Source organism: Equus caballus, chromosome 13 (genome assembly GCF_041296265.1).
Source record: "Equus caballus isolate H_3958 breed thoroughbred chromosome 13, TB-T2T, whole genome shotgun sequence".
NCBI lineage: Eukaryota > Metazoa > Chordata > Mammalia > Perissodactyla > Equidae > Equus > Equus caballus.
In genome coordinates this window covers 9,607,365-9,715,150 of record NC_091696.1, presented here as the reverse complement: position 1 = coordinate 9,715,150, position 107,786 = coordinate 9,607,365, and the positions used below count along the sequence as shown (strand labels likewise).

The window sequence follows — 107,786 nt, the reverse complement described above, 5'->3', positions numbered from 1 at the left end:
CTGGGCTTGAGGCTGTGGGCTTGTGGGAAGGAATACTGCTCTCATTTTTCTTTGGCTTCCTCAGCATCTCAGGAGTGGGAGTAGGGTAAGGAAGAAGGTGAGTTCAGCCAGCAGCCAAGGGAGCTGCTGGCACCTCCCCCTCCTCTCCCTCCCCAGACATGATGGAGTCCTGTCTGGGCTTGGCCTTGTGGGGATAGGGAGACGTGGGAGAGAAAGAGGTGGGGTGGAAGGGGAAGGGCCATAGAACTTGCTTTTCCTGGATGTCTCAGCGCACCCAGGCCGCCTCCTTCCCCCCCATCCTAAGTAACCTAGCCCAGAGCCCTGGAGGAGGCCTGTGGTGGGACCTGAGGAGGAACTTCCCAACTGGGAGGAAAGCATATGGGATCTCCCACGGTGGACATTTGGCAGGGGGCGAGGGGTGTGGATTCTTACCCACCCCAGCCCTCTCCTGGCAGAGAGTGGTGGGGGACAGAGTGAATTAGAGAGCAGGGCCCTGGGAGTGTGGGGAGCAAAACGAGAGCGCTGGGCCCAGATGCTCTTGCTCTCTGCCCAGTCCTGCCCCACCTCCCCGCCTCCCCCCCCCATCGGATTTCCTGATAACGTCAAATCTTTTCTTCTGCTTTTTCCCTGGGATCCCCCTACTGTCTATGTATCACACAGCAAAACATGGCACTTCCCTGCTTAAGCCTTCTAATGGCTTTCCATCATCCTTGGAAAAAACCCAAACTATTCTCTTTGTCTAGAATGCGTTTCTCTCAGGTCTTGGCATGGTGGGCTCCTTGCCAGTCTGGATTCTGTACAAATGTTGCTACATCTTCATGGACTCTTTCCCTCACCACCCAACCTAGAGATCAAGAGAGACCCACTGTCACGGTGGTCTTCTGTCTCTCGCCATGCTTTATTTTTTCATAGTAGTTAGTATCTGAAATGATCACATTTATTTGTTTACCGGTAGGCTTGGGAGGCAGCAGTGAAACGCAGTAGTTAAGAGCAGGGGAAGTGGTTTACTCTAACACTTCCTGGATGTGTAACCTTGGGTAGGATGGCTAACTTGTCTGAGCCTCGGTTTCCTCATCTGTAAGATGGGGGCAGCGGTACTACCCTTATCAAGGGTTGTCACGAACAGGGAGGTGCTGCCCTCAATAAAGGTCCTTAAAAAGGACTCCATAAATGTTAGCTGCTGTTATTTTGATAATGGTTATGATTTACGTTTTCTGATTACTGTCCCCGTGGCCTAAAACGGTGCTGAAGGAACCAGAAAGTAAACCTTCACCTCGTGTGTAGGAAGCACACTCGGAATAGCTGTCTTGGGAAGGGAACGCCATTTTGAAAGTGACAAAGACTGCCACGTGCAGTGAGTAGCAGGAAGAGCACTTGACAGAGAGTCAAGAGACCTTGGTCTGGGTCTCAATATTGCCACCACTTTGCTGCAGGCCTTGGGTGAGTCATGTTCCTTTACTGGGCCTCAGGCTCTTCAGATAAAATGATGGCTTGAACCAACTCATTGCTCTGCCCTCTGCCAGCTTCCAGGGCTTCTGGTCGGATCCTGCACTGCCTATATCCACTGCATCCTCTTCAGGGGCTGGGGACACACGGTGCCTCCAACCTCCCTCAGCTCTGCTTCCAAACAGTCCAAAGCTGCCACAGAAAGAGTTGACCCGGGGAAAACATTCTTGGTTTAAGCCTTCGAACCCAGAGACAAAGTCCCAGCCCTGGATCTTCTTTCTGCTCAGGTCCCTCCCTCCCCTACAGCCTCACCCACTTTAGTATTTGAGCCCTGGGGGAGGAGAGCCAGCCCTGGCTGAGTCCCACCGTGGGCTGGGCACAGGCATGAAGGCCTTGGCCTGAGAGTTCTTCTCAGACCTGCAGACAGGGCGTGCGTACAGCTGGATGTACACAGATGCACGTGCCTGTATGTCCTTGTGGATCTCTGTAGCTATATTTTAACTTGCTCCCGTTTGCCTCTCAGGAGTGGCAGGACTGAGATTAATTAGAGGAAAAGATGGCAGGATTTCAGGGCTGGCATTCTCTACCCTCTACCTGAGGGGAGAAGTCACCTGTCAAATGAGATGTTGCTGGGCTGGCTTCCTTTGTCTGCACTCCCCCTTTACCCCACCCCCAACCCGCCCAAGATATGTACATAGTACCTAGGACTTGGGGGCGCAGGGAGACTGGCGGGGAGCACCTGTGGGGCTCAGAGGGCTAGAGCTTTTCCAAAGGGCCAGAAGGATGGCAGGCCTGGGAGCAGGCATTTCTGGTGGTGGCCTCATGCTGAGTCCTTTGTGCCCTGGGTCATTACTGCCAGATTTGCCAGCACTGTCCGCCCTTTGCTGGAGCTGCCTGTCTCCTCCTTGGGTCAGTCTGGGAGACTGGGCAGACAGCAGGTAAGAGCTCCGAGGGGGAGACGGACTAAGGGAGGGGATCTCCTCTTCCCATCACAGTCTTCTTTGTTTCAAAAGCTGAGCCCACCTACCCCACACCTGTCTACCCAGCTCACCTGGGATGCTGCGTCTGTCTCCCCGCTAAAGCTGAGGCCTGGCCTTCTGCCTGTCTCCCTTTCCCTCAGTAGGGGCAGGTTTTGGAAGGCAGGGCTTGGTCTTTTGTGTTGAAGGAGGAGTCTATGCACTGTGCAGCAAGGTGTGGCATCGGATGGGCTTGCCTGAGCTGGGCAGAGGAGGCCATAAGAAGGCTGGTCTCTGGGGTACAGGGGGGTCTGTACCCCCTGTCTCTGGCTTTCTCTCTCCTCCTGTAAGTTTAAGGCCCAGTTTTTCCTTTCTGTTTTATATACTCTGACGATTTTTCTACTGGGTTGTGGGTTTTTTGTAGAGACCCACAGAGTTTAAGAGTTTAATATAGAGTTTAAGAGCTTGCACTCTGGAGCCAGACTGTTGGGTTTTGTGTCTCAGCTCTACCACTTCCTAGCTATGTGGCCTTGGGCAAGTTGCTTAACCTCTCTGTGCCTCAGTCGCCTCACCTATAAAATGGAGATGATGTAGGAATGTTGTGAGGATTTAATGAATTAATGCATGGAAAAAACTTAGAACTGTACTCGCCACATATTATGTGCTGTATACATGTTTGTTTTTGTTATTATTTCTTATTGATGTCTAGAAGCTCTTTATATATTAAGGACATTAGCCCTGTATCCTTGAAATGAGTTGCAAATATAACACAGTCCTCTGTTTTTTCTTTTTATGTTTTATTTTGACATAAGGTGGATTCACATCCAGTTGTCAGAAATAATACAGAGTTCCTGTATACCCTTTATCCAGTTTCCCCCAAGGGTAACATCTTGCATAACTGTAGTACAATATCACCACGAGGAAACTGATCTTAATGCAATCCATTGACCTTATTCAGATTTCACCTGTTTTACATGTATTTATTTGCGTGTGTGTATTAAGTTCCATGCAATTTTATGACATGTAGATTTGTTTGACCACCACCACAGTCAAGATACGGAACAGTCCCATCACAGGGCTATCTCATGCTACCCTTTTATATAGCCTTAATCACCTCTTTCCCACTCCCCTCCCTAACCTCTGGCAACTACTAACCTGTTCCCCCTCTCTATAATTTTGTCATTTCAAGAATATTATATAAATGGAATCATACAGCATATAGCCTTTTGGGATTGGCTTTTTTTCTTGCAACATAATTTCCTTGAGATTCATCCCAGTTGTTGTATGTATCAATAGCATGTGCCTTTTCATTACTGAGTAGTATTCCACAGTATGGATGTACCAGAGTTTGTTTAACCAGTCAGTCATCAAAGGACATTTGAGTTTTTCTGTTCGGGGGCTCTTACAAATAAAGCTTCTATGAAGATTGTGTACAGATTTTTGTGTGAACGGAAGGTTTCTTTTCATGCACAAGAGTGCAACTGCCAGGTCATATGGAAAGTGCATGTTTAGTTTTGTAAGAAGCTGCCATACTCTCTTCCAGAGCGGCTCTGCCATTTTACACTCCCACCAGCAGTGTCCGAGTGATCCAGTTACTCTATGTCCTCACCGGCATTCGTGGTTCTCACTCTTCTTATTTTAGTCATTCCGATGGGTATGTAGTGATAACTCATTGTGGTTTCAATTTGCATTTCCCTAATGCTTAACGCCGTCGAACATCTTTTCCTGTATGTTCAGATAATCGCCATTCGTATATCCTCTTTAGCGAAATGTCTGTTTGTGTGTTTTGCCCATTTTCTGATTGGATTGTCTGTTGCTGTTTTTAACTTCTGAGTTTTGAGAGTTTTAAAAAATATATATTCTAGATGTATGTAAGTACTTTGTTGGATATGACACTTACAAATACATTCTCCGGGTCTGTAGGTCTCATTTCATCCTCTCTGCAGAGCCCTTCACAGAGTAAAAATTTTAAATTTTTGATGAGGTCTGATTTATCAAATTTTCCTTTTATGGACTGTGCCCTTGGTGTCGAGTTTAAGAACTCCTCCCCTAGGCCTGGGTCCTGAAGATTTTTCTCCTGTTTTTTTTTCTGTATTTTATAGTTTTACTTTTTACATTTAAGTCTGCGATCCATTTTGAGTTAATTTTTGTACAAGGTGTGAGGTTTAGGGCAAAACTCATTTTTTTCCTTATGGACGTCCAATCGCTCCAGCACCATGTGTTGAAAAGGCCATCTTTTCTCCACTGAATTCCTTTTGCACCTTTGTCCAAAATCAGTTAGGCATATTTGTATGGGTCCGTGGGTCTAATCCTGGGTTCTCTCTTCTGTCCCATTGATCCACTTGTCTGTCCTTGCCAGCACCTCACTGTCTTGATGACTATAGTGAGCCCTAACATTGGGTAGAGTGATTCCTCTCACTTTATTCTACTTTTAAAAAATTGTTGTAGCTGTTATATATATTTTTTCAAATATACAATATAGTATTATTACTTGTAGTCACCATACCGTACATTACATCCCCAGGACTTATTTATTTTTTAACTGGAAGTTTGCGCCTTTTGATCACTTTCACTCATTTCGCCCACCCCTCACCCCCCACCTCTGGCAACCACCAGTCTGTTCTCTGTATCTATGAGTTGTTTATCTTCCACAGTATTTGTCTTTCTCTGTGTGACCTTGAGGTCCAGCCGTGTTGTTGCAAATAGCAGGATTTCCTTGCTTGTTTTTTTATGGCTGAATAATATTCCCTTGTGTATTTATACCCCATTTTCTTTATCCATTCATCCATCGATGGACACTTAGGTTGCTTCCATGGCTTGGCTGTTGTAAATAATGCTGCAATGGACACGGGGGTATAGATATCTTTCTGAGTTAGTGTTTCTGTTTTCTTTGGATAAATGCCCAGAAGTGAAATTGCTGGATCATGTGGCAGTTCTATTTTTAATTTTTTGAGGAAACTCCATACTGTTTCCACAGTGGCTGCACCAATTTACATTCCCACCGACAGTACACAAGGGTTCCCTTTCTCCACATCCTCACCAACACCTGTTATTTCTTGTCTTTCTGATAATAGCCGTCCTAACAGGTGTGAGGTTATTTATGTTGTTTTTTACCATGCAGATATGTTTTTGAAATTTTTATGGGGTTGGAGAGAGCTTCTTAGCGTAACTTGGAGCATATCTTTTCTCCATTTAAGATCTTTTCAGGGTATCCTGTGGCATTTAGGACGAAATCCAAACTCCTTACCTCAGCTCCTGGCTCTGGTCCCTGCCCACCTGCCTGGCCTCGTCTCTCCAGGTTTCCCGTCATCGCTGTCACTTCCACTGAGCTTGGCTAGTTTCAGTCTATTTCCTCTTCCCCCTGGGCCTTTGCAAATGCTGATTCTTCTGTTTTGAAAGTTGCTCCTCCACATTCTTCACCTGGCTGGCTCTCATTCTCCTTTAGATCTGCTCTCTAACTACCTCAGAGAGGCCTTACCTGAATCCCCGCCCCGTCCCCTGGGCTTTGTTCAAAGCTGTGAGTTCTGGGCTGTGTCAGCACAGTGCTGGCATGCACAGGTGCTCAGTGGATGTTTGGGATGGGGAAGGATGACTCAGTGGGTATATTCTACTTGGTCCTGGCCTGCCCACCCAACGAATTCAGCACGCGCTTCAGGGTTCCGACTTATTCCCTTTAGGGTCCTGTCTCTGGCTCCCTGAATGTGCTCCCCCTCCCAGGCCGTGCTCCCCTCCCCAAAAGGACCTTTAAAACTCAGTGGGGAGAGGCACAGAGCTGGGGGCCACTAGGAAGAGGCAGGGGAGAATAAACATTGCCCAGAGGGACTGCTGACCTGCTGTCTCAGGCCCACACCACAGAAGTGGGGGTAGAGGGGTGACAAAGGAGAAGCCTGGGGCTGAAGGAGACAGGCGTGGGAAGTCACAGGTGGGAGCCCTCTTCATCCCTCCCAGCCCCCCTAGATTTGCTATTTTCCTCCCCACACTGTCCTTCACCTGAGGGCCCCATTGAGATTTGCTGCTCAACGCTCCACCCCCTTCACAGCTGTGGCTTGACCTGTGTGTCCCTGCCCCTAAGGACAGGCTTCCACCCGGACCTGTCTGGGCAAAACCTCTGGGCCGCACTGACTGGTGGCCGGGCGCCTGTGTGGCACCGCCTCTCCTTTCCCCACTCAGGACCCAGCGGTCCTGCCTTCATCCTGCTCTTTGTGCAGCACCCGAGCGTCCCTCCGTTCTCCTAGTCCCCAGTGATCTGTCCAGGAAACACTATCTGGAGCCAATCCCAGAGAAGTCAGGGGACCTTCCACTCCCAGTGGCAGTGGGAGTGAGGGAACTAGGGGTCAGGACCACGTGGGGAGGTGGCTCCTCTGTTCCCTCTTCATGGACTCTCTGGGCAGAGAACCTGGCCCCCAGCAGGGGCACTGAACCCAGGGCAGTGTGGGAAGGGTGCTTCAAAGCCCTATCCAGCACCTTCTCAGGCTTCAGAGGGTGCCTGGTTGACTTCTAGAAACAAGCCAAGCCCCTGGGAGGGGATAACTAGCAGTGCACTGTAGGCTGTGCCAGCCCAGCTTTTGTATTCAGAAAGACCTGGGTTCGAATCCTGGCCTTCCTGACTGTGTGGCCTTGAGCAAGTGAGTAAACCTGTGTGAATCTCGCTTTCCTTTTCTGGAAAATAGAGTAAATATTTAGTTCATCTGGCTGTATGAATGTGAAGTGCTTTGCACAGGCCTTGGTACCCAGTGAACTGGCAACAGGTGAATAGCTTTTCTCCTAAATGTATTACTGAAGAAGTGGTTCTCAGAGCACGGTCCCTGACCAGCAGCATCAGCATGCCCGGGGTCAGGGTGGGGGTGGGTGTGGGTGTTTGTGGGGGGTGATTGGTATAAATGCAAACTCGCAGACCCTGCCCTAGACTTACGGAATCAGAGACTCTGAGGGCGTGCCGGCAATGTTTTAACAAGCCCGCTGCTGTCTGAGAACCGTCACAGTGACTGCGAATACGGACTGCCAGAGTGTGAAGCCCAGGACACATCCGAATCGCCTGGGAGCTTGTGAAAAATACAGATTCCTGGCCACAAAGCCAGAGCTTGAGGGGGGCCTAGGAATTGCTATTTGAACCTGACACGAGTTTGGTGGGGGCCCCTGCACTAGAGGCTGCCCAGGGGGGAAGGTCACGGAAGGCACTTCAGGTCGTTGCAGGCTCCAGCGTTGGGTGGGGAGGGGATATAAATCTGGGGGAAGATGGAATTTGGACTTTACCCTGAAGTCACTGAGGAAGGGGAGGAGGGAGACCAACGAAGGGAGTGCACGGGGTCTGGACACCTGCCCAACGCCCCAGGCTGAAGAGGCGGGGCCTCTGGGAGGCGGAGTCTCTCCGGCCTCCGCCCTCGGTCTAGTCTGACCTCCCTCCTGGTCCGGTGGGCGCGGGTCGGGAGGGGCCGGGGGCACAGAGCACCAGGCGCTGCCTGGGACCTGTGGGGCCATTGGGGCGGCCGCCGAGCTAGGGGACCGGACGGCCCGTCACCTCGCGCGCCTGAGCTCCAGGTGGCGCTGCGGTGCGCGGACAGCGCTCCGGCCGCGCCTCCCTTGGCCTGTGGGCTGGGAGCTGGCGGCGGCCCTGCCCGGGCGGCGGCGGGGGCGCTGGAGGGCCTGGTGGCGGTGTCCGCGAACAGGGAGGCGTCCCTGTGCGACCCCCGAGCCCCCGGCCGCGGGGCCTGCCCCTCCTGCCCGCAGCCCCAACAGCACTAGCCCTCAAATGCTCAGCACGGTTCATCTGACCGTGGTGACATGGGCCGTTGGTGACACTGGTTCCACGGGACAGTTAATTTCTACTTAAAACGACCTCTCAAGAAGCCGGTGAAACCCCGTCTCCTGCCCGGGAACAGCCGGCCTCTCTCTGTGTGTTGTCACTGTCTGTCTCTTTCCCTCTCTGTGTGTTGTCACTGTTCTTGTTGCACCATCCGGGGCACTTGTTTCATGACAAGCCGAGCTTTGCATCGATCATCTCATTTAATCCTAAGGGCAGACCATCCCTGAGCCCTCCCCCCTCATTTTCCAAATCAGTAAATTGTGCCTTAGGGGGGTTCAGTCACTCCCCCAAGTTCCCACTGTTAGTGATATTAGAGTGGACACAGGTCTGCTCAGCCTGGGGCTCTTGTCACTGACCACTGCTTTCCCCATTTCCTTCACTGGACCCGTGGGTCCTTCCTCCTCCTTTCCCTTTTGGACCCCCCCATCCCTCAGGGCCACCCCTTTCCTCCTTCTTTCCCTTTTGGACCCCCTCATCCCTCAGGGCCACCCCTTACCATTGCGCAGGTTGTACACTGCACAACTCTGTAGTCAACATAGAAGTATTGAACCATTAGGGCACTTTTCCATCAGATGGAAGTAAAGGGCTTTGAGGAAGGGGCACATTTTTCTAATTTATGCAAAGTAGCCTTCTGGGCTGCCCCATTGTCCCTGTAGCCACCCCCCACGTTTCTGCCGCCTCTCCCTGGCAGGTGCATCTGGCTTCCTGATTTCATACTGCAATTGGCTTCCTACAGGACCAAGGGTGTCTTCATAGAGCCTGGCCCAGGGACTCTAATTTCCTCTGGTGGAGTGATAGTGCCCTGTGACACTGTGTGACACTGTTCCTCAGTGGGACCTGTACTTATTAACAAGCACATGCTTACCTGTGTGTGTGTGTGTGTGTGTCGGGGGTCACCTTGGCTGCCAGGCCATAACCACCCCTTCTCTGTCCCCTTGCAGGTGACTGTGTCTTGTAAGATGAGACTTTCCCAGCAGGATTCCTGGGTGCACAGGCCAGGTGGATGAGCCCAGTGAGCAGACCACAAAGGAGACACCTCCTGGCCTGAGGCATGTTGATCCTCCCAGCTGATAACTTCAAAGGCTGGGGTGGGGGTGGGGGGGAATCAGGAGAGGATGCTGGTCTCTGGAGCGCCAGGCTCACTGCAAGGATGGTTCTCACCAAGTGGGGCAGAGATGATGCTGGGAGTGGGGTGGTGGAAGCTGGCCTGGAGTCTGGAGAGGAGGTGGAGGAGGATACGGAGGACCAGTGTCCTGGAAGTGGAAGAGGGGAGGGACACCTAGGCTGCAGTAGGGGAGGGGGAACACCCTGGGCTAGGACCCCAGGCCTGAGGGTGGAGAAGGGAGAGGAGAACTTGATCCTATTGGGAACCCTGGTCTTGGTGTCCAATGTCCTGGCTGATCTCCCTGCCATGGCGGGGCCTTCCGGGAATGGTGGGACTCCCACAGCTTCCCCTATTCCTCCATTTGAGCCTGTACCCTATCTTACCTCAGTTCCTCATTCATTGGATGACTCCCAAAGCACGGAGCTTGCTCCTGGCAGGGGATCTGACCTGTTCCACCCCTCCAGCTCTCACTGCACCCACTTTATGCTTCTAGGGTTTTCTCTACTGCCAAGAAGCAGCTGATCGCCAGCATCCTTGACCTCAGACCTGCCACTTTTTAAGCTCCATCAGATCTGCTGCTTCCTGTGGTGACTGGTGGGCCTGGCTGTTGTGGGCATGCTGTCTCTACTCAGTCATCCTGAGCTGCTGCTGGCTGGGAGAGAGGTTGCTGGGGGGTAGATGGGGAGGCTGCCTTAGCCAATGGGGAGGGGCGATGCTGGAGTCCTGGGGAGAAGTGGCAGTCATGGACAGGAAGGAAGAAGGGGCTGGCGGCAGGAGATGCCAAGGGGAGGGGACCAATCACCAACCAGCCGCTGGCTGGCGGCAAAGGCCTGAAGTGTGCGTGTGTGTGTGTGTGTGTGTGTGTGTGTGTATGTGTGTGGTGTTGGGGGAGGCAATATACTGTCTGGAACAGAAGTTGTTCAGAGGTCTAGTATAGCCTCCCCGCCCATTTTACAGATGAGGAGACTGAGGCCCAAAGAGGAGAGAGATATTGTTGTTGGGAAGGAACCCTCTGACTTCTGGCCCTCCAAGTGACCTTGACTTCCTCCTACCCCTCTCTCTGTCTCCAGGCGCGGACTGTGGACCCGGGACTGCAGATGCTGTCTCTGCGCACACAGGCACTTCTGTGGCCGCAGCACACTGGTGTGGAAGGCCTTTTTCTCCACCAGCTTCACTTCCTGCTGGGCTCCCCAGTCACCACCGGCAGCTCCCTCTCTCCTTCAAGCCCAGAACCAACCCAGCCTCAAGCCTTTGTTGCCAGAGTAACAAGCCTTCCCTGGGCCTGGGATGCTGATGGAAATGTACTGGGCATTTGGGGGGTTTCCCAGGTTGAAGAACTGACACTGTGGGGGGTGGGGAGTAATTTGTGGGGAGGGAGCTGGGCCCTGATTCCTAGGGCTCTGCTATCAGCCCAGGTTTCTGCTTCCCAAAACTCTGTGTCTGAGGCCTCAGGTTCTTGAGCATGCTTCCTGGTTGCCGTGGCAACCCAACACTTGCAGAACATGATTGGAGACCAGCTTTGTGACCATCCCCTTGACCTTGAGATGTCGAAGGCCACCGGATGGGCCTGGCTGGACATAGACCCTCCCCATCAGCTTCTCCACACCGCAGGGCCTCCCTCTGGCCGCCCCTCCCCATGTGTGGACATGGCTCCCCCTTCCCTTTCCCCACACAGAGGGACCCCCATTTAGTCATTCCTCTATAATCCCAACACCACGCTTCCCTCCCCAGTACCTCCAACACACCACCTGTCTCCCACCTCCCACCCTTTCTCCTCCTACCTCTGCCTGTTTCCCTTGGCAACTCTCTGGAGCCTCCTGGAGACGCCTCAGGACAAGATGGTCCTTCCTGACCAAATCCTTCCCACCACGGGGCCTCCAGTCCCAGCTCCCCAAGGATGGGCATGCAGCCAAGGTGAAGGTGTCGGTGAGATCAGGGGGACAAGGGGCAGCCCGCACCTTCTCCCAGCTGTGTTAGTTTTCTGTGGCTGCTGTAACAAGTTGCCACGGACTCGGTAGCTGAAACAACAGAAATTCATTCTCTCACAGTTCAGGAGGCCAGAAGTCTGCAATCAGTTTCGCTGAGCTGAAATCAAGGTGTGGGCAGAGCCGTGCTCCCTCCAGGGCCTCTAGAGGAGGATCCATCTCCTGCCTCCTCCAGCGTCTGCTGGCTGCAGCGCTCCAATGTCTGCCTTTGTCACATCGCCACCTCTTCTGGATCATCTCCTGCTGCCTCCCTCTCATACAGACACCTGGGATTAGACCTGATATCTTTGGGAAGCTGTTATCAAGTCGACCACAACAGCCTTCCCCCAAATACACACACAGTTGTGACTGCTTAGTGCGTGAGTTGTGGGAATCGGCCAGGAAAGGATTTGAAGAGGAGTCATCATTATCCCGGGACCAGCTAAGCCAAACTCTCCGGAGCCTCCAGGCAGGCCCACCTGGGCATGGGGATGTGGAGCAGGAAAGAGTGGAGGGGACAACTGTATTTCTCCCCAAGTTGTGCATCCCATAGTCCTTACCCAAAGGCCTCTCTGATGCCACCTGCCCTGCTCTCAGATTGGGAAGCACTAGGGAGTTTGGGTAAGAGCCTGGGGGTAGGCTGAGACAAACCTGGGGGTGGACTGAGGCATCTCCACCTACCAGCTGTGGTTCTCACAGTGTGGACTATGGGCCGGCAGCATTGGCATCACTTGGGAGTTTATGAGAAATGCAATTTCTCGGGCCCCACTCCAGACCTACTGAATCACAAACTCTGTGGCGGAGCCCAGCATTCTGTGTTTACTGAGCCCTCCGGGAGATTCCGACGCACCCTGGAGTTTGAGAAGCACTATTTTAGACTTTTCATTAAGAAATGTGGATGGGGTGTCCCACACAGCAGAACCCGAAGGACCTCCAACTAGAATATACAACTATGTACCAGGGGCTTTGGAGAGAAGAAGAAAAAGATTGGCAGCAGATGTTAGTCCAGGGCCAATCTTAAAAAGAAATAAAACAAAATGTGGATGCCAGGACCTACAGCAAACACACGGCAAGTGGTGGGATTAAACGAAGTTATGTCCACAGAGGATTTACTGCAGTGCCTGGATCTTCAGAGCAGGTGCTCAGTTGAGATTTGTGGGATGAATGAAGGAGCTTTAAAATGAGTAATGGGATGCAAGTGATGTGGTTTTCATTCACCCAACAAACATTTACTGGGAGCTAGGTCCTGCCTGGGGTGCTTTGAAAGGTGATTCACTGAAGTCCCCAACCTTGCCAGCTCACAGTGAGAGGGGTAAACTGATGGTCACACTGCTGGGTAAGAAGGACCCCAGCTAAGGGATGTCTAGGTGGGCTGAGGGAGCCTGAAGATGGAAGGAAGGAAACCATCACTGCTTTAGGGGCTGTCACACATGCGTTATCTTTCCGATCTGTGAAAAGAGCACTAGAGCAGAGTCCTATTTCCTATATCTACTTGCTGTGTGACTTTGAGCAAATCACTTGGCCTCTCTGTTTGCAGGTGTATTACCTCATCTGCAAAAGGGGAGTCATAATGCAGCACAGGGTTTTGTTTGAAGCAGCTAGCATAACGCCTAGCATCAGTAGGTTCTGAAAGCTGGTAAATATCTTCTTGGAATCCTCCCAACAATCCTGTGATGTAGGTGCTCCCTTCATTTTTTATGCCTAGAAGGAAAGAAATGTGCTAGAAACCTAGGCCAAGATTAGTTATTGCAATGTGGCCCAAACTTTAACATTGAGCTCCGTGGCAGCCAGGATAAGAATGAAATTTGACTCTTACCATGAGAGTTGCTTAATTTACATAACAAAAGAAGGCACCCCAGCTCCTTGGGGGACCCTCAGCAGGACTACCCTCAGCCTGGCCTTCGCCACCTGCCCTCCCTCCCTCTCCCAGCTGGTGGGGTGGCTGGCTTGGGGGAAGCAGAGTTGCTTCAGCTGAAGGTGCAGCCGGGTGACACTCCTGCTCAGATTCAAGGGGAGGGCACAGAGATGCCACCTCTCAATGGAAGGAGTGTCAAAGAATTTTCGGCCATTGTTTTAAATCCCCACATCAATCAAATCTCAAATTGTCAGATACAGGGACAGCATTTTCAACCTGAAAAGAGAACTTTTCTCTTGTATTTGAACATTTATTTTTTCCTTCAGTGGTGGACCCTGTGCTGGGCTTTGGGGAAGATGGTCCCCCTTGCCTGAGCATAAATAGCAGGGGGTGTGGGGAGAAGAAGGGTGGAGGGCCACACAGAGGCAGGTGCCCTGGGCTTTGGCCCTGGCTCTCTATCTACCAGCTGGTGACCCTGGGTCAGCTTCCTCATAAGCTCTAAGGTCCCTCTGTGTTGAGCAGCCAGGTTCTAGGAGAGGGTTCAGTCTGTGCCTGGGCACCTCTTGGGGGCAGCTGCGGGGAGGTGGGGACAGTGACACAGGCTGTGATAAAGGGATGGGTTTGGGGGCTGGTTCAGGCCTTGGATAAGGGAGGGTGGTGGTCTGTGGAGGCTGGGACCCCCTTCCCAATGGTTTTGGGGGAAAAGAATCCTGTTGCCCCACCCGAGCGTCCCATAGCCTCAGCAGCAGTGGACACCAGTGGGCTCGGGCCAGGTTTCCTTCTCTGCCATCTTGGACCCTCTTGCAGCCTCAGGACCAAGGCAGAACCTCAGAGCTTCTGGTTCCCTCTTAGGCCTCTTCTCTTTTACCGCTGACCCTGGTTCCTCTTCGAGCTTCTACACAGCTGCCCAAGCTGAGGTTACTACTGGGGACCATGGCCCCAGCCTCCTGGTCCCTTCATGATGTCCCAAGCCCCCGATACCTTGTCTCTGCCCCATGACCCCCATCTCTCCTCTTTGCCTAGAGCACTTCTCACCTCCAGCTGGCACCTTTCTCTGTATGCCATCCCTCCCAGCAGCTGTAGCCTTACCCTCCTCTCCTTCGCCCGCCCCCACCCTGTCTTTTCCTGTTGGGTGGCGTTTGGCAGATGGTCCTGGGGCTGCTGCAGAGAGTGGAGTGCAAGGCACTCTGATCCTTCTCTTGTACCAGCCACCCTCGGGCTGTGGGAAGACCTCACACCAGCATCTGTGTGTCTGATCTAGAGGTTTCTGTGGAATCATCCTTCAGCCCTAATACCCCCAACATCTCCTGTGGTCCATCCTCATTGAGTGCTCCCATCCCATTTTTTTGAGGTCCTGATTCTCTGCCAGGCAGAGATCTGTCAGGACCTGCATCCCAGCAGCTTTCCCCATGTCCTTCTGCTTAGTTAAATTCCACCTACCTGTGGCCCCATCTTCCTGGAATATGGCTGCATCTTTCATGGCTCTAACCCCACCCACCCTGCTAATGGCCTTCATTCCCTTTCTTAACTCTGGTGGTTTTTGACCTGACTCTCCCCAGGCTCTTATTTATTTATTTTTTCTTGAGGAAGATTAGCCCTGAGCTAACATCTGCTGCCAATCTCCTCTTTTTGCTGAGGAAGACTGGCCCTGAGCTAACATCCGTGCCCATCTTCCTCTACTTTATATGTGGGACGTCTACCACAGCATGGCTTGCCAAGCGGTGCCATGTCTGCACCCGGGATCCGAACCGGCAAACCCTGGCCGGCGAAGCGGAACGTGCGAACTTAACCACTGCGCCACCGGGCTGGCCCCTCCCCAGGCTCTTTTAGGCCCCAACCAACTGGCATCAACCTTCTATTCCCTATGCTCACGTTAAGGACATCCCTTCCCCAGCAAGCTCAGGCCCTCAGTCCAATCCTCTCCCCTTTTCTGAGCCCAGCTCCAATGAATTCTCTGAACCCCCAATCCTGAAAATCTGTTTCTGTTTTCCTAGCTTCATCCAATTTCCCCTTCTTCATTCTTCTCTAACCCACCCAGGCTGTGGACAACTTCTTCCGAATGAGACCCTGTTCCCTACCCTCAACTCTCCTTCATCTCAGAAGCCGGCTTCATCCTACATCCCTGGACACTCATACATGAGGGGTCTCATCCTGGCCCTCCTGTTCCTTTTCCTGCTGCTGGACGGGCCAGGCCAAGGGACTCGGAGGCAGTGTGTTGGCCTGCAGCCTGATCCGTGCTCTCCTTTCTGGATCTTGGTGTGTTCCTTCTGGGTCGGGAGAAAGGAGTGGTGGGCTCAGGCTGAAACACATCAGACCTGATATTTTGCTGGGAGGTCTACCCTGCCTGCCCCTGAGATTAGGTAGGATGGGAAAGTGGGGATGGGAGCCTGGATGTGTGTGTGGCTGGGGGGTGGGCCATAGCCCCTGAAGTACAAGATTGGCCACGCTCATCTTCCAGCACTCCCTGTGTGAGAGGGACACAGTGTGGAAGTGTCTCTGGGTTGGCCCCCAACCAGAGGCAGTTTGGGAGTGGGAGACGGGAAGTGAGGGGTCCTCGCAGGTGGGGTTTGCAGAGGGTGGTGGCTGAGGGTTGCCATCTCGTCTCTTTGACTTGTCTTGGCTCTATTGGAGGGCGCCTTCCTGGATGGAGCCTTTGCTCTTCCCCTGCCCCTTATGCCCCGGCAGGTCTTCCCAGCTGCCCTCTGCAGCAGTCCCAGCCACACTGTGGGTCACTACATTGGAGGCGTCCCACTGCTACTCAATGGCATGGTCCCTTGAAGGACCTCTGACCCTGTCCTGTCTCCTGTCCCACCTGTCACACCCATAGCGTCTGGCCCAGCAGCAGCTCGAGATGACATTGAATGACCCTTTCAGCATTCAGACTCACCTTCCCCAAACCAGGCTCCGGGTCTGGGATTGCCCCCCACACGACTAAAGGGAACATCACTACCTGGTGAGGTCTGACCCATGAAGACAGAACCTGAGAGCCTACAGCGTGACCTCTTCCTAGGGGCCTTCTCTGTGCCTCTTTCCCTCTTCCTTCAGCATTCCTGCTTCTCTCCTCTCCCCATCCTTCCCTGGATGGGAGATGATGCAGAGGTGGGGCCTCCCCAGTCTGGAGAGTGGAGGCAGGGCCCCCTCGCTTGGCAGTCTCAGGCAATGAGATCAGTTCAGCTTTTCGGTGTCTCCCCTCTTTTGCTTATGCGGGGTCCATTCCTGGACCATATTTACAATTCCTTCCCTAGCTGCCTCCTCCTGAGTCCCCTCTTCCAACTTCTCACTGCGCCCAGTCAGGGCTCGGTTTGGTGTGGCCTGTGACTGGAGTCCATTGTTGCAGAAGAGGGTGCAGCTCTAGAACGTGCTTCTATGAGGAGACTCTAAAGTTAAGGCTAGAGAAAGAGTCTTCATCACTTATCAATACCTTCTTAAAGGAGGTATTTTTTTTTTTTTTTTAATAGAGGAAAAGCAATTCCAGGCCTCTCAGCCTGGTTCAGCCAAAAAATTCCTAGGAAGAGTGGGGGCGGGACTGGGACCCCTGATGCCCTCACTTTCACCCACGCATCCTCACTTTCACCTTGTTTCTTTAAAGTCACTCAGTGACCTTCCTACTTCCTGGAGGCTCACAGCATAGCTGGCAAACAGAAGGGCTTGTTTGTGTCTCTGTATCTGGGCCTGGGAAGGGGTAGTGGCTAGCTTTTAAGGTTGGGGAGCTGAGCATACTAAATGCATGGCTGGGGCCTTTATATCCATCTGCACAGCCAAGGCCTGGGGAGCGATTTCAAGTTTCAGCTCCTACACTTCCTGTGTGCCAAAGCTACCTCAGCCTCCTTTTCAAAAAAAAAGCACAACAAAATTTATCATGGAAATGTTCAAAATATATAAAAATAGAGAAAATATAATAAACCCCCATGTACCCATCACCCAGCTTTGACAACCATTCACATTTGACTGATCTTGTTTTCTTTATATACCCACCCCCATGCTCTGCCCCTCTTCCCAACCCCAACATTACTTTCATTAAAATTTTTATTGAGATCGTTGTTGATTCACATGCAGTTGTGAGAAATAATACAGTTTCTTTGCACACTTTCCCCAGTTCTCCCCAATGGTAACTGCTGAAATCGGCAAACAGCCCTTGATGATTAAGTATTTAGGTACTAAAGTTTTTTCCTTTTTGCAATTACTGATGATAACTTTCAGCTGTTTAACCCGCCCATTGTTAACTGTGCTGCTCAGGTAGTATACTATCTGACGCCCACTAGGCTCCTATAGAAAACGTCTCCCTGGAGCCTGGGTCCCCATGGGAATGGGTGTGTGAGCTGTTTTTCAGGAATTAGAACTCCTTGCCCACTTCAGGCCAGTTGAGACTACCCGCTCATCAACTGGGCCCGTGCAGATGTCCAATAGGCAACCTTTTGACATCAAGAGGCTTAAACTTCACCCTCACATCATGCTCACGCCGCCATTTTGTGAACATGGGTCCTATGAGGAGGCATGCAGTCTGACTACGCCTGCGCAGATCATCAGTTACCTCACCTCTCCTCACCTCCAATCACCTCTCTGCACATTTCAGACCACCTTGCCCCCATCCCACAAATATCCCTGAGTCCCTGTTTTCAGGGAAGTGAATTTGAGGCTCATGCTCTCACTTCCTCACGTGGCTGCCTTGTGAGTAAACCCTCTCTCTGCTACAATCTTCTCATCTTAGTGTTTGGCTTCCTGGGCGGCGGGCAAAGACAAACCTGGTTCTGTAACAAATGACGAGCCAGCTAGGAGCTAAGTCCAGAGGGACCTTTTTGCCTGAGACTCATCAGCCCCTTGCCAGGGTGGAGAACCTGTGGAGTCCAGCAGCTGCCGGGAGCATTTCCCCTGGGACTGTTCCGGGATTCTTTCCTGGCTTGGCGCTGCCAACTCCTCGGCGCATATTTTCACTTTGCAGTAGAGAGACGGTTTCTCGGTTTGGACGACGTCTTTTTGGTGAGTAAATTTGGTACAAGTGACCACATTCTTATTTCTTCTTCAAGTCTGGCTTCCAAAAGGAAGCCTTGGTTTGGCAGGGGACGCCCTCCGTGACTTCCAACAAAGGAAGCCTTGGTCCGGCCTTCATTGTGAGGGTCTTGGTTTGGAGGATGCTCGATAATAAGGAAGAATTAGGGATCTGTTCACAGAAGTGCTCTTGGCTTGGTTTGGTTTGGTTTGGTTTTGAGATCTGGTTCCAGCTGCAGCATAAGTATACTTTGACCGGCCGTGTCTAAATTATGCTAATTTGATTCCCACCTGCAGCCCCCTAGGCTGCATTCTTCTAAATTGGACAACTTTTAGTTACAAGTCCATGAAAAAGAAAAAGATGGTATTTTTCTGTAACACCATGTGGCCACAGTCAGAGAGCTCTTATGATGACTAGTCTTAAGAACTTAATCAAATTTGGAATCTCAGCTTCCACTCGTGGTCTTACAGATGCTAATGAAAGCTCCACACCCCACCCCCACCTCGCCACTGCCTGGTTTTGGAGGTGCATGTTCCTTCCCGGGGAGCTCTCCTCTGCCTGGTTTCAGAGAGTCCTCTTTCCACCCCCAGGAGCCCTCCTCTGTCTGGTTTCAGAGAGTTCTCATTCCACCCCCGGGAGCTCTCCTCTGGTTTTGGGCACTTGGAGTGATTCCAGGCTGGCCCCTTGATCAATCCTTGACTGACAATCTGGAACCATGTTTTGTCTCCTGTCAAGAGCTTGTTGAGGATTTTAGGTGCCTACTAAGTCAGTCGTGCAGACAGAGGACCGGTGATTTATTCTGTGAACTGTTTTGGCTGGGAACTGTTGTTTGTGTGAGCTTTATCTTGATAACTCTCGGGAAGAGGCTGGGAGGGCGAGGCCTGATCACTTCTTTCCCTTCTTTGTCTTGTTCGTCAGCTTCTCTGTTGTTATCAAGTTGGGGTTCAGTTTAGGCTGGACCTGAGCAGAACCTAGACAGTCTGTAAAATCAAAACTTGAAAAACTTTCTGCCAGGGACTTCGCTCTCAACCCTGGCAGTGGGAGTCCCAGCCCCAGACCACTCCAGGCCTTTGCCTCTTGCCTCTCTGGCTTGCCTTGTGCTGGCTCAGGGACTAAGTGCCTGTGCTGAATGGGACTTGACTAAATCTTATAACTATGTTGACACCTGCAGTCGGGCTCTGCACCCTTCTCTGGCCCACTGTCAGTCAGACACTGACGGTGCTTTACCACCATGGGGAATGCCCCAAGCATCCCCGGAGACTCACCGATTGGGTGCACTTTAATTAATTGGAAACACTTTCAACTTTGGGTGGGTTATGCCCCAGAAACTCCATCTTGGAGAAAACTTGAGTGGTTTCTCTGTGCCTTTACGATGTACTTGGACAGGTAGATCAACCCGTAATGTCATTTGAGTTACAACCCAATTTCTGAGAAATCAAGAGCCGCTGTCCTAGGAAAATCCTTGTAAGACTGGAAATGCAGCTTTAGAGGCAGTTCCACCCATTTCCCTTATCTCAGAGAGCTTGCAAATCCTCTGGGGACTATCTAGCCCATCACTAATTCCTAAGACTGAAGTAAAAAAAAAGGAAAAAGGCCAAAAATGACCAGAAGAGCGCCATCGCCAAAAATCAAGCATCGCGAGTGTCTTCTCCACAAACATTAGTAAAAAGGCTCAAAACAAAATTTGGGTTCACAACTAGGGAGCCTTGTACCTGATGCATGGCAGTAATTTTAAAACAATAGCTGTGCAGTCTCTGTGTATGTGTGTCTATGTGTATGTTATATGTGTGTGATATTTTTACCTTGGGATGGTATGGCCAAAAATTAAGAGCTATGTTTAATTGGCTTAAAGTAAGCACTTACCTAAATTATTTCTAAATGGAAAAGAAATTAACCCAAATGTCTTTTAAGTTAAGATGATATAAAATTAATCTTTGGTAAATGAAAGCTTATTTAAATTTGTTGGTTTGATTAAAATGGACATGTCCTCCAGAGTTAGCAGTGGATATGATGCAGACATGCAGCCTTGAATCTACATTTATTGGTCAAATAAGCTGATGTTATCTCTATTACAAAACTGGTTAGCAAAAATACTAATTTAAAATGATGGCTAATTTTGTCTAACATCTCACGAAGTTTTATAGGCAATCTAAATAATTATTGGGAACGAGTAAACTAGATGTGAAAAAGACAAAAGTGTTGGGTGAACTTTTTAAAATAATTATGTCTTATGACACGTATATTTAAAATAACTTCCAAAATCTTTCTGGTAACTTGAAACTTTGAAGTGTTTCTAGGTAAAATTGGATGATAAAAAACTCACTGAATATCTGGGTCATTTTTCATATAAGATAAAATACTGAAACATTATCATTAGACATGTCTAGATTTATCTATCTACTTTTGGCTTCTTATTACAAAGAAACTAAAAGGTGTTTAGGTCTATTAGTAAACATGTCTTGTATTTTATTAAGATTGTACATGAAGTAGCACGTTTCTAGAAATTATAAAACATATTTATAAATTTGCCAAGCCACAGCATGCTAATGTAAAGGACAGTTCATAACTGCTTAGTTTTTAGTTTTTACTAGGGTCTGTAAGGGTTAAAAATTCTAATTAATATATATGCAATTTAAAGCTACTAAAAATTAATAAGGCAAACAGCTCTGTATACAAGGAAATTAAAATGTATGTTTTCAGTAAAGAAGGTATAAAGAATGGAAGCATTTTTGTTCGTTAGTTTAAGAAAGATAAATTTGTCCTTAAGTACTAGAAGGGAAGAAAGAAAGCATGGGACAAATTCTGAATGTAAAAAGAAAGTTATAGAAGGTTTGTGAAAGAGAAATTCTGAAGGGAGTTTTATGCCTAGTCAAGTTGGCTAGGATTAAAGTAAATTCAATTAAGTAAATGAATTTTAACGTAAAACAAAAAATATGAGCTGGTGCAAAAATTAAAATTTGATTTTCTCTCTCAAAAGGATAATTTTCTTGAACTTTTGGTCTGCTCTTGATAAAGAGGTTATAAAAGGTTTTTTTTCTTTATTTTTGAGAAAGTCTACCCAAAAGACAGAGAATAAGCTCTCTCTATTAAGATCTTTTGACTGTTTTAACTGTTTACCCTTGACTGTTTCTTTTGTCACTTTGAATAGATAACTGAGTGTTGTTTCCTATCTGAACAAATGTTTTAAAACCTTTTGATATTTTTGACAAGTGCCCCCCCCCCCCCCCCCCCCCCCGCCCCGCTGCAAATACTCAAATTCTGAATAAAGGCTTTCTTTTGGCCTGGAAGAAGCAAGAGAATTTCTCTGAGGATTTTCAGAGGGCCCCTGAGACTTGTCAAAGAGATTTTCTCTCTCTTCCTATAAGGAGGAAGACACTAAGCTAATTAGGCTTATTTGGTATGTTAAATTACATGGGAAGCATTGCCAAATAAGTGATGATAAACTTTCTTAGGTGGTATTATGTGGAAAATACTATTCATATAAATGGTTTAAAAATTATATAACATTCCTAAAATTCTGATTAGTCCTGGTTGTCAGCCATAATTCTGGTTATTATTTTAAAGTATTGTATGTCACAAATTAACCAAATTTCTTTGTCAGTTGCCATTTTGGAATCTTATTGTTTACAGACAGTTAATGTTTTACTCTGATGCTTTTGCAAAATATGGTTTGTCTTCAGAGAAATTCATGGAAAGGACTCTGACACTCTAGAATACAGGTTTCCGATAAACTTTCAGATTGTAAAAGTGAACAGGGTAAGAAATTACAGAACTCTAACAGAGAAACTGATGACCTCATAAAACTGCCAACAGAACAGTAAGATCAAGAATTGATTACACAGGACTGAAGGAACTAATGAGGATGATTATGATTTATATGACTTTTCATTTGAGATATTGCTGATTTTTTTGATGTTCTGTTTTGTTTCCAGATTTAAGGAAGTCTTTTTCTCTCATGCTAACTATAACTTATGTCAATTTGATAAATTATACCTTTGTAAGCAGATTTGAAACATTTCTTTCTTTCTCTACCTGATCCCTCCAGGATTTGAAAACTCTTAACGAGTGAGTATAGTTTTCATGGCAATATAGTTATTTGCATAAGTAAGTTCAATAAGAATCTCTTCTCCTTATAACAGGACACAATTGGAAATATTGCTTATCTTACCAAAGCTTTGACTGGAATGTCATATTTGAGAGAAGCATACAGGCTCAGATACGACAAGACAACTTTTGAGGAATAAAGGTTGACTTCCTGGGATAAAGCCACTTGGAAACATTAGCCTGGTACCTTGTTTACAAGGATTCCAGCAACCCAGGTAAGTAAGGAAGGTCATTTATTTGGCAGGTGCCCGGAACCTCAAAATACTTTGGGCAATCTCAAGAGAAGAGAGGAATCCACCCAAATCTGTAGGTATTGCAGGCAAAATCTGATGACAAGTCTTTGGCTTGGCTTTCCTGGCCTCGAGAGGCCTTTAAAGTTCAATCTGAGATTCCTCAGAAAGAGTTTCAGCAAAGCAGATTTGAAAGAACCTATATAATCAATTGTTATTCTTGCTGTACTTATGTAAATAATTGGGCTGAGTTTATTAAAACTAAACTTATTTTGCAAACTGATTAGTCTTAATTTGGCTATCTTTGGTAAAAATGAGGGTGATTTTAGAGAGAAAAATTATGTTTCAATAAAAACTATAGTACACATACATGGTATTAAATTCTAATGCTGATAATTGTCTTTGAGGTTTTTATTTTATATCTGTTAACTGGACTGGATCCTGAATTCTTCTAGTCTCTTGAAATATCTGGCTACAAATCTCCAAATTAATGTTTTAAATTTTTCCCCATCATTTTCATTTGGAATCATTGAGAACTGAACCTGCCCTTTTTCCTGAAACCTTGCAAACTGAAGCTGGACAACTTGATATAAACTTAAGAGAGACTCATGTCTGTTGCTGTGTAAGACACTCAGTAAGATACCTGAACACCTGATGACATCATCGGAGACATTTCAAACTGCAAAAGATGCTTTGACTCTGACACCTAGAAATCTTTTGACTGGCTGCCACCTTGACTCAGAAAGGTTTATAATTTGCTCCACCATTAACCTTGTTTTTCTTTTTGTCTCTCTAGAAATACTCCTTATCAAATACCTGGTTACTTGCTAACACAATATAGGCTGAACTTTGGGAGCCTACCTGCATCACCATCTTACTAAGAGACTGGTTCAATGAGATGGAACAACCTATGCCCCTCATCAAAAGGATAATCCCTCAAGACTGAAGATGAACAACAAAAGAGGGGATTGATACCAGTCAACAGAATGTTGACATAAGGGAAGCCATATTGTAAAACAGAAACCATACCGTAACTTTGAATGACTTCTGATTAACTAACCCAGACATGGTCTGTATATTTTATGAACCCTCTCAGCTGCTATAAGATGATAACTTTGCTCTTTTGAGTTCCTTAGGAATGTGATGACCCCCAGGCAGAGAGTCTGTGCTGATGGGCATCATCAATGACAACTGAAAGATCAGGATATAGGCTGTTGCTGTGGTCTCTGATGCACATCCAGTAAAACAAAAGACTATCAGGAACTGAGACCAGATGTCTGCCCCACCTGGAGATCAGATGGAGGCCCCACTGGGATTAGGTCTATTTTTCAGGGATTGTTAAAATTTGGGTTGTCTAAACTTCTTACCCTTCTGGTAAGCTGAGAAAAAGAGAATATTTCCAGATGAGTGCTAAACTGTTTCATTCCTTTAACCCAGATCTATGCCCCAATTCAGCAGGAAGTAGCTAGATTAGTCATTGCCCCAAATTCCTCAAAATAAGGAATGACCAAAGAATAGGGGGGATTGAAACCGGCAAACAGTCCTTGATGATTGGGCATCTAGGTACTAAAGTTTTTCCTTTTTGCTATTACTGATTATAGCTTTTAGTTGTTTAACCCGCCCATTGTTAACTGTGCTGCTCAGGTAGTATACTATCTGACTCCCACTAGGCTCCTACAGATAACGTCTCCCTGGAGCCTGGGTCCCCATGGTCATGTGTGTGTGAGCTGTTTTTCAGGAATTAGAACTCCTTGTCCACTTCAGGCCAGTTGAGACCACCAGCTCATCAACTGGGCCCGTGCAGATGTCCAATAGGTGACCTTTTGACATCAAGAGGCTAAAAACTCCACCCTCACATCATGCTCACGCCGCCATTTTGTGAACATGGGTCCTATGAAGAGGCGTGGCGTCTGACTACGCCTGCGCAGATCATCAGTTACCTCACCTCTCCTCACCTCCAATCACCTCTCTGCACATTTCAGACCACCTTGCCCCCATCCCACAAATATCCCTGAGTCCCTGTTTTCAGGGAAGTGAATTTGAGGCTCATGCTCTCACTTCCTCACGTGGCTGCCTTGTGAGTAAACCCTCTCTCTGCTACAATCTTGTTATCTCGGTGTTTGGCTCTCTGGTTGGTGGGCAAAAACGAACCTGATTCGGTAACACTGCTATAGACTGAATATTTGTATCCCCCGCAAATTCTTATGTTGAAACCTAATCCCCAATGTGTTGGTATTTGGAAGTGGGGCCGTTGGGAGATGATTAGGTGCCCTTATAAAAGAAACCCCACAGAGCTCCCTTGTTGCCCCTTCCACCATGTGAGGACACAGTGAGATGGCCATCCATGAACCAGGAAGCGGTTCCTCACGAGACACCAAATCTGCCAGTACCTTGATCTTGGAGTTCCCAGCTGCTAGCACTGTGAGAAACAAATTTTTGTTCACAGCCATCAGTCTGTGGTATTCTGTGAGAGCAGCCCGAATGAACTAACACAGTAACATTTTGCAAAACTATACTATACTATCACAACCCGGATACTGACATTCATATAATCCACCAATCTTATTCAGATTTCCTAGTTTTGTACTCTTTTTGTGTGCATTAGGCTCTGTACAATTTTAACACCTGGGTAGGTTCCTGTATTCACCACCACAGTGTAAGAAATGTACAGTTCCAGCACCAAAGGATCACTGGTGCAGACGTTTTATGACCACACCCACCTCCCTCCAGCCACCTCTTTCACTTCGGCCCTAACACTTGGCAACCACTGGATCTGTCTTCTGTTTCTAAACTTTCGTCATTTCTAAAATGTTATATAAAAGGAACCATACATCATGTAATTTTTTGGGATTGGTTTTTTGCTCAATATAATAACCTGGCAATTCCTTCACCTTGTTGTTTGGATCAATAATTTGTTTCTTTGGATTGCTGAGTAGTATTCTATGGTATGGCTGTACCATAGTTGAACTCTTTACCTGTTGAAGGACATTTAGGTTGTTTCCAGTTTTTGGCTATTATGAGTAAAGCTGCTATGAACACAGTGTACAGGTTTTTAAATGTACAGGGATATTGAATTAGCTACCACATTCTGGGGGCAGAGGGGCTTACTGAGTCCATCATTATTTCTAAGGGCTTTTCAGTGGAAAGAATTAGGATTTACTTTTTCCCCCCTTTTTTGTTTTTCTTTTTTGGTGAGGAAGATTGGCCCTGAGCTAACATTTGTGCCAATCTTCCTCTATTTTCTATGTGGGATGCTGCCACTGCATGGCTTGATAAGCAGTGTCTAGGTCCGTGCCCAGGATCTGAACGCACAAACCCCAGGCTGCCCAAGCGGAGCAAGAGAACTTAACCACTATGCCACCAGGCTGGCCCCAGGATATACTTTTTAATTTAAGCTAAAATACAGCATGAGTTCATACAGATACTTTCTAATTAAATTCAAGACTATAGGAAGTTTGCATAACATCACTGATTTTATATCTACATATCTCCTCTCCTATGACAAAATTCCAGTTCTGATAACATCAACATAATTGTTTTATCTTACACATTTACACCTATTTCCAACAATACGACTACTGAATACAATTTCAGATTTTATGGCAGTTTTTAAAAAAATGGCAGTTAATTTTGTCCTTAGGGTAAATCTGTGTTTTCAAGTCATTCAGAAGAGCTCCATTCTGTGTAGTTAGGTCACCAAGATATACATTTAGGTTTATTTGTTTCATTTTACTTTCAACTTTTATAGATTGATTTTTAAAATTAATCTTTATCATTTAATCACATAAAACATGTAGGTTTCCAAAGTCAGATACATAAAACAGAGTATATGCAAAGTTTAGCCTCTTTTCCCTTCATTCTATTCTCTCCTTCCTCATATGAACTATTAAAAATTTTTGTTATACTTCCACTTTTTAAAAATATAAGTATTTATTTATTTACATTTGTACCTCCCTACTCCCTTTCACAATTGAATAGTAGAGGTAATGGGCATACTTTCTTATTCCTGACGTTAGCAGGAAAGCCTCTAGCATTTCACCATTGACATCCTCTAAAACGTTTTGCAAAATGCGGGCAACGCTATCCATTCTAAATAATCTTCCACAGCATTTCTTGGCAAGAAAAACGATGTGAAAACTCTCAAACTGAAAAGTGGCCCGCCAACATGCCTGTTGACTGAGTATTAACCCATTTGGGGAGAGCTTCAAGAGCTCCGAACTCGACTTAGTACATTTTACACAAGAAGAAAACTGAGAGGAACTGCCCCAAGGAACACTGGGAACGGGCGAGAGCTCCAGGATCCTGCCCTGCAGTCCAGGGGTCCTGGATAAGTCTACCAAGACTTTCTTTTTTATTTTCTTTCTCTCTTTTTTTTAAAGTGTACTCAATACACAGATACGTATTTTTACAGAGAGGAATATTTTAGGAGACCCTCGAAGGTTAAGAAGTGGCAGAAGGCTGCAAGGCTGGATGAAGCAGTTACCGCCCGCGCAACCACGATCGCCCAGAGCCCCAGAAGGGTGCCCCGCTCGCACCCACTCATACTGGGAAGCTCCGGTTCTAGTTCGGGGGCGACAGAACTCGCGGAGATGCTGTGAAGGCACGAAGTAGGGAGGTCCAAATGAGAGGGCGCGGGACCATTAAGTCAAAGCTGTCACACTTGGCGCTGGGACAGGGCAGACAGACACAGGCAGCATTCCAGCAGAAGTCGGGCGAAGACACAGCGGGGCGAGCACACCACAGGGTAGGTTTGCGAAAGGAGAATTGGTCCCGATGAGGATCCGTAGGGCTTCCACGGGCTTCAGCTGTGAAGCCCCGGCCTGGGGGCGGGGACTAGGTCCGCAGACGGAAACCCGCGGGAAGACTGGAGGCGGGGCAAAGGAAACGACGCTAAAGAGGCCCAATAGGACGGGGCGAGCCTCCTCGGGTAGGGATAACGGTTTCCGGTAGCGGCGAAAGGGAGGGGCGGGGGAGAGGAGTTGGCGAGTGGGGTCCTTTGACCCTTGGCCCCAGCGCCCACACCCCTGCAGCCACGCCAAGATGATGGGCTGTGGGGAGTCAGAGTTGGAGTCGGTGGGAAGGGGGGAGGCCCCGGGGCCACCCCCAGAACCGCGCGCCCCGGAGTCCGGAGCCCCGGTGCCCGAGCCCGGTCTGGACCTGAGCCTGAGCCTGAGCCCGAGCTCCGAGAGCACGCAGCGGCCGAACCGCAGCCCCGGGCGGCGCAAGGGGCGGGCGGAGCGGCGGGGCGGGGCCCGCAAAGGGCGGCAGGTGAGCTGGGGGGAGACCTGGCCGCCCGCCCGCGGCTCCGCGCCCACCTCTTCACCGCCCTGCTCTCTGCCCCCAGGTTCGCTTCCGCCTGGCCCCGCCCTCCCCGGTGCGCTCCGAGCTGCCGCCGGCCGCCGCCGCAACGAGCGAGAAGCCCGCGGCGCCGACCGACCTGGGCGCGCCCGCGCCGCACAGCAGCCTGGCCCTGAGCTTCGAGCTGCAGGCCGCGCGGGCCGCAGCGGGGGGCCCCTTCGATGCCGCGAAGGCCGTGGAGGAGCAGCTCAGAAAGTCCTTCCAGACCCGCTGCGGCCTGGAGGAGAGCGTGGCCGAGGGTGAGGGGGGCAGGCGGCCGGCCGGGCGCGGGGATCGAGGCGAGGGGCGCCGCTCACCGCCGCTCCCCCTGCGGTCTCAGGGCTGAACGTGCCGCGCTCCAGGCGGCTCTTCCGAGACCTGGTGAGCCTGCAGGTGCCGGAGGAACAGGTTCTGAACGCCGCGCTGCGGGAGAAGCTGGCGCTCCTGCCGCCGCAGGGTCGAGCCCCCGCCCCGAAGGTGAGGGCCCCGGGCGGGAGCCTGCCCTGTGCCCCCTGCCCCTGCCCGCAAGCCTAACTCCGCTTTGGGCTCCAACTCCCACAGGACCCACCTGGGCCAGGGCCAGACATGACCATCCTGTGTGACCCAGAAACACTATTTTATGAATCTCCACACCTGACCCTGGATGGGCTGCCGCCGCTCCGGCTTCAGCTCCGGCCCCGCCCTTCAGAGGACACCTTTCTCATGCATCGGACGCTGAGGCGGTGGGAAGCGTAGACCTGGAGGCTCCCTGGATTGCTACTTCCTATTTTTGTGTTAAAACTATTTATCGGAATAAAGTGGTTTTGCTAACAAATGGGACTCTTCTTGGGAGTCTTAAGTTGGGGGTCAAGCCTCAGGTTGGAAGCTCCCTGGAAGTCAAGTTTTTGGCCCTTTTTTTAAAGGAACTTCATAGGGATGACAAGTAGAAAACACTGTCCAAGTCAGGGGTTTAGATGCCCTCCCCGCCTTTTCCAGACTTCAGTCACAGCTACCACCTTTGTTTTTGATGACACCACACGTGTTCCTTTGCACCACTTATTTCTGATCGCTTTAACGTGTGGGCCTCAGCCCACGTTTTACACTTCAGGGAAGCCTTCCCTCATCCTGCTCAAGGAAGCTGCAAGGCAGTTGCTAGCACCCAGCTATTCAAAATGATCTTGTTTTTACCCTTATTTACACCTGACTCAGTGCTTAATATTTGTTGACTGAATGTTCAAACCTCCAGGAACACTTGACAAGCCACTGAAAAGCTTCAAGTTAATTAAGTTGCCTATTAGTCTGGTTCTACAGCACAAAAAGGGTGGGTGGGCTACTAGAGCAGGTGGTGGCCTGGTCCAGGTGACTTTTTCTAGCTCCACCGGTAACACTTCCCAAGTTAGCCTTCTGCCCCAAGCTCCCACACAAATTTTGTCAATGGGATTTTTGTAGAGGGGAGACGAACTCTTCAAGTTTCACATCAAAATTTGCACTATACCCCTTTTGTCTGACTGGCGTTCTGTATACTTGTGTGTAGATCAGACTAGCATTCAACAGTTTTCCCAACCACCAGAAGACCTGTCCTGTTCTTGAGACCCTGTAGTTTGGGCAGAGAGGAGGCACAGGTTCTACAGGTTCGGGGCGGCCCCCATCCCTTCCCTGCCAGCTAGAAAGTGCCAGACACAGGTGTGGGGCCACTGCCCTAAACACCAAGTTTACTGTGCTGTTCTCACATTCCAAACCCAACCCCCTCTCCCAAAGGGGGACAGCAGAGTGAAGGATTTTCACAGTACCTGCGTGCCTCCCTGCCAAGCTTACCCCCTTAACCCTCAGTCCATCTATCCGTGGTCCACTGAGACGCAGCTAGGGACAAGGCCCAAGGACAAATGGGAACCCCTCCTTGGGAGAACAGGAGGAAGAGGCCAGAGAACTTGATACCCCCACCTCCCATGCCTTAGGAGAACAGAGGTCAGCAAACAGTCCATGCCATCCAGCCCAGTGAGCTGGGGGAGAGGAAGATGATGGTAAGTCCAGCGCAGCTCAGCTTGCTGCTTAGGTGCCAGAGGTGTAGGGAGAAGGCTGGGGCAGCAACATAGGAAAAGCTTTCTCTGCAGACCCAAGAAAGGAAACTATTTTTGGAGCCAGAAAGGAAAGACCTTGGGACACTCTCCTCTTCCCCCAGGTCCTTAGGAGCAGCGGGCAGCTTCTTCACACTTTCTGTTCAGGGGGCCACTTAGTGGCTGGGGGAACGGGCCTTGTGGAACAGGTACACAGGACGCTGGAAGCCTGAGGGGAGAGTGTGCAATCAGGAGGGGTTGGCAGGACCTCAAGACTCTCCACAGGGTCTGCACCCTCTCTGCCAGGACCAGCCTCCCTTCCTCCCCCAAGAAAATAAGCCAGCCCTACCTTTGGAGGTGTTGTGGGGTGTGGCCACAAGCTCATAGCTGGAGAAGCCCACCTCTGGGGATGTCAGGTAGGAAGTGAACTGCTCTGGCTTCAGCTGGATTCGATAGTAGTTCTTGTAGATTGTTTCCTAGGGAGAAGGGCAGGGGACAATTTCAACTCGCTGCCTTCTCCCCGGGTAGAGAATGATGCCCACCCAGGGGGCCTTCTCACCTTGCTCAGAAAGTCCTCTTTCTGCTTCCTCGAGGCCTTTCTTGCCTCAACTAAAGGAAGGATATCCCCAATTTCCACTGAAACCCCAACTCACCGTGAGAGTCTTTCTCCTGCCATAGGATGACCAAGGTTGGGGCTCCAGGACCAGGATGCCCCCAGGGCGGAGGTGCCGGTAGATCCGGCGGAACATGCGCTTCAGCCCCTCGTCTCCCCAGTTCAGATGCACCCACTTGGTGAGGCTGAGGCAGAGCACCACATCATACTCGGGGTTTTGGGCATCCACCAGCTCATCTCGATCCAGCACATAGTTACCCTGAGGGCAAGAATTGGGGGCGAGGTCAACAGAGGCATTGAAAGAACCACTGCTCCCACACAACCCGCTCTGCAGCCTCTAAGACAAAGTCCCGCTGCCTCACCTTAGCCCTTGGCCACAATCTTCCCTGACACTCCTCAGACTAACTTCCAAATGGTGCCCTCTCTTTGAGTCTCCTTTTCTTGCTTTACACCCTCCTGCTCCTGCTTTCTAGTGAGAGCAAACCAATCAAACATAAAAAGGGCGCCTGGGTAATTTTAAGTTGAGCAAATTACCCACGAGATCTCCAAAGCTGGGTCAAATTGCAGAGAAAGAATGCTGAGGTTCTCCCAAGACCCTGTCCAGTACTTATTTCCACCCCACATACATTAAGCCGAGTGACTCAACATTATACAAAGGGACCTAACCCAGGTTTGAAAGGGAGACCTGTAGTTTCTTCCCTGTGGTTGGGGCTGGCAAAGTTTCAGGCCTATTCTTTCCCTTCTCCCAGAGAAACGAGGAGCCCTATCCTTCAGGAAGCCTTTTCTAGATAAGCTCACCACCCTCTGTAAAGCCCATTCTTCCAGGCTTAATCCAACATACTGCCAACTATTACTGCAGACGGCCTATGTGGAGCATGTTATGGGGAGCTATACATAGTCAGGGAACAGACATTCTGAAGACACAGGCCTCTTCCCTTCTGCAGAGGACTTTCTGATTCTTCCCCATCCTGCTATCTAGGGTCAGTGTGGAGATGATCTAAGGCCAATCCACTTGCGTTCCTGACCACTGACACTCTTCAACCAACGCTGCACCTATTGCAAACGAGGTCCCTATCAATGGACGGAAACCATAAATATTAGTCAGCCACTCCCCTAATCCTCCCCCTACAACCAGACATTCCACGTTTGACACCGATCCCTTCATGTGTCTTCAGTAGTTTGGAGGACAAGTTCTCATATGGACCAAATCCCCTAGTGAGCATCAGCAGCAGCCCCCAAGGGAAGGTGGACTGGTCTGGATTATAGTCCAGGCCGGGAGCAGGGCAGAAGGAGTCAGTCCCTACCTTGGGGCTTGTGGACATGAGAAAAAACCCTAGACAGAACTCCCGCCCTTCTAGGTTATAGAAAAGCAGAGACACCCAGCGGAATCAGTCCCAGATTAAGACCCTTCTCTTGAGGCTCTGGTTCTCCTAGAGTACATGTGAGTGCATGCACAGAAATCCCTCTGGTCATAACCTTCCCCTGCCAGGTTCCCATTTAATCTCATCTTCATACCTGGCCCCTATCCCCCAAACCTTTGGACCCTCTTACCGTGACGAAGACAACATTGTTGGGGAAGACTGATGTGTCTGCTCCATCCAAGGGCACTTGGGGTGCAGCAATGGGACCCCGGCTGGCTGTCAGTGAGGCTGGGAAGCAGCTTCTCTTTCGGACGGTTGTGGTCCCTTCCTCACTTTCTGCCCCTGGGTCCCCCTCAGAAGTCTGGGGTGGCAGACGCAGCTCCTCGGACAGGTAGTGTCTGATGTTTTGGCGGGCAGAGTGGATGAGCCGGGCATCAATATCCAGGCCCACCATGCGGGATGGGCCCCACTTACAGGCAATGCTCAGGGCCAGATGGCCCACATTGCAGCCCAGATCTAAGACGTCCCGACCTCGAAACCACTCGGGCTTCAACACCCGAAGGCGCCCATCCTCACAGGAAGGATTGCGGTACCCATAGTACTTGCTGTAATTCCCATACTGGAACTTGCGCTGTTGCTTTTTGAAGCCTGCTGCAGGTAGTGGGTGGAGGTGGTGGCGGCCTCCCCCACTCCCTCGGCCCTTTTCCTTGGGACCCTGGCCTGCACCCCTAGCCCCTGCCTCCGACTTGCTGGAAGTCCTGCGACGTTTGCGATGTCGTGAGGAGGAAGACGAGGGTGCAGAGGTAACTGAGGCAGCTGGAGGGGCTGAAAGGGAGCCTGAGGGACCCTGGAGGGCAGATGGAAGGGGGGAGACGACCTCATCCCTGCAGTTGATGGCTGTGTTGAGTTCATAGGGCTGGGGGGCATCCCGGTTCTGGCCTCTATGCCGCTGCTGCTGTGTGGTGCCCTCCCCATGGAGTGAGGGCGCGAGGGGGGCTGTGGGCAGCACAGAGTGGCTATCATTCCCGCCAGTTGCCTGCTGCTGCTGGTGGTGCTGTCCCCGGTGTCTATGCCGCTTCCGACCAGTCTTGAGTGGCGAAGCAAGAACTACTTGGGCCTCATCAGTGCAAGTGTTGAGACTGAGCGGATCAGTAATATCTTTGGGGATGAGGATCTCCACCGGATCTCGCCCCTTGGCCGGAAGTGGGGATGACTTGGGGGTCTCCGCATTGAGTACGCGGCTCACTTCCTCATCCAGGAGACTATTAAGGTTCAGTGGATCAAAAATATTGCCCCCCAGGAGGAAGTTGGAGGGTAACACAGAGTCACAGTCCGAATTAACCCGCCTGCGCCTCTTGAAGGCCGGATGTTTGAAGCCTCCCCCACCTCCTCCTACATTACAGCTATTTCTCCTCTTGCCCCCACCTCCCCCAGGGGGCCGGTGGGGCTGATAGCCATTTCGGGGTCGAGGAGGGGCAGGGGGGCCCAGTTCTGTTCCGCCCCCTCCCCGTCGCTCCTCCCCCACGTCCGGGGGAGCAGCTCGCCCGTGGGGATCAGACAAGCGGGCCTCCCCGTGCGGCAGCGCCTGGGGGCCGCCCCCTCGTTGCTGCTGCGCCTGGCCGCCCCGGGGGGTGGATGGAGCCCTGGGGCTCTCCTTGCCGGCCCCAGAAGCCAGGGCCCCCTCCGAGTGCGCGCGCGGCCCCGGCCCACGCTGCGTCCCGCCGCGGAGCTCCCCGGAGGCGGCCTCTCGGTGCGGCTGCACCGTGGGGCCGCCCCCTCCGCCCGACTCCTCTTTGAGCGGCGGCGGCGGGGCCGGCACCAGAAACGGCTCCTTCTCCGCCGCCATCTCGATCATTTCCTCCCCTTATTCCGTCCCAGTCGAGGGCAACGAGGGGGGCTAGGGGGCTTCACCCCCCTTCCTAGACCCCGCTCCCCTCCCCCCTTTCCCGAGTGCGCGCGCAGCTCTGCTCTTCTCGCCTAGTCTCGCGCCCAAGCGCCTCCCCCGAAGCGCGCCCCACTAGCCCGCGAGACCAAAACAAGATGCCCGCGAGACCCGAACTCGAGGAATCGACCGCGCGTGCGCCGACCCCTTTCTCCTCTACCACTACCGCTTCCCGCGAGCGCGCACCGCTGGAGCGCGTTCCTCTCGCCCCGGAATCACGCATGCGCACTCCGCCACCACCCTGGTTGCGCGCGCATCGGAGTACGAACCAACTTAACGGCTCCGGGAGTTTAAATATAGCCCCCACGACCCCCCAAAAAGCCCACCACCCCAAATTGACACCCTACTTCCCTTCGCAGCTATGTCCGTCCCTACTGATATCCTTTGTCTCTGCCGCGCGATCCCACCCACCGTAGGCGGGGGACGGGGAGCTGGTGTGAAAAGGTCTCCTTGACACCCGACCCTTGTTCCTGAGGAATGAGTCTCAGCGGTCTCCGCCCGGCTCTAAAGCCAACAACCTCCCTACCCCGCCTCCTTCCTCCCCCTAGCGGGCAGCGCCTGCGCACACCCTTTTGGGCTTGCGCGGGTAGATGCAGCACGTGCTGGAGATGACACCCCGCCCTCCGTCCTAGGGGCGGGGACTGTTACGTCGCTTCCTCAGGTTTGGTACACGCAACGTGCGTCAGCACGATTCGAAGGGGGCGTGAATAAGGAACGGGGCGGCCCTCATGAATTATTCATGACCCGGTCCCCCCCCCCCCCCCCCCCACCTTTGCCCACCTACTTAGAAGAGCTTCCGAGGCAGCGGAGGGGTGAACCTAAAAGTAGAGGAAGGGAAAGATCGGAGCATACTGACCGTCTTCCTACGAACTGTTCTCAGTAAAATACGATAGGTCATTTTAACTCACCCCACTGGAAAATATTCTCTGCTGAACTGAAAAGAAAAAAAAAATAAGGCACTAAGACAGCCGATGTCGTCCAACTTCCTCTTCCCCCGAAATGGCCGAGTCGTTCTCTCGCTCCTCCGCCTTCCCCCAATCGCGATCACCTGGAGACACCACGCCCTATTCTCCGCCTCCACACCCACAGCCCCGACACCAACGCCTCCGCCCACCACCCGAAGCCTGCGCAGGAGCCCTGAGCCCGGGGGCTGCGACGCCGACGCCCACCCCAGCCACCTCGCACGCAGGCCTTCCCGAGCGCACACCCTGCGGCTTCGCGCCGCCTAGTAGAAAAACGAATGTAGGCGGGGAAGAGATTTCGGCCTGCTTTGGGCCCCCTGCCTCGGCCAATGGGGAAAAAGCTATTCGACGCCCCTTCCACGGGGTGCTAGGTGGCCCTTTCTCCCTGCCAACAGTGCTTGGGGTGCGGGGCCTGTGGCTGAGAAGAGGGCGGGAGAGGTGAGAGTGGGGTTCAGGAGAGTCTCAAATAAAATATTAAAATAAGGGCGTGAAGGAGACTAAAAGGGAGAATAGGAATTGGGGAACGAAAAGAGGAAGGAAAAGGTAGTCTGGGACCCAGAGAAAACTTAGTAAAAGCAAGAGGAGCTTCATGAACGATCAGGCGCCGCAGCTGCCGCCTAAAAAAAGTGAGACCAAGCAGGATTATGGGATATGTAGTTTTACAGGGCAGCTCGGTTGGAAGATGGCGGAAATCGCTGCGCAAACGCAAAAGCGGCTTCCAGTTGCGCATGCGCCTCAACCCGGGCCGCCGCGCCACCCCCCCGCCCGCTGGGGAGGGGGTGGAGCTTGTGCGTGGCCTCGCACCTTCTCTTGGTGGCGGGAAAACTGGGTCGAGGCTGGAGCGGCTTGCAGAATCGCTGCGGTAGTTCGCTTCGCTCCTCGCCGTTTAGGGCCTCTTCACTCCAAAAGGTAGCTGGCTCTTCTCCGGTTGCAGAGGAGGGTGCTTGGCCCGGCCAGTCCTGGTACTTGTGGTCTGAGGAGAAGTCTTCTCCTCAGGGCGACAAGCAACTCTGACGCCTCCTCCTCAGACTCTCTGGCCGCAGACTCACCCCCAACAGACACACAAAAGTAACCCCATATCGTGGCGGGCAGCGACGGGCTGAGAGGGGAGGAGGATTCTGGTGCCTCCGTGGAGGGGGCGGGGCGCCTCTGGGGGGCAGTGTCTCCTGGTGAGATCCTTGATGACGAAGAGAGGCTGGAAAGCCACTTTTTTGCCCCTTGAGGGGCGTCAGGGACTTCGGACTCTGTGAAACCTCCCGTCTTATTATTGCTGTCCTCCAGAGAGAATGGGAGAGGGAAGAGAGGGGAAGAAGGCGGCCCAGCGAAAGCTCCCCGCTTTGGTTTAGAGGTGGAAGGAGGCCTCTCGCTGCCGCACTTGGGCGCCCGGTGACGGGAGGTGGCGCGGGGACCCGGGCGTGTGCGCCTTTCAGCCCAGACGACGCGAAGAGGCTGGTCTGAGGTCGGGAGCAGGGCCCGTGGGGAAGCCTTGCGGGCGGTGGATCCCGAGAGCCGGGGGACACGGGAGTCCCCCAGAAAGAGTCTGCGTTTGGGTGATAAGCGGCCACGTCTCTGCTTCCTTGTCCTCTGAACCAAGAAGCTTTAGCTCACGTCCACTGATTTGTAAAAGTCTGCAAAAGGTTTAGTTCAACTAGTTAGGACAGTAAATGTCTTGCTACGTGGTCTGGTCTGGGCAGTAAGGGCAGCTGGAATAATTTTTTTTCCGTCTGTCTTGTTAAAAGTTTTAAATCAAGCTCGCTGAGCACACATACACAAAGAAGAAAGAAAAGAAAAAACTACTGTTACTAATCGAGGCATGAAAATAAGCAGTTTACATGCCATTAGACGTTAACGCCAAAAGGGAATTAAACTCCAGTTTAACGGAGATTTTAAATATAGTCTTTACAGTTTTTTTTGAGGCTCACAGCGTTTGTGTTAGAGAATAATCCTAAAGGGTTTACTTTTCTTTTTAGACCAAGGATTCCAGGAACAGTATAAAAAGGGAATAATTGGATAGTTAGGAGGAGGAAACTTGTGAACACATTCTAAATGGGGGAGGGGGATGGGAGGACGATTAATGCTTTTTGAAAAATATTGACGACTGAATTAAGTTATTTAGCTAGATCGTTCTCAAACAGTTTGGTCTCAGAACCCTTTTATACTCTTAAAAATTAGGGAGGACTTCAAAGATTGGTTTATATCTGTTGCTATTCATATATTAGAAATTAAACAAAAATTTTGAGCATTTATTCTAAAATAAAAATAAACCCGTTACACTTTAACATAAATAACATTTTTAATGAAAAATATATTTGCCTAAATGAAAGAAAATTTAGTGTGAAGAATGGCATTGTTTTACATTTTTGCAAATCTCTTTCGTGTTTGGCTTAATAGAAGACAGCTGGATTTCCATCTGTTTCTGAATTCACTCTGTTATGATATCTTGTTTCGTTTCAAGTATATGAGAAAAAAACAGCCTAACACAGATAAGTAGCTGGAAGGGGGGGGGATCCCCAGGGGTCTTTGGATCACACTTTGAGAACTGCTGAGCTAGGTGATTCTATCCTAAAATCAGTGTGATGATTTTTAGTGTTCTAAGTGTAAGAAAACCTTGAATTTTTTTGGAACACCTCTTTCACCTTCCCTTGGTTCCCTTTATTGGTTGTTTGTTTTTCCCTCCTTATTCACCCTTCTTTCCTATGTTGAGTGGGTAGGATCCAGTTTATGGAACTTTCTTTTACTTTCATTCTTAAAGCTTCATTGTTTTTTTTTTTTTCCTCTCTTTTTCATCTAAGGTAAGAAGAGAGAAATTAAAATGTCAAATGTTATTCCTGGGTTTAGAGCTCCCAGTCATTTAGTAGCTGACCAGGTGAAAGTTGGTGGTATTTTGTTTATTTATTAACTCTTTTTCAAATTTTTTCTCTCTCTGAACTTGATTTCAGTATTCTTTACTGTGGAAGAAAATTTGTCTGAAACAGAGGAGCAGAAACTTGAGTTGTCAGACAGTGATTACCTGGCTTTCCTTTCTCTATTGATCAGGTTAGAGATTTTCTTTAAAAGTAATGTTCCCATCACACCCCCACTCTCAATTAAGGGGAACTATATACATTGCTGCTTATAGATTTACTCCGTCTTACTGACTCAATGATGACCCGCGATTTTTCCCGGTTGGTTGAGGCTCCAGTAACACACTTTGGCCTAGAGAGGCCAGTGTAGGTTTAGATAATGATTTAAAACTAACTTTTGGAAAATTTTGCATTTTTTAGATTGATCAAAATACTCTTTTTGTTTTACTTGAAGAATGTAGAATTTAAAAAGTCACTTTTGAAGTGGTAATACGTGTATAAGACGCTAGAGGTACACAAGGGGATACAGTAAAAAGCTCCCTTCCACTCCCAGCCCCTCAGTTGTACTCCCAGAGGCATTTTTGTCAGTTTCTTGTATATTCTTCCAGAGATAGTTTATGGGTACACAAGCATATTATGTAGATGTACATTTTTAAAAATCAAATATTGTCATCTCAAATACACTAATTTTCATTTCTCATTTAGTGTAGCTCTTCTTGTAATTTAGTTTACCTTTATGGGGACTTCTCATGATCATTTTTGGAATTTTGGAGTCTGAGAGAAGATATGTTTGTCATTTGTGGCCAAATTAATATTTCTTTTGCAGCCTGATTTTATTCAGTTTCTGGCTTCTGTTTAGGATTGTCAAAAAGAAGGAGATCAATTTGCTGCAGTGTTTCTCCTCTAATTTCCCATTTGCCTTTTTTCCTGGAGCAAATAAGTTTGAGGGTTGGTGGTGATGAATTAAGATGGAAACACTGAGAAAATGTTCTCCTTAATATAAAGGAAAAGTAGTTACTGCAGAACAGCACAGCTGAATTATTCACGTTTATAGAATTAAGAAAAGGAACAGAAAAATACCAAAAGATAATTTAAAAATATTTTACATTCAGCCATGCTGTGGCCACCCTAAGTCAAGCTCCTGACACCTTTTGAATTTATCTTGGGATCTAAAGGGAGGAACTCTATACCCTGAACAACTGAGTGTTTACTCTAGCCTGGCCATTTCAGAGTCTTAAAATTTTCAGATCCTTTAAAGAGAAGTGTATATGAATCGAAAGATCCATTTTATGCTGCTTTTGGGTCTCTATTTATAGTGGGAAATGGCAGAGCTGGAAGATTAAGTTTCAGGCATAGGGCCTTCAAAGTGCTCAAAACCAACGGCCAGAAATAAGATCATTGAGAAGAATAGACAGGTTATTAGTAGAATTTAGAAGCCGAAGGCCTGAGTTCATCTTGGCTCTACCTCGTATTAACACTGAGGCTTTGGGCAAACCACTTAACTTCTCTTCGCATATTTTTTCATCTTTAAAAAGGGAAGCTGGCACTTTATGACCTCTAGATACCCTCCCAGAGCTACAATGCTTGTTATAATGTTTACAAAAATAAGAATGGCTTATATGCTCTAAGCCTAGAGAAAACTGGCTTATATGCTCTAAGCCTCAAGAAAACTGCGTAGAAGCGTTGTAAGAACTTTAGGCTGGTAAAACAAAAGGCAATTCTTTTCTAACATCTGGGTAAAAATAATGTCAATAGTGGAAAGTGTAAATTGGAAAAATGTATAAATTATTGGAACATCTCAAGATGAATCTTGGCACTCTGTTGGGCCACAAATGGCTTATAGCTGTGTGGACATACTCAGCCTTTTATGTCACTGGAGGCCTCCCCAACTCCCACCCCTCGGTTACCTATGGCTGTGAACAGCCTGGTCCTTTTGCTCCAGAGTACCCAGAAATAAAATTTTTCTTGTGTTTCAATGTGTACTTTTAATGGATGCTTTTCATGTGTGCTGTGATATAAATCGGTGCGAAGCACTCCACTAGACTATCGGGATGTAGCATAGCACAGTTTATAGCGCAGACTTTTAAATCAGACAGATTCTAATCCTGATTTTACCACTTGTCAATTGCTTAATATCTCTAAATTCCTCTAAGCCTCAACCTCCCTAAGTGTAAGATGGTATCCAGCTCATAGATTTATTGTGAGAAATAAATAAGATGGCATATGTAAAGGGTAAAGAATAAAGCCAGTGCTCAGTAAGTGTTATCCGTTATTAGTAGTCACAATTTTGGTAGTAATAATGAAGCATATTGATGTAGTGTAGAACATCTGTGAGTAGATAGCTATAGATGAACTACGGATGTAGAATGAAGGTGCTAGATTCTTATTACTAGCTTCTCTGGGGACCTCTGCTGGTTGCCAAATATTTCTGAGCCATGAATAGAGATTGCTAGAACTTAGCACATTGGGAAATGTACTGGACTAGAAGATGTAAGTAAAGGGAAGATATACATTATAGTGATGTTTAAAAAAGAGATTCTCTACATATAAGGACCTCTGAATTAGGTCAGAGAATTGCCAAATTATTTGTATTTTAAGCATTTAGGAGAACTTAGTGAAAAGAGCTTATCCCTCTGAAGAAAACTTTCTCTCTTTAACTCCTAGGCCCGTCTATATCCTCCTACTGATACTTACACTTCCATCTGTTAAAAACAAGATGACAGGACCCAAATGGAGTTGCTTACGCTAAGCCCCGCATCACCAAACCAAGTCTTAACTTAATTATAGTTTTGGCTCTCCCTGAAATGGAATCTTAAACCAGTCAATCAGGAATCACTTGGTCAGCCCTAGTTAGGCAATCTGCCTGATAGACCCCTGTCTATGCTGCCGTCCTCTAAAGGAAGGTAACCTTGCAATAACCAATCCACTTTTTTGCCTAGTATGACTTCCTTGCTTCTGCTCCCTTCTGCTCCTTTCCGATTCATAAATCACTGAATAAAGCCTATAAGATCTTCAAAATTTACTCAGTTGAATTTTGTTTTTTGATACGTTACTACCACTACCACCTAGTGATGAGTGCCTACCTCATGTTGGACATGGTTCTAGGCACTTAAAACACTAAGGATTGTTGCTTATCTTAACAGTAACTGTCATTGTCCCCTGACGTATAATTGGAACTGCTGAGGAGGTAGAAGTGTAGTCAAGAAGGCAGAAAGTGTAGTTCAGGGGTCCTAAGCAAAGAGATTCTGAGCCCAAGAAGACAGGGGGAGAAGAAAGTTTAAACTCATGTTCAATCAGAGTGACAGCAGTTAATTTCTTTTTTCTAGCAGAGGCACAAAGAAAGTGTAGCTTCTGACCTGAATGATGACAACAGTGCAGGGTAAAGGTGAGTCAAGAGTGAGAGAGGCTCACTTTGTATATTTCTCTCATTTTTTTCCTTTCTTTCTTGGCTCTTGGTCATTTGGACCAAGGGGACCAGATTCCCCCGAAAGGAAGCTCAGTTCACATCTACTTTTTGTCCACTCTAAGATACTACTTTTCTAGACACTTTGAGTGAAAGATATATGATTTAGAAGCAGTCCTGCTTAAGGAATATATGAAGTTATAGGGAGAGAAAACATGTTTAAATATCTGTAGCATAAATTTGAATGTGGTAAATGCCACCAGACAGGTACAAAGTGTTATGGAAGCTCAGAAGAAAGATGTTGCTTATACCTGGCAGGATCAGTACAATTTTCATTGCATCATTTGTAGATTTTGACTAGTGTTTTTTTTTTCAGTTTCTCTAATTTCCCGTAAAATTTTGTCCAAAGTTAAAATGAGTGAATTAAAAAACTTTCACATTTGAATAATTAAATTTCCTGCATGCTTATGTTTATCGTCTTTGAATTACTCAGTGGTTCCTAAATCTGGAAGTACATCAGAATAATCTAGATAGTCTTGTAAAATTATAGATTCCTGGGTCTCACTTAAAACTACTTCATCAGAATCTCAGGGCAGAGGAGGTGGGGGTGGATGAGGAGACGCCTAGAAATCTGAATTTGTTAAAAGCATTCTCCAGATAATTCTGATATGGCCAGTCAGTGGGCAATGTTTGGCAGTCTCTGTGTTAGACTCTATGTTTCATGAATTCCATTTGATGATCAAATTTCTTTCAGAATGTGGGAAAGGACCAAAGAAAACCTTTGCCCCACCTGCACAAAAATTGCAGAGCCTGATGCTCTGTAGCTCTGACTCACCCAAGGAGGAGACCCTGGGGATCAGTTCCCCAGAGGCAGAGGCCAGGCCAGACCTGCCAAAGGCCAGATCAAGGAAGAAAGAGAAGAAAGCAACCACAGAGAATGGTCCAAGCAGTGGCCAGGGGGAGAAAAGAAAGTCTCAAGACAACCGGCAAGCAGAGAAGAAAGACAAGGTATTAGTCACATTGATGAGCTCCAGTGGGACAGTTTCTCCTAGTCGCTCAGCCTTGACAAACAGAATCTTTACATTTTGGGGAAATTCATCCTGTACTTTTAAATTGTTTATTCCTTTCTTGGGGCTTCCATTTTCTTTCCAAAGAGGTCAAAAATGTTTTGACGAAAGCATTTAGCAGGAAATAGTGGGTAGGTAGAAGTTGAAGTGGAATGGAGGTGAGAGTAGAAATAGACAAAGACTTTATAAACTTTTTCTTTGACTCTTTTATTCCCAGGAGATCTGGGATAGAGTTTACGGAATCCTGAGATACATTGACTTCATGCTCTCAGCCTCGTTAACTTACTGCCTCATCTATAGGAGGCTTCCCTGACTGATTAGAGAGGAGGACTGGGGAAAGATGAGCAGTTTTCCTTCTCTACCCTTGTCTCTGCAGGAAAAATCAAGTCTTACTAATGCAGAATTTGAAGAGATTATCCAGATTGTGCTACGGAAGTCTCTCCAGGAGTGCTTGGGTATGGCTTTTAGTAAGAGGAAAAGATTTGAAGTTAGACAAAGAAACTGTTGTCTTTAGGAATAGAATAAGTTGACAGCTCTCTTTTCCTCCCTCTTCCTAAGTAAGGAAGTATTAGATGGGACTTTGAAATATTTTTAAATTCTTCATCTTCTATCAACAGAACTATAGTTAAACCACCTTAGACAGGGGGTACAGACTTTTAGAAGAGTAGATTACATTGACTGCAGAATATAAATATAGTCTCATCTAGATTTTTAAAATGTAATTTAAATTCATTTTTATATGTTTACATCTATTTAGAAAAGATAAATTGTTTTCCCCAGATTTGAAGAACTTAGTTTCCATCTATCCTTGCATATTTCTGTTTCCAGTACTGTTTTAACATATGCTCAGGGATTTGACTTTTAGAATAAAGAACTCTATAGTGTAGGCCCTGAGGCCTTCTCCATAAGGAGATGGCATTTTTAGCTATTCTTAGGTGTACTTCTACTCTTAGGGAAAGTTTGTGGAACAAATGACACAAAACACATTACATACAATTTCTGTTATGGACACAAAATAAAATTAACGTTACCTGGGTATCCATGAATGAGGCAGATAAATCTGGAAGTTCTTGCAGGGAGATATAGATTTGTAATTTTCCTGAGAATTTAAAGACTTAAAGTTCTGTGGTATGACAAAATTCTAAAGGTAGGTTCTTCCAGGCAACAGGGGGGAGACATTTTAATGAAAGGTTGCAGTTTGGAAATAATGGAGTGGTTATCTTCTTTAACTGCTTCTCTGCTTATGGTATTTCGTTTTGGGAGGGATGGGATCTAGCCTTGATTTTACAGAGACTTCCTGTGCCCAGTCCATAAGATGTACACAGTTAGACAAGGAACCAGGAATTGCTGTTTCTACTACTGATAATGATAATGCTGATGGGTAAGTTTATCCCAGTGAGGCAGCTTGATCACAGGGTGGACTTAACATTTGTAAATCGTTATCTATCTATCTAGTCATTTTTCATATCTCTATAGATCTCTCGTAGCTCAGGAAACATACCTGTTTGAATTGGGAAAAATAGGCAAGTAGATGGGTAAAATGACCTCAGGAAGACTTAGAGGGCCTAGGATTCTTCTAGCCTCCTAACTTTTATCCTTGGGTTTTTCAAAAGAAGGGTACTGCAAATTACTCCTTTTTACCTTTTCATTAAAAAAATTCTTATTTTCAGAGAGATGGTAATGGTGCCTCATATTCTAGAGATTTCAGCTTCTCAGGAAGATGGAATAATCCCTGAGATAAAGACATCTGAGCCATTCCAGCCAGATCCTGCACCCTCTGAGAGGAAATTCAATAGACTCTCCTTAAGCAAAAGAAAGAAAGAAGCTCGTAAGTGTAGCCAGATGTACTTTGACATCTAGCTTAAGTTTTTACTCCACGAAATTAAAGAATGGAATAGTGGGCAGGCTGAGAATTTTCATCCCAAGGCTTGAAACTATTAGGCTATGGTTCTTCTTTCTTTCGCTGGCCTTTGCTATCTACAAAGAAGCTCTTCCTCATCTCCCTACCCTACCATGTTTTGTTTTCTTTTCCCAGAAGATGGGAAAATGGAGAAAGCCCAAAGTGGACATGAGCACAGACAGAAAGACCAACTGAAGAAAGCAGTTCAGGATTATTCTCAGATCAGAGACCCACAGAAAGGAGAGGGAAGTGGTTTTGGTGAGTTCAGCCATGGTTTGGAAAACTTACTTAGGCTTGAAAATTGAAGATGGAGGAGAGAGGCAAAGGTTAGGATGTTAAAGGAAATTCTGCAAAGATTATAATTTATCTCTCACAGCTACTTGTTAGAGAATATACTGCTGAGGAAGAGAGAGAACGTTTTCATTCATTCAATTATTCATTCATATAATGCATAGTTGTTAGGTGCCCACTGTACACCAGGCTTTTAGGAGATGCTGAATAAATGCAGAGGAAATGAATATGAGCTTGCCATAAGGGAGACAGATTTGTGGGGAAGGCAGACAAGAAAGCTACAAGTTGGGAGAAGACCTGGAAAAGTTTCCAAGAAAAGATATTGCTTAACTCAGATCTTAAAGTATAATTTAGTCAGGTGAGCTAAGGTGGGAATGGGGGCCAGAGGGATAATTATTGGCAGAGTTATGGAAGAGGGCTAATGGTTGTAGCTTTTGGGTGTGTTGGAGGGTAAGAGATTATAGGGGTGGGGGAGATGAGACTAGAGGCATGCAAGGACCAGATCATAAAAGGTCTTACACGTCAAACTGAGGAATTTGGATTTTACTTTAAGGGTAAAGAGAAAGCATTGACATTAAGTAGGGGACACTTGATAAGATTTGCATTTTAGAAAGCTCACCCTGCACTAAGCATGGAAGATGGATTGATGGGAGCAAGACTAGACCCGTAGAAATAGTGTCCAAGCAAGGAAGATAGTAGCAGTGAAGAGGAAGAGACAAATTTGAGATCTTTAGGAGGCAGGATCAGTATGATACGGTCGCCAGTTGGATATGAGAGCTGATGAACAGTGAGACCTCTAGGATGATCCTGTTTTCTGGTATGAGTGACTGAATAGCTGAAAGAACTATGATCTGAAATGGAGAGCATAGAAGAAAGAAACAGTTTCAGATGATGAATTCAGCTTTGGACAAGTTAGGGGATCTGTGATGAGATTTAGAGCTCAAGAAAGGGATCTGGGCTGGAGATATGGATTGGGAGTCATCTGCATCAGTAGGAATGGGTGAAATTTTCTTAGAAGCTATGGAGTGAAAAGAGAAGAGCACTGAATAAACCCCCCTGGGGGAACATAATGTTTAGGGTTGAACAGAGAAAGAGCTGCCCAGGGAGAAAATAAAGAGAACTAAGAGAAAACTCTGAAAGGCAGGAAGAAAGCTAGGAGAGTTTGGTATCATCGATGCCAGGGGAGGAGGGAATTTCAAGAAAGAGGGAGTATTTAGCCTTGTCAAATGCTACTGCAGAGACATCAAAGAGGATATAGTTTTGAAAATGCTCACCAGATATCACAATTAGGAAGTCATTAGAGTCTTGACTAGATTAACCCTATGTGTTGATAAGAGTGAATGACAGGTTTATAGTTGGTTGAAGAATAATTATTTGTTTCAGTTAGTTTAGGTGTGAAACTAGGAGGAAGCAAATGGTAAATAAAGGGGAGTTGGTGTAGAGTTGAGGGAAAGTTTTTCTTCTTTTAACTTTATTTTAAAAGAAAGAGGCTTAACTTGTGTGTTGTCAGCATATTTATATGCTGAGGGAAAATTGTTTATAGGGAGGGAGAGACTAAAGGGAATGAGAAGAGAACCAGAGGGTTTATTCTTAGTCAGAAAGGACACCTTAACCTTTGAGATTAGATGGAGGAATGATAAGGATGGATATAGATTGATTATATTCTTTTAACAATAGTTATTAATGCCTTATATTATGTGCCAGGCGTTGTCCTAGGTGCTGGAAATACAGTGGTGAACAAAATAGATAAAATCATTGCTTTCATAGAATTTTCAGTTTTAGTGTGTTAAATGGATAATAAACAATGTATTGTGTGAAATAAACTTGGTTAAATTGGGGAATTTTAGGAGAATAAATAAAATAGATCATACAATATATTAGTGTGTTTAAAATTTTCAAAATAAGTAGCCTTAACAAACTGGAGGAAAACAGGCTTGTGCTGAAAAAAAACAGAACCCAAAGTGTAAGGAACAATGGAATAAACAGCTAGTGTCTAATATGTATGTGTGTATGTTTATAATTTTGATTATAGAAGCATAATATGGTCTGTATGTTCTTGAAAGAAAACTCTAAGAAGACTATGCAGGAACCAGCCAAGATAGTCCAGGGCAATAATCTGCTCCTAATGTCATATGACATGGTAGTATAAGGAGCTGGAGGTATAAGTCTAATCTGGGCAGTCCAGTGATCTGAGTGGCATTGTTCCATCTCCTGTACCTCTCAGTATTAGGGCAAGGATTGGATTTTAGACTGGGAGATGGATGTTCACTCCTTTGGCAGTGCTTGTGAGTTGAACTGTGATTATAATGAATGTGTAAGCCGCTTTCTATAAATGAGCCACTCTTTCTGTTTCTTACAGTTGCCAAGGAGAGGTGAGTCTTCCTGGAGTAGGAAGTAGAAAGGAGAGTATCCAATAGATAAAATTTTCATTAAGTACTGTGAAGGAAATGAAAAGAGTGTCGTAAGAGGAAATAATGGAGACCTAATTAAGTTTGGGCCAGCCAGGGAATGCATTTGTAAGGAAATAACATTGAAGCTGAGACCTGAAAGAATGGTAGAAGTTAGCCAAGCGAAGAGTAGGAGAAAGAGTTTTAGGTAGGGTGAAGTTTGGCATATTCCAGGTACTAAAAGAAAGCCAGTGTGATTAGAGTTCAGAGAGCAAGGGAAGCAAGGCAGGAAAGTGGCTTGATAAATGTAAAGAGGTAGGCAGTAGCTAGATCAAACACAAAGTTATGAATTAAGAATTTTGTCCTAAGTGTGGTGGGAAGCCATTGGTGGATTTTAACCAGGGGAGTGACATAATCAAATTAACATTTTAAAATGATCCCTTTGGTGATAAATTGAATAATTGAATATGGGGGGACAAGAGTAGACCAGTTAAGAAGTTAGAGCTACATCCCACAACTAGAAGGACCTGCAACAAAGATATACAACTATGTACAGGGGGGTTTGGGGAGATAAAGCAGGAAAAAAAACCAAAAAAACATTGGCAACAGTTGTTAGCCCAGGTGCCAATCTTTCAAAAAAAAAAAAAAAAGAAGAAGAAGAAGTTAGAGCTAGGGTTAGATCTTTTGCTGACTTGATGAAAGTGGAGACAGAGAAGTTGATGCTTTTAAGATATGTTTTTGGGGCCAGCCCCTTGGCCGAATTAAGTTTGTGCACTCAGCTTCAGCGGCCCAGGGTTTCTCTGGTTTGGATCCTGGGTGCGAACATGGCATTGTTCATTAGGCCTTGCAGAGGCAATGTCCCACATGCCACAGCTAGAAGGACCCACAACTAAAATACACAACTGGGGGCTTTGGGGAGAAGAAGGAAAAACTTTTAAAAAAAGATATGTTTCAGAGCTAAAATTGTCAGAACTTAGTAATGAATTAGATATTGTGGGTGAGAGAGAGGAAAGGGTATGTCAAAGATGACTGGCTTCTGGCTTGAGCAATTACATGAAAGGAGGTGGGGAAAAGTGGAGGAAGAGCAAATTTGTGGGTAAGATCAAGGTTTTGGGTTGGGGCCCATTGGGTTTGTGATCATTGTGAGACATCCGAATAGAGATGTTAAAGAGCAAGGTGGCTCTAGGAATCTGGAGCTCAGAACAGAGGCTGTTAGTATACATTTGTGTGTTGTAAGATATGAAAATGGGTTCCAAAGCTATGGGAATGGGTGAGCTTGCCTCAGGAGAAAGTGTAGCATGTGGAATGCCAACATTTAGAAATTGGATGAAGGAGGAGGAGAACCCAGTAAAGGAGACTGAGGGGGGACCTGCCAGAAGGATGGGAGGGGGAAACAGGGAATGAGGGATCACAGAACCCAAGGAAACTAGTGTGTCAGAAATGAGCGATCAACTGAAAAGCTCTTAACATGTGTCTATGACACTATCTTTGTTTTCAGAGAGCCATGTTGTGAGGCTCAAACAGTTCTCTGGAGCACATCATCTTCTCTTCTAAGTTGTTTGAAAGGAAATTTTAAAGAACTGTATGTTGCTGTCATTGGAAATTTCATCCCAAGCCACAAATACCTCATTCTACATCATTAGGCTAATTCCCCCCCCCCACCTCATTTTCTCATGAATGTTCATTATTTTCACAACCAATCATTTATTTTATTGATCTGTATTTATGTTTATGGTCCCAGGTCCCCAGACCCTTCCCCAACTCTTTTTTTCTAGTCTTGCTAGGTTACCTCTATAAACATCCAAAGCTATCATTGGCAACTGTCTTTTCAGACTAATATATTATCCCCATTAGTACTTTGTTCTTCAAAATAAAGTAACTGAGACAGTGACCCATAATACAAGATATTTTGAAAGGATCCAAATGTAGGTCAACTGCTTTTCTGAGGGCTGATTTTGGTGGGATGGAGGGCATCCCTTGTGTTCAGACATTTAAAGTAAAATTTGACAGTAGGAGAGTGAACTTACTGGAGAAACACATTGGTTGACGATAATTGTGAATATATGGTATACCTATGTGCCTGGTTGTGTGATTTTCCTTTAGCAACTCCCAGTTGAATGAGTGTAGGCACAGAAAAGGTAGAGTGGGTTCATTCAGGGTTGTGCTTTGCCAGCTGGGCAGGAGGAAGGACAGAAGGAAAGGGAATTGGAGATACATGCAAGAGAATCTAAGGAATCAAACTTGAGTAAGTATAGAGTGAAGAAAGGAGATTGGTGCTAGACTGAGAGGAAGGTAGGGGCCAGTGGATTGGAGATCTAGATAAAGTGAACGTTGCTGTAGGGGCCTTTGAGCAAGTGAAGTGGAAGGATGGGGCATTTTTGTCAGAGAGGGCTGTTTGGATAAGTGGTTCAGGGGAGTGTGTGGTCTCTGTGGATGACTGGGTGGGGCATGCAGGAGTGGGAGTGGATTACTGAAGTGAAGTGGGTTACTGAGGCGGTGTGGAGGAAAAGATCAAGGAACTCAGAGAATGGGATGCTTTGTGAGTTACTCCTGTGGAAATAGTGGTTATCTGGAATGAGGGCAAGAGGAGAAGAAGGCTGAACCAGATACCATCATCTTTACAAGGGAGATGAGAGGGTGGTCCATGGCATGGACCTCCAGGGAGGAAGGGTTTTTATAGGAGGGAGGATAGTATTGGTCTGGAAGTGTCAATGGGGCGTAAAGATGATGCTGACCTCATTTTCTGGCCTGAAAGATGTGGGACGTGTGAGAAGGAACTGACTCCACTTGGAGGGCTGTGAGTGGAGGTGGGGTCAGGTAGGGGCAGTGTCATTAGTGTGTCACCAGGTTTCAAAAACGAGATAGAGGTTCAGAGAAAAGATTTAGGATATGTGGACCTTTGTTGCTTTTGTCTAGAATTCCAAAGAACACAGTGGAAGAGTTTGAGAGGGAGAAATGAGAGGCTATGAGAGGCACTGAGTCAACTTAGAAGATGTGGGGATAGAGAAAGGTGGGGATGAGGGTTTAGAAGGTACTGGATAAAAGAAATGCTTGCTGTTTGAACAGCGCCTAAAGTAAATAATTGATTGAGAAATGATAGACTTAGACCTGTGTCTTTTGGAACGGGGTGAACTCAGGGCTGTTGGTCTCAAAGGCTGCAGCTTGGTGATTTGGGTGACAGGTAAATCAGTTGAAATTCAGATAGGAACTCTGGATGTTGTATGCAAAAGAGATGCTGGGTAGCCCTTCAAAAGAACTTTTCAGTAGTGATATGCCAGCAGAGAACAAGGCATTAGCTGGAAAAGTGCCCTGCAACTTTTTAAAGAACTGTCAGTATAGTAAACACTCCTTTCTCCCCTGAGGAAAGGAGAGATGATAGCGTGGGGTAGGAGAAAGATTGAGATGTGAGACCTGGGTTCTAAGTTCAGCTCTACCACCAATTTAGACTGATCTTCGGCAAGTCGATTATTTTCCCTGAGCCTTGGTTTTCCCATTTATAAATCAAGGATTGGACTGGTTGATCTCTAAGGCATTGTGATTCTGGCGGGGTGTGTATTGATTCTAGTTGGATTGAAGAAAGACGAGCACATGTTTTAGTCTCTTATTTCAGTTATTTTCCTGTCACAGATCAATGCCTAGTCTGGGTCCAGTGTTCCTCCCCAAACTGTGAGAAATGGAGGCGGCTTCGTGGAAATATTGATCCTTCAGTCCTTCCAGATAATTGGTCCTGTGACCAGAACACAGGTAGAATGGAGTGGAAATGTTTTTTTCAGCTTTCATTGTTCCTCCCTTTCCTTGCCTGCATGTATCCTTTAGACTAAATATGTTGTAAGTATAGTTTCAACTCCAGGGGTCCTTGCAGTGTTTTGGAGACTGTCATATCAAGATGAATCTGGCATAATGGCATAGGAGAAGATAGTCTGAAGAGTTATGTTGTGGGGAGGGGCCTGGAATCTAAATGTGTGTTCTGAGTGAATTCCATCTTCTTCAGGATTGGTCTGACCGTGTCAATTCTGACTAGATTATTAGTATTGGATTGGTGGATAGGAAAGAAAATGAGCTATATGGGGAAAAGCAGATGAGAGAGATCCAATGGCTTAGAATTGTAGAATGTTTGAAACTACTTGGTAGAGATTATGACAATCTAGTCCAGTCCAAGTATTTTACAGATGAGAAAACTGAGTCTCAGAGAAGTTGCTGTCATGATGTTACATAGATGGAAGCAGGGTCAGACCACGTGGGCTATAGGCAGAAGTTTGGAATCTCTTTCTGGAGTCTAAGGAGGCAGCACTCCTACTTCTCCTGGCTGTACCTGCATTTCCTTCATGGGTCTTTCTTATTCTTCCTCCATGCTTGTCTCCCAGGTGCCCTTTTGGTCCCACCTGCTACATGTACCAGTTTCTTCTTGTCCTCTCCCCTACTCTCATTCAGATTTTCACCTTTTGAGGCTCTTTCCTTCCCTTCCTCCTTCTCTCTTTTGGCAGACTTGGAGTATAATCGCTGTGATATCCCTGAGGAGACCTGGACAGGACGTGAGAGTGATGTGGCCTATGCCTCCTACATCCCAGGATCCATCATCTGGGCCAAGCAATATGGTTACCCGTGGTAGGGCACCATGGCATAGTCAGAGCATCCTTCATCAACCTAGGAGTCGTAGATTCAAGCAGGGAGGGAAGGAAATGGAAAGCATTTATAATAGAAATGGTACCTGCCTTAGAAAGAGTGTGGGGTGAGGGAGAAGATAAAAGTACCAAGCTTGGGGTTTTGAAAGAGCATGTTTTCTGGAGGTTTCACAGTGGAAGTGGTATCTCCCGGGAAAAAAGGGCCTGACAGTTCTACCCTGGGTGGATAGAAAGAGGAGAGTGGCTCTAAGGCATTTTTAAAACATTGCGGTATGAGAGATATACAAAGTAAAGAGAACAAGGAAGGATAGGATAGTTTCCTCTTTGATGATGTCCCTAGTCAGAAGGTTTTGTTCTCAGGGTTGCCAGAAGGCCTAGAAGGCTAAGATTGGCGGAGGAGACTATCTTTGGGAACCTTTGTTTGCAGAATATATTGCCCTTTTCTGTACATGTATATTGATGAGTTTGTGTTCATCTAACTCCTTCTCTTCCATGCCCTGTACCCATCTCTCTTCTCCAGGTGGCCAGGCATGATAGAATCTGATCCTGACCTGGGGGAATATTTTCTGTTTGCTTCTCATCTAGATTCTCTGCCGGTGAGTCTTCCTGGTTCAGGATAGGTAGGTGCTCAGGCCAAAGTAATGAACAAATCGTCCTAACAGATGTGCAGAGTTAGAAATATTGACATAGCCAACAGACATGAGCAGAAACAGACACTTGGAGTGACAAACTCAGAAATAAGTATTCACATATAGAAATAAACTTGAATCTAAGTAAATATTTATTCGTTAGTAGGATATTTATGGTTTTGATAAATATGCTTTGGTTAGGATTTCTGAGGTCAGGATGGAACAATGGAATGAGCTGGGGTAGGTGGGTCAAGTATAAGGTGCAGACGAGGCCCAGCACCTCCTTCCTTGTGAATCCTCAGTTATTCCCCTGCCTTTTCTGGCTGGAGGGGCAAGGCAGGGAGAAGGACAAGAAGCCATAACAGAACCGTCTTTTATTTCAGTCTAAGTACCATGTGACATTTTTTGGGGAAACAGTCTCTCGTGCTTGGATCCCAGTCAACATGCTAAAGAACTTCCAGGAGCTGTCCCTGGAGTTAACTGGAGTGGTGAGCAACCCTCGGGGGTCACTTGTGTTGCAGGGAGCTTGAAAATGAAATCTTCCCTTTATTAAACATGATTTTCTCCCGGGGGAAGCTGTGTTGGGAGAAAGTCTCATGTTTGACCAAGTGTGCAAGAGTGAGGTGATTCATGAGGGACTCTTCTTTCTACCAGGATTGGAGCAGGATAATGATTTTTCTTAGTCTCCTTTCCTGCCTGTAGTTAGAGGGTCTTCCTGAAGACCATGGTTTTCTACAGTTTAGTTAAAGCAGGTGTGGCAGAAATGAGGGCACAGATTAACTCAGGGTTTCTCAGTCTGGGCACTTTTGACATTTTGGGCCAGATAATTCTTTGTTGTGGAGGGCTGTCCTGTGCATTGTAGGATGTTTAGCAGCATCCCTGGGCTCTGCTGGCATCTAGCCGGTAGCACCACCCATCCCTAGGTGTGACAACTGAAAAATTGTCTCTAGACATTGACAGATATCTTCTGGGAGGAACAATTTTTCCCACTGAATTAACTAAATAATATAAAAAATAAATTACATTTATTATACAGATATTATATATAATATAATTATATATAAAATAATTAACTAAATAATATTTTCTTCCTATAATCATTTTGGGTTCAACCTGCCTTACAAATGAACAGAGGCCCCGTATTTCAGGGGCCTTAGAAAATCAGGCACTGAGTATTAAATCAAGCAACTGGCTCTAAAGAAACTTGTGAGAAGCTTAAAAGTGTAATCACCTAAACTCATTTAATCTTACCTTTTCACATTTCCATGGGATTTACTTTGGAGAGGACACCAAAATGTTGGTTGAAAATATTGCCGGGAACTGGTGAAAGGTTTGTTGAGGGGCAGGGTTGGGTGTGGCGGGGTTAGTGTCTCTGAACTCAAAAGATTAAGAATAGGAGTATCATATCAATATCAGGAACCAGAAATAAATGTAGTTAAAGATAATGTCTGGTGAGTAGCAGTACATTGGGGTCACTTCTCTAATATTTATCACTGACTCTAATCTTCCATTTCAGAAAAAGTACAGGAACAAGGACTGTAGCCAGAAACTGGGGGCAGCCGTGGTGATGGCTCAGGAGGCAGAACAGATCAGTATTCAGGTAGGAGAGTATTCAGAACACATGTCTCCTCCTCTTTGGGACTTGGCACGCAAAGCAAACCATGTACTCCCTACTGTGGAAAACCAACTTGTCCTTCCCCATTTTACAGTCTTAGTCTTAGAACTAGTCTTTTCTTCCCCAGCCAGATTCCCTTGACTCATTAACTCATCCATTCTTTTCCCTGCCCTTGGACAAATGGGATCTCCTTTCAGCCCGGGCAGATACAGTTTGTGGTAGGGAGAATCCTACTTCGTACTTCCATATTTAACTTCAAGTCTCAGATGTATGTACCTTAACCTCTCTTTTATTCAGAGTCAGTTTTTACTTTCAAATTCTTCTTTTGGGGCTGAGTGGAGACAGACAAACAGTGAATATCCTCTTCCCAGTTATTTACTGAGTTATAAATAAACTAGAAAAAGATTATAACAATATTATATATTATAATTATTTATTATAATATAATAGTTAATCTTCATAAAAATCTAGATAAACCTAATGAAATTTCAAGTGAAACGGTATGAAATATGAATATAAATTCCAAATCTTGAAGTCAGAGCCAAAAGTAGCGCCTGGGAGAGTAGTGGATGATGCTTTTGTTTCTTGGTTCCCTCAGGAGCGGGTTATCTTGTTTGGTTTCCAGAGCCGATACAACGGATCTGACAGTAGAGGAGAAGGAAAAGGTAGGATAAGGACTGGGGGGGGGGGGGGGCGGGGGGGCGGGGGGGGATTCCTTCAAGAGGGCAGCAACTGAAGCTTTTCTTTGTTTTATATCCAATGTCGTCAGCCTAGCTCTGGATTCTATAATAGGAGGCTCTCCATGAATGCCACTGACCAGGTGTCCAGGATGGATGGATGGGTGGAGAAAGGAATGGAGAAAAGGGGTTGAGGAGGGAGGGTGCACAATGAATAGTGATGGGACTTAGAAAAGGGTGGAACCATCATCTATGAAGCTAGGATCGTGTTTTTTGGAGAAAATACCACTTGGACATGAAAGGCAGAGTTAGAAGACTGATAATCTGGGATCAGCTCCGTTAACTCATCACTTATTTTATTGGATAAATTAGTTAGCCTTTCCTTCCTATTCCTGTTCTAGACTTAATGCTCTCTGGGGCTAACAGCCCAGATTCCTGCGTGGAAAAAGAAGTGGAAGAGTCAGAGTTGGAGGACAAGGAGGAAGAGAAAAAAGTAAGATTGATCTTGGGGATTCCTTTTAGGGGATCCCTATAGGGCATCTGGTTAGCATGGATTTGTATTTACTAAGGAACCATCCTGTCCCTTCCTCTGGGTAGCACTGACTGGCTAGTCTTATCTCTTAGAGGCCTCCAGGTAAGGAGACTCTCCTCTTTCTTCAGTTATTCTTTCTAATATCTCACATCTCAAGGAACTTATTTCTTGATTGTCATCTCAGTTCATATTGTAGATCTTTGCTTCTTACTGGAGCAATTTCAGAAAATAGCAGGTTGCCTTTCTTCACTCCCTCTTCTCCCCTATGTGGACACTTAAGATATTCATTCGCTTGTTTCCTTAGTTTCTTTTCAGGCATATGAAATATAGATTTTTTTTCATATTTAAAGACTTTTTTTAGAGTAGTTTTAGGTTCACAGAAAAAGTGAGAGGAAGTTAGAGTTCCCATTTATTCCTGCCCCCACACATGCGTACCCTCTCCCATCATCAACATTCCCCACCAGAATAGTGCATTTGTTTACAATTGATGAACCTATATTGACACATCAATATCGCCCAAAGTCCATAGTTTACATTAGGGTTCACTCTTGGTTTTGTAAATTCTGTGGGTTTGGACAAAATATAATGGCATGTATCCATCACTTTAGTATCATACAGAGTATTTTCACTGCCCTAAAAATCCTGTGTGCTGCACCTATTCATCCCTCTCTTCCCATCCCCCTCAACCCGTGACAGCCATTGATCTTTTTACTGTCTCCATAGTTTTGCCTTCTCCAGAATGTCATATAGTTGGATCATACAGTATGTAGCCTTTCAGACAGGCTTTGTTCACATAGAAATATGCATTTAAGGTTCCTCAATGTCTTTTCATGGCTTGATAGCTCATTTCTTTTTTTGCTGAATAATATTCCGTTTTCTGGATGCATCACAAGTTTATTTGTCCATTCACCTGCTAAAGGATATCTTAGTTCTTCCAAGTGTGGGCGATTATGAATAAAGCTGCTGTAAACATCTGTGTATAGGTTTTTGTGGGAATGTAGGTTTTCAGTTCTTTTGTGTAAATACCAAGGAGCTTGATTGCTGGATCTTATGGTAAGAGTATGTGCAATTTTGTAAGAAACCGTCAACCTGTCTTCCAAAGTGGCTGTACCATTTTGCATTCCCATGAGCAGTGAATGAGAGTTCCTGTTGCTCCACATCCTTGCCAACATTTGATGTGGTCAGTGTTCCAGATTTTGGTCATTCTAATAGGTGTGTGGTGGTATCTCATTGTTTTTTAAATTGCATTTCTCTGATGACATATGATATGGAGCATCTTTTCATATTCTTTTTGGCCATCTGTATATCTTTGGTGAGGTGTCCATTAAATGGTCCATTTTTTAATTGGGTTTATTTTCTTATTGTTGAGTTTTATGAGTTCTTCATATATTTTAGATAGCAGTCCTTTATCAGATGTGGCTTTTGCAAACATGCAAATATTTTCTTTCAGTCTGTGGCTTGGCTTTTCATTCTCTCTACACTGTCTTTTGTAGAGCGGAAAGTTTTAATTTTAATGAAGTCCAGCCTATCAATTATTTCTTTCATGGGTTGTGCCTCTGGTGTTGTATAGAAAAAATCATTGCCATATCCAAGGTCATCTAGGTTTTTTTGTATGTTATGTTCCAGGGGCTTTATAGTTTTTCACTTTACACTTAGATCTATAATACATTTTGAGTTAACTTTTAAAAAATTTTTAATTCTTTTTTATTGAGGTCATATTACAACATTGTGTAAATTTCATGTACGTTTAAGTGTACATTATTAAATGTCAGTTTCTATATAGACTGCATTGTGTTCATCGTCAATAGTCTAGTTTTTATCTGTCACCATGCATATGTGCCCCTTTACTCCTTTCGCCCTCCCCCAACCCCTTTTCCCTCTGGTAACCACTAATCTGTTCTACTTATCCATGTGTTTGTTTATCTTCCACATATGAGTGAAATCACATATGTCTTTTCTGTCTGGCTTATTTCACTTAGCATAATACCCTCAAGGTCCATCCATGTTGTTGCAAATGGCACAATTTTGTCTTTTTTATGGCTGAGTAGTATTCCATTGTATATATATATATCACATCTTCTTTATCCTTTCATCAGTTGATGGGCACTTGGGTTGCTTCCAAGTCTTGGCTATTGTGAATAATGCTGTGATGAACATAGGGATGCATAAATCTCTTCGTATTATTTCATATTCTTTGGATAAATACCCAGTAATGGGATAGCTGGATTATATGGTATTTCTATTTTTAATTTTTTGAGAAATATCCATACTGTTTTCCACAGTGGCCATACTAGTTTGCTTTTCCACCAGCAGTGCATGAGGGTTCCCTTTTCTCCACATCCTCTCCAACATTTATTTCTTGTCTTGTTTTTTAAAGCCATTCTGACAGGTGTAAGGTGATATCTCATTGTGATTTTGATTTGCATTTCCCTAATAATTAGTGATGTTGGACATCTTTTCATGTACCTGTTGGCCATCTGTATATCTTCTCTGGAAAAATGTCTGCTCATATCCTCTGCCTATTTTTTTTTTCCTGAGGAAGATTAGCCCTGAGCTGAAATCTGTGCCAACCTTCCTCTATTTTATATGTGGGTTGCTGCCACAGCATGGCTGATGAGTGGTGTAGGTCCATGCCTGAGATCCAAACCTGTGAACCTAGGCTGCTGAAGCAGAGCATGCCGAGCTTAACCACTAGGCCATGGGACTGGCCCTTCCTCTGCCTATTTGTTTTTTTCTTGTTGAGTTTTATGAGTTATTTATGTATTTTGAAAATTAACCCTTTATTGGAGATATTATTTGCAAATATTTTCATTTTGAGTTAATTTTTGAGAGAAGTGTAAAGTCTGTGTCTAGATTCATGTTTTTATATGTGGACATCCAGTTCCAGCACTATTTGTTGAAAAGACTATCTTTGCTCCATTGTATTGCTTTTGCTCCTTTGTCAAAGATCAGCTGACTGTATTTATGTGGATCTATTTCTGGGCTCTCTGTTCTTTTCCATTGATCTATTTGTCTATTCTTTTGCCAATACCACAGTGTCTTGATTACTGTAGCTTTACAGTAAGTCTTGAAGTCAGCTAGGGTCAGTCCTCCAATTTTGTTCTTCTCCTTCAATATTGTGTTGGCTATTCTGGGTATTTTGCCCCTGCATATAAACTTTAGGATAAGTTTGTCAATATCTACAAAATAACTTGCTGGGATTTGGATTAGAATTGCATTGACTCTATAGATCAAGTTGGGAAAAACTGACATCTTGACAATATTGAGTCTTCCTATCCACAAACATGGACTCTCTCTCCACTTATTTAATTCTTTGATTTAATTCATCAGAGTTTTGTAGTTTTCCTCATACAGATCTTGTACATATTTTGTTAGATTTATACCTAAGCCTTTTTTTTGGTGCTACTATAAGTGGTATTATGTTTTTTTTTTTTTTTTGAGGAAGATTAGCCCTGAGCTAACTACTGCCAATCCTCCTCTTTTTTGCTGAGGAAGACTGGCCCTGAGCTAATATCCATGCCCATCTTCCTCTACTTTATACGTGGGATGCCTACCACAGATGGTGTGCCAAGTGGTGCCATGTCTGCACCTGGGATCCGAACCGGTGAACCCTGGGCTGCTGGGAAGCAGAACATACGAACTTGACTGCTGCACCACAGGGCCGGCCCCAGTGGTATTATGTTTTTAATATCAAATTCCACTTGTTCATTGCTAGTATATAGGAAAGCGATTGACTTTTGGATATTAACCTTGTATCCTGCAACCTTGCTATAAGCACTTATTAGTTGCTGTTTTTTTGTTGATTCTTTCAGATTTTCTACATAGACAATCATGTCATCTGTAGATAAAGACAGTTTTATTTCTTCCTCTGCAATTTCTATACTTTTTATTTCCTTTTGTCTTATTGCATTAGCTAGAACTTCCAATATGATGTTGAAAAAGAGTGGTGAGAGGGGACACACTTGGCTTGTTCCTCATCTTAGTGGGAAAGCTTCTAGTTCTCACCTTTAAGTATGATGTTAGTTGTAGGTTTTTTTGTAGATACTCTTTATCAAGTTGAGAAAGTTCCTCTCTATTCCTAGTTTACTGAGAGTTTTTACGTGAATGGGTGTTGGATTTTGTCAAATCTTTTTCCACATCTATTGATATGATCATGTGATTTTTCTTTTTTAGCCTGTTGATGTGATGGATTATGTTAATTGATTTTTGAATGTTGAAGCAGCCTTGCATAAATCTGCTTGTTCATGGTGTATAATTCTTTTTGTGCTTTGTTGGATTCTATTTGCTAATATTTTGTTGAGGATTTTTGCATCTCTGTGCATAAGAGATATTAGTCTATAGTTTTCCTTTCTTGTAGTGTCTTTGTCTGGTTTTGGTATTGGGGCAATGCTGGCCTCATATAACAGGTTAGGAAGTATTCTCTCTGCTTCTATCCTCTGAAAGAGATTATAGAGAATTGGTATATTTTTTTCTGTAGATGTTTGGTAGAATTCACCAGTGAACCCATCTGGGCCTGGTTCTTTTTTGTTTGGAAGGTTATTAGTTATTGATTCAATGTCTTTAATAAACATAGGCCTATTTAGATTATCTATTTCTTCTTGTGTAAGTTTTGGCAGATTGTGTCTTTTAAGGAATCGGTGTATTTCATCTCCGTTAGCAAATTTGTGGGCATACAGTTGTTCATAGTATTCCTTTATTATCCTGTTAATGTCCATGGGATCTGTAGTGATATCCCTTCTTTAATTTCTGATATTAGTAATCTGTCTCCCCTCTCTTTTTTTCTTAGTTAGCCTGGCTAGAGGCTTATCAATTTTATTGATCTTTTCGAAGAACCAGCTTTTAGTTTCATTGATTTCCTCTACTGCTTTCCTGTTTTCAGTTTCATTGATTTTTGCTCTAATTCTTATTATTTCTTCTCTTCTGCTTACTTTGGATTTAATTTGCTCTTCTTTTTCTAGTTTCCTAAGATTGAAACTTAGATTATTGATGTTAGATCTTTCTTCTTTTCTAATATATGCATTTACTGCTATAAGTTTCCCTCTAAGCACTGTGCATCCCACAAATTTTGATTAGTTGTGTTTTCATTTTCATTTAGTTCAATATATTTTAAAATGTCTCCTGAGATTTCTTCTTTGACTCATGTATTATTTAGAAGTGTGTTGTTTGATCTCCATGTCTTTTGGGATTTTCCAGTTGTCTGTATGTTATTGACTTCTAGTTTAATTCCATTGTGGTGTGAGAGCAGACATTGTATGATTTCAATATATTAAATTTGTTAAGTTGTATTTTATGGCCCAGAATGTGGTCACTTTTGGTGAATGCTCCACATGAGCTTGAGAGGAATGTATATTCACCAACAACAGTTGGGTGAAATAGTTTATAGATGTCTATTGTATCTAGTTGATTGATGGTGTTGTTGAGTTCAACTATGTCCTTGCTGATTTTCTGCCTGTTGGATCTGTCCATTTCTGAGAGAAGAGTGTTGAAGTCTCCAACTATGATATTGGATTCAACTATTTCTCTTGGCAGTTCTGTCAGTTTTTGCTTCACATAGTTTGGTGCTCTGTTTTTTGGCACGTATGCTTTAAGGATTGTTATTTCTTCTTGGAGAATTGACCCGTTTATCATTATATAATGCCCTTCTTTATCCCTAAGGACTTGCCTTACTTTGAAGTCCTCTTTGTCTGACATTAATATAGCTACTCCTTCTTTCTTTTGATTAGTGTTAGTATGGTATGTTTTTCTTCATCTGTTTACTTTATATGAATCTTTATGTTTAAAGTGGGTTTCTTGTAGACAATGTATAGTTGGGTCTTGTTTTTTGATCCACTCTGAAATCTTTGTCTTTTAATTGGTGCATTTAGGCTGTTGACATTCAAAATAATTATTATTATAGTTGGATTAATATCTGCAATATTTGTTACTGTTTTCTGTTTGTTGCTCTTGTTCTTTCTTCCTATTTTCGACTTGCACTCTTTTTCTGCCTTTTGTGAATTTAATTGAGAATTCTATATGATTCCATTTTCTCTCCTTCCATGGCATATCAGGTAAGGTGTTGTCTTCCTTTAGCTTCTTTTAGGACTTTATCTTTGATTTTTTGTAGTTTGAAAATGATATGCCTAGGTGTAGTTGTTTAGTATTTATTCTTCTTGGTGTTTGCTGAGCTTCCTGGATCTGTGGTTTGGTGCCTGGCATTAATTTGGGGAAATTCTCTGTCAGTGTTATTTTCAGTATTTCTTTGGTTTCTTTCTGTTTTTCTTCTCCTGGCATTCCCATTATGTGTATGTTACACATTTTGTAGTTGTCCAACAATCCTTGGATATTTTGTTCTCTTTTTTTAGTCTTTGTTCTCTTTGCTTTTCAGTTTTGAAGGTTTCTGTTGAGATATCCTCAAGCTCAGAGATTCTTTCCTTAGCCATGTCCAATCTACTAATAAGCCCATTAAAGGCATTCTTCGTTTCTGTTACAGTGTTTCTGATCTCTAAAATTTCCTTTGAATCTTTCTTAGGATTTGCATCTCTTTGCTTACATTGCCCATCTGTTCTTACACACTGACTACTTAATCCATGAGAGCCCTTTGCATATTAGTCATATTTACTTTAAATTTCCAGTCTGATAATTCCATGCCGTGTTTGTTTTTGATACTTGCTTTGTCTCTTCAAATTGTGTTTTTTTGCCTTTTTATATCCTTATAGTTTTTTCTTGACTGCCAGATATAATGTATCAGGTAAAAGGAACTGTTGTAAATATGCCTTTAGTAATGGAGTGGTTAGGTGTTGGGGGAGGGGAAGTGTTCTATAGTCCTATGATTGGGTCTCAGTCTTTTAATGAACCTGTGTCTCTGGACTGTGCACTTCACAAGTGTTTCTTGTTTTTTTTTTTCTCTCCCCTTAGCTGGGACAGGATAATTAGAGTGGGCTGGAGTGGGTTTTTCCCTTCCTCTAGGACAGTTAGGCTCTGGTTAACTTCTGAGGGCAGGATAAAGTGCTCTGATATATTCCCAAATGTTTCCTTTTCCCCTCCCCTTGCTGGAAGCATGAAGGGATTTTTCTCTGATATTTTCTGTGAGAATCTAGTTGGGCTCCTGGAGGTAAAACTCACAAAAGTTTGGGAGCCCTCCGTGACTGGGTCCCCCTAGAGTTTTTAACTCTCAGACTTGTCTGCTCTGAGCAATTCATTTACTGCTGTTGAGGTTTTGCTGTCTGGCACTGGTTCTCATGGTGATTTCTGCTTATGAGTCTAGGCTCTGGTGAGCCAGGACTCCCTGTCTTTGCCTCTCTGTCTCTTCAGTCTTGAGGACAACAGTTTCCCTTGTGTCTCACCTCTCTTAGGAATCCAAGAAGAGCTATCGATTTTTCAGTCTATTCAGCTTTTTAGTTGTTGTTAGAACAGAATGGTGACTTCCAAGCTCCTTACATGTAGAACTGTAAACTGGAAGTCCTGAAATATAGATTTTTTTCACTTTCTCTTTTAATTTTTAATTTACCAATTTTTATCATGTTTGTGGCCTACCTTTATTTTCTTCTCTTGTGCATAAACCCTTGCATTGACTAATATCAAGTCGAATGGGAAAGATGAACATTTTTCTCTTTGTTGTCATTGAATTAAACAATATCAGGCTCACTGTTTTGACTAATTTGAACCTAATTTGACTCCCTTAAGTGCACCTGTCATGTCTGTAGTATCCCCCTGTGTTAAAAACACAATTATGTGACTTCATTTATATTTTCTTATTGTTCTCTCCCATTCTCAGGACCCAACTATGCCCAGTCCCAAGCCAACCAAAGTTCAGACAAAAAAACCCAAGGCAAGAGGTAAGCAAGCCAGCTGGAAACGGGTCCTGTGCTACAGTTAAGGCAGGGCAGAGGCAGAAAGTGGAAGGGGTCTCCAGGCAGCCAGACCTTACTGACTGTCTCAGCTCCAGAACCTGGAAAATGGGCAGGATTCATGCTAGCATCAATGGGGAAGCTATGGCCTCCTTGCTTCCATGTATTGAATTATAAAATCTCAGGTTAAAGGCAGAATGAGTATTTTAAATTCTTAGCCAAGAAGGATGACTTCCTGGAGACTCTGAGAATTGTAAAGAGAAGATCTAGGGGGAAAAGAAATATTTGGGAAAAAGAAAGGAACTGAAAGAACTCACTAGACTGAGAATGAGCAGACGCAGGGCAGAGACTGAATGTGGAGGGGAGGAGGGTCTGTGGACCCATGTCAGACTGTCATTTAGAGAGAAATAATCAAATGTCCTCCATGCGTGGGGGTGATGTAGGCAAAGCAGATGGACGAGATGGGACTCTGCAAAGGAAGACAATGAAACGACCTCTGGGAAATGAGTCCAAAGCTCCTCCTGTACCCATAACGGGAAGGAAAGAAGGGCATGGGAATTCAGACCCCGACCAGCCAGGTGAGGCTTGGGCTGGGGAAAAGCTATGGGGAACTGAGGTGCATGTCTGTGTCTCCTCTCCCTACATCATTTACCAATTCTACAGCTTTTCATTATGTTAAAAAAAACCCAAAAATTAAGCCAAAAGGGCATCTTTCAGATTGTAGAACACAGCACACACTGTAGAAACATAATGGTTATTGATTTAATTTGATCCAGGGAAAGGAGAATGGTAAGGAGGCGGGAACATACATATAGTATGTGTTGCTGTGGACTGGTAGATAGACACTCCCATACTTATTCCCTTTAATTCTTTCAATATCTCTGTGACTGGATATTTGCCACTTTAAAGATGAGGAGACTGAAGCTCAAAGGGTTTAAAATTTGCTTAAGACCTAAGTCTAGCCTATGTGACCCATGGCTTGAATCCAGGTCTTTCTGACTCCAAGGTCCAGGTTCTTTTGACTGAAAAAGGTCATCATTTCCAGAGATTTTTTGGAAATAGAAATTTAGGAGTTTGCTTTGTGAAAGGTAAGAACAGATGACCTAATAGGAATCTCAGCCTTGTCACTTTTTCACTTAGGCCCTAAGAAAAAATTTAAAGCTCCTCAAAGCAAGGCCTCAGTAACCAGCTCATCTGAGGAACAAGAAGCTAGAATGGTGCCAAAGGGCCTGATCCCACCAGCTCATTGCAGGGCCTGTCCTGCGGTGGGGAAAGAAGGGCCTGGACCCCAGGAGCCACCATGTCAGGAGGCTGGAAATTTCTCCCCTGACGATGAAGCCTCCAGTGACCTGGACCTGGACCAACTCATGGAAGATGTTGGAAAAGAGCGGGAGCAGAGGGAGGAGCTGCCGCATAGAGACGACGCAGAGGAGCTCATCATGGCCTTCTTTGAGGAATAGTTGTGTGCTCTTTTCTCCTTCCTGCTGTCTCACCCTCCTTCCCTGGGAGCAGGAGGGACAGCCTCTCAGAGGGCCCCTGAGAAGCTGATAAGTGTTGGGGCTGTTCATTGGCCCCAAGGTTAATTGGCCAAATTTGGAGTTGTGCAGTTTATGTGTTAATAAAACGGGTTATTGTTTTAATTGGTTTGGTTCATCTCTAACCAGGTGCTTCCTTTTGGCTTCGCTCCCTCCTCCTCCATGTCACCATGTCACATCATTGTTTCTGGGGGGAGGCCTGCTCAGTATGGGAAGCTGGGAAGGCAGTGACCCCTGAGTCCTGGGAGAAGGACATCGAGACTGGGTTCAAATCCTGGCTCAGTCACTTACTAGCTATGTGGCCTTAGGAAAAGCACTGTGGCCATTCTGGTTCTTGTTTTCATGCTTCAAGTGAGTACATCTAATACCAGATAGGGTCGTTGATGATGTTTAAATGAAGTGATGCTTGTGAAGCACTTAGACGATACCTGCTACTTATTTTCCTTAGGGAAGGAGAATGGTTCGACTGGGGGCAGTCGTTGAGTTCCAGGCTGGCTACAGTGTTTGGGGATTATTGTTCCCTGGCCTGAGGTGGTCACTGAACAAAAGTACTGGAGGAGGGATCTTGGCTGTGAGCGCTCGATTAGAATTCATTGTCGGCGAGAAGGACAGAAGGTGAAGGGGACGTCAGTTTTCTCCTTAGATGCATTCAGGCAAATTCTCTGGGTACTTTTATTTTGGTGGGCAAGGCTAGGAAGTTGAAGAGGGAACTGGAGCAGATGGCTCTGTCTCAGCTCCATGGTGGCCTTCAACACCTGCTGGCTTCTGAGTCGTGTGTGTGTGGCCCGGGTTATTATTGGAAGCTGAGACCCTCCGCACAGCTTACTCTAAGGAAGTCGTCCCTCAGTCTGCTCCTTAGGCCTTCAAGGTAGAGTATAGGGTCTCTTCCTGGGGGGTCCCATGGGGAGGGGGGCAGGGAGGTGCTGCTGGTGAGGTCGAGCTGGAGAGGGCAAGGGAGGCGTAGTGGATGCCATCATCCTGGGCAGCAAAAGAGAAGGGGATTAGTCAGTGGAGGGGGAGCTGTCTCCATCTGAGAGCAACCATCCCAGACCTGAGTGCCCCGTCGATACCACATCCCTCTATTCCTTCCACCCCACCTTCTCCAAGCTTCCTTTTAATTCTTTCTGGCCCTAGTCTGAGCTCCTTACCTTGGGGTCCAGCTTGGGGTCTGTATATTGTCCTAGAAAAAATCAAGATGTGCTGGGGTCAGGTGGCAAGGCATCCAGGGTAGAGAAATGGGCAGGGGGCTGCAGTACTGAGGTTATCTGCTAGGTTAGGACCAGGGTCGTGTGGGATGGTGGGTGAGGAAAGAGGAGAATACTGGGGCACCTGTGTGGGTAGGGAGTGTGTGGGGAAGAAGGAAGACTGGTGGACAGTGGGGAGTGATGGTGGTAGGACTTACCTTTATTCCCAATATTCTCGTACTTCTCCTCTTTATTCCCAATATTCTTGTACTTCTCCTCAGTGTTCTGGAAGGATCCCCTGCATGGGAACAAGAGGGCAGAAAATGTGTTAAAGGCAGGGCAGGAAAGAGTTAAAACCCGCATCTGGTGGTTCTCTTTGTTGGGGGCTCTGCGACCTGCCTGGAGAGGCTCAGAAGATGAATGCAGTCGTGTAGGGTCAGAAGGAGGCTGCCGGGAAGAGGACTGAGAAGCAATTTTCAGCGTAGCCCAGCAGAGGTCGCCGAGTGCCCACTGAAGGGGGATTGTTCTAGTAACATGGCTTTTATTGAAGGGGCAGAGAGAAATCCTCAGGCTGAGCTCCTGTCCTCGCTGCTGGCACTGCCGCCCTAAAATCTGGAGAATGAAAAGCAGCAAAGCTAATCTCAGGTCCTCTGGGTGGGTGCTCAGGCCCTGGTCCCGGGAGGAGACGCCAAGGTTGGGGGGGGGGTGGGAAAGGGTGGAGGGGAGGGAACAACACGGGATAGACACCAGAGGAAGGCAAGTGGCAAGAGTGGGGGAGGCACAGGGAAGAGGGAGCGGTCTGTGGGAAAGGAGAGTGTGGGAATGGGAAGAGAGGCTGGAGAAGAGGAGGAGGTTGGAGGGTGTGAAGGACCAGGGCTGAGAAAGGAAGGGGAGCCCGGCGAGAGGAGAGGAGGCGAGGCTGGGAGCTGAGGAGGGAAGCTGCTCTGAGAAAAGACAGCAGCGGAGGAGCTGGAGGCAGAGGATCTGTGGCCCTTCACCCAGGTCACAGGGAAAGGACAGACTGGATGACGAGCAGAAAGAGGAAGAACGTGGAAGAGGTGGAGGTGTTTGGGAAGCATGGTGTTCAACGTGGAGAGAAACCAGGAGGCACAGAAGGACAAACAGAAATGGGGACGAAAGGCAGAGGAAAGGGGGCACCAGAGAAAGATGAGGGGGAAGCATTCTGCCATTCTGGGAAAGAATCAGAGAAAGTGCTGGAACCCTTCAGTCCACTGTTCTCAGGCTTTTGTTTTTGTTTTTTGTTTTTTTTTAGGAGACAGAGCCTCAGGAAGTGAAGGGGCTGGCCTGTTGGGGACACCTGAGGATGCAGACTGGAGAGTCAGGATGGGAGCAGCTGTGAAAGGCTCACTCCTGCTGTTCTCATAGGAAACTCCCTGTTTCCCAAACCAGTGCCCCCTGCCCACCCCGCCCCACCTTGGAGGACAAGCACTCACCTGGCTGGGGTTCTGGCTTTAGTCTGCAGACCTGTAGGGGGACAAACAGGGTGTCAGTGTGCCATCCACGGACGGCATCTCTCCTACTGCCTTCTCTGCTCCCTCCTACTCTGAGCCCATCCTTGGAGAGACCGGAGCAGTGAGCAGCTCTGCTGAAACCCCTCTGGGAAGGGCCTGGGACTCCGCGCCCACATCTGTCCTGCCATTGTCCCCAGCACCACATCAGGAGAGTAGCTCTTCTCTGCACCCTGTGCCTGCTTCACCCTGCCCTCTCTCCCAACCTTTCCCTCTGCTTCCTTCTCCCTTCCTTGGACTCCCCGTGCATCCCCCAGCCTGTTCCTTCCACTGCTGAGCCCTGGCCAATCCATCCCTCTCCTTCCCTCCTCTTGTCACAGGCACTACCCCTCCCTCCTGCCCTGACAAACCAGCTTCTTGTGCTTTCCTTCTGAGTGGTGGCTGTTTCTCTCTCCCACCTTGTGAACCTCATGACTGGAATCCGTGTTTGCACTGCAGCCCGTTCCTCTCCATCCTCTTCCACTGACCCTCTGCTGTCTCCCCATGCCCTCGACCCTGACATCCTCCTCAAGTCTCTCTACAGGATTTCCCAGGGAGTTGGCCCCTGGTCCACAGACCTCCTCTCCACCACCCATCACCATCCTAGGAGATCTCATCATCTACAGGGACAACCCTCTGAACACACTGGGGCCCCCAACTCCAGCGACCTCCACTCCACTCAGCCATACCCTGCACTTTGTTTTTAATCACTGGGACTGAGAACTCTGAAATAATAAGTGCTGGTATCATTTTACCTTTTATTTAAGATCCAGGCACAAATCCTCCATTTCTTTTTTTTTTTTGGTGCAGAAGATTGGCCCTGAGCTAACATCTGTTGCCAATTCCGTCTTTTTCTTTTCTCCCCAAAGCCCCAGTACATAGTCATATATCCCAGTTGTAAGTCATTCTAGTTCTTCTATGTGGGATGCCGCCACAGCATGGCTTGATGATGTATAGGTTTGCGCCCAGGATCTGAACAGGTGAACCCTGGGCTGCCGAAGTGGAGCACGTGAACTAATTACTACACCACTGGGCCGGCCCCAGTGCTGGTATCATTTTTATGCTACAACTTCCTGTCCTTCCAACTCTCTCTCTGCCATACTTGTGCTTTGACCTCACTGAACTCTTGTCCCTTGATAATCTGCTCTCTTCCAGGTTATCCAAGCTCCCTGCTGAACCCTCCACTCTCCATCCCTGCTCTCACTAGCTCCTTGGCCTCCTGTGTTCCCCTGTCCTTAGGCCACACCTAGATGACAAATCTCCAATCCTGGATGTGTCCCACGGCAAGAATGCCATTTGCTTACCCAAAATCCACTCACTTTTTACTCAGTCACAGAATCTGGATTTTATTTGGAGTGGCAGTGTGCTTCCCTACAGATAGATGTGGGACATGTAACTACCTTCTAGCCAGTAAGATACAAGGGGAAGTTATGGGTAGGACTTTCAGGAAGGCTCTTTTAAAGGAGGACACACAGCTGGGGCATAGTTTTTTGGTCCTTTCCTTCATCCTGTTTTCTGCCTGGAATTCAGAAATAAAGGCTAGAGTCCTAGCAGCAATCTTGGACCATGAGGCCACCTTCAGGATGGAAGCCAGTATCTAGAACAGTGAGCAGAAAGGTAGGAGCCTGAGTGCCTAGGGACAGTGGCCTCTGCTGTCTGCCTCCAGATGCTTTTATATGAGGGGAAAAAATAAACTCAGTCTTGTGTAAGCCACCATTACTTCTGGTCTCTGGTGCTAGCAGCTGAACCCAGCTCCTAGCCAACAAGTCCTAAAGGTTTCTAAACCTGTGTGGTTGGATACTGCTGGGGAAAAACACAATCGTGCAATGAGGCTTTTACGGATTTACTGTTTCTTATCTGAGATAAATCCTTAAATACCATCTCCCATTACCTGAGTGACTATGTCACATTTTCTCTTCATCTCTGACCCTCATTCTCACTCTCAGGAGACAACCATGATGGTTTTTGATCTGCAGAATTAAGAAAAAAAATCCTAGGGGCCAGCCCGGTGGTGCAGTGATTAAGTTTGCACATTCTACTTCGGTGGCCTAGGGTTCACCGGTTCGGATCCCAGGTGCGGACCTACACACTGCTTGACAAGCCATGCTGTGGCAGGTGTCCCACATATTAAAGTAGAGGAAGATGGGCACAGATGTTAGCTCAGGGCTAATCTTCCTAGAAAAGAAAAAGAAAAGAATAAAAAAGAAAAACATTTCTACATAGTTGAATTTATCAATATTTTTATTCATGACTTTTGGGTTTTATGTCATACTTAGGGCATTGTCTCCACTCCACAGTTATAAAATAGCCTCATTTGCTTTCTTCTGAGGGTTAGTTTTTCCCTCATTTGAATTTTTGATCTCCATGGAACTTATTTTGGTGCAAATTATGAGGTAGGGAGATAAGATGATTTTTCTTAGATGGCTACTCAATGGTCCCAGTACCATTTATTGAATTACCCATCTTTCCCCACTGATTGGAAATGCTACCTTTAACCTAGTAAATTCCACATATATTTGGGTCTGTTTACATCCTGCCTGTATTTGAGTTTTTCTCTTCTCTTCCATTGGTTTATCTGTGTATTAATATGACAGTGTCAAGTCATTTTAATTATTGTAGCTTAATAGTTATAAGTGCTAAGGCTCATCTAGTGCTTACTCTGTGCCAGGATCTTTCTAAATGCGTTACATTTAATTGTCATGGCAACCCCTAGGTAAGTACTATTATTATTCCAATTTTAGTGATGAGTAAGTTGAGGCCCAGATAATAGTACCATGTGCAAGAGTTTGCCCAGCTAGGGTGTGAGGCAGGACTGACTGCAGGCGGTCCACATTCTACGCTCGGCACCTCTGTGCTTTAACATCTGAGAGGGCTAATCTCCTCTCATTGCAAATTCTCTTTAAGGTAATTTCAAATCCATTTTGGAGGGTGTTGGGGTATAAATAATCAATGCCTCTCGCCCTGTCCTCTCTGTGGGCTGTGAGTGCATACATCCAAATTTCTGATGGACATCTCTACACAGATGCCACACAGGTATCTCAAACACAAAGTACCCAAACTAGAGAATCTTCGTTCTCTCCAAACATGGTCTTGACCTCCTTTGTTCCCTAATTTACTTGATGGTTCCATCATAGCCTCAGTCACCCAAGCTGAAAACAGGGGACTTATTTCCACTCCCTCGCCCCACATCAAGCCCATCACCAGGTCTTACTGGTTTCCCCTCTTAAACTTTTCCAGGATCTGGCCGTTCCCTCCGTCCACACGGCCAGGACATTAGACTGACCCCAGCCTGGCCCAACTCCGGCCCCTCCACCACAGACTGATGTATCTGTAAGGCGAAGCTGAGCGTGCCACTTTGCTGCTTCATGTTGCCTCTGGACCACAGGCTCTTGGTATGATTTACAAGGTCCTCTCCTCCAGCTGCTGCCTCCTCCACAGCACTGAGCTACTTACAGGTCCCAGAATGGCTTCCTCCCCCTGGATGCACAGTGACCTCTTCCCAACCTTCACCACTTGCCTGGCTAATTCTTTTTTATTCTTTGAGAGTTTTTGCAGGCGTCGCTTCCTCTGAGAAGTCCTCCCTGATCACCCCTCCTTTGTCCCAACCTACCACAGCTCTTTCCATTTGAGGCAATTAGCCCTTGAGGCAGATTCCTTCTCCTTTTCCCTCCCCTACTGAGTTCCTTGAAAGCAGGGCCTATGATTTATTTACTTTTCTATCTCCAACTACAAGCCAGGCCCTGGAAAATGGGCACTCAACCAATGCTTGCTGAGCAGAGCCAACTTCCTGTCCCTTCAGCTCTCTCCTTACCTTTTTCAGAGACTCTCCCTTCCCCATGAACCAAGAGGTGAGGACTGATGAGAAATGATTAAGTCAAGAGATGAGAATCGGAAAATGATCAGATTGTGGAGAGGGACTGGTCTGGATCAGTGATTCTCAAACTTGATCATGCACAGACTCCACTTGAGAAGACCGTTAAAAATGCAGATTCAGATTCCCAGACCTCGAGCCCAGCAGGGATCTGCATTTTTAAGGGCACCTGGGGTCATTCTGATGCAGGTGGGTTCTGAGAAACACCAACTGGGAAGCTAGGGGAGAGGGCGGGGCTCTGAACCACTTACCTTTCTTTTTCTTCCACCTCAGGTAGACCATCAGTCCCAAAATCAAGGTTAGGAGCACAGCGCCAGCCAGCGCCACCCCAATTGTGGCTCCCAGACTCAGGGGCCAAAACCCTGAGCTCTTTTGGCCCTCTGAGACACTGAGGTCAGCTGTGGTGGTGGTGGCAGTGGTGGTAGGGCCCAGGGTGGTCTTCTTGACAGCTGAAGAAGACATGAGAAATAAGTAAATTCTCCCTTGGGGGTGTGGCAGTATCTGGATGAAACTGTTACATCTTGTTCCCTAGTTTGGGGAATGTTGGGGTTGGGGAGCAACTTTCTGAAGCTCTCACACAGGGAGGGGAGTAAAAGGGGAATGCTGAAGACTTAGAATCCAGATCACACGGTTTAAGGAGTAATGTCAGCATCATGGTGGAGTGAGTTGTTCCCTTTGTGTCTCCCCTCTAAGTTACAACCATCCATTCATCAACAGAGGATTCCCTACACAGCACAACAGGATGCAGAAGAGATCCAGGCATCTATACAGCTGAAGGTCGGTGGACTGGACCCCCAGGAGGCAGTGGAACTAGGGGAGCAGCCCCCTCCTACTCCCCCCACAGTGGTGATCCAGGGCATGGATCTTCACACTGGCCCACATGCCTGTGAGAAAACAGGCTCAGCTTGCTCCCTCCCAGTGGACTCAGCCTGCTTACCCGTGAGTGTTCCCAATGCGGGCAGAGAAGGCAGCTGGCTATGTCCTTCCCGTCTCCCAGCAAATCTAGTGTGTGCGCCCCCTCCCCCTCTCGTGGAAGTGGCCAGGTCTTTCTGACAGTGAGGATAGTATACAAAACTCAGATTTTTCTGGATGGGGTGAGGTGGTCTGACCTGTTTTCAAAACACACTGGCTCGTGCCAGCAACCAGAGGCTGCTCAGTGAGCAACAAAAAAACCTCTCCTCGCTTAGCCCCTGCTCCCCACTAGCAGTAGCAGGTGGAACCTGTGACCAGAGGCTTCCGAAACCAAAGAAGAACCAGTGACCCAGCCCATAGTGGCATCACGCTAACAACAGCTCCACCAGCAGCGGTGGCTGCATACAATTCTCTGGGGCCCTGGCAGCGACAGAGACCCCCACAAACCCAGCACCCCTGGCAGCAGTGCAACCAGCACCCACAGACAACCTGCGAGCACCAGCACAGGTGGTGCATGGGGCAGCAGCATCTGAGTCTGTGGAGAGCCCGCAGAGAGCCAGTAGAGGAACATGAGACCCAGGCGACCTCAGAAGCAGTAGAAGTGCTCACAGCCTGGTGACCTTGGTGGCAACACTTGAGACTAAAGTGACATTGTAAGCAGCAAGGCACCAGCAACCCTGGAGGCACAAGCATACAAATATAGCACTGATGATGCCTGTGGCAGAGGCAGTGGAGGGTGGAAAGGGCAGGCTCTCAAATACAACCAAAAGCAGCCTAGGACCAAAGTAACCAAGGCTGTACCCAAATAAGAAAGGTGGTTACTGCCACAGATGCACCAGCAGAGGATCAGTTCATCAGTCATCATGAAGAACTACAGTAACACAGCAGAACGGAAGGAGAATGACAACTCTCCAGAAACCAAACTTGAAGTCACAGAAGATTGCAATCTAACTGACAGAGAATTCAAAACAGCTATCATAAAGAAACTCAACGAGTTACAAGGAAACTCAGAAAGACAGTTCAGTGAGCTCAAGAATGAAATTAATGAACAGAAAGAGCACTTCACCAAAGAGACTGAAACTCTAAAAGAAACCAAACAGAAATTCTGGACATTAGGGACACAATTAATGAGAAGAAAAATAAGGTAGAAAGCATTAAAAATAGAGCAGGTCATATGGAGGAGAGAATTAGTGAACTTGAGGATAGAAACCTAGAAATGATTCAGGTGGAGGAAGAGAGAGAACTAAGATTTTAAAAAAATGAAAAAATCCTTTGAGAAATATCCAACTCAATTAGGAAAAGTAACTTAAGGATTATAGGTATCCCAGAAGGAGAAGAGGGGGGGAGAGGAGCAGAGAGCTTGTTCAAAGAAATAATAGCTGAGGACTTCCCAAATCTGAGGAAGGAAACTGGACATGCAAGTACATGAAGCTAATAGAACTCCTAATTACTTCAATGCAAAAATACCTTCTCCAAGGCACATAATATTAAAACAGTCCAATGACAAAGCAAAAATAAGGGCAACAAGAGAAAAGAAAATAACCTACAAAGGAACCGCCATCATGCTTTCAGTGGATTTCTCAGTAGAAACCCTACAGGCTAGGAGAGAATGGAATGATATATTCAAAATACCAAAAGACAAAATCTATCAGCCAAGAATACTCTAACCAATGAAATTATCCTTCAGAGATGACTGAGAAACAAGAGCTGTGGGAGTTCATTGCCACTAGCCTGCCTTACAAAATACGTTGAAAGGAGCCCCCCCATCAGAGACTAAAAAGCAATGTTTTACAAAATCTTGAGCAAGGAGATAACTGGATAGACAGAATTGGAAAATTACAGCTCTATATCAGAACAGGTTAGCAAACCATCATAACATAAAAGATAAAGGGAAAGAAAACATCAAAAATAACTATAATCGATACAATTTGGTCGCAAACTAACAACACCAAAAAGAATAATTTGTGACAACAAAAACACAGAAGAGAAAGAAGAAAGGGATGGAACCTGCACAGGCTAATAGAGATAAGAGGCTATCAGAAAAAGAACTATCTCATCTATGAGATCTTTTATGTAAACATCATGGTAACCAGAAAACAAAAAATCAGAGCAGAGTCACAAAGCATAACTAAAGAGAAAATAAAGAAAAACATCATAAAAAACCACCAACTAAAATGGCAGACAGAATTACAAGGAAAAAGAAACACTGGAAATATAGAACAACCAGAAAACAAAAGATAAAATGGTTGTATTAACCCCCCACACACCAATAATCACTCTAAATGTAAACGGATTGAATTTGCCAATCAAAAGACACAGATCACTCAGTTTAAATCCTGACTCTACCACCTATCAGTGGTGTGACCTCAGAACCTCATTTCATCACCTGCAAATAGGGATGACAATGGCTAAATCACCGGATTAAAATTTTTTTTTTTATTTTGGTAAAACGTATGTAACATAAAATGTACCATTTTAATGCACCATTTAATTAAATTAATATATATTGAACTTTAGGTCCTACAAACAGATTATACCTTTGTAGATGTTTAATGCACTGTTAAAAAATTGCCATAATACTAAGCCACAGGAAAAAAACACACTTCAATGAGATCTTTGTGTTAGTGTGAACCAAATTCTCTGTCTACTTTTATTAGAAATTAATAGAAGTGTAAATACCCTCTATCAATTGAAATAAAAAATTTTAATTACTTAGTCAAAGAAATATATATAATAACATGCTATTTAGAAAATAAAAACCAGAGTAATACATATTTTTAAAAAACCTCCTGGAATATGACTAAGGCCGCACTCTAAACTAAGTTCATAGTATTAAATGCTTTCATTATTTAAAACAGGAAAGATTAAAAAAAATGAATGAAATAGTCAATTTCTAAAGAAAAATTACCAAAAACAGAAAAGAGCCAGCCCTAAGAAAACTCAGAGTTAGAAATTAATGAAAACCTTTGTAGGAATAAGTTTATTAGAAAACAGAATAGTGGTAGGAATAATAAATGCAGGAAGTGGTTATTTAGGGGGAAAAAACCCAGGAAAACAGACAAGACTCTCGCAAACCTAACAACAATGGAAGAGTCCGTTGAAATCATGAGTGCGTATATGCTCAATTGCAGGTTGATAAATCTAAAAACCTCTGTAAATCTACACTCACTTTCACCTTGAGAAATGGATGATTTTCTGAAACAAACAAAAATTTTACAAAGTGGATTTAAGCAGTGGTAAGCTATAACCAATAAGCACACAAAGAAGTTAAGAACACTATGAAAGAACATAAAAATGCTAAGTCCAGGAGGTTTTATGGGTAAATTGTTGTCAAAATGTAAGGAACAGACACTTCCCACATAGAAGATTCTAGAATACAGAGAAATATGGAAAACTACACACTTCTAATTCATTTATAAAATGATAACATAGACCTGATGCTAATATCCATTCGTAATTTTTTTTTTTAAAGATTGGCACCTGAGCTAACAAATGTTGCTAATCTTCTTCTTTTTTTTCCCCTGATTTTTTTCTCCCCAAATTCCCCCAGTAGATAGTTATATATTTCAGTTGTGGGGCCTTTTAGTTGTGGCATGTGGGACGCCGCCTCAGCATGGCTTGACGAGCAGTGCCATGTCCGCGCCCAGAATCTGAACCAGAGAAACCCTAGGCCACCAAAGTGGAGTGCGCAAACTTAACCACTGGGCCATGGGGCTTGCCCCCATAATTTTTTAAAATGCAGATTAAAATAAGAGGCCAGTTTTCTTACTGATCTGAGTGGAGGAAAATCCCCAGTATTGGCGAGGGTCTGGGGAAAGAGGACCTTCACACAACTGGAGTATAAGTTGGCACAGCCTTTGGGAATGTGTGTGGGACTATCTATCAAAATGTGAAAGATCCGTGCATGCCCTTTGACCCGGTGATTTCAGTGCTAGGAATTTATCCCGTGGAAATGCTGTGCACGTGTTCAAAGGCCTGTGTTCAAGGGTGCTCTTTGCAGCTTTGTTTGTGATGTGACAACAACCTGAATGTCCTTAAATAGGAGACTGATTAGGTAAATGTGATACACTGTACATGGGAGACCAGCAGCCATTTTTTAAACAGGCACAGACGCCTATGTACTGAAATGGAAGGATACTTGAGGTACAGGAAGTAGAAACAGCAAGTTTAGAGCAGAATAGTGTGCAGTTTGATTCTACTGTGTCATATGTCTACATCTACATCTAAATCTACATCTGTATCTATGTCTGTAAGGTGAACATTTCCACGGAAGGAGGTGGTGGCCGGGGAGATAAAGTGGAGAAGGAGGATTTTACTTTTCATTTGACTCCCGTCTGTGTCATTTGAGCATTTTTTTTTTATTATGTGCAAGCATTACCAGTCCCTTTATTATTTTTAAAATGTAACACTTATCTTTATCAGAGTTGTATAGGCACATAATTTAAAGAGTCAATAAATTCCACGCAGCTTATAAAAACAGCGACCCTGCATAAGCCTCCTCACTCCTTTCCACTCCCCAGAGGCAACTATTTTCAACACCTTTAGCTATTTCCTTTGGCCATTAACCTCATATTTCTAAATAACGTGTGTACACTGCTGTTGCTTGATTTTGTGGTTTTAGGTGGTATCTATTCACTTGCAATATTGAAATTGAAGATTTAGATCTCTTACATCCACATTTTCTCCATCTTACTCAACTTCTCAGCATTTAATATTCTCCCTTTCATGAAACGGGTCTTCACTTGGCTTCTGGGACACCATTCTCTCTCTTGGTTCTTCTCCTGCCCCCCTAGCAGCTCCTTCTGAGTCTTCTTTGTTGGCTCCTCCTTGTCTTCCCACCTGGACCAGTCATGGTTCAGTCCTAGGACCTCCTCCCTGTCTACACTCACTTCCCAGACAATCGCCTCCAGTCCCAGGGCATCAGCGACATGCTGATGACCCCCACATTTACACATCCAGCCATATCTCCCCCTGCGCTCCAGACTCAGATCTCCCTGCCTCCATTTGTTTGTCTGGTAGCGTCTCAAATTTAAGATGTCCTAAACAGAAACCTAGATTCTCTTTCAGACTCGTTCTTCTCCCATTTTCCCTCTCAGTAAATGGCAACTCCATTCTTCAAGATACTTAGGCCAAAAGCCTTAGAATCGTCCTTGGTTCTCTCTTAGTCACCCCCTACATCCAATCGTCTGCAAATCCTGTCTGCTCTGTCTTCAAAATATCACCAGCATCTGGCCACTTCTCACCTGCCATTGCTGTCACCCTGTTTAAGCCGCATCATCTCTCACTGGCCTCCTTGCTTTTGACCTTGCTCATCTGTATAATCTTACTCTCCATAGACAACCAGAGGGACACGTTTACAATGTAGATCAGATCAACGTAGATCAGATCATGGCACTCCTCTGCCGGAAACCCTCACAGGCTCCCATGACACTCAGAGTGAAAAGTTCTTTCCTTGGCTTTCAAAGCCACCACAGGACCTGCCTCCACTGCCTGTTCTGACCTCGGTTCCTGCCACTCTTAGCCTCTTCATCTGCTTCAGCCACACTTGTCCCAACTCATGGCCTTTGTCATCGCTGTTCCCTCTTGACTGGAATATTCTTCTCCCGACCTCCCCCTCACTTCCTCCTGATCTGTTCCTAGGCTGGACTTTTCTACTAGCTTCTCTAGATCCATCGTCCAACTCTTCTCTACCCTGTTTTGTGCCTTTGGTGGCTGGTCCTGGTGGACTCCACTCATGGGCTCTCTCACTGGCTAGTTCCTATTCAGTGGTCAATGGGAGTCACCGGCAGGAGACAGAAGAGAGAGGAGGGTAGGTCAGGGCATAGCCCTTGGCCCCTTCCCTGATGGGCACTGTATTAGTCAGGGTTCTACAGAGAAATAGAACCAATAGGATACATAGAGTTACAGGAAGAGTTTTGTTATGAGGGATTGGCTCACACAATTATGATGGCTGAGAAGTCCCACAATCTGCCACCTGCAGGCTGGAGGCCTAGGAAACCCCACGGTGTAGTTCCAGTACAAACCTGAAGGCCTGAGAACTGGGTGGGGGTGGGGGGTGGGGAGGGGCAATGATATAAGTCCTAGTCTGATTCTGAAGGCCCGGGAACCAGGAGCTCCAATGTCTAAAGACAGGAGAAGATGGATGTCCCAGCTCAAGCAGAGAGCAAATTTGCCCTTCCTCCACCTTTTTGTTCTATTTGAGCCCTCAAGAGATTAGATGATGCCCACCCACTGCTCATCTCTTTCTGGCCCCTCACAGACACACCCAGAAACAGTCTTACCAGCTGTCTGGGCATCCCTTAGCCCAGTCAAGTTGGCACTTAAAACTAGCCATCATGTTGACTCCATCTTCCTAGAGGCTACAGCTCCTCTCTGGGGCCCTCTCATGTACTCCAGTCCTCTCTGGGTACCAGTACTTTCTCCCTCCCCTGCTCCTTAGGCCTGTGGCTGCTCCCAAGGGTCTCACCATCCCTGACTCATTTCCCTACCCTGTGCCCCACTGAAAACTCTCCTCAGTTACCCTGTTTGACTGGTTTTTCCTGCCAGCACTCTGGCTAATGTCCCAGAGGCCTGCCCTGTCCCATCTGAATAAAGCAGCACCCCAGCCACCTCTATCCCACTGATTCTGCTTCTTTTTCCTCCTTTTCTCCTTTCACCAACACCTGACATACAGGCAGAATTAATTTCTTTGCTTTTTTTTAGTCTTCTTCCCACACTTAAGTGTACGTTCCATCGTTGAGCCCTTTTTTGTTTTGTTTTGTTTTTAACTGCTGTTTGCCCAGTGCCCAGCTTAGCGCCTGACACATGGCAGGCACTCAGTCAGTGTTTGTTAAGTCAGAGGTGAGACCTCCTGGACCAATCCTCAATTTTCCTTGTCTTTCCTTTTAGTTTCTGTTTTACTTTCCGGTGGCTGTAACGGATCACCACAGACTGGGTGACTTATAACAACAGAGTTCAATCTCCCACAGCCTAGGACAGCAGCTGGGGATCGAGTGTCAGCCGGCTGCACGCCTTCGGGAGGCTCTGAGGAGGGTCTGTTCCCTGTTCTTCCAGCTCCTGGCGGCCGCCTCACTCCTGTCTCGGCCTCCGTGGCCACACTGCCTGCTCTTCCGTCTGTGTCAAGCTCCCTCTGCCTTTCTCTTCTAAGGACACTGGTGTTTGCATTTAGGTCCCACCCAGATCATCCCAGACAACCTCCTCATCTCACAATCCCCAACTGATTCACATCTGTCACCACGTAAGGTAACAGTCACAGGTTCTGGAAATTCGGATGTGGACATATCTTCGGGGGCCTCAATTCAACGTGCTACAGTTTGTAAATCTTTGACCTTTTATTCTACCTTCTGAGAGATTTCTAAAAAATTTGTCTTTCCATCCTTTTATTGAGTTTTCCATCCGTGTTATTACGTCTCTAATTTCCAAGAGCTTTTTACTGTTTGGAAAGCTCCTTTGTAAGGCACTCTTTCTGGTGACACGTATGCGACCTCTGAACTTCCTGACAATGATGGTTATTTGAAAGTTCTACTCTCCCTCTGTTGTTTTGGTTCCTTTTGCTCTCTGCCTTTCATGGGAGAAGCTTTCCCTAAATGTTTAGTCTAAGCGTATTTTAAAATGGGATGTCTGACCTCGGCATCCCAGACACAGCTGAGGCATTGGTGCATCCGCAGTGCTGGGGGACTTGGTGTGAGGCCGAGACCCCACTCTCCCTGTGCCCTTGGCTCCCAGCATGCAGAGAGCCGGCTGACTGGAAGCTGTGTGTGTGGGTGGGAGAAAGTGCTTGTCAGTTAGTGGGCTGTAGGGTGATCGGTTAGATTTCTAGGTCTTTTTTGGTCCATCAGATAGATTTCCCAGAGAAGAACCCCTGATCTTCTCCCCTTGGTCGGGGGATACCAGCCTGGCTGCCTGAGTCCTGGGCGGCATCTGAGGGGGTCGAGGTGTGTAGGGTCTCATCAGTTCACCAAACCTCCGGTTTCAAGGACTGAAACTTTGCCCCTCGTATGTCGGGTGTACTCCTCCCAGTGTCCCTCTGGTTCATCCTTTCTGGAAAGCACATCTCCAGTCTTCTGCTGGCTGGGAGATGGGGGGGATGGAGGTTTCCTGCTTCTTAAAGCAATTTTCAACTTGTCCTCTAGTTTTCAGACTCCTTTCGCTCCCACTTCCAAGGGTCCTTGTGGCCGCCATTCCAGAACCTTTAGGGGGTTTTGTGGTGTAAATCGCCTTTCTTCTGGGTTTCCCCACTCCTCGCTTAGGGTTTAGCTCCTCTGGTCTCCCAAGCCAGTTACACTAGTCTATCAGCTTCCAGCTTCCCAAATTTTGTTTTTGTCCACCTGGCTCACGTATTTTTGTCCGTGTGGATTTTTGTCTTAAAAATTCCCTTCGCTTTGACTTTAGTAGCTTTGGGGAGGCATGGAGGTAAACCATCCAGCTTGGCCAGAATTTATGTATTACTTTTACAATGAAAACTGTAAAAAGTAAACATTCAAAAAATAATGTTGCACATTAATAATAAAAATAAAGAATAAATAGGAAAAAGTCTTGTGAGACATTTACATAATCTTTAGAAGAACACCCCCAAGGTCTTCTGACGAACATGAAAGAGGACTCGTTCCTGGGTGGGAGACTGTATATTACACTGATTTCCGTTTCTATCAATTGCTTTACAGGTTTAACGCAATTCTGATTTACACAATCCCCGTGAGTGTTTTTCTGAGGACTTGTCAAACTTGTTCTAACATTTATGTGAAAGAACAGGCAGGCAACAATAATAAGGTTTTTGAGGAAGAAGTCATGTGGTTGAGATGGAAACAGTCTTATCAGCCATGAAACACGATAAGGTCACAAGAACTAAAAGAGTGTGACAGTGATATAAGAGCAGACAGACCAGTGAAACAGGACAGACAGACTAGAACCGGATGCTATTCCTCAAAAGAACTTAGAAAGTCAGGCCTACGAATCAATGCACAAAAGATACTCAATAAATGGGGTTGGGACAATTGATTGTTTCTTGCTATAAAGATCAATTGAATTCTTCACCTCACACCATATACCAATAGAAATTCTCACTATATTAAAGAGTTTTATTGTGAAAAGTAATCAAATTATACAAAAATAAGAAGAAATTAAAGTATTTTCAACCCCTAGTGGGACATGGGGTTTGGGGCTTAGAAATAAAAGAGAACAATTACGAAGGAGAACAATTAGATTTTGCTACAAAAATAAAACATCTGTATGTGAAAAAAAATCAATAAGCCAACCACAAACTAATCAGTCACTTTTGCGACAAATATTCCTTTGGCGTGATGTCTTTGAATGGGGGTACTGCACTTGGGTTAGAAAGGTTTCTTTTTATTACTTTCCTGTATTTTTAAAAAAATAATGAGCATGAGTATCTAATTGCATTAATTGAAAAAATTAATTTATTGATGAAAAATCTCATAGTGAATGTGACTGAGAGGAGAAATGAGAAAAGTGAGGAAGATTCAGGAAGGAGGCAGAGGGACCTAAGGAGAGGCCACATCTCTCAGAAGCCACTTAAGAGAATACAGGGAGGGCAGACATTATAAATCCAAGGCTTAATCAGGATGAGCCACTTTCTATTTGCCCTAAAACCAGCCCGGTGGTCCAGACGGGGCAGGAGTTTACAAGCGGAGGCATGGAGAGCATCCTTTCCAAGGGAACAGATATGCTGCACTGACATTGTTTAGAATTGCCAGCCCAAGTCATTATAAAAAGCAAACCGACTTAGAGGATCTTTAGTTTTCCAAAAGATTTTCTACAGACAATGCACCCCTATTGCCAGCGCCTGGGAGAGACCCCCTCCCCCACTGCTCTGGAGACAGTTAACCCGGGTTCAAGTTCCCACGCCCCACCCAGAAATGGAGATCTATTATGCAACACATGGATTATTAGGTTTAATACAGGTCAGGACAGGGGATGGCCCAGTGGTGCAGTGGTTAAGTGCGCAAGTTCCGCTTAGGCGGCCTGGGGTTCTCTGGTTCCGATCCCGGGTGTGGACATGGCACCACTTGGCACACCATGCTGTGGTAGGCGTCCCACGTATAAAGTAGAGGAAGATGGGCACGGATGTTAGCTCAGGGCCAGTCTTCCTCAGCAAAAAGAGGAGGACTGGCAGCAGTTAGCCCAGGGCTAACCTTCCTCAAAAACAAAAACAAAAAACAGGTCAGGATAACAAGACAATCAAGTCAGTGGGTGAGGCCAAGCAATTGGTTAAGAGAGGAGGGTCTGGGATTAAACCGGGGTCAGATCCCACCCCAAGGGTGACTTTGGGCAGGTGTTAGGTCTGGGAGCCTCAGTTTCCCTATCTGTAAAGGGAGAAGGAGAGCAGTACCTGCTGTTACTGTGGGGCCGCGGTGTAGGTTAACTGGGGTGATGCACACCCAGGCGTTCAGCCGGATGCAGTGCACAGTAGAGGGAGCTGCCCTATTGCTGCAGCAGATGCGCCTCTTAATGACCAGGACAGAGGAGCAGGATGAGAGTGGACAATGGGGACAATGTGACGGAGAAGCACAGGGAGGGGTGGGGGCTTGGTGGGATGTCAAGAGGCAAGGAGGGTAAAGAGGATGGAGGTGGGGGGAGAGGGAGATGGGACAGGAGAGGAAACAGGAGGGATGAGGTGGGACCCTTGAGGGCCATGTTCTAGGGGGCGGGACTGGAGCCCCAGCTTGGAGCAAGAAGGGAGGCTAACTGGGGAGCCCAAAAGCTGCTGACGCCTGGGGAGTGGGGGTCGGGGCTGGACCTGGAGGGGGCAGTGAGGGGAAGTGGCAAGGAAGGCAGCCCAGGTTTGGGGAAGATTAAGGTGAAAAGGGTAAAGATGTCAGAGGCATGGGGAGGAGTGGAGGGGAGAGGGAGAGGACTTTGAGAGAAGGGTCAGGGAGAGAGGGCCTGGGTAGGCCTGGGGGATGAGGGTGTCTGTGGCCTGCAGGATCCTCAGTAGGGTGGGCGTAGCAGCTGCCGGGGCAGCTGGACTCACCGCGGGTGATCGTGAGGTTGGTCCCCAGGATGGACTGCCACATCTCCTTGTAGCCCATCAGTGTGTTCAACTGGACCCGGCAGAAGTAGACACTCTCGTCCTCCCTCCGCAGATTCGAGATCTGGAGGGAGCCGGTCTTTGAACCCTCCGTCCAGTTCAGGAAGAGCCGGTTCTTGTAATCCTTATGGATGAAATGAGGGGTCATGTTGTAGATGAACTCCCCATGGAAGTGCTTCCGTCTCCAGGATATACTCAAGGTGTGAATCTTGGTTAACACCCGGGGGTAATTGAAGGAGAAGGGGATGTGGATGGAGCCACCCTGGGGGGCTGAGAGGTGCTCTGGTTGGTCGACCCAATAGCCAGTCTTTGGATTGGATCCTGCCAAACTACCTAGAGGAGAGAGGGAGGAGGAGAGAGTTGGAAGCCATTGGGAGAGACAAAGATAACCCCAGGGGGTCTGGCACCCTCACCCAAGGGCAGTAGGGTGACAGATGGTAGGACTGGCCCTCTGGCCTGGATGACTCCTCTCCAGGCTTGGGATAGGGAGGAGGTGAGGGGCTGGAGGGGACCCAGCACTGCAGGAACAGCCCTTAGTTAGGGGTGGGAGTCCTGGCTGGCAACCCCAGCAGACTCCTCCAGATACCCGGTCACAGCCCCTCCCAGGGACTCCTCCCATGGCCTCAGGCAGAGCCAGGGTGGTTCGGGCCACTCACCAGCCTGCAAAGATGCCAGCAGCAGCAGCAGGGGCAGCCCCATCGCCCTGCTCTCCTCCAGGGAGATGAGAAGACAAACAGCACTGTAGGGAGGCCCTATGTAGGGGCCACCTTGGGGAACTCTTGTCATCTGGAGAGCAAGGATCAGCCTCCTCCAGAGGACAGAGGGAGGGTGGGAGCCTTCCTCAAACCTGCCCACCCCCGAGTGACCAGCACTTCCTTCATCAGTCTGGCTTCTTCTTTTCCTGTGTTGCAAGAGGGCCTCCCTTGTTGTCAGTGCAAAGAGAGCCTGATATAGATCCCCAGCCCCCATCTTCATGCTGAAGGGCGTGGTCCTGACCTTGGCTGGAGCCTCTGCTCTCCTGCCTCAACTCCCTCCCTCTGCCAGCCCCCTTGGCATCTCCTTAGGCATCAGTGTCTGTCTCTCTCTCTCACTCTCTCTCCCTTTGCTCTGGTTCCCTGAGTGTCTCCCAGTCTCTGTCTCTCTCTCTCATCCTGGGGGAGGGGGCGGCAGCAGCACAGCTCAGGTTCTTCAGAGAGAGGAAAGTGGCCATGAGTCTCTACCCAGCTACAGCCCCACAGAGAGAAGGAGGAGGGCGCCGATGGTGGTCAGACACCCTCAGCCCCAGCCCCAGTGCCACCAGGGACTCCCCTGAAGTCCTCAGGCAGAACCAATGCCTGCCAGGCCCCTTCCCTTCCCTTCCTGAGAGATTGGGGGCCTGGGACCTGTGGTGGCCCACAGGGCTGGCTCTGAAGGAGGCCCTGCCTCACCCCCTCCCCAAGGTGAGGTTGGAATCTGCTTACTGAGTAGTCAGTGGGAGTGAGGGGACATGATTTCATCAGAGGAAGTGGCCTCAGTCTTCTGGAGGTGGAAGCAAGCAGACGGTCTTCCTTTCTCCTTTCTCAGTTTCCTCCCCCATCTTAACAATTTTCTTCCCCACTTTGCCCACGGCCAGCCCAACAGCCCCCACCCTCTCTCTTTTCTTACCCCTCCTCCCAGGCCTGAGAGGAGAGGTTCTGCATTTTCATGGCGTCTCCTTATCTGAGCCAGGCCTTAAACCTCCATTGCCCCATTTTTGGCTTTAAAACATTCTGTGATGGATGTATCGTTATCTCCATTTTACTTATGGGGAAACTGAGGCACAGAGCCTTAATGTCCTAGAGTCCTCTGGGCTGTGAAAGGTGCTTGGGTGAATTGGTAACAGCTGGAAAGGTGGGCAGAAGAGAGGACAAAGGACCCACTGGCTTCTTGGCAGGGCCTCCAGAGTGTGGCTTTCTCTGTCTGAGGTATGACATCTGGGTTCCATTCTTGCCTTGCCCCACTGGCCGTGGGACCTGGCTGGACAGTCTCTTCCCTGCCAGGCTGTCCTAGGAGAGGACAGACTCCACCAGGGGGTGTCACTGCCCATTCTGTTGAGTAGCACAGAACTTTTACAAAACAGGCTCTGGATAACTTTCACGTCGTACCAGCTTTCAGGTGCCTCGGGCCCTGCTGCTTCCGCATATGGTCTCCTTAGATGCAAGTTGCACATTTCACGTCATGTTTAGGCCTTTGGACCCATTTGGATCCTCATGAGTCTAGAAGTTGTGAGGTTGATTTCTGCTCAGGGATGGTGTGTGGTCTCCTGGTTTGTTCATCCTCCTTCTGCCAGCAGGAATCAGAGGGCCTGGGAATCAGCCTTCGGCTGTGGCTCTACTCAATGAGGGGCTTTTGGGAAGAGGAGGGCCTGGAGTTTTGTGATTCAAAGATGAGCAGAGCCTAAATGCAGCCCTTTAGCCCAGCAGGTGGCCATGGGGAAGAGGTCAGAAGCAGTGTGATCAGCAGCAGGACAGAGTGAGGGCAGGAGCTGTGGACTGTATTTTGGGAATCACCGTCTTAGATCGTCCCCAAGTTCTCCCAAGCTACCATTCTCCCTTCCTCATTGGCCATGTCTATCACTGCCCCAACTCCTTGCCCCCGATGGCATCTCACCCAGTTCTTGTTTTCCCCCCCAAGATAAGGAATAAGACAAAGACATCTGCTCTCACTACCTCCATTCATTATGCTGGAGATGTAGCCCATGCAATTAGGCAAGAAAGAAATAACAGTGTTCTAAGTGTATTTTCTTAGATCCTGTATTTATGTATTTGGCATCCATTCATCAAAGGGCCAATTGTACTAACTATATTTTCTTGTATTCTGTATGTTTGATGGTCTGGCATTTGTGGCCTTACTGACTGAGAAGAGACTGCCCCTCCCAGGGCTAGCTAATTCTTAGAGACAGCAAAGGGCTCTCCTGGGAGCATACCTTTCAAATGCAAACTAACCAATCCTGGGCCCATACTCTAAATGACTTCCTTTACCTAACACTCAGGCAATATTTTCCCTGTCCTAAATCGACCCTGGGCCATGTACCAGGCAACCAGAAACAGCACCTATGGCCCAAAGCCCACTAGAATTAGTCAAACTAGCCCATCTTAAACTGTTTCCCCTGTCTCTCCTTGCCTTTCCAGCATAAAACACAAGAAAGACTGTGGCCTATGTTGTCTCCCCTTTCTTACTTCTGTCCCCTGTATTTATGTATTTGGATGTGTGGCAGGTGGCCGTGTATGGTGTGGAATGACCTCTCCCCTTGGGCAATGTAGGCAATAAAAACCTTTCAATGGCATTAGCCTTTCTGTGTCGTCACTCAGTCACCTCTATAAATTAAAATCTCACATGCAACAATTGAGACAAAGGGCATCCAGATTGGAAAGGAAGAAGTAAAAACTGTCTTTCTGCACAGATGACTAGATTGTTTATGTACAAGACCCAGTGGAATCTACAAAATGCCGCTGGAACTTTAAGTGAGTTAAGCAAGGTTGCAGGATACAAGATCAGTATACAAAAATCAATTGTATTCCTATTTACTAACAACAAAGAATTAGAAATCGAAATGAAAACAATAAAATTTATAACAGCATCAAAAAAATGAAATACTTAGGAATAAATATGTCAGATGTGCAAGATCTGAACACTAAAAACTACAAAACATTGCTGAGAGAAATTAAAGAAGACTAATAAATGGAGATTTCATACATGAGCCAACTCAATACTGGTAAGATGTCAATTCTCTCAGAATTAATATGTAAATTCAATACAATCTCAATCAAAATCCCAGTAGGCCTTTTTTAGATATTGATGAGCCAATTCTAAAATTCCTATAGAAAGTCAAAGTACCTAGAATAGCCAAAAAACTTTGAAATTGAAGAACAAATTTGGAAGATTTGCACTATTTGACCTCAGGACTTATTGTAAAGCTACTGATGTACTGGCATCAAGATAGACACATAGATCAATGGAACAGAACAGAGAGTACAGAAGTAGACCCATACATATATGGTCAATTAATTTCCAACAAAAATGCAAAAACAATTCAGCGGAGAAAGGATAGTCTTTCAAACAAATGGTGGTAGAACAATTGGACATTTATATACCAAAAAATTAACGTCATACTTTGCTTTATGTACAAAAACTAACCCAAATGAATCGTAGGCCTAAATTTAAGTCCTGAAACTACAAAACTCAAGACATAGGAGAAAATCTTTGTGACCTTGGGTTAGGCGGAGATTTCTTCAACACCAAAAGCATGATCCCTTAAAGAAAATACTGATAATTTGATATTCATTAAAATCAACTTCTGTTCTTCAAAAGCTACTATCCAGAAAATGAAAAGACAAGTTCTACCTTGGAAATAAGATTTTCAGATCACATTACTGACAAAGGACTTGTATTCAGAATGTACAAAGAACTCTCAAAATTTGATAAAACAAAAGCTCAATTTTAAAAATGAGCAAAAGATTTGAATAGATACTTCATCAAAGAAGATATATGGGTAACCAATAAGCACGTGAAAAGACGTGTAACATCATTAGTCACTAGGGAAATGCAAATGAAAACCACAATGAGATACCATCATCCATCTATTAAGTGGCTAACATTCAAAGACCGACAATACCAACTGCTGACAAGGATGTGCAGCAACTGGAACTCTCATACACTGCTGGTGGGACTGTGAAACAGTACAACTACTTTGGCCATTCCTTCCAAACTGAAACCCACACCTACCATGTGACCTAGTCAGACCACTCACCAGTATCACGGTTTTGACCAACAGTCAGCATCACCTGGGAACTTGAGGGAAATGCAAATCCTCAGGCTCCACCTCAACCTGCTGAGGTTTGAGGACCACTGCCCTGGGGCAAGGACACTGACATTGACTGAGGACCTGCCTTGTGTGTTACCTTTACTTTTCACAGCAACACTGTGAGAAGAAGGAATTTTATTCCCACCTGAGAGAGGAAGAGACTGAGGCTCAGAGAGGCCACCTCACTCACTCCGGTTCCCTCCACTGGGCTGGTCTAGAGTTTGGGTTACACTCAGATCTGTCGGCTTTGTGAGGTTGGTGCTTATCCAAATGACTGCTCCCACCCTCGACAGTTTAACCTCTCTCCTTTCCCCTCTCCTCACACAGCCCTTCCTAGAGAGAGTGGTTCATCAGTGCTTCATTCAGAAGGCCACTTATCAAGGCCTGGGGAAACAATGGCAGGAGGGATGTGAGTGTGGCCCCTGAGATGAGGCAGTCCACCTGAGGCACAGAAAGAAGACAAGTGGGCCGTCTGTGTGCCTCTGCTGACATCAGCACTGTTTACTTCCTCCCGTTTTCCACCTGGAGGAGGGGCCCAGAGAGGATTTCTCCTGCCCCTGGTTGGGCGCAGGCAGGCAGCGGGCCCTCCAGGAATCAGAGTCCAGCTGGGAAGGGAGGACCCTCGTGTGAAACAAGTAGAGGGAGGCTCGGGCCTCACAAAGTTAATGTTGAAATAGGCGGGGATGACATCTCCGAATTCTGTGCACTGGGTGCTTTGCAATTGTATTAACTGTGTCCTCTTACTTGCTGATTCTTGATGCTCTGACATCTGGGGCCTCAGCGACCAGGCAGAGACCACCCCTCCCAGAGCTAGTGAATTCTTAGAGATAGCAAGCTACTTGCCCAGGAGCATGCCTTTCCTATGCAGACCAATCCATCCAGAGCCCACATGAGAAACACCTCCTCTATTGGGCTCTTATGCCACAAGAGGGCAATATTCCTTCGCCCTGTTCACCCCAGGGCCAGGGACAGCTCCTAATCCCCAGAACCCACAGAAATTATTCTAACTAGTTAATCCTAAACCTGCTACTCAGCCTCGCCTTGCCTTTCCCATGGAAACTATAAGAAAGTCTCCTGCCACATTTCCCCTCACTGTCTCTGCCTGATCCTGGTGCCTCCCCACAGGGCCCTGCATGGAGTGCTGCAACTCCTGTTTCCAGGGATCTGTGAGTATAAACTCCTTCCTTCATGACAGTCATTTCTGTGTCTGTGTGTCTTACCATACTCGATTAAAACAAATCCATGGTGTATTTTAAAATAGCACTTAACTCTCCCAACAAGCCCAGGAGTTACGCAGGGTCTATTATGGTTCTCCTTTACACAAGAGGAAGCTGAGGTCGAAAGTGAAATTATCAGTCTTGACTGAGTTCACATTGCCAGTAAATGTCTGCAGTGGTGTTGGGTCTGAGCCCAGAGCCTGTGCTCCTGACCACTTCCCCGTGCAGTGACAATAGTCAGCAATCCTCTAGGTCACATTAACAATGAAGTGTCCCCTTTTCTGTGTTGTCTTCTTGCTGCACAGGGCGATGCTTGAGGACTGACTGGGGCACTGGCTCATGGAGCTTTGTGTCCTTGTCACCTGGCATAGTGCGTGGGGCAGTCAGTGCTGACTGAATATGTGTGGAAAGAAAGAACGGAGAGGCCCTTAAAGGATGCGTATCAGGTGAAGGTGATGCATGTAGCTTTCCAGGCCATGGGCAGTGTTTTCTGTGTCACCTCATTCTGTCCTCACTCAGACCCTCTCAGGGAGTACTGTCATTATCCTTCCTTTACAGACGAGAGGACTGAGGCTCTGGGGAGGGAAGTCATTTCCCCAGCAGTCTGACTCCAGTGCCTGCCATCTGTGGTTTGTGCCTCTGTCATCTTCACAAGTTTCATTTCTCATGTAAGTGAGACCTCCTCACCTGTCAGCCTCCTTCTCATGCCACCAGGCTGCCTTTCAGCTCCTGATCCATCTGACAAATGCCAACTGAGCTTCTAGAGGATGAGAGCAGAGGCCTGGGAACTGGGTAGGAAGGCTGACCCCTGACCTTGCTGAGCTCCCAGCTGGGAGAAGAGAAAGGATACTCACAAAGAATGGAAACAGGAGACCTCTGTCTCCCTTTCGCTCAGAGCAGTGGTGTGCTGGTAAATGTCCAACAAACAGCTCTCCAGAAAGAAGCCCTGATTTGTAGCATCTGCCAGTTTCCATGGTGTAAATACTCCCACAATAGTGATAGAACTCCTGTATGGACTGAATGTTGTGTCCCCCCCAAATTCACATGTTGAAGCCCTGACCCCCAGTGCCGCTTCATTTGGAGGTGGGGCCTCTAAAGAAATAATTAAGGTTAAACGAGGCCATGGGTGGGGCTGATCTAACAGGATTAGTGTCCATATAAGAAGTGACTCAAAGTGCTGCTCTCTCCTTGTCCAACCACATGCACTGAACACGGCCATGTGAACACAGAGTGAGATGATGGCAGCCGCCTACAAGCGTAGAGAAGAGTTCTCAGAATGAAACTACTCTGCTGGCACCTTAATCTTGGACTTCCCATCCTCTAGAACTGTGAGAAATAAATTTCCGCTGTTTAACTCACTCGGTCTGTGGTCTTCTGTCATGGCTGCTGAGCAGACTAACGTAACTACCAGTGTGAAGTCGCTGAATGTGGAGTTGGCAGAAATGTGCAGCATGCGCCATTGTCTAGTGTTCCCACTGCACAGACACAAGAGCATGACAACCTCAAGTCACAGATGATAGTGAGACGTGGAAAAATATGTAGGCCGTGATGAGTTTCCTTCATTTTTTTATATGCTTTATTTGATTGTAAGCTTATATTATTTAATTTTTTCTTGATTAAAAACATTTTTTATGGTGGTAAAATATTCACAACATTAAATTCACCACTTTAACCATTTTTAAGTGTACAGTTTAGGGGCATTAAGTACATTTTCCCTGTTGTGTACCAACTGACTGACAATGTATGCCAAAATTTAACAGTTGGCTCCGGCACACCACTGTCCGTGGGTTCTCCCAAGTGGTCCCCAGGTAGGTTGACAAATATAGAAGAAAAAGCCATGGAATGATTTTGTCTTTGTGCATTTCACAAAATTCAAATTTAAGATGAATTATTATTGACACACAAATCCTCGTTTTTCTTTTTCTCTTCTGGGAAAGATTGGTGATGAGCTAACATCTGTTGCCAATCTTCCTCTTTTTTTTCCCTTCCCTTTCCCTGCCCCAGTACATAGTTGTAAATCCTTCTAGTTCTTCTAAGTGAGCCGCCACCACAGCATGGCTAGTGACAGACCAGTGGTGTGGTTCTGTGCCCAGGAACCGAACCCGGGCTGCCGAAGTGGAGTGTGCTGAACTTCAACGGCTAGGCCATCAGGGCTGGCTTTTCTTTTCTTTTTTTGTAATATGTTTTTAGTCAGCTTTCACTCTGAAAGGCTGAGCATGTGCTTATGGGGCCTGAACTGGCAAATCGATCTCATCTGAGCTGAAGGTGAGCTCATCTCAGCCCACAGAACTTCAAGCCATTGTGTGTCACTGGCCCATGGTATTTATTTTTGGTTTAAAACAACGGAAGTTTGTTCCCTCATAATTCTGGAGCCCAGAAGTCCAGAATCGAGGTGTCAGCAGGGCCGTGCTCCCTCTGAAGGCTCTCGGGGAGGATCCTCCCTGCCTCTTCTGGCTTCTGGTGGCCCCAGCTCTCCTCGGTGTCCCTTGGCTTGTAGATGCATCACTCACTCCCATGTCTACTTCTTAGTGTTACGACCGGGCTTCACTATACTCCCAGTTCACAAAAGTGGACCAAGGGCTCTAGGGCGGTACACTGAAGGGGACATAAAAATCGTGATGAAAATAGTTAACACTGAAATGCAGACAACATCATGCAGGTGACAGTGATTGAGACCCGGAGAGGACGGAGGGAGGGAGGTTGTGTCTGCTGAGACGAGTGAGTGAGGACAAAGTCTTCCCTGAAGTCCAGGGCTGATGTCAGCAAACTGGAAGTTAGCACCCCTGCCATTCTTGTCCCCAGTACATAACCTGTCACAGGACTCTATCAAATTGTGGTCTCTGTGGAAAGTTAATTTTTGGGTACAAGAAAAAGCAATGTTCTTCAGTACAGATTTGTTTCTAAAGCTGGAGAAGATACCAAAATCACTGGGTATGACTCAGTGTTGTGCTTCCTATAGCCAAACAGGATACAAGGCCCCCTGGTGGACCCAGGATGACATTGCTGGCCCTGATGTGATAGACGTAGCCCATTTTCCCTCCCACCTCCACCCTGCACGCTTGTTCCCCCCTGCTCTTACTGGGGCTCATAGACTGACTCTCGGTTGCACTCAGACAATGGGAGCCAGCAGGATCCTCATCAGAGGGAGGTTGAGGGGGGAGGTGGCCGAGGGTGTATCTCCTTGTCCCCTGCCTGGGCGTGCCCTGCAGGGTTGTGGTCAGGGTCACTGCGGGCCGCCACCTTCCTTTCCGACAGTAGGCCTCCCCTACCTGTGGGGCCCAGGCCAGAGCAGGGTCTCCAGAGGCCCATATGCCTTATGTCAAAATATTTAAAACTTATCAATCAAGCTCAAAATCTTCTAAATAAGAGGTTCTCTATCTGTCTGTTCTGAGGCATATACCTTCATGATACAGAACTGAGAAATATACGTTTCTATACAAATGAAAGCAAAACAAAGACCACTGTATTTCATTATTGTTGCAGGAGCCTGGGTGTTCTGCTAATGGGCTGGTGATATTTGCAGGACTTTTAAAGACATACGGAGTTCTTAAATTATTACATATTCATTTTGTAAAATTTATTTGTTTACCTTCACTCAGTAAAATCACTAAATATGCTGTTATAATCAATATTTTCATATAACTTGTTTTCTATTGACCGTAATGCCAAATTAGACAAGCTTTCTTGAATCACTGTAGTTCTGAGGTAGTTCTATTTTATTAATTTCCATTTGGAGAAACTTCTCTTTGTTGAGGCAGCAACAACTGGAATTGTCAATTCTATTCTTAAAGGAATCCTTAGATTTGGGAACGTCGTGCCTTTTACACAACATGTGTCGCGGCGGGGTCACACATCAGAAGTTATCAGTATTGCAGGAGATATTACAAAATGTTAACCACTTCACCACTAGGCCACGGGGCTGGCCCCAATTTTAACCACTTTTTAAGGCAACATCGGTCGCTTGCTTCATGCATATGTCAAACCCATCTGTATGCTATATGCATATACAATGTATATATATACACACATTTGCATGTATATAGATATGTGATAAGAATTATTTATTTTTACTCATTTTTAATTGAGGTAACATTGGTTTATAATATTATAAATAAGAATTCTTTAAAGTTCTGCAATTGCCGTTTGCAACTGTTACGCACAGGATGCTAATTTGTGAGTGTCTCTGGAACTCTGAATTGGAACATGAAGAGAAGAAAGTGGACGTTTGACTCAACCTGGAGACAATTATTTGTTATGCAAAACCTGTTGCATTCAAGTTATCTGAGAAAAAGATTTCACAAGTTAATTAATTCGTCCTTTCTGTTACACATGCACCTCCTCTGCTTGCTTCCTTCACACAGGCCCATGCAGATAGTCTTCTGTGTCAGCGAGGGCACAACCCCCAGACCCTTACAGCATTTGGGTCCGGTGCCCTTTGTGTCAGGACATGGGGCATCTGTGGGGAGAAGCACTTCTCTGGGTATTGAAGGGTGTCAGTCATGAGATCCTTCCTTATAGGTGACAGGTTTCCCTGGGCCAGCACTGGGTGCCGGATTCCGGGTGACCCAGATGTCTACATGTCTTTTATAAATCCACTTGTGTATTTATGTCCAAGACCTTCTAGAACCTGAGACCAGGGTAGGGTCCTTCTTGCCTGATTCTAGGGGCGGTGCTGGTCGCAGCCCCCCCCCCCCCCCCCCCCTCGTCAAGCAGCCCTCTCTGCATGGAGCGCGCTCCCTCCCCGCTGCCCCTCCCCCTCTTCCTCTCTGGACTGTGACCTGGAGTTGTAACTGCAGACTTGCTGGACTGGCCTTGGGCCACCACTCTGTCCCTTACAGTATTCCTGCCCCCTGGCCACTCCTTCCTCTATAAGTACTCCCGTTCTTAAGCTCTCTTCCAATTGCCTTCATCTGAGAGAGCCATCTGCTTCCGACCGGAACCTGCCCTGCTTCATGACTGGACAAAGGCACGCGGAGTATGAGTGCGCTGTTGGCAGACGTGTGGTGGGTATAAGGGGAGAAGTGCTCCACAGCTCGTTGTTCTATTTATTGCTGGAACGCCTGCTACAGGAGAGCAGAGCCACAAGGCAGATTGGAAAATGTGGACAGGAAGAAAAGGGGTTTCTAGTCCATAAAAGAAATTGTATCTTATGAGTTTTCATTCTCAGACCTGAGGTGCACGGGATGAAGTAAATCCTACTTGTGCTGTTAAAAATAAACCCTAATGCCTGTGGTTTAACACAGTGAAAGTTCAGTCCTGGACCATATAGCATTCCAGCGTGGATGTTCCTGGTCAAAGGCTTCCTGGGCATCTCTCCTCCAGTCGGTGATTCGGGGACCCGGGCTCTTCCCTCCCACAGCTTCACCTCCTCTAGTTCCTAAGGGTCCTCTCCATTCATCTGGCAAACGAGGAGACAGAGTGTGGAAGATTGCACAAGATGTCTTACAGCACTTCCTCTGGAGGTGATGATTTCACTTCCTCCCACACGACGCTGGCCAGAAATCAGTTGTCTGACCCCCACCTGTCCCAGAGAGGCCAGGAAGTGCATTTACTTGTGGGACCAGGATTAGGGTTAGGCAATGAGGCACTCCGCTCAGACGGAAGATTTAAGGGGGTGCCATAAACCTAGCAGATTTTAAAAGTATTATTGCTGAGTTTGCTTCCATTAAAACCGGGAAGGTAAATTTATAATAAATTCTGGTTTGGGTATAAATAAAATATTTAAGCTAAAATAGTGTGAATTTTAACAGACTTCCTTTTCAATTTTTCAATATTTTATCAGCTACTTAATGTTCTGTTAAAACCATTAACCATTAAAAATACTCGAAAACACGTATATAGGAGCCCATACTTTTGTGTGTCTGGTAGGAAACAGCTCCAGGTTTTGAGGCATATGTAACAGTCTGCCAAATCTCCACACTTTATTTTTCATTCTGTATTCATTTCATTTTTCATCCTTCTACTTTAAAAATGATTGCCTTTAAGACAGGACACTTTTCTCTGCGTACAGTTCTCCTTGTGTCCCCAGGTTGTGGTAGGTCATGTTTTCCTTCTTGCTGCTTTCTAAGTGGTTTATTTCCCTTTTAACTTCTTTTTGATTCAAGAGTTATCTAAGCGTGTGTCTCTTCATTTCCAAGTACGTCCGGTTAAAATTTTTTGGTCCCATTTTAACATAAAATGGCTTTATTGAGCTGTAATTCACATACCACACAATTCACTCATTTAAAGTGTACAGTTTACTGAGTTTTGATATATTACATTAGTAATTTTTTAAATGTGGTAAAATATACGTAACATAAAAATTTCCATTTTAACCATCCTTTAGTGCACAATTCAGTGTTGTGACTTACATTCACAGTGTCGTACAACCATCACCACTATCTATTTACAAAACTTTTCCATTACCACAAGCAGAAACTTCTTTCTTTGCATGTGGATATCCAGTTGTCCCAGCACCATTTATTGATGAGAACTTGTGTAGTTTTTTACTTATTGCTCTGGGGATTATAATATATATGTGTGTATATATATACTTCATTTTTCATGGTCTAGTTAGAATTAATATTTTACCACTTGAAGTGAAATGAAGAAACCTTTCAACCATATACATGCCTTTAACTGCCCTTTCATGTTGTAATTGTCATAGGTCTTAAGTCTACAATCAGAAAAAATCCCACTGGATAACGTTATAATTTTTCTTTCAACAGTTACATATATTTCAAAGAATTTAAAAGGAGAAAAATAATCTCTTATACTCCCTGGGATAATTACTGTTTCTGTTGTTCACCCTACCTTCCTGAGGTTCCGAGTTTCCCTGTGAAGAACTTCTTCAGCATTTCTTTTAGAGCAGGTGTGCTGGCTATGAATTCAGTTGGTTTTCTTTCACTGGAGAATATATTTAGCTGTTATTACTGAAGGATGTTTTCTCTGGGTATAGAATCCTGGGTTGACAGTTCTTTTCTTTCAACCCTTTAAACATGTAGTTCTGCTATCTTCTGCCCTCCACCGTTTCTGATGAGAAATCTGCAGTCTTTTGAATTATTTTCCCCCTGTATGTAATGTTTTGTTATCCTCCGGCTGCTTTTAAGATTTCTTTCTTTATCTTTAGTTTTTAGGAGTTTGATTATGATCTCTCTGGACATGGTTTTCCTTGAGTTATTCTATCTAGGGTTCACTGAACTTCTTAAATCTTTAAATTTATGTCTTTGATCACATCTGAGAAGTGTTCAGCCGTTGTTTGTTCAAATATTTATTTCTGCATTGATCTCTATCTCCTCTTCTTACAGAACTCCAATGGCACATATGTTAGACCTCTTTATATTGTCCCATGGAAACAGAGTTTCTAAGGCTCTGGTCATTTTTTAAATCTTATTTTTCCTGGCTGCTCAGGTTGTATAATTTCTTTTGGTCTATTTTTAAGTTTACTGATTCTTTCCTCTCTCATCTCCATTCTGCTATTGAACTCTTCTAATTAACTTTTTGTTTCTGGTATCATATTTGTCAGCTTTTTAAAATTTCCATCTGGCTCTTTTTTGTGGCTTTTATTTTCTGCTGAGAATGTCTGTCTTTCCATTCATTTCAAGACTGTTCACCTTATTTCATAGAGCGTGGTCATAATAGCCGTGTTAAAGTCTTTGTCTAACAATTCCGACAGTTGTGTCATTTTTTAGGGTTAGTGTCTTTCACCTTGAGGGTTGTCGAGATTTCCCTGTTTCTTTGTATACTGAGTAATTTTGGATTATATCCTGGACATTTTAAGAATTATTCTATGAGATGCTGGGTCTTATTAAAACCCTTTGGAGGATGTGGATTTCTCTGTTTTGGCAGACAGTTGAGCTGACAAAGTTCAGAGCACGGTCCCAATGTGCTTTCTGTGTGCTGTGGCTCCACTGCCATTTTCATTTTCAAAAGCTTGGCTGTGGTGTTTGGATGTGTCCTGGGAATGCATCCCACCCCCTTCCACTCCTCCAGCCGCCTCCACTGCCCTTGGGCCATTCTGAGACCCGGGTGGGGACTTACATCACAGCGTAGTTCTCAGAGTCTTTGATATGTCTTCATGGCTCAGTTCCATGTATGTGTATCTTGGAGGTGGGCTTGGGACTTCATATGCAGCTTACGGAATCCCTTTCTCAAGCTTCCTCCTTTTGAAGACAGAAAGCCAAAGTCTTAGTTTCCTCATGCGCTTCTTGTGATACACTTCCTGTGACTGCATCTGCCCCTCGGGGGAAGCAGTGGGAGGAAAGGGAGAGAAAAAAGCAGGGAATCCTCCCCGCACTCTTTTGACTACAAGGGCTCCCTTTGCCAGTTTCTATGGTCAGAGAGAGGGATGTTTTTCTCTCTCCTACTTTCTCTGTCAGTGTGGGCATGTCTGCTGTTGTTGCTATATTGCTACTACAGCCATGAAAGGGCATCTTTGGGATAGGGTCTTGCCTCAGAGCACTGTTGGGTGGGATTAAAAATAAAACCAGGGGGGCTGGCCCAGTGGTATAGTGATTGAGTTTGGCACTCTCTGCTTCAGCGGCCCGGGTTCACAGGTTCAAATCCTTGGCGTGGACCTGCACCACTCATCAAGCCATGCTGTGGTGGCAACCCACATACAAAGTAGAGGAAAGATTGGCACAGATGTTAGCACAGGGCCAATCTTCCTCAAGCAAAAAGAGGAAGATTGGCAATGGATGTGATCTCAGGCCCAATCTCCCTCACCAAAAAAACAAAACAAAAACAAAAACCAGGGTTTCCCCTCTACTTACTCTGTCCTAGTCCTCCGAGCAGAAAAAGGAGCTTTCTCTTGGAGCTGCTTCTTCCCGTGCCTGCTATGCAGTTCTGGGATTCAGGATGCTCTGAGTCTGAGCTAGGAGATACGGGAGGATAAAAAACAAAACCTTAAACTCACTGCCATATCTTTCCTTGAGTTTTGAATTCTCTCTCCAATCTGTCTGCTATGATTTACTTCTCAGAGTCCCCCAGTAACTGCGTGATGGATTCTGTCCAGGGTTTAGTTGCAATCATTGGAGAGATAGGGTGGGGTGCGTTTCCTCCATCTTAACCAGAACTAGCACTCCTACCTTGATCTTTTAAACCCCACAGGTTAGGCATTGTTATTACTGTTTTATAAGCTCAATATTTGCTTTGATTTACCTACATGCTGACTTCTTTTTCCTCACCATTCCCTTTTGCACCTCAGACCTTACTTCTTTCTGTTACTTTTATTTTGCCTGAAAATGTCTTTATTTTGCTAGGGTTCTAGAAAATAATTTATCCGGGCATGTAATTCTAGGTCGACATTGTTTTTTCTTCACAATTCCAAGATAACATGGCATGGTTGTTTGGATTCCGTTGAGAAGTTACCTCTGTCTGTTTGCTACTATTCTGTAGATACTATTTTTTTTTTTTATTTTGCCTGCTATTAATGTCTTCTTTTTGTCTTTGGTATTTTACAGTTTTACTAGAATGTTTCTGGTGTGGACTTCTTTTTATTTATTACGCTTAGAATTTATTGGGCTTCTTGAATCAGTACCGGAAAATTCTTAGCCATTGTCTCTTCAAATACTTCTTATTTCCCAGTTTCTCTAGTCTCTCTTTCTAAAGTCATATCATTCGACATGTCAGACTTTCTTACTCTTGCCTTTTACGCCTGACTTTTCTTCATATTTTTATTCTCTGTGTGTCCATGCTGCACTCTGACAATATCTTTGGACCTATCTCCAGTTGTTTCTAACTTGTTGTTTAATTTATCCATTTAGTTTTTTATTTCAGTATTTATATATTACATTACTAGAGTTTCTGTCTGTGGGTTTTTTTTTTCCGCCTGATCACTTTTACATGCTCTTGTTTCATATTTCCAATATCTTTTCTTTCTTTAAACATATTATTTTATGACCCCTGTGAGGTAATTCTACTAGCAGTCCTTGAGGGTCTAGTTCTGCAGTTAATTGTTTCTGCAGTCCTCTTGCTCATGATCACTTGTTTTGCTGTGTTTGATGATATTTTTTTTTTTTTTTTTTTTTGCTGAGGAAGATTCGCCCTGAGCTAACATCTGTGGCAATCTTAATCTATTTTGTATGTGGGTGGCCACCACAGCATGACTGAGGAGTGGTGTAGGTCTGCACTGGGGATCCGAACCTGCAAACCCAGGCCAGCAAAGTGGAGCATGTGAACTTAACCACTAGGCCACAGGGCAGTCCCCTTGATGATTTTTTTTTTTTTTAAATTGAGATTTCTTCTTACTTGGAACCTAATCTGTGGGGATTCTTTGAGGTCTGGGTGTAAGTGGCTTCTTCTAGGGGGGATCTGTGTTTACATCCGCCGGGTGTAGGTGTACTACCCCTCGAGGGTCACTTTAGACGACGTGATTGGCTTTGTAGTTTTGAAGCTTCACAGGCACTATGAATTCTGGCGTAAACCCTTGAGAGTGTGGATGCTCGGGGGAGATATTTTTCATTCTTTTCTTTAAAGCCATGGCTGAAAAATCAATCCCCACTCCCTCCCTCTTCAAGGCAGTTCCCTTTCTTCTGGTTCACTACCTGAGGGTCTAGGGAAATGCAAACTTCTAGTCCTTAACAGAAAAGGCCTGAGTGTGGGTGTGGGCTGGACTGCGGAGGAGGGGCCCAGGGTCACCCAGGGGCAGACGCAGACGGTCGGGTGGTCGGGTGCTGGGGACGCACTGCTGAACTGCAGTGGGGTGAGGTTGGGGAAAGCAGCAGCAGCTGACCGCGGGTGGAGGTATTCACGGGGGTGGGGGTGCCGGTGGGGTGGCGGGGTCCTGAGGGCCATCTGGGGAGGGGCGAACTTGGGTCCCAGGCTCCGGAGTGGGCTGCTGGGCCAGCTGCTGTGGGCGAGGGCAGGGTTGCGGGACCGGGTATGGAGCAGGTGGGGGTCGCGGACGCGAGCGGGACACAGGTCTGTCTTCCTCCTGCAACCCCTGCAGCGCCTCCGAGGATGCTCTCCTCTCTGCGGAGCTGGCGTCTCCTGCTGAGGAACTTCCAGGGAGGCCCGGAGGCAGCCGCGCCTTCGGGCCCCTCGGCAGAGGGTGTCAGCGGCGCCACCTGCTGGCGCCCATAGCTCCCTGCGCGCCTCCGAAGAGCGGCCCCCGCGGAGCGCCGGCTGGTGGTCCTCGCGCGCCTGGCCTCCCGCCCGGCCGGCTCCGGAGGGTCTGTCCGCACCGCCCCAGCGAGGCCGCTGGGCGGCGCGTGTGTGCTGGCACAAGCTGCTGGCAGCGGCCCCCTCTCCCTCCCCCTAAGACACCTCTGCCGCCCAGCTCTTCCACCTAGAGCATGATCTCCGAGACCGGGCTCTGAGAAGGGTCCTGGACCGCTGATCTCCAGGGCTGCGTCCAGCCATGTCCCTGCAGTGCGCGCCACAGCTCAGCATTCTCAGCTGGTCCCTTCAGGATGGCTGGTTCGGGCACTTGGGGCTGGACAGGGGGGAGCAGGCTGGCTGTGTAGCCTGCCCCTGTCCCGAGGTTTTTGGTTTCACGTAGCACAGGAACCAGGCTGGGTTGCGGCTTCCTGAGCTTGTGGAAGGCTCAGGCCGGGAGGCCCTCCCCTGACTCCACGATGGCAAGTGGCCTTGCTGGGAGGCGGGCTGGGGCCCTGGGGCCCTCAGAGCTCCCTACCTCCCTTGTCTCATGACCCTTCCCTTCTAGAGAAGTAAGGCTTCCCGGGGAGCCTGGCGCCAAGGCCTCCCCTGAGACCCTGCAAGCCCCATTGACCCCACACCACTGTCCCTGGTCCAGACATGGTCCCAAGACTACTGGGCCCCTGACCCTCCTCAGGGACCTCTGCAGCACCCCCTCCTCTCTCCCTTGAGCCCCCAGCCCTGCAGGGACCACTGAGCCGACTAGGCCAGTGCTGAGGGCTTCACAGAGGCTGACCCCTGGCAGGCCCAATGACCCCTTAACCACCCCGTCACCCTCCCTGGTCCCCCCTCTCCCCAGTGCAGTGTAGAGCTGGTGGCTGGATGGCGATGGGTCCTAGGAAGGCCACATCTGAGCATGCCTGCAATAGTAAGCTGGGTTTCCAGAAGATTCTGTGGTTGGACACAGCCTCTGGGCAGGCCCTCCCTGAGCCAGGCAGAGGGGTGGTTCCTGGCTTGGCAGGTGGCATGGCTTGGGATTTCCCATACGCAGGATGGAGGAAGGGGCTGAGTGGCAGGTGTACCCCCCCACTAGTATTCAGCCTGGTTGGGGTTGCTACCTTAGCCTGGCTCCTGCCTGCCCTCTGCCACCTGGAACCCGCCACGTTCCTGTGGAGCCTGGCAGCTTACAGAGCTCTCTCGCCGAGCTATCTCACATGGCAAAGGCGCGATGAGGCCCAGGCTGCAGGCCTGTTTGCTGAAAGCGGGCTGGCTCCCAGATGGGAAGGTTAGTGGGGAGGGGAGCCTGCGTTCAGCTGCTGTCTGAGCGGGCCTCTGCCTGCCCCCCGAATGGCCAGTGGGGAGTAGTCCTGGTGTCCTCGTGATAGGAGAGGAGCCCGAGGAAGGCACCGTGGGCAGATTTGGGACGTGGAGGGAAGACAGGAGGGCCCCATCCCCAGGCCATCAGGGAGCCCCTGTCACAGGGACACCAAGTCAGACGACAGGGACTTTTCTCAGGTTGAAGCCCCAGAAACTCCTTCTGCTCTCCTAGGACGTGGTGGGATTTGAGTATGGACCATCCTGCCTGGGGGCCACCAGACCCCCAATCCTGTCTTCCCACCTGGTGTCCCTCAGCAAGGTCTGCAGGGCCAGGAGTCCCCCTGCCCGACACTGCCACCCCAGCCCCAGGATCACCCCCTGTCCGGGGGTGGGCAGGGGAGGCATCTCCCAGGCTGAGGCCCTGTCTTCCTCCACTTCTAACCTGACCCCTGTCTCCCAGGGGTTGTAACTGCCTCTAACCTCTTTACCCCCCAAGAAAGAAAAGGCCCAGGCAAGGCTCCGGTCAGAGAAACCATTTTGTTGACTTAGTTATGACATCACTTGGGAGAGTTGGGGACTTGAGAACAGGAAACCACCTGGGATGGGGTTTGTCACCTCACATACACACACGTGTGCCCACACACGCTGACCACATCCGCAACAAGTGCGCCCTGCCCAGGCATGTGTGGAGACACTTACTGGAGGCCTAAGAATAAAACCAGATGTGCAAAGGTGGTGGCGCCCAGGATGCAGACACCCAACAGAGGGGGTCCCAGAGGCCTGGGAGGGGAGGAAGGCTGAGTGGACTTGGGGTCCCTCTCATCGAACTCCTAAACGACCCTCCACGGCTCTGGGCCCCAGAGGGTCAGGGAAAGGGGTAAGGTTGGGGCCTGCATGGGGAGGCCTCTCTCCTGCCTGAGTATAGAGTCCATTCTCAACGGAGATGAAACTGCTGCGAGCAGAGGCTGGCAGGGATGCCCAGGGGGCAGGTGCCTGGGGTTGGCGTGTCCTGTGGGTGGGGAGCTGCGCCCACCTTGACAGCGGCTGGGGCGGGAGGACGGTGTCCAGAGTTGCTGGGCAGAAGTAGCTGGTGTTGACCGTGGCATAGGGGATGTGGAGAGAGGCCAGGGAGGCTGGGCCGGCCGCCTGCAGGGGTGATGGGAAGGAGGCCCCAGTGAGGCTCCACCCCCTGGCCCTCTAGCTGCAGCCCACCCCATTCCAGCTCCAAAGTGATCCCCTCGTCCTCACCCTTGCTGGCATCTGTGTCTGGGGGCTGCTGAGGGGTGGCTGAAGCTTCATGACAGACCTTGGAGAGAGTTAGGAGGGTGAGGGGCAAAGCACATGGCCAGCCCCGTGCAGTGGGGGTTGAGACGGGGCCACAGGGGCGGGGTCTCACCAGTGCCTCTGCCGGCGCAGGAGGTGGAGGAGGTAGAAGCAGCCAAAGAGGAGGACCCCCGAGACTCCCCAGATCCCAGCCAGGTCGGCCCGCACGACGGGGGCTGGAGTGGAGGCAGAGAGCCCTGCACACAGAGAGACGCACCAGACGGCGCCCGGTGCTGGGAGGCCCTCCCTGCCCTCCCCGGGCGCCCTCCCCTCGCCAGCCCCACCTTGGTCTGTGCTGAGGGAGGGGTTCCCACAGGCCGCCTGGGAGCCCTCGGGGAAGGAAACAAACTTGCAGCAGAAGGTGGTGTTCGGACTGGGGCTTCTCCCCTCAGACCCTTCCAGGGTGAGGGAGATGCTGGTTTTGGTTTCCCAGTGGGCCTGGCGGGCTGGGGCCTTCAGCTCGGTGCCGAATTCCGGGTGCAGCACAGCCAGGCTGGCCCCTTCGGCACCATCGGGCTTCCCGCAGCTCACAGTCACCAGGGAGATGGAGCCAGATCCCAGGAATCCACAGCGGACAGTGAAGGACGGGGACTTGGAGGCCTCCGTCTGAACTTGCACCCAGACCTTGGGGGTCCCTGTGGGATACAGGCATAGGGAGAGCCCAGGCCTGTGTCTCCACCCGCCCTCACAGCCTCTGCGTCTCTCTGGCCTCCACTCACCAGCAGTGACGCAGAGTGTCAGCAGCGCCAAGAGCAGGAGCAGGGCCCGGGGCCTGTCCATGGCTCCCCTCTGGCCCAGGCTCTGGGGGCTGTGATGGTGGGGACGGCACCTGTTTCCGGTCTCATTGCAGGAAGTCTGCAGGTGTGAGCAGGCCGGGGGAGCAGCCGGGCTGGGTGTTCTCCACACCCTGCCCCACTTCCTTCTCTCACTTACCTCCGTGTGGTGAGCAGTGGGCGATGGACCTCCTTCCTCAGGAGACTTAAAGTGACAGTGACAAGGTTTCCCTGTCTCCATGCCGTGCTTCAGGGTGAGCAGGGCGGGTGGCTGAGGTTCCTTCCCCAGGGCCGTCTGTGGGTAGCCGGCCAGGCCCTGGAAAGGGGTGAGGGGTGGGGGAGGGAAGAACCAGGGGCGCCTGGTTTCTCCTCAGGAAGAAGACTCTGACCCCTGGCCCTTGCCCAGCTAAGGGGCAGGGAACGTGGAGGAACTTGGGAGGAGGAAGACCAGACCTGTAAGCAGGCAAGTCAGCAGGGAGACTACCAAGAGCCAAACCGAGCCTGACCCCTCACTTCTCTCTTGGGGACACCTGAAGTGGCCTTCCACACTGCCTATGTGCCAGCCAGTCCCACATTTAAATCCAACCCAGACCTCCCTCCTGACCTCCAGCCTCGCACAGCCAGCTGCCCCGCTTAACATCGTCTCTTGGATGCCTAACGTCACAAGCACGCCCCAAACTGAACTTTGCCCCGTCTGCAGCCTCCCCCAGCACAGGTAGGACAACCGGCTTTCAGCTCCTCAGGCCAAAGGCATGGGCATCCGCGACTCTTCTCGTCTCCAGCCCATCAGGAAATCCTGACCACCTGTCCCTCTTGCCACCTGTCTGACCCAAGCCGTCTCTTTCCACAAAGTGTGGCTCCATTGCTTCCCTGTTTATGTTGATTTACAGAATGCAAACCAAGCCAAATGCTGTGGTATCAACAGTGACAGGGGACCCTAGCCAGAGGTCAGAATGCTTTGTGTCTTGTCTTATCCTGTGCCGAGCTTGAATCTGGAGAGCAGCTTGGTGAGCTCAGGGTTAGAGCCAAGGGCCCATGCTGAGGACTCTCGTCCAGGGTGTGGTGAGAACTGAGAGGTGGCCCAGGGCTGTGGTGACCTCTCTGAGGCCAGGCCTGCCCACGTGCCCTGGATTCAGCATCTGTGTTTCATCCTGTAGTGTTAGCCATAGACCAGTCGGTTTCTTGAGCAAACTCTGTCACTCCCTCCACACCTGAGAGCCTGGATAAGCAGGGCCTCCAGGCCTTCACTTCACTGCTCCCAGCCCAGTTGGCGTTCTCTCCCCCGCTTCACCTTCTCTCAGGCCTGATGAACCAGTCTCCAAACCTGACCCAGCCCTGCGCTCACCACCTCCTCCCTTACTGTTCCCCTGACAGGGTGTGAGATGCGTGCAGAGCTGACCCAGTTCAAGGTGGCCCAGCCCAGTGTGGGTGCAGAGCACCGGGGCACGTGGGGCTGCTGGCCTCAGCCTCCCTAGCCTGGAAGACCCTTGTCTCCCATCCTCCCCACTTTGCAAGGCCCAGCTCAAATCCCACCACCTCCAGGAAGCTGTCCCTGAGTGAACATTTCCTGCTTGGACAACCGTTGCACAGATGGCGGGCCCTGAGTGGTGGCTGTCTTTTATTCACTCCCCACACAGTCCGAGTACATAAGAGGAGCCCAATACTTGGTGATCAGGATGTGAAAAGCCTTGGCACGAAGTTAACTGTTCACCAATATTTTCAATTTTATTTTTACTCTTTGCGTTGTGTCTCATCCTGTGCTGTCCCCTCAGTGAGTCCTCACTGTATAAGCCTCAAACACAGAAGAACAGAAAACGTCAAAGTCCTCCCTCACCGGCCTACTCATTCCCACTCCCCTCGCCATCTGAATTTTCATGAGATTGAAACTGTCAATCTTTTATCATCTCTAGATTTTGTGTATTGCTTAGAAGGCCAAGTTCTAAAAACAATTCCCTAGTTTTGTTTTTATGCTTAACTCTACGGAGGGTTTATTTTTAGCCCATGAAGAATTTTGATTTGGGGGCTGTGTACAATAGCGTGACATTTTATTTTAGATGGAGAGCCAGATGTCCCCAAATCATTTATTTTATTTTTTTTGAAAAAATTTTTTTTTAAAGATTTTATTTTTTTCCTTTTTCTCCCCAAAGCCCCCCGGTACATAGTTGTATATTCTTCGTTGTGTGTCCTTCTAGTTGCCGCATGTGGGACGCTGCCTCAGCGTGGTTTGATGAGCAGTGCCATGTCCGCACCCAGGATTCGAACCAATGAAACACTGGGCCGCCTGCAGCGGAGCGCACGAACTTAACCGCTCGGCCATGGGGCCAGCTCCCCCCAAACCATTTACTGAATAGTCTCTTTCCCTACCGTTTCAAACTGCCCTCTTGATCATAAATCCTTACAAGTGGTTCTGCTTCTGGATTCTCTTTCGTAGTCTATCCACTGACTGACTGGCTTATTCCTCTTTCAATGCCACATGGTCCTAAGTAGAATGCTTTTATGTTTTGATATATGTGAGGGCCCTTGTCCTTTTCTCAGAGCTTTCTTGGCTATTCCTGAATAGTCTCCAGAATTTTGAGCTCCAGAGACACAAAGTCACTCAGCCTAGCAACACAAGCCCTGGATCATCAGGCCAGCATGGTCGGCCTCTTCTCTCTTTGGCCCGGAGGTACTTAGATGACACAGGTCTGGCAACGGCCACCTGCTCTGATGCTTCTTGGTGAAATCTCTGCAGCCACAGCCCGAGTCCTGCTGCAGTGAAAGCAGCCTGTGGTCAGTCTCTAGAATTGGGCCCACGAGGGTTTGAACCAGTGTCACCATTTCATAGCTCTGCGGGCTTAGACAAAGAGACTTAACCACCCAAAGTGGCAACATCTCAACACGGGTCACATGGCTTCCCAGTATAAGTGAGAGGACTAGTTAGCACAGGTGCGGCACTCTGCCCCGGCCTGGCTCGAGCCCTCAGCGAACGTTGGTGACCATCCTTTTATGAGACCTTCCTCACGTGGGTCTGTAGAGTGAGCCTCATAACTGCCCCATTTATTTTATTTTTACCTATATTTTAAATGTTGTGAAAAAGGCCACTTATTTTCCTGCACCAAAGTAGTATAAACAATAAGAGGCACATCTGAGTTATACTATGTGCTAAATTTGTCCTCGGTGATTCACACATATTAGCTCCACACTTACAATCACCATATGAGGAAATAACCCTCCCAGGGTCGCAAGGTCAGTATACAGTGAAGCAGGATTTGAACACTGACAAATATTTTAGCTCCTGAACCCACACTATTAACAACTATGCTGAGCTGCCTCTCCTACACACAGTCAAAACATTTAAATTGAATTGCAAGATTTCTGTCAAAACCCAGCAGTCCTCTGCCCCATCAGTGGAGAAACTGTGCTGTTTCCAGATTGGGCTGCCTCCTCATGCTCGGACGCGAGAGGCTACGACAAGGACACGAGACACTTCACTTTCGGCGTCTGCTACACCACTCAGTCTCTTCACCGGTTCTCATCTACTTTTCCTTCAAGTCTCCCTGGGATTCTGTGTTCCTCTGCCCGCCATTCTTCTCTAGTTTCCAGGGTTTATTTCTGGTGGGTTTGCCACTCTTCTCTCTCTCTGCTCTTTCCTGACCACACTTTTTAGTGCCTATTTCTCCAGCTCTCCCAACTCCACACACGGGTTTTTAGTGAATCTGCACTCAAGAGTGACGTGTTCTGTGGATCCTCTCCAGGGTCACAGAGTTCCCCCATGGCCAGGGAAGGAACTACAGAGCTCAAGGAAGGCTTCAAAACGTCTACGTGTGAAAATAAACCATTTCCCCATCTTGCCACCTCATCCCTTCATGTCACCCAAGCACAAATTCTTCTTCCATCCTGTAACCCCCTGGTCAGTGTTGCCTGGAGTTCAAAGCACAGGGTGACTTACCTTCAGCTCGAGACTTTTCTCAGCAATCTGGAAAAACCTCTTCCCTTTAATAATTTAGGAGAGAACACCAGCAATTCACCTTTTGGCGGAGCTCATGGCCACAACAAAGGTTAAAAAAGAAAAAGCCTGATTGAAAATTATTTAAAAGCAATTATTATAAATTTACTAATAAAAGTTATTACAAAAATTATAAAAGCAATAGTAAGATAACAGGCGTGCAAGCACCACCAGGCCCCTGAAAAGGATCGCTTGATGTCACTTATCAGCCCAGGTAAGGTTCAGCCTGTGCAGGGGCCTCCCCATCTCCAGCCCGAGCTACGGTTCCAGCCTGGCCTGGGCCTGACCACCTGGAGCTGCTGCCCGTGCAGCCCACACCCCCGCCTGTTGGCAAGGGGTATACTAGCACAAAACCCTTCAAAGCTGTGGTTGTCAAGGTGAGGTGTTTGTACCTCAAGGTGGTACACAAAACGTCTACTGATGACATGCAGGAAATATGACTAATTTCTAATTTTTTAAGAGAAAAATACAATGAAGTTAACTTTTATTACTATGACATGACACTGGTGCCCTCACTGGGATCCCAACGTCTTGCTTTACCTCTAATCAGATCAGCATCCTAAGGTAAGAGAGGCAAACCCACAGCTTATTACGATGAGCTTATTACTGAAGTTTACATGCTACAGGATGTAGTGGTTTTGTGGCCCCAAACAATGCACATCCCCTCTGAGAACGCTGTCATCTGCGCTTGGAAATCGTTTTCTGACCTGTTTACAACTCTTCCAA

At 46.9% G+C, this 107,786-nt stretch overlaps 5 protein-coding genes and 2 long non-coding RNA genes across 15 annotated transcripts; 4 read left to right on the top strand and 3 right to left on the bottom strand.

Moving 5' to 3' along the window:
• The first annotated feature begins 6,592 nt into the window (after positions 1–6,592).
• LOC111776192 (uncharacterized) lies at positions 6,593–12,458 on the top strand. 2 transcript variants are annotated; one of them, XR_011424272.1, is made up of 6 exons: positions 6,593–7,027; positions 9,147–9,254; positions 9,804–9,973; positions 10,381–10,611; positions 11,042–11,236; positions 11,359–12,458. It is a non-coding gene; the product is annotated as an uncharacterized lncRNA (long non-coding RNA). The 2 variants fall into 2 exon arrangements; XR_011424273.1 differs by lacking the exon at positions 6,593–7,027 and adding an exon at positions 7,970–8,294.
• A 5,196-nt stretch (positions 12,459–17,654) lies between these two features.
• On the top strand, positions 17,655–25,340 carry LOC111776191 (uncharacterized). Of its 2 annotated transcripts, none has more exons than XR_002812159.2 (3): positions 17,655–18,106; positions 22,256–22,435; positions 23,247–25,340. It is a non-coding gene; the product is annotated as an uncharacterized lncRNA (long non-coding RNA). The 2 variants fall into 2 exon arrangements; XR_011424271.1 differs by lacking the exon at positions 17,655–18,106 and adding an exon at positions 21,761–21,872.
• A 306-nt stretch (positions 25,341–25,646) lies between these two features.
• On the top strand, positions 25,647–28,601 carry PPP1R35 (protein phosphatase 1 regulatory subunit 35). Of its 2 annotated transcripts, none has more exons than XM_023655342.2 (4): positions 25,647–27,194; positions 27,795–28,047; positions 28,128–28,264; positions 28,349–28,601. In XM_023655342.2, the coding sequence occupies exons 1-4, from the start codon at positions 27,072–27,074 to the stop codon at positions 28,520–28,522; spliced, it is 687 nt and encodes a 228-aa protein (XP_023511110.1). In that variant the 5' UTR covers positions 25,647–27,071; the 3' UTR covers positions 28,523–28,601. The 2 variants fall into 2 exon arrangements, with proteins under 2 accessions (XP_023511110.1, XP_023511109.1); XM_023655341.2 differs by lacking the exon at positions 25,647–27,194 and adding an exon at positions 27,370–27,718.
• Positions 28,602–29,450: 849 nt separating this feature from the next.
• Positions 29,451–34,006, bottom strand: MEPCE (methylphosphate capping enzyme). Its single transcript, XM_023655334.2, has 4 exons — positions 31,985–34,006; positions 30,474–30,692; positions 30,170–30,296; positions 29,451–30,049 (listed from the first exon to the last, which is right to left on the bottom strand). The coding sequence occupies exons 1-4, from the start codon at positions 33,647–33,649 to the stop codon at positions 29,997–29,999; spliced, it is 2,064 nt and encodes a 687-aa protein (XP_023511102.2). The 5' UTR covers positions 33,650–34,006; the 3' UTR covers positions 29,451–29,996.
• A 1,442-nt stretch (positions 34,007–35,448) lies between these two features.
• ZCWPW1 (zinc finger CW-type and PWWP domain containing 1) lies at positions 35,449–64,130 on the top strand. Of its 6 annotated transcripts, none has more exons than XM_023655335.2 (18): positions 35,449–35,607; positions 37,638–37,734; positions 40,868–40,926; positions 41,699–41,952; positions 42,388–42,466; positions 43,275–43,392; positions 43,682–43,839; positions 44,047–44,169; positions 50,217–50,333; positions 51,074–51,194; positions 51,732–51,807; positions 52,224–52,328; positions 53,357–53,440; positions 54,054–54,120; positions 54,534–54,625; positions 62,418–62,478; positions 62,934–63,068; positions 63,631–64,130. In XM_023655335.2, exons 3-18 carry the CDS (start codon positions 40,902–40,904, stop codon positions 63,948–63,950), a joined length of 1,935 nt encoding a protein of 644 aa, XP_023511103.2. In that variant the 5' UTR covers positions 35,449–35,607; positions 37,638–37,734; positions 40,868–40,901; the 3' UTR covers positions 63,951–64,130. The 6 variants fall into 6 exon arrangements, with proteins under 6 accessions (XP_023511103.2, XP_070086857.1, XP_023511105.2 ...); XM_023655337.2 differs by having other exon boundaries at positions 35,462–35,607; positions 44,050–44,169; XM_070230756.1 differs by lacking the exon at positions 37,638–37,734 and having other exon boundaries at positions 35,459–35,607; positions 44,050–44,169.
• Positions 64,131–64,656: 526 nt separating this feature from the next.
• On the bottom strand, positions 64,657–84,007 carry PILRA (paired immunoglobin like type 2 receptor alpha). Its single transcript, XM_023655340.2, has 7 exons — positions 83,204–84,007; positions 82,491–82,880; positions 70,840–71,037; positions 66,664–66,694; positions 65,428–65,507; positions 65,174–65,205; positions 64,657–65,003 (listed from the first exon to the last, which is right to left on the bottom strand). The coding sequence occupies exons 1-7, from the start codon at positions 83,520–83,522 to the stop codon at positions 64,881–64,883; spliced, it is 1,173 nt and encodes a 390-aa protein (XP_023511108.2). The 5' UTR covers positions 83,523–84,007; the 3' UTR covers positions 64,657–64,880.
• Positions 84,008–101,497: 17,490 nt separating this feature from the next.
• On the bottom strand, positions 101,498–103,740 carry PVRIG (PVR related immunoglobulin domain containing). Its single transcript, XM_023655333.2, has 6 exons — positions 103,680–103,740; positions 103,022–103,391; positions 102,587–102,937; positions 102,376–102,499; positions 102,228–102,285; positions 101,498–102,125 (listed from the first exon to the last, which is right to left on the bottom strand). Exons 1-6 carry the CDS (start codon positions 103,713–103,715, stop codon positions 101,799–101,801), a joined length of 1,266 nt encoding a protein of 421 aa, XP_023511101.2. The 5' UTR covers positions 103,716–103,740; the 3' UTR covers positions 101,498–101,798.
• Between the last annotated feature and the right edge of the window lie 4,046 nt (positions 103,741–107,786).

Excerpts from the sequence above, each read along its gene's own strand:
- PPP1R35 (XM_023655341.2), top strand. The coding sequence starts at position 27,491 with ATGATGGGCTGTGGGGAGTCAGAGTTGGAGTCGGTGGGAAGGGGGGAG. Across the intron at positions 27,719-27,794 it reads GGGCCCGCAAAGGGCGGCAG|GTTCGCTTCCGCCTGGCCCC; the intron begins GTGAGCTGGGGG and ends CTCTGCCCCCAG. Across the intron at positions 28,265-28,348 it reads GTCGAGCCCCCGCCCCGAAG|GACCCACCTGGGCCAGGGCC; the intron begins GTGAGGGCCCCG and ends CAACTCCCACAG.
- PVRIG (XM_023655333.2), bottom strand. The coding sequence starts at position 103,715 with ATGTTAAGCGGGGCAGCTGGCTGTGCGAGGCTGGAG. Across the intron at positions 103,392-103,679 it reads CTGGCTGTGCGAGGCTGGAG|GGCCTGGCCGGCTACCCACA; the intron begins GTCAGGAGGGAG and ends ACCCCTTTCCAG. Across the intron at positions 102,126-102,227 it reads AGACACAGATGCCAGCAAGG|GCGGCCGGCCCAGCCTCCCT; the intron begins GTGAGGACGAGG and ends TCACCCCTGCAG.
- ZCWPW1 (XM_023655335.2), top strand. The coding sequence starts at position 40,902 with ATGATGACAACAGTGCAGGGTAAAG. Across the intron at positions 43,393-43,681 it reads GATAATGATAATGCTGATGG|AGAGATGGTAATGGTGCCTC; the intron begins GTAAGTTTATCC and ends TCTTATTTTCAG. Across the intron at positions 52,329-53,356 it reads CCCTGGAGTTAACTGGAGTG|AAAAAGTACAGGAACAAGGA; the intron begins GTGAGCAACCCT and ends CTTCCATTTCAG.
- PILRA (XM_023655340.2), bottom strand. The coding sequence starts at position 83,522 with ATGAAGATGGGGGCTGGGGATCTATATCAGGCTCTCTTTGCACTGACA. Across the intron at positions 82,881-83,203 it reads GCTGGCATCTTTGCAGGCTG|GTAGTTTGGCAGGATCCAAT; the intron begins GTGAGTGGCCCG and ends TCTCTCCTCTAG. Across the intron at positions 65,206-65,427 it reads CGAGAATATTGGGAATAAAG|GACAATATACAGACCCCAAG; the intron begins GTAAGTCCTACC and ends GATTTTTTCTAG.
- MEPCE (XM_023655334.2), bottom strand. The coding sequence starts at position 33,649 with ATGATCGAGATGGCGGCGGAGAAGGAGCCGTTTCTGGTGCCGGCCCCG. Across the intron at positions 30,693-31,984 it reads ACAATGTTGTCTTCGTCACG|GGTAACTATGTGCTGGATCG; the intron begins GTAAGAGGGTCC and ends TCTTGCCCTCAG. Across the intron at positions 30,050-30,169 it reads ACCCCACAACACCTCCAAAG|GCTTCCAGCGTCCTGTGTAC; the intron begins GTAGGGCTGGCT and ends CTCTCCCCTCAG.